This window comes from Peromyscus eremicus, chromosome 15 (genome assembly GCF_949786415.1).
Source record: "Peromyscus eremicus chromosome 15, PerEre_H2_v1, whole genome shotgun sequence".
Classification (NCBI taxonomy): domain Eukaryota; kingdom Metazoa; phylum Chordata; class Mammalia; order Rodentia; family Cricetidae; genus Peromyscus; species Peromyscus eremicus.
The window spans coordinates 37942372-38085679 of NC_081431.1; the positions used below are offsets into that span (position 1 = coordinate 37942372).

The 143308-nt window shown below is 46.0% G+C and overlaps 3 protein-coding genes and 1 pseudogene across 4 annotated transcripts in view; 2 read left to right on the plus strand and 2 right to left on the minus strand.

Annotated features, from left to right (window-relative positions):
* Positions 1-17660: 17660 nt before the first annotated feature.
* On the minus strand, positions 17661-18663 carry LOC131924922 (glyceraldehyde-3-phosphate dehydrogenase-like; annotated as a pseudogene).
* A 13944-nt stretch (positions 18664-32607) lies between these two features.
* Positions 32608-73662, plus strand: Fam20b (FAM20B glycosaminoglycan xylosylkinase). 2 transcript variants are annotated; one of them, XM_059280511.1, is made up of 8 exons: positions 32608-32701; positions 44277-44775; positions 51835-51921; positions 57629-57738; positions 65400-65571; positions 67507-67698; positions 68978-69037; positions 73141-73662. In XM_059280511.1, the coding sequence occupies exons 2-8, from the start codon at positions 44399-44401 to the stop codon at positions 73370-73372; spliced, it is 1230 nt and encodes a 409-aa protein (XP_059136494.1). In that variant the 5' UTR covers positions 32608-32701; positions 44277-44398; the 3' UTR covers positions 73373-73662. The 2 variants fall into 2 exon arrangements, with proteins under 2 accessions (XP_059136494.1, XP_059136493.1); XM_059280510.1 differs by lacking the exon at positions 32608-32701 and adding an exon at positions 32859-33403.
* Positions 73663-81249: 7587 nt separating this feature from the next.
* On the plus strand, positions 81250-104922 carry Tor3a (torsin family 3 member A). Its single transcript, XM_059280641.1, has 6 exons — positions 81250-81891; positions 82326-82442; positions 86556-86821; positions 88933-89111; positions 103182-103306; positions 103958-104922. Exons 1-6 carry the CDS (start codon positions 81648-81650, stop codon positions 104206-104208), a joined length of 1182 nt encoding a protein of 393 aa, XP_059136624.1. The 5' UTR covers positions 81250-81647; the 3' UTR covers positions 104209-104922.
* Positions 104923-117584: 12662 nt separating this feature from the next.
* Positions 117585-143308, minus strand: part of Abl2 (ABL proto-oncogene 2, non-receptor tyrosine kinase) — a 98298-nt gene continuing 72574 nt past the window's right edge. The window contains exons 3-12 of the mRNA XM_059280894.1: positions 142730-142900; positions 136830-137125; positions 131983-132255; positions 130610-130694; positions 128756-128933; positions 128104-128288; positions 126922-127074; positions 125271-125360; positions 121315-121488; positions 117585-120912 (exon numbers count right to left, since the gene is read on the minus strand). Of these exons, the coding sequence (XP_059136877.1) occupies positions 119195-120912; positions 121315-121488; positions 125271-125360; positions 126922-127074; positions 128104-128288; positions 128756-128933; positions 130610-130694; positions 131983-132255; positions 136830-137125; positions 142730-142900 (3323 nt within the window). The 3' untranslated portion in view covers positions 117585-119194. The remainder of the gene's footprint in view (positions 120913-121314; positions 121489-125270; positions 125361-126921; positions 127075-128103; positions 128289-128755; positions 128934-130609; positions 130695-131982; positions 132256-136829; positions 137126-142729; positions 142901-143308) is intronic.

The following is a 143308-nucleotide window of genomic DNA, read 5'->3' on the forward strand; positions in this document are numbered from 1 at the left end:
AACCTGAAAATGTTAGTAAAGTGAAGTTTAGTTTGCTGGTTTGTTATGCTTTTCTCCCATGCTGGAGGCCCTGGGCTGTCTAGGGTTGAGCGAGGACAGGGCATAGGTCCTGCTGGGCGTCTGTACAGCATAACCAGGTCTGGACGCCTGCTTGTTTTGTTGCCTGAATTAAATTTCAACAGCTATAGATCTTCTTCTCTTCGGGGACCAGTTTCCACAGAGGAATCCTACAGTAGCCCTCCTGGGCTGCTCCACGTAAAGACTGGAGGGAACCAGCGCCACGAAACTGTGGCGGGTGTGCGCCCTGCTCTAGGCACAAGACCCGGGCCCTCTACAAATCACCTGTCTGTCATAGCGCCATTTCTTCCGGAACTGCGTGATGCCCATGGTAGTCGCCAGTTTCCAGGATGCTTTGCAGTGTGTGGTCCTCCATCCTGTACTGAGCCTGCACCCCGGATACCAGCTCTACCCGGTCTGTCTCTCCAAAAGATGCACTTCCTGTCTCTTCCAGCGGAAAGGGAGAGGTGGGCTCTGCTGCTCCTGAGCCAGCTTTGCCCTCCTCTGCTACCTTTACTGCCTGGGGCGGGAGCTGGCACCTGCTTCAGTCCGCTTACTTCTCACTGGCCGGTTTCCTCTCTCTCTCCGCTTCATCTTCTAAGCAGCTCTTGGTGTTTCCTGCTTAGCCCTTGGGAATTCACACCTTTCTTATGTCTTAAAGTTTCTCGGATGGAGTTTGGGGAAGGAGGAGAAGGATGTGCATGTTCAACGCATTCTGTTCAACCCAAAGTTCTTGTTTTTTTTCTTTTCTGAAGACAAGCAGTGAGGCTTAATGTCAGGCCACAGTCCTTTTCAAAAGCCTCCCAAAGTGCTCATCCGTCCGCTCCACTTTATTTACCTAGTCGGAGCTCCTTTAGTGCCCCACCCTGTCCTCCCAGCCAATGGGAAACTCTTGAAATCAGATTTGTCAGAGTCCAGCAAGATAAGACTTCTAACTGGCAGATCCCAGAACCCAAATCTAGGTTTTAAAATCGGGTCTATAACTCTTTCTGTAGGAAAAATTACAGTCTGGTACAAATCTCTTGCCAGCTAGGAATCAAGAATTCCAACACAAATAACATTTGCTGTGAAGGTTGCCGACCCAGGGATGATATTTCTTCTATAGACATTTTGAGATGACAGTATTAAAAGAGCCATGAATCGTGACTAACCCCGAATCATATTTGGCCTTTGCCTTTTCTCAGCTATAAAGCTGCAATTTTCTAGGAATTTCACAAGAAAGCCCATTTACTTATTTAAAAAAAAAAAAAAAAAAAAAAAAAAAAAAAGCCTGAGCCCCCTTGTGGAAACTTTGTGGCTCACGATTTTCTCTTATCAGATTCTCCAAGCCACACTATAGTCTCACTTACCAAAAAGGAGGGGGAAAGCTTGAGAGCCATAATGATGGTACATGTGACTGATAAGATGCTCGAGTCTGGGCACACTCTCCCCTGAGGAGCCACGCCCATGCTTTCTGCTGGGTCTTACTTCCCTAAGCTCCTGAACTAAGAAAGACTGAAGAAATGGGCTGCCCTGGGAAGAAGCAGGAACTGGGCATCATGGGTAATGAAAACAGCTATGTGGCCATCTGTCACGAGGGCTCTAGACGACCTGCAGTATTCTCTCCAATCCCCAGCTTCTGATTCAGTGATTGCAATCTACCAATCCAAACTCCGTTACACACTCAGGACCAGAATGTCCTTGGGAACAGTATTTTCCAGGAGACGCTGAAGTGGCCCAACAAAGCTAGTGTCTTTATTGCATAAAAACTGATTTACTCAGCTCCTGATTCAGAATGGGACCTTCATGGAGGCTGGAGCAGTGCTCCCAAATCCCTCACAGATGCCTTCCACCAGGAATCAGAAATCAGCCGGGCGGTAGTGGCGCACGCCTTTAATCCCAGCACTCGGGAGGCAGAGGCAGGCGGATCTCTGTGAGTTCGAGGCCAGCCTGGGCTACCAAGTGAGTTCCAGGAGAGGCACAAAGCTACACAGAGAAACCCTGTCTCGAAAAACCAAAAAAAAAAAAAAAAAAAGGAATCAGAAATCATAACTCCTGGGAATTCTAAGACATTCCTCCAAGTCACGCTATTATCACAATATTTCCAACATTCTTCATAATCTTTGCTCATTAATATATGTCTTAGTTTGTATGATATATAATAAACATTAAGTTTAGGGTATTTACACAGAACCGCTGCCTATAAGGAAACACGAACACACTAGAAAAGGGCAGTGAACATCGGTTGGGAAACACTTTGATAATATACTATTCAGCTCTCCAGCAAAGGGAACAGCAGTACACAGCACTACGCTTTCATGGTTTGGAACTGTCACTTTTGGGACTTTGTTATTTTTTTAAGATTTATTTATTTATTATGTACAGTATTCTGCCTGCATGTATACCTGCGTGCCAGCAGAGGGCACCAGATCTCATTACAGATGGTTGTGAGCCACCATGTGGTTGCTGGGAATTGAACTCAGGACCTCTGGAAGAGCAGCCAGAGCTCTTAACCTCTGAGCCATCTCTCCAGCCCGGGACTTTTTTCCTTTTTAAATCTACCATACTTTTTATTTTGGTTGTATTTGGTGTGTGGTACACACACTGCGGCAAGTGTGTGGAAGCCAGAGGACAACTTGCAAGCATCAGTTCTCTCTTCTGCCACCTACATAGTGAGCCTCTCTTTCAAAAACAAATAAAAACAAAAAAATTCACGGACAACAGCACAGATGGAGTGGTCCCCTGGCCCCCACATGCTCATAGACACTGAGGTGCCATGTTGCCCAGGGGCTCCCTGGGATCTGTCAATCACCCAGTCCTGTTCTGGTTTTCAGCATCCATCCAGCACATCTGTGTACCAAGAGCTGTGCTGGAGATTGGTGACTCATAGATAAATAAGGCACAACTTCTGCCCTCAAAAGATAACTGCATCAAAGCAGCAATCTAGGCACAGTCTGGTGGGGCCTAAGGAGAGGGTGGCCATGACCCCAGGCTCTCTCCTGTCTCTTCATAGTAGAGCTTCAACTCCACCTCCAGGAATAAAAGCTGCTTTCCTCTGAAATGTGACAACAGTCTCTAGACAGCCCTTTGGTCAGAGCTAAAGATGTGAGCTACACTCATTCTGTGGCACCCAAAGGAGGAGAAGGTGAGAGCGGGTTAGATAACAGGGCTGTGGTCCACATCTATTTTCTGGCTGTCCAGTTTTTAGAAAGCTGCATGATCCTGGAAGGGGAGGTGATGCCCTGGAGAGGCTGGGGACTGAGATTTGCTGTTTTCCCTTTGGGAGGAGTTGGAAGGAGAGGCAACTGCTTCCCCAGAAGTCCTAGAAGTTGGGCAGCAGAGAGCAAAGATTGAGAGTCAGTTCCTGGAGGAGGAAGGAAGGGGAGGGAGGGAGGAGTGACAGGTCCCATGCAAAGGTAGATCTTACACAGAGCTAAGAAGGGTCAATTAAGCCTGAAGACACCTCACTTGCAAGGACGCTCCTAACTTTCCAGAAGAGACCCCAAGACAATTGGTTTTGCACTCACTTAAAAAATTCAGAAGTGTTAATATATTAGCCACAATAAACTCTTGTTCCATTCTACAGCCTTAGTCACACTTCAGGTTGAACGGCAGTTGGAAAGGCTGTAGTCACTTTTAGCCTCTGGCTAGAGAGAAACTGAGTTAAGAATATGTTTATTTATACAACGTGCAGTCATTTCTGTCCAACTAAAAGCACGCCCTGTGGTGCCGCTGTATTTAAGTCATTACATAACAAACTGCAACCTAATTTAGTTTGCTATCCCCAAAGCTAACTTAGGGGTCCACTGAGTCCTTGTGGCAACTTCAGTCAGTCACAGGTGACCCCTGGTTTGAATATGGCAAAATACCAAGTGATCACTAAATAATCCATTTTTTACATCACGTCTGTTTCTGTCCATTCAGTGTTATCTGAATATATTATGGATACAGCATTCTGATCTCAAGGTCCAGCCAAGTACAGAACCAGGAACAAATGCTAGTTAAGATCTTTAAATTGCTTGTGATTTTATCTTTTGACACTCTGGCAGCAGCCCTCTTTCAGTGTGTGAATGACTCCCAGGACTGTCCTTCCTGGCTATCACTTATGAAGCCAGTACAGTGTGAATGTGACCTTCCACAGCCAGCACCGGAAGTGGATGGGAAGCATAAGAGAAGCGAAGCTCAAACCTGTTCTGAGTCAGAAGCCAGTGTGTGAAAAGTCTTTTCATCCACAGTGAATGTAAAAGCAGGGCTTGTCCTGCCAAGATCGGCTCTCGTGGGGGAATACATTTAATCATGCAGTGTACACAGGTGAGCACAGCATACTTTTTCTCTGTTAGGGCAGACAGGACATAATGTGCTGGATCTGTCTTGAATCTGTAAGCAAACAGTGGAGCTACAGGTTTAAAAGCAACACAACATAAATTTTTGATCAACCGTCTTGTAGAAAAGACTGCCCTAGCTAGCTATTCTTCTTTTAGACAGAAAACGGCATTGTTGGCTTATGAAGTGCTGCTCAAAGCCTGTACATCCAAAAGCGAATGGAAAAACATTACAATGATGTGCTAGTTTAAAAATGTTAATTTTTTGATTTTACGATGTTTGATTTAAAAATTCATAAATTGATATGACATGTTTTCTAGTCCTAAAGAAGTGTTTACGTTTATACCTAAGTTTTGGTGCTTGGTTTCTTTCTCTTTTTTTTTTTTTTTAAGGTTTTTTATTTTCATTTACATACATGGGTGTTTTGCCTGCGTGTATATCTGCACACCATGTGTGTGCGATGAGGCCCGAGGAGGCCCTGGAATTGGAGTTACTGACTGTTGCAAACTGCCATGTGGGTGCTGAGAGCCAAACCTAGGTCCTTGGGAAGGGAGACACGTGTTCTAAACCACTGAGTCATCTCTCCAGCCCCCAGATTTTAAACCCTACAAAATCTAAGTCTGTGTGTGGCCCAGGTATTGGCCAGAGCTGAATGCTAACAGCCAATACTGGCCTTCAGAGCTCCATCTGTTCCCTAGCCCATGCCTTCTCAAGGCCCCTACCTTAGCCCTCATCTCCCAGGCCCTGGAAGCCATCTTCATCTAGAGGCTGAGGAACACTTGCCTTTGGGCAGAAGAAGAGAGCACATGGGCCAGTGAGACATCCATTTGCTGGTGGACCTCTATATGTTTTCCCTCCAAAAAGCTCAGTGTGGCAGGGTGGCTGGCCATTGAATTAGCACCGCCCACTTTCTGGTATAAGCTAAGTAAGTCCCAGAGCTATGGTCTGGCTAAGTCTCCTGTCATCATTAAAATCCGGACTAGAGTCTTGGAGATGGTTCTGCAGATAAAAGCACTTGCCACCCGGTAATGAGCTGCACATGATCCCTGGGAACCCATGGAAAGATGGAAGGAGGGAACCAACTGTTGTCTTCAGAGAGAGAGAGAGAGAGAGAGAGAGAGAGAGAGAGAGAGAGAGAGAGAGAGAAAGTAAATGTTAAAAACAATCAAATGTATAGGACCAGTAGTAGAAACAGTCTGTGGTAGGTTGGGACCCCAGGCATATGGCTGCATATTTCAGTCTTGCCTCCCTGTTGTGACAGACCCTCCTGCCTATGCTGTGGTACCCCAGGTGAGCCAGCCAGTGCTGCCCCTGTGGCTCCCCTCGGGAAAGCCGTGTGCTTTTACCACACCATAAGCTGTGCTCCCTCACCCTCTCACTCTTGGGCCCTGCTGCCCAAGGCGTCTAAGAGGCCATGTTGGTCCCAGTCGCAGGGAGGATTTTGCAGTTATTTCAACTCTGCAAAAAGACCTCAGGGAAAGCTATGGGGCCCAGGACCGTCCCCATCACAGTTCTCCTGGTCAACCCTAAAAGGACACTGACCCCATGTGGCCGTACGTAGAGGTGCAGCAGGGAGAGGAAGGAAAGAGCTCTCTCATAGGGTTCTCTTCCCCTTTACCTAAGCCAAGGGACCCCTTCCGTTCTCCCTGAGCAATCCAGCTCTGTTCCCAGTCACAGCATGGAACCCCGGGGGAGAGACCCAGTCCCATCAGGGCCTGCTGACTCTTTCTTCTCTGGTGACATGTCTCCACCAACACATTCCAAATCTGAGCTGCTCCGGGCCATGACTTCACAGGCCGCCTGAGCTCATCTAGGAAATGGGCAGCTGTGTTTGATGGGGGGGTAGCCCAAAGGATGGGGTTGTGATAGGCTGAGAGGGAAAGGTGTCTGCGTCTCACTCATCTTCAGGCCTCCTTGAGGGCTATGTCCCCCAAATAGAGAGTGTTCTATTAGTAACATGGAACCGGCGCGTATATGCATTCCTGGATTGTAGGTGTTGGCTGGGCCTGCACAGAGGCAGGATGATGGAGAGCACACAGTAGGGCAGAGAAGGCAGCTGCTTCTCAACAAGGGTTGCAGTTAGGCCAAGCATGAGTCCCCAGCCCCAATTCTGGGCTCTCTCCCTGACCACAAGTTGCCTAGAAGGAAGTAGCCCTGAATTCTAACCCCAGGACTAGAAGGGGTCTAGAGAGACCCGAGCATTTGCCTCATTCCCAACTCCATCTAATTCCTCACATGTTTTTGTCAGCTCTCATTCTAGGCCTTGTATTTCCTCCAACATTGTGACTGAGCTTCCATAAGAAGGTGCCATGCCTGGGACAGACGAGGAAAGAAAGGCTCGGGAGATGTAAATAGCTGTCTTACGTCACAGCCACTTAGGTATAAGAAGTCCACCTGGGGGTTGAACAATACAATAAAACACACACCGGGCAAAGCCATTGGCCCCAGAGTCTATACACCAGCCTTGGCAAGCCACAGTTTCCAAGAAAACAAATGCCTAGCAATCTCCTGTCCTACCTACCTTAATACATTAACCCCCCCCACACACACACACACACCATGAAGCAGAGCCACTGCCCCAGCACACACACACACACACACACACACACACACACACACACACACACACACGCTATCCCTGCCTAAATCTTTCTCTGGCATCAAAATAAAGACAGCATAATTGTTTTCACCTAAGGCTACTTGCTTGTTTACTTGAGGTTTTTTTTTTTAATCGTTGTTGAGACAAGATCTCATGTAGCCCAGGCAAACTTTGAACTGTCAATCCTCCTGCCTCAGCCTCTCAAAGAGAAGAATTGTGTCAGAACACTGGTCTGTACCTTTAGGTCAAATCCCACAGCCTGGATCAGGCCACACCTCCCTGCAACTCTCTCTGGGACAGAGTTAAGAAACAATCTATACTGTGACTTGACAGCTCTTAATTTGTAATATCTGGGTTTTCCACACTTTCCATGTATGCTATGTTGAGCTCAATCACGTGGTATGAAACTTCTTGCCACTCCTAAAAGGTTATAATTTCAGAATTTTTTTCTTTGTTCTTGGGATTGGTCCAGAGGAGACTTCTCAGGGGTGTTGCCCCAGAATATAATATAAAGGCTACTTCCTAAAGAGCCTCTGCCGCTCCCTACCCCCATCATCCTTCTCAGTCACAACTACCTCTCTCTCTCTCTCTCTCTCTCTCTCCTTCCCCCTCTCTCTTTCATTCATATTCTTTCATAAAAGATGCATTTCTATTATTTTTAATTTTGTGTACAGGCATGTACATGGAGCCTTTGGAGGCCAGAGCTGTCAGTTCTACCTGGAGCTGGAGTTACAGGTTGTGAGACACCCAACATGGGTACTGGGAACCGAACTCGGGTTCTCTGTAAGAGCCGTGCATGCTCTAACCACTGAGCATCCCTCCATCTCCTCGTTCTTACTCTTAATGAAGCTAGCTTCTCTACAGGCTTTAAAAGGAAGCCTCTCCTTCCCTCTAAGGCCCCATCATGTTCAGATCTCCATATACTGCATTATATCTTTCTAATGCTCCAGGAATCCTCAGCAAAGGTCACTGGGTTCCAATAAAGACTCCGGCTCTTGAGAGAATAAGTGTCAATAGTTAAGAGGAAAGCAAATCTAGACACTGGGCCTCTGTTTAGGGAGAACGGTGAATGGACACGTGATTCAAAGATGTTAAAACACGAAGTAATGGTTCATTCAGTTGCCCAATCAATATTAATTCAGGGTCTGTTTGGGATTTGTCTGCCATACTGAAGACACCTTTTCTCCAAAGCAGCCATGTGTATGAACTTAGAGAGTGGAAGCCTGTGCTTGCCGACAAATGAAAGAGGCAGAGGTTGTGGTTGAGGATACCCGCAAAGAAAGAGGAGAGAACAGGGCAGTGAGGATACCCGCAAAGAAAGAGGAGAGAACAGGGCAGTGAGGATACCCGCAAAGAAAGAGGAGAGAACAGGGCAGTGAGGATACCTGCAAAGAAAGAAGAGAGAACAGGGCAGTGAGGATACCAGCAAAGAAAGAGGAGAGAACAGGGCAGTGAGGATACCAGCAAAGAAAGAGGAGAGAACAGGGCAGTGAGGATACCAGCAAAGAAAGAGGAGAGAACAGGGCAGTGAGGATACCTGCAAAGAAAGAAGAGAGAACAGGGCAGTGAGGATACCCGTAAAGAAAGAGGAGAGAACAGGGCAGTGAGGATACCCGTAAAGAAAGAGGAGAGAACAGGGCAGTGAGGATACCCGCAAAGAAAGAGGAGAGAACAGGGCAGTGAGGATACCCGTAAAGAAAGAGGAGAGAACAGGGCAGTGAGGATACCCGCAAAGAAAGAAGAGAGATTAGGGCAGTGGGGATATCCGCAAAGAAAGAAGAGAGAACAGGGCAGTGGGGATATCCGCAAAGAAAGAAGAGAGAACAGGGCAGTGGGGATACCCGCAAAGAAAGAGGAGAGAACAGGGCAGCGGGGATACCCGCAAAGAAAGAAGAGAGAACAGGGCAGTGAGGATACCCACAAAGAAAGAAGAGAGAACAGGGCAGTAGAAGAAATGGAAGGCTATCTGAACCTCACCCCAGCTAGGCCTAAGGGTAACTTCTTTATTTCTTTCATTTTTATTGCTTTGATTTTATGTGTATGGGTGTTTCGCCTACATGTTCATGGTTCCTGAAGACGCCAGACCCAGGCAGCAGATGCTCTGGATCTGGAGTTACAGAAAGTTGTGAGCCACCATGTGGGTGCTGGGAATCGAACCAGGTCCTCTTGAAGAGCAGCCATTAAGTACTCTTAATCGATGAGCCATCTCTCCAGTCCCATGGGAAAGTTCTCAATTCAAACTGGAGTCAACCCAAGTGTGCGCCGTAGGAAAGCGGTTAAACATGTGGAGACGTAGAATGCAGCACTGCTCAGCAATGCGAAAGATACTGCAGTGCAGCAGCACGCAGCAGCTGGCTGGGTGGGTTTCTCACAGTGTGGATGGAATGGAAGCTAGATTTGAGGGGACATGCTGAGGGCCCCGCTTACATGAAGCTCTAAGATGAGCCAAAAGTATGAGCATAGGAGATTGTTTGGGGCCCTGGAATTATTCTTAACTGCCTGTAAGTGACATTTACAGGAGTCCACATGTATAAAATGAATACCATTTGTACCAGAAGGTTGACTTTCCTATATGCAATCGATTTTGATATTTCATATTTGTAGTCTATTTGAAACAAATTTTTGTTTTGATTTTTTTCCCTTTGGACAGGACCTCATATAGCCCAAGCTAGTCTCATATCATATAGCTAAAGATGATCTTGCACTTCTGATTTCTGATCCTCCTGCCTCCACTTCCCAAATGCTGAGATTACAGAAGTGTACCACCACACCTGGTATATATGGTACTGGGGTCTTGCACATGCTAGGAAAGCAATCTAGTAATCGAGTTACCGCCACACACACATTTTTAAAAAAAGAAAAATAGTGCCAGGCAGTGGTGGTTCATGCCTTTAATCCCAGCACTCGGGAGGCAGAGCCAGGTAGATCTCTTTGAGTTCGAGGCCAGCCTGGTCTACAGAGTGAGATCCAGGACGGGCACCAAAACTACACAGAGAAACCCTGTTTTGAAAAACCAAAGAAAAAGAAAAATAGCATACAACCCAAAGCAAACCTGACTGTCCTTGTGAGCTTTGACCTTCACTCTCTGAGCCTCAACGGAAAGGAGAGACAGCTGGAGGAGACTTCCTAAGAGCAAGGCATGTCCTGTCACAAAGCAGGCATTCATAAACTTATTTTCTCAGCCTTCTGTCCAGGTAGCTGTCAAGTGACTGCTGTTCTATGGGACACTCTCAGCTCACCACCCAGCCTTGAATCCTCACTTTTCAATCCTTGGACCTCATCACTCAGAAAGAGTTGGGTCTGCCTTATGACTCCCCAAGGTCATAGTCAGTGCAAATTCTCTTCTGGTCACAGAGGGGAACTGATGGGCCTGTCTTAGTTACTGTTCTATTGCTGTGAAGAGACACCATGACCAAGACAACTTATAAAAGAAAGTATGTAATTGGGGGCTTGCTTACAATTTCATAGGTTTAGTCCATTATCATCATGGTGGGGAGTGTGGGGACAGGCAGCTGGCAAGGTGCTAGAGCAGTAGCTGAGAGCTTCACATCTGATCTACAGGCAGTGGAGAGAGAGAAAGAGAGAGAGAGAGAGAGAGAGAGAGAGAGAGAGAGAGAGAGAGAGAGAGAGAGAGAGAGTTTTTGAAACCTCAGATCCTACACCCAATGACATACTTCCTCCAACAAGGCCACACCTATTCCAACAAGGCCATCCCTCCTAATCCTTCTAATCCTTCTCAAACAGTTCCACTACCTGATGATTAAGCATCCAAATCTACGAGCCTATGGGGACCATTCTCATTCAAACCACCACATGGCCCAATAGATGGATCCATTTTACTTACATTACCCAATTAACAAAGACCTTTCTAACCTATGGCCCCTGGCTCCTCCCTGCTAGGGAGGGGAGTACAGAGCGGGCTTTTACTGTATACCCACCATGTGGATGTGTGTTTGCTCTGCTTACAGCTACTTCCTCCCTGCCCATGGTCCTGTGCCTGCCCATAACACTGCCCTTGACCACCTTGGGACTCTGCTGGCACATCACTCTCTCCCCCTCAACTGAGACAGGAATGACCATCTTTTCTTCTGGCACTCTGCAGTCTGTAGTCCCACTGACTCTCTATCTTAAATACCACAATGTCCTCCTCCCCCTGAGAAACACCATCCCCCGCCTGGTTCAGACTCTCAATTCAATGTACCACTCTCATCTCAAAGGGAACAGAGATAGTTTATTCTGAAGCTAAACATGATTGCCATGGCCCAGGCATGTGAATTCAGGCTGTCCCAAATACTACATTTCAACATGACCATGATTTCATGGAGTTTTTATGATTACAGAACAAAAGGCAGACCCAAATCAAGGCATTTTTTAAAAAACACATTGGTGGTATGCTCATAGATGGGTTACAGAAAAACAGGAAATCTATGCTGTGGGTTGCAGACACTATCTCAGGGCATTCTTAGCATTGGGGTTGGTGGAAGCTAATGGTTAAGTCTGTTAAAACATTCAGAACTGTTTCTTGGAGCTGTTAGGTCAGACAACAGTGGACAGAGATCTGGACCATTCCAACTTTTCACAGTCAAGAGTTCTAAGCAGTTCACATGACCCTCATCTTTTCTCACCTAGACTGTCTTACTGCTGCAGGAGAGAACTCCAGGCTGCTTTCCCAGAGAAACCCCAAGCTTCAACACCCTCCTCAAGGCCTTCCTCAACTCTCTCCTCTGGGGAAGGCACACAGGAACCTGCATGGCCAAGCTCCCACTGCTCTCCCAACACATTCTGACAATTCTATGAACAGGCCCTCTGCCCTCCCATTCCACCACAACTCCAGGGCCTGGAATCTCCTTCCCATGGCTCTGTCTTCTCAACCAACACTGATTTTCTTTAAGGTCTTACTCCAGTGTCACATCCTGTGAAGCCTTCCCTGACGGTCACACCCTCCTGTCTGGCCCAGGAATGGTCATTTGTCTAATACATAGTCAGCATCCTTGCTAGGAATTAGGACAGTGAGTGATGGGGGACTTTGCCCTTTGGGAGCTTCCGTGGTCCTGGGAAAGGCTGCTGATAACACATAAATGCAGAAACAGCTTCAGGATAATTAAGTTGAGAAGCCATGGGTGACAAGACAGACATGGGGGTCAGTGAAGCTGTCGCTCTCCCGAGGTCAGGGACTACAGGCAAGCACCACCGTGCCCTGAATGGCCTGTTCATGCAGTGCCAGGCTTACCACCCAGGGGTTTCTGTGTGTTAGGCTAATATTCTGCCAACTGAGGGACATCCTCAGCTTCATACTTTATATTCTTAACGATGTCCTGGGTAGGCTTGCTGGATCTAGTAAATGAAAATGTTGCAGAGGACATCCTTATTTTAAAACTGTCCTCTGTCTGAAATGCAAGTAGCCCATTATGAGGAACCAACCCACTGCCCTGTGAGTTCCGAGAACAAGGACCCTATGGGCACAACAAGGCACAGCCCTGTGGCCTGCTGTCTGTAGATGCTCAATAAACACAGAAGGACAGTTTCACCAGACAGTGAGTGGCACTCTGGTGCTGCAGTGTGGCTGCCACTGTCTGCTCACACAGGGCCTACTGAGGGGATTGTGCTAACTGTGTGTCCCCTCTTGATCCCAAGGGATAAGAAAATAAGAACATGGCTGGGGAGATGGCTCTGTGGTTGAACTGCTGGTTGTCCCAGCATTAGGACCTGGGTTCAAATCCCCAACACCCACATGAAAAGCTTGATGTGGGGTGGGGGGGAGAGCAGAGATAGGTAGATACCATAACTCACTGGCCAGCCTAGCCAATCACTGAACTCCGTGTTCAAGGAGAGACTGTCTCAAAAAAAATAAGGTAAAGAGAGGCAGACACCCAACACTAACCTCTGGCTGCTACATGCACACGCATGAGCATATGCCCCCTCACACAGCAAAAAAGAAAAGAAAATTTTAGTGTGGTGAAATATGATCTAACACAGAAACTGGCATTTTCTGAGTCATGCACGCAGGACGTAAATGAAAGTGTCTTTGGAAAGCACTTCCCTCTCTCCCTTCCTGAGCACCCTGCCGGCCCCATTCCCTCCCACCTGGCAGGCTCTCTCTCCTAACCTCTCCTCTATTGGAACCATGCAGCTGGCACGTGTGATTGTTCCGTGAGTGAGTGACGTGAGAAGGTTGTGTTGAGACTCAGGGATCCATGTCTAGCTCCTGCTGGACCGGAGTCCTCGAAAGCGATCATCAGCTCAGAAGTGTCTCAAGAGCAGCCACAGAGACTCAGGATCAGAGCGCCCATCTCGGCACCTCCCATGGCGGATGTTGGTTTCAGACCCACACCCCACATTGCCCTCCGGAGGGTGAGCCAGCCCCCAGGGCCCAGCCTCTTCCAGGATTGTAGATGGAGCCCTGGAGAGTATGACGTTCAACTGCCCCCTAGACCCCATGAATAAGCTCAGTCTTCACTCCAGTTCATGAAAGGAACTCTGTCCCGAACCGCCCTGGTCCCTGCTGCTCTCAACCCCAAAGGCTTATGTTGTTGGGTGACCTTCTTTGAGCTCTGACAAGGACAAGGAAAGGCTCTGTATGCAGTGTTTGACTTCTGGGTGTGGGTTTTTTTCCCCCTTTCATGACTACCAACTATAGGCTGTTGAAAAGTTTTCATTTACTTGTGAATTGCCTGTCTGTGTTTGCGAGCAGAGGAGGGCCAAGACTTGAAGGGTCAAAATTGTTTGCAGTTTCTGTGTAAGTTTCTCCAGCGCTCAACATTTCTTTGAGTATCCCCTATTTAGTTCTGCGCCGTTACATCACTGCTGGGCACGTTTTATAACCTGAGGCGTACAGAGTCGCCTTCCTTCATGCAACAAGCCGGAGCCCGAGAGTGAGACATCATGTAACACCCACACGATCCCGGATGAAGCCAGCTCAGCTCTGCGGAGGAACACAGAAACACTGTGTGTTACAGTGACGGAAAGGAATTCAAGGCAGAACTTCATTTTCACACACTATTTCCTTGTAAGCAAAAGAAACCTGTGACGAATTTATTTCATAGATCAAAAGCAAAATTAGATGTAAAATGCAAGAGAAAGAAAGGAAAGGGCCAAAGATGGTTCTGTGTTGAGTAGCTGTTGCTGCAAGCTTGATGATCTGAGTTCAATTCCCAGAACCCACACAAAAGCGAGGAGAGAACCAAGTCCACAAAACTGTCTTCTGACCTCCAGACATGTGTCACAGTACATGTGTCCACAAACACATCATGCATACGTGTGTTCACACACACACACACACACACACACACACACACACACACACACACAAAGTTTAAAATAATGAGCATTGCATTTCCTTGGGTCCACTGCTGCTTACCTGGGCTTTGGATGCTCTGTCCTAGACAGCTGGGTGGGGCATCAAAGCAAGTAATTCCAGTTGTTTATGAATTCTTTAGAAGCCCTTGGGAGTGAACTGTGCTGTATATATGTGACAAGCTGCCTCTGGGTTACTTCTGGCAGGGTCCTGGGAGGGCACCTCCGTCTATGCAGGCCTACCCATGACCATTATATAATTCTCAAGAGCAAGCAAATGTAATCAACCTAGATTTTTTTAAAAAGGGTACAAGTTAAATGAATTCCATCATATCCTCAGTATAAACTAGCAAAGACCTTTTAAAATGTGGAAGTAATTTAAGAAAACATTGTAATAAGATGGGCCTGGTAGTGCACACCTATAATCCCAGGACTTTAGAGGCCAGAGGGTCATGAGTTTGAGGCCAGCATAGGCTATCTAGTAAGACTGTCTCAAAACAGAGAGAGAGAGAGAGAGAGAGAGAGAGAGAGAGATCACAAAAGAATATGTATGATTGACACACTATTAAATTAAAAATCAAAAGTAGATTTTTAGGACGGGGCGGGGGGTATAACTTAGTGGTGGAACACTTCCCTAGCATGTGTGGAGGCCCTGAATTCTATCCCCAGCACTGAAAAATAAAAATAAAAAGTAGATTTCAAAAGAATACACATAGGATTCCTGGGGTAGACAGCAGAATAAACACCTGTCTACCTTTGGCTCCTCTCCAAGCCCCAGATGAAACGAGCTTTTCTTTCTTTCTCTGTTTAGTGACTGTAGCCCAGGGTGGCTTCAATTCTCCTGCCTCAGCTTCCCACATGCTGGGATTATAAGCATGTGCCAACCATTCCCAACTTCAAAGGATATTTGTAAAAGTATATAACTGCAAAAAAAAAATAGATAAAATATATATTTAAAAAATTAAGTGTCAGGTATGGTGGCACATACCTGTAATCTCTGCACTTGAGAGGTAGAGTCAGGAAGATCAGGAGTTCAAGCCAGTCTGGCCTACATGTGACCCTGTCTCAAACAAAACAAAGATAAAATGTGGGTGTACATGAGTGAATGATCCACACAAAGAGTCCCAGCATGCCGCTGGAGGCAGACCCCAGGTGTGAGTCGGCCACAAGCACAGAGAATGCAGGACAGCCAGTCTATGTAGACAAGTCAGAAAGCCTCATGAACAGGTTGCTTAAAAAGGTGAAACTAGGCCGGGCGGTGGTGGCACACGCCTTTAATCCCAGCACTTGGGAGGCAGAGCCAGGCGGATCTCTGTGAGTTCGAGGCCAGCCTGGACTACCAAGTGAGTTCCAGGAAAGGCGCAAAGCTACACAGAGAAACCCTGTCTCGAAAAACCAAAAAAAAAAAAAAAAAAAAAAAGGTGAAACTGGATGGGTGTGGTCGCATGCCCTTAATCCCAGTGCTAGGACTGGGGAAGGCAGAGGGATCTCTGAGTTGCAAGCAGCTGGTTTACATAGCAAGTTTTAAAAAAAATAAAATAAAATCTCGAAATAACAAAATTTAAAATAACTGATGTTTGAGTTTGTAAGGCGCTACAGTCAATTGGCCCAGCTAATCAGATGGAAATAGTAACGTCAGAAACTCCACAAAGGAGAAAGAAAAACAACTAACAACTCCCTATGAAACAAAACGAAAGCCTCCAAAGATGAGGAGGAAAAGGCATATTAATTAAGGTTCCATCAGAAACTCCAGACCTCCCTCCGACCAGCCCAGGGCTGCGATGTGCACTTCTTTTGTTAGTTACACAAGGGTGTTTTATCTGTGACCTTTCATGATGGTGTATGCTTGCAGTTTACTATGTGTTTTCTACATTTCCAAAAATGAGAGTGTGAGTCCCAGGCATCCTCTGTAGCTCCTTGTTCATCATTTGGCCTCGTCTTCGGGTTTCTACCCTCATGGTTATAAAGTTGCTGCCAAACTACGTACATAACCTATTCACCGAGCTGTTTCTAGCAACAGGAAGTAGGATGTCTTATGCTCTCGTCTTTCTCCTTTCTTATAAAAACCGTCTGGACCATTCTCAGTGTGTACTTCAGCAGTATTAACCATACCCAGAATGCTGTGCGGCCACTGTCAGCGGCCAACTCTACATCATTTTCTTACAAAACTGAAACTCTGACCCTATTAACTCCAATTCTCACCTCTCCCCAGCTTCCAGTAACTTCCATTTGACCTTCTCACTCCGAGGTTTGGGTGACTCTAGGTTTTCACTAAGTGTCATTTAATAAAGAGGAAACCTTTCCCAGAAGCCCTGACAAGGGTTTCTCCTCAGGTGCCACGGGTTGGAATAGGTTAAAAACGTATGTTCTAACTAAATCATCTGTCTGACATGTCCAGTTCCTATCAGAGGCTGCTCCACCGGAAGTAATGACTCCAGTGTCAGAACAAATGATTATACCATTTTGTAAGAATCAGGCATGTATGCTGCTGTGAGTTAATCTGAAACAGACTAGAGAGGCATTCTTAACTCCTTTCTCGTAGAGACTAAGCAAGGGAAGAAAGTGTCCCTAGGTGACCAGACAGCAGCATCCGGGGGGCATTATGGAGGCCTAGTCTTGGGAATTCAAGTTCTAATTCTGAAACCACTCAATAGCTGTGCTATTGTGGGCAAGTTATTCTAATTCTACTGCTGTTGTGTGTTTCCGCACCAGTAAGATCAAGACACTGGGCTAAATCCGAAGCTGCTCCATCCTTGCATGGGGCTTCATCACTTTGAGGTTCTTGAATGGAAGACATGGAACCATCATTACTGACATTAGACAATGTTGCCCGAGTGTCATTATTCAGTGCCCTTCTCTTTCCATGTTTCTGGGGTTAGTTTGCTTCTTCCTGTAAACACGTTTAAAAGCACCATTCTCATAACAATGCTCCTCATGATACTCCTTTATCTGCCTCCCTCTGCCTAGCTGACCAGACCAGGGAACAGCTCATCCCCCACATGTGCATGGGAAGCAGATACTGGGAAGCAGAGTCTCAACATCAAATATGTTGATGTAATCAGTACCTTCTTAGGGCTGGTAAAGAAGTGGATCTGCCCAAGAATAATGTTACCTAACTACTAGCTGATTCCACTAAACAGGACTAGGAAGCTTTACAATTGACGAGGACATAAAATCGGTTTAACCAGTTGTATTCTTTATTCTTTTCTCTTTTTTTTTTTGTGGGTACAGTGAACTTTATTGATGGTGTTCTAGAGAGTAGGGCTCCCTAAATCCCTCCTGTTATTCTGGGGTTCTGGGATGGGAACTGTGAGGGAGATGCTCAGTGTCAGGGGCTGAGTTGGAAAAGGGACTCCTCAGCAGCCGAGGGCTTCTCCCTTGCTTTCCTGTCCTTGCTGGGGTGGGTGGTCTAGGGCTTCTTCCTCCTTGGAGGCCACAGAGGCATGAGGTCCACCACCCTGTTGCTGTAGCCATATTCATTGTCATACCAAGAAATGAGCTTCACAAAGTTGTCGTTGAGAGCAATGACAGCTCCAGCACTAAAGGTGGAAGAGTGGGTGTCACCACTGAAGTCACAGGAGACAACCTGGTCCTCAGTGTAGCCCAGGATGCCCTTTAGTGGGCCCTCTGACACCTGCTTCACCACCTTCTGGATGTCATCATACTTGACAGGTTTCTGCAGGCGGCATGTCAGATCCATGACGGACACATTGTAAGTAGGAACATGGAAGGCCATGCCCGTGAGCTTCCCGTTCAGCTCTGGGACGACCTTGCCCACAGCCTTGGTAGCACTGGTGGATGATGTTCTGGGCAGCCCCACGACCATCACACCACAGCTTCGCAGAGGGGCCATCCACAGTCTTCTGGGTGGCAATGATGGCATGGACTGTGGTCATGAGTTCTTCTACAATGCCAAAGTTGTCATGGATGGCATTGGTCAGAGGGGCTAAGCAGTCAGTGGTGCAGGAGGCACTTGCTGACAATCTCCAGTGAGTTGTCATACTTCTCATGGTTCACACCCTCTCAAACATGGGGGCATCAGCAGAAGGAGCAGAGATGACAACTCTTTTGGCTCCACCCTTCAAGTGGGCCCCAGCCTTCTCATGGTGGTGAAGACACAGTAGACTCCACAACATACTCAGCACCAGCATCACCCCAGTTGATGTTGGCGGAATCTCACTCCTAGAAGATGCTGATGGCCTTCCCACTGATGACGAGCTTCCCATTCTCAGCCTGACTGTGCTGTTGAACTTGTCATGGGTAGAGTCATGCTGGAACATGTAGACCATGTAGTTGAAGTCAATGAAGGGGTCATTGATGGCAACAATGTCCACTTTGCCGGACGTGAAGGCGGCCCTGGTAACTAGGTGTTCAATAGGGCCAAACCCTCTCACTCTGACCTTCACCGTCATGTCTCAGGCATGAGGCTGCACTGCACAAGAAGATGTGACTGTCTCGAACAGAGGAGGGCAGAGAGCAACCAACTGTGTTCTTATTCAGAGAGCTAGTGAACGGTCTTTAGATCCAAGTGGTGAGTGTTCATTTCACTTTTACAAACAAAAATTGAGTTTCTAATGATACTGCCAGTTCTAGCACTGATATGAAGAAGACCACCCCATGCCATAGGAGCTTCCTATTGATGTAGGACACAGATCATCTCAATATAAGATAGAAGAAAGCAATGTAAATCTGTGTTGATGGGCACATAAACACATGAAAATATAACGTATATATCACAAAGAGTCAACTCAAGGCCAGCCTGGGAACTTAGCAGGACTCTTCTCAGAACAGAATGTTAGAAGGGGACTGATGGTTTAGCTCAGTGGTAGAGCACTCGCCTCACATGTCTGTATTAGTTACTTTTTGGTGCTGTGATGAAACACCTATGACCAAAAGTGACTTACGGAAGAGTTCATTTTGGGCTTACAGTTCCAGAGGGTGAGTCTGTGACGACAGGAGAGGCATGGTGGCAGGCAGCAGGAGCAGGAAGCTGAGGGACCACTTCTTCAACAACACACAAAAAGCAGAGACAGAGAGAGCTGGAAGTGGGGTGAAGGTATAAACTCTTAAAGCTCACCCCGCCCAGTGATGTGTTTACTCCAGAAAGGCTGTACATACTGAAAGTTCCATAACCTCCCCAAAGAATGCTACCAACTGAGCCGGGCAGTGGTGGCACTCACCTTTAATCCCAGCACTCGGGACGCAGAGGCAGGCGGATCTCTGTGAGTTCAAGGCCAGCCTGGGCTACAGAGTGAGTTGCAGGACAGGCTCCAAAGCTACACAGAGAAACCCTGTCTCGAAAAACCAAAAAATGCTACCAACTGGGGACCAAATACATGAACCTATATGTAAAACTCCTCTTTCAGACCAGCACAATGTGGGAAACTCTAGGTCCTATCACCAGTACCACCAAAAAAAAAAAAAAAAAAAACAAAAACCAAACAGCAAACTCACCCACAAGCTCATAGAACTATAGGCTGGGAGACAGTGATTAAGCATGGAAAAAAAAACACAACTGAAGAACAAAGGAATGAAAGAGTCATAAGGCCCATAGAAAACATACCAAATTGATCTACATAAATTTCAGCTTATGCAAAGTTACACTGGTAGTGTTGAATACTCTAATAGATGAGACGATATTAACAGAATGTATAAAAGGCATGATCTGACCATATTAGGTCTATAAGACTCATCTTTAGATTCAGAGACACAAATTGTCAAAAGTCAAAGAATGGCAAAAAATGCAAATAGCAATCAAAAGAGAGCTTGAGCGTCTATGCTAGTTTCAGATGTTACAGCAAAAAATACTTCAAGGGACAAAGAAGGCCATTTTATAGGGATAAAGTGTCAATCTACCAAGAAGATGTAGTGGCACATGCCTCTAATCCCAGCACTCAGGAGGCAGAGGCAGGTGGATCTCTGTGAGTTCGAGGCCAGCCTGATCTACATAGTAAGTTCCAGGACAGCCAGGGCTACACAGAGAAACCCTGTCTCAAAAAACCAAAAACAGAAAAAAGGAAAAAAGAAGATGTGAAATTTATAAACATGTACGCAGCCTATCATAGGAACCCCAAATATATCAAGCAAAAACCGACAGAATTGAAAGTGAATGAAATAATGTAACAGTCACAGTTGAAGATTTCAAAGCCCCCCTTTGAATACTAGATAGAACAACCAGACAGACGGACCAACAAGAAATAGAGTCAATAACAACTCAGTCAGTGGACCTTGAGTTCTGTTGTATCCAGCAACAGAATTAGACTTTCTTCTCAAGGTCACTAGGAGTGTTTCCCAAGACAGTTCATGTGTTAGACCATAAAATGGGCCTCAATAGATTTAAAAGAAGTCAAGCATGTTTCCTGACCACGGTGACACTTAACTTGAGATCATTAGCAAGAGGAAAAATTGAAATTCCTACACGTGGAAACTAAACAGCATACTCCTAAATAAACAGTGGATGGAGAATAAATCTCCAACAAAATTAGAAGCCACTTTGTGATAAATTAAAACAAAATCTCAAGATACCAAAATGTATAGGATGTAGCTAAAGTAGTGCACATAAGAAATTTATAGCTGTAAATGCCTATATTTAGAAAAGAATGAGCCAGATCAATAGAGGGGAGAGAGTAGGTTGCTAGTGGAACTGAGAGGCTGGGTACTTAGCTTTCCAGCAAAGATGACGTTTGAAAGGATGAGTAAGGCTGGAGGGAAGTGGGGAGGGAATTCCTAGCAGAATCAAGAGCCTTCAAAAAGGCAGAGACATGAACTGGCATGGAGTAAGCAGCGCTATGTGGAGCTCATGTAAACTACATGGGAAGGCGAAGAAAGCTTCAGGGCCAAGTGAGGCCTTGAGACTTCCTCTGAAGAGAACATGGCCTTTGTCCTTTGGATCACTAAAGGACTGTGAGCAATGTGTGATCTGGGTAAGGTTTCCTTCTAGAAGCAGCTTTCAAGATGAAGTTTGCTATGAAGGTATCTGGATTGCATGGGAATGAGCTGGGGACAGGGAGACCAGAAGGAATCACTCAGTTTAGGCTATCAGAACATCGTAGAGAGTTTAAACAGCAGAAATCTATCTCTTACTTTCCGGAGGTTAAGAAATACCAAGGGAAGGTGCTGACAGATGTCAAGTACCTGCTGCAGGCCTGCTTCCTTGTTTCCAGATGGCCATCTTGCTTGGTTCCGCCATAGCAGAGAGCAGAGATGGAACATATCTCTATCTCTCTCTCTCTCTCTCTCTCTCTCTCTCTCTCTCTCTCTCTCTCTCTCTCTCTCTCTCATGTCTCTTCTCTTAAGGGCTCCAGCCCTATTCATGAAAGCTGCACATTTATGACCTGATTGTTTCCCAAAGTAGTACTATCACATTAAGGTTGTAGCCGGAACATATGAACGGGAGTGGGGGGAGCACATTCAGCCTGTACTGTTAAATCTGCATTAGTCAGGGTTCTCTTGGAAGACAGAACCAATAGGATTAATCTCCCCGAAACTCCTGCTGCACGTGTGTGTGTGTGTGTGTGTGTGTGTGTTCTATTGCTGTGAAGAGACACCATGACCAACATAACTCTTATAAAAGAATTTAGTTGAGGGCTTGCTTACAGTTTCAGAGGTTTAGTCCATTATCATCATGGTGGGAGCATGGCAGGAAGCAAGCAGACATGGTGCTGGAGAAATAGCTGAGAGCTTCACATCCTGATCTGTGGGCAGCAGGGGGAGAGAGAGAGAGAGAGAGAGAGAGAGAGAGACACTCAGCCTGGCATGGGCTTTTGAAACCTCAGAGCCCACCCCCAGCAACACACTTCCTCCAACAAGACCATGAGTCCTAGTCCTTCCCAGACAATCTCCACTAACTGGGGACCAAGCATTCAAAGTCTACGGGGGCTATTCTCATTCAAATCACCATAATATGGATATATAAAATCCTTAGTAAGAGGCTAATTATAAGGTATTGGCTCATGCAATGGTGGAAGCTGGGGATGACTACAGTCCGCTGTCTGCAAGCTGGAGACCCAGGCAAGCCCGTGATGTAGTCCAGATGCCTGAGAGCTGTGTTGCTGATGGTGCATTCTAGGCCAGATCTAAAGACCTAAGATCAAGGAACAGAGAAGATCAATGTCTCAGCTCAGCAGCCCGGCAGAGGGCAAATTCGATCCTCTCCACTTCTGCTCTATGCAGACTCTCTGGAGCAGGGAGATCAAGGCCAATGCAGCTCACTCGCATGGTGGAGAGTTACGCACTCTACTTGGATCCTTCATTCAAGTGCTGATCTATTCTGGAAATATTTCCTAAGGTAGATCCAGAAACAGTGTTTAACCAGATTATCTGGGCATTCTGTGGCTCATCAAGTTGGCACAAATTGAGCTATTGGCATAATTCAGGGGTGAACTTAGCAGTGGTGGGGTGGGAAGAGGAGGGAGCTGGATACAAAGAAATTTAGGTACTATCTTTAAAAAAACTCTCTCCTCTCTTCTCTCTCTCTCTCTCTCTCTCTCTCTCTCTCTCTCTCTCTCTGTTTGTGTGTGTGCACGTGTGTGTGAGGGAGACAGTGTGTGTGTGTATAGGGCATACATGCACCACAGTGTGTGTATGTGTGCATGTGGAGGTCAGAGAACAAGTTGCTAGAAGTTCTCTCCTTCCACTAAGTGGGTCATCAGGTTATCAGGCTTAGTGGCAAATGCCTTTATTGTAGAGACACCTCCCTGGCCCTTAGGCATGCTCTCAAGCTACCCTTACCCCTTTAGTTGTGCATTGTCATGAAAGAAGTGTCAATTTAGTATTATTGCTGCCAGGGATTTGCTACTGCCAATGAAAATCCTTGCCCACGCCATCCATGGGTCCTCTGTACTTCCTGTCTCAGGGACCTCCCTGCCACACCTCATCACCTCCTGTTTACTACAGGATCCCTGAAAGGTACACCAGTGAGGTAATGCTCCTTTACCTCAAGCTTATAGTCCCACTGTGCCAAGCACCTTGTACTCCTTCCCGGGCCAATTCCTTGTTCCACAGGTACCTAGCCTCAAGGAGATGGTCACAAACTAGAGGAAAAGGGACTGTTCAGTATTTAAAGATCTGTGTCTGTATATCTACAGACATGTGCCACAATGACATTTCATTCAACGACAGCCTGCATCTACAGGTCGTGTTCCGTACATTATAATGAAGCTAAAAAGTTCCTATGACCATCTTTGAGTAAGTGCGTGCTCTGATATTGGCACAGGGATGAAATTGCCTGATGATGAATTCATCAGATCATATTTCATGAAGCAGTTCGTGTGTGTGTGTGTGTGTGTGTGTGTGTACACTTAAGTTTAGCAAGTGGCTTGAAGAAGAGGCCAGTTTCTCTGGTCTTCTCCTCCTGGTGTTCGTGCTTATCTTATCTTGGTCTACTTTGCTCTCTTCCCTTTGTGCTCGACAGCTCCAGGTGTTTGAAAGGTCAGGCCTCCCTGGAAGCAACCATGGAGAGGAGGCAGCTGAACCGTACAGGACACTGGCTTCCTGCCCATCTTCCTCATCCTTGCTCACTGCAGGCTGTATTTCTCTAGAGAGAAATAATTGGTTTCTTATAGAAGGTCTTCTGAAAACCAACCCGCTTACCCCAAACCAGCCATAATCAGCTTGCACTATATATAAACTCACCAGTTCAACTTACCTTTGTCCTATAATGATGCCAACCTTGCACAATCCAGCCTAGGAATGTGATCCTGGCTTAGCCAAGATCAATGATCGTCAGCTTTGGTTACAAGGTAGAATAGACTTAGAACTTGGCAAAAAAAAAAAAAATCTTTGTAGGATCCCACCCATCATAATTAAATTCCAATCTTCGAGTATAGGGGCAGGTGTAAAGATGCGTTGACTGCTTATGCAGCCTGCTGGAGAATTGCAGCTCTAGAAGATTTCAGAAGGTCCAGAAGAGAGGCTCAAAGCACATGTTACTGCTCATGGTAGATACTTGCTGGTTTTGAAAATGTATGAAGAACCCAGGCTGTCCATGTAACTGCAACTACTTCATGCAGTAAAGTGAGTTCATGAAAAACAAAGCATTTAGGTGGGCCATGATGATGCACACCTTTAGTCCCAGCAGGCAGAGTCAGGTGGATCTCTGTGAGTTTGGGGCCAGCCTGGTCTACATAGTAAGTTTCAGGTCAGCTGGGGCTACAGAGAGAGACACTGTTTAAAAAAAAACAGAAACAGCCTGGCAGTGGTGGTGCACACCTTTAATTCCAGCACTCAGAAGGCAGAACCAGGCGGGTCTCTGAATTTGAGGCCAGCCTGGGCTACAGAGTGAGTTCCAAGAAAGGCGCAAAGCTGCACAGAGAAACCCTGTCTCAAAAAAACAAACCAAACCAAACCAAAACAAAGCAGAAAAAACAAAAATAAATTAAAAAAAAAAACAGAAACAAAAACAAAGAGCTTCTCTGCTTCCTCTACATAGACACAGCAGCTATTAAATGAACTGCTCAGGGTACGTGGTGCTGACTCAGCCACACTACAGAGTTGCTTCCCTTGAGAATTGGCGGTTGGGATCTGTAGAATTATCTCTGCTCAAACAGCAGACAGGCCATGTGTGGCACTAAAGAAAGCCATAGCAGACTGGAATGTTTTCAAAGATGTGGCCCTGGACATTTACTGAGGAGTGCACACCACAACATAGCATACAACTTGGTCTTTAAACTGCTGTTGCTACACAGGGCAGTTAAGGGAATCACAGCTGTGACAGCTATGACAGCTGTGGTCCTCTGTGTTCTCATTAACCAAAGACTTTCACTCTCTTATTATTGTTTTTCCTTTCATGTGCATATTTTAAAAAATAGAGCTAAACAGATTTTACAGTGAGAGAAAATGGTCCATACTATCTTGGGAGTGATGATAATATTTTAAAATCCAGGTATAATAATGTTGACTCACTTTGTAAATATACTAAAAGGCAGTGAATCATATGCTTTAAACTTGTATCTCAATGATGCAGCTATTTAAAAAGTATTACAAGAGTAGAAAAAAATAACTGGAAGAGTTCTATACCTTTCAGAACATGTGGCCTGAATCTCTCAGCAAAGAAGCTGCCTTTGCATGTGTAGGTGGTGCATGATGCTGCCTTGGGACATGAATGACTTGCTCAGGTGGTATCAGTAGAGGTGCCCTGTGAAGGGTTAGGTGGGCAGTCTACTACCATCAGAATGGAGAGGGCTGAGGGCAACTCTGCAGAGGTGTTAACAAAAATGAAAGAAAGGCATCTGCTCTATTGGGAAAGAAAGGCAGAAGCTACTGTCTGGTGTTGTGGGATAATGCTCTTGTACACTGTAAAGATTTGTCACTTGAATTGGTTTAATAAAACATTGATTGGCCAGAAGCCAGGCAAGATGTATAGGCAGGACGAGCAGACTAGGAGAATGCTGGGAAGAGGAAAGGCAGAATCAGGAGTTGCCAGCCAGATGCCGAAGAAACAAGATGAGAATGTCAAACTGAGAAAAGGTATCAAGACAGGTGGCTAAACATAGATAAGAATTATGGCTTAATTTAAATGTAAGAGCTAGTCAGTAATAAGCCTGAGCTAATGGCCAAGCAGTTATAATTAATATAAGCTTCTATATGGTAATTTGGGAAGCGACTGTTGGGTTTTGAGATTTGTTGGTCGTACAGAAACTTCTGCCAACCAATGGTGCCCAACATGAGACAACTACATCCACATAAAACCTGAAAGAGCTTAGGAAAGGATTCTGAACACATAAATACAGAATCAAATGTGGCTTCTTGGTAACCACTTTTTCTCCAGTGGACTCAGTTTGCTGGCAGCAAGCAGAGGCATGACTCCTTTAAGAGACTGTTTCCTGCCAGGCGGTGGTAGCACACTCCTTTAATCCCAGCACTCGGGAGGCAGAGCCAGGTGGATCTTTATGAGTTCGAGGCCAGTCTAGTCTACAGAGTGAGATCCAGGGCAGGCACCAAAACTATACAGAGAAACCTTGTCTAAAAAAAAAAAAAAAAAAAAAAAAGAGAGAGAGAGAGAGAGAGAGAGAGACGGTTTCCTGACTCAGCATTAGTAGCAAAAACCTCACTACTCTTTTAAGAGGCCCTGCTGCCAAACACTTATATGGTGTTTATGAGCAGCTGGCAGAACACTACTCAGTGTTTGTGTGGACCTAAAACTTCCCCAGAGTTGGGGATGATACATGTGGCTCCTGCCAGTATCTCTGCCATGAAACTAGACTCTCAGGAAGCCAAGGAGTGGGGTGGAGCCAGCCATTTTAATCCAGCTGCTTTAATCATAGCCACACCTGTTTAGCAGATTAAATGCTTATGTGGTCAGAAAAAGATAAAGAGATGCAGTAAAGACAGATTCAGAAAGAAAAAAAAACCAACAACCTCTAAACAGTTCACAGTGTCTTTAAAAATATAGGTAGGCTTGGGACAGTAAAGATAAGGTATACACAGTCATAAAAAAAATATAGTTTTAAAATAATAAAATGCTTAAAAAGGGAATAAAGTAATATAAAAAAGCCATGTAAAGATGGAAAATACACAGAGAATCTGGATACTGTATGTTATTGTGTTGTTTTTGAGCTGTTTGACTACTGAGGAAAGAGCAACAGCTGCTAAGAGACATTTGATTATAAATGTTGCTGAATTAATCCAACCTATATATTTTGAAAATGCCTTGATTTCAAAATTTAAGTCAAAAGACATGTTACTTTGGAGGGTTATGCCTTTATTTCCAAGGAAATGAGAGGCTGTAGATTCATTCTGTGTTAAGAAAAATCAGATTTGATCAATGAAGATCTGAAAAAATTCTAATGGGAACAGATGGCCCAGATGATCCAGTGTTTCAGAGCATCTCTGTTGTAGTTTTCTCTGAGTTCTGCATCCAGAAAGGCTTCAAGACTGCTGGCTGAGATGATCCAGACTTACAGACTACTCCAATCAGGACTTGACCATAATCCTAAACTTTCTCAGGGTCCCAATAAGATTAACAGTGCCCCCAATCAGCAGGAAGTAGCCTAGAAAACACATTTCAAAAAAATGGATGATAGATGTTTGTTTTTGTTTAGGGGTTTTGGGTACAAATTGTTATTGGTCATAACTGATCTCTTTCTAAAAGAAGAAAGGGGGTATGATATAGAAATGATGAGAAAAAGGGTAGATTATTAAATCTACTTTAATCCAAAAAACAACTGTTAATCTTACATATTTTACATCAATATGGATCTTAGTTTATTGATGGCAAATTTAAAGTTAATTTTGTTATACTGTATGTATATTTCTATTCTTATTTAGGTGCAATACATTTAAAATGTAATATATAATTTAAAAATATGGGTTAATAATCATCTATAATTGCAAACTTATGGTCATACAAGGTCATACAGAGATATATTTCAGATAGATAGGCAATCTTCAAACACTTCAAAGACCTACAGAATACGGCATTTAAAATGTTTTAAGAACTTAGACTTTTCTCGACAATGAGACACATCTGCTCCTGGTATCACCAATTACTTCAAAGAGGATGATTGGCATTGAAGAAACTCCATATGGAGTTTGTTTTCTTTATGGCAAAAGCTAGCCATGTGGATAAAAAAAGTGCCCTTGCTCAACTACTGACAATAAGCTGTACAAATTGGACAAGCAGGACACAAAAGAAAATGACTGCAGAACTTTGCCAAGATCAGGTGGGACAGCCCTTCAAAAATCCTGCTTCACAGATAAGTCTGTCAAATATGCTAGGCCTGTAGGCTGAAGATGGATGCCCCAACATTGCAGAGGAACTTTGGGTGACTATCTGGGCAGCCTGATGTTCCTGTCATTAAGTAACATTACATCCTTCTGGAGTCTTTGATCCAGTTGAAGACTAGATAGTTATAGTTTTCTTTAGTTATAATAAAAGATAAATTAGATACAAAACTTTTGACTCACCAAGATAAGATAGATAATTAAATATTTTCTCTAATTTTGTCAAATGCAAATGAATTGGATAGTGTTACTATAATTCTTACTTAACAACTGTTTTTGTTTTACTATATTAAGGTTAAAACTTTCCATTTTAATTAAACAAAAAAGGAGATATGCTGTGGGATAATGCTTTTGTACACTGTAAAGATTTGTTACTTGAATTGTTTTAATAAAATATGATTGGCCAGTAGCCAGGCAGGAAAATATAGGTGGGGCAAGCAGACTAGGAGAATGCTGGGAAGAGGAAGGGTGGAGTCAGGAGTCACCAGCCAGATGCAGAGGAAACAAGATGAGAATGTCAAAATGAGAAAAGGTACCAAGCCATGTGGCTAAACATAGATAAGAATTATGGGTTGCCAGGTGGTGGTGGTATACGCCTTTATTCCCAGCACTTGGGAGGCAGAGCTAGGTGGATCTCTTTTGAGTTTGAGGCCAGTCTGGTCTACAGAACTAGTTCCAGGACAGGCTCCAAAACTACACAGAGAAACCCTGTCTCAAAAAAAAAAAAAAAAAAAAAAAAGAATTATGGGTTAATTTAAATGTAAGAGCTAGTCAGTAATAAGCCTGAGCTAATGGCCAAGCAGTTATAATTAATATAAGCTTCTATATGATAATTTGGGAAATGGCTGCTGGGTATTTGGGAGTTGTTGGTGGAACAGAAACTTCTGCCAACAGTCAGTCCAGGGAGAGCCTCTTGCAGAGAACAAGACTTCCTAGAGGCAGCTGAGATGAGCACCCCTTCCTAGCAGGGAATGGCAGAATCTGTGTCTGCTCCATCACTCCCTAACCTTCCTTGCCGCCCTCTCCCCAGGCTCGTAGACAGAGTTTCCTGAGGGCTCTCCTCAGCTAGCTTGATGTAGAATTCGCCTATCGGTTTCAAGGGGAGCCATCATGGTGGGCGTATTAAGTAGGTTCAGAGAAACAATGTGTGCTGCCTTTGTGTGTGCAGGGGTAGAAGGAAATGCTTCCCTAATACCTCACGTTTGCTGGAGGCCTGGGACTTGACAAATGGACCGAGGCTTGGAAGTTCTGGAGCAGTTTTTAGGAAATGGTTAAAATGACGGAGGGAGCAAGCGCCAGGCACCTGGTCCTACAGGATCTGCTGTCCTCAAGCTTCTCTTTAAAGGGGCATGTCTATACATCCTTGTATGGTGCTGACTCTAGAGAAGACACAGGGATCACCACAACGCTGTCCTTGGCATTGAAAGGCTTTGTACCCATGGGAATGGTGACTGAGAAATCCCCCAAACTTCAATAAACCATGCCATCAGAGAGGTCCAACCAAGGCACTGGGCTCCCAAGAGGTTCAGAAAAGGAAACACGCTGGAAAGCCCATGAAAGGTCAAATGACATGGAGAGACAGTTAGCACTCCTGAGGCTGGGTGAGGGAGGAGTCAGTCTCACTGACAGGGAAAGCTGCCCTAGTGAGCCCTGTGGGAGGAGTTTAAAGAATGCACTAGAGAGGAACGCTGGAACTGCATATACCAAGCGGGAAGGTTCCTGGTGAATTGTTCAGGCCATAGGCTAGCCTCTGGTAGCATTCCACACTTGGGCTAGTTACTGCTATTCCTTCGCTGAGGGTGGTCCACTGCTCTCCGTGGGAGAGGGACAACCCATTTCCTGCTCCGGTTTCAACTCAATGAGCTGCAACCTGTGCACCTGGAGAAGGCGCTCCATTACATTAAGTCACAGTTTGTGGCTTTAAGAGCCTTGCAGTCTGGGGCCCAGGGAGAGAAAGGCCAAGAGGAGATTAACTGGATACTTAAAACCACAGTCCATCCCACGACTGGGGAAAGGAATACAACTCTACAAGTGATCTGAATCCCAGAAGGAACACCACTGAGCCTGAAAGCTTCCCAGAGATGGGGCTGGGGCCCTCTTCATCTCTGCACGGTTGCCTGGCACTCGTGTTCAGTAGATGAATGAATGTACAAAGAATGAATGAATGAACACATCTACCCTGTGTTATCTGCCCAGGATATCAGTTATAACTTCTCATCACACTGCACAGCTTTGGGTTCATATTGTTATTCTCTGCTCCCACCCATATTTTGCCCACCTCAATCCTTCTTCCCTGACAGCTCCAGCCCACACTCTTCCCAGACTCTGATTCAGAGTCTGTGCTGCATAATTTAGGTGTCCTGTCTCCCTGCAGCTGCTTCCCGTGTACTAGTCACTCGTATTTAGACGATCACCTCCCTCAAGACACTGAGACTATATTGACTGTGGGTGCTGTTACAGGCCTGAGGATGTCATGGAGTGTCAGGCACAGTACTGGTGCGGTGTATGCAGTCACAGAGAGCCTCAGTAATGCAGCCTGGTGACAGAAAAGCCGAGACAGACTAAGTGTTCTGTGTGAAAGCCTTTGAGACAGACATTCTGAACCCTCTGAGGAAGAAGAGTGTTTTTACTGCAGTATGTGGGATGGATATGAAATTAAGCACCTGACTGGGTTGTCTCCACGGGCCAGGAACCCTCCTTCAGAGAAGCATCATCTCCAGGAAGCTAGGCTTCAGGATGAGCCAGCCTTCCCCTGAGTAGTGACAGGGGCAGAGTCCGTCCTCAGTGTCATTAGAATGACAGAGAAGAAGGGATATTTTTGGGTGCAGTGTTTGAGAGGAACTGTTGACTTCCTTGCAGGGTTCTTGGGGGGAGGAGAGAGGAAATGAGGAACTATTAGATAGAAATACAGGCTTAGATGGAGAAAAAGACAGAGATGCAGGATAGCTTGGGGAGGGGGCTGGGTCAATACCTAGCCACCTTGTCCTTTATTCTAATGGATTTCTTATACACTACCAAGGGGAGAGGCAAAAGACCTCTCCCTTTCAAGATCAAAGTACAACGTACAGCCAAGTGTAGACCCTTCAAAACACCTGGTAACCATGCCCTTGGTTCAATCATCCCATTATGCAGCCCTGCTGGGTAAAGCAAGTTCAGATTCTCTGACCTTGAGTAAGGCCATACTAGGGAGCCTCTGTGGGCCCCCACATGTGGGAAGAAGAGCTGACTGCCAGCAGACCCATGTTCCTGTTGGGAAATAAGGCAGATTCTCATTATCATCCGGCCAATTTCCCCAAGAATTGTGCATTCTATGGTCAGCTAACGACCCCAAACCTCCTCCACTCCATGCAGTAAAAGGCTGACACAGTGCCTTTGCCGCTGGCCTGTCCACTCCTTACAGTGATTAATGCTTCCAGTAGTGATTAATGCTGCTTTTCCTCACTAGATTGTCTGGGGTTGGGTGTCAAGTCCAATAGTTCCTCTGGATTTCCTCATTGAAAGTGCTCAACACACACACGCATAACAACTAACTTCACACAATAATGTATTTTCTGCACACATTTCCTATTTAAGCCTCACAGCAGTCTTGTGAAATAGGTACTGTGATTAACTGCCATTTTCCAAGGAACCTCATACTCAGAGATGTTAACTGGTATACCCTAAGGCATACAGGCAGGGAAAAAAAAAGTCCGACCATTTCTTTTCTTCTTGAAAGAAAGGCCTGCTTAGTCCCCATCCCCCACCCCTTACAAATGGTATCCCATGAAGAACATACACCATAATATTTTAGGGTCAGGCAGACTATGTGTAAGATGAGTATATGGTGAATAAATGTATGCATTATACAGTAGATGCTGTGTATGGAGTAAGTGGAAAGGACACGCATTAAGTGGAGGGGGAGGAGCATCTCATTCACGCGGCTGGAGTCTAGTGGGTGGGTGCAGGGCGCTGGAAATCAAGACGCGTCTGATTTGCCCTCTTGCGGCTTACAGTCCACCGTGAGGGACAAACCTAAAGCAACTGCTATTACAATAAAATCAGGATCTTTGTTACGTGCTACTGAAAAGGTATAGCGGGGAGCTCTGCTCTGGCCCGAAGTTTTAGCAATTCCCACGGTGGGAAGTCTGGCCTCTTTTGGTCAGGGAAGGACACTTTCAGGTAGAATCTCCAAGGAGAAGTCAAGACAGCAGAGCGAAAGAAAGAAAGAAAATCATTTCTTCCTAAAAGAACTTCACCTAGATGACTGCGGGAAAGCAAAAGTGGAGGTAAGAGAGAAGCCAGAAGCTAGTTGATGTCAACCGGCTCGGGCATACCCGCGGACGGCGGCTGCGGCGGAGTTGAACGGGGGTGGGAGTGAAGGGGTTAAAGAGGGCGGCCCGGAGCGGCCCGGTAGTCCCGCCCACCCGCCACGGGGGCGGGGCCGCGCCCGGTGCGCGCTGGGATTGGCCGTGGGGAGGGCGTTCCGCGAGGACCGTACCAACAGCCGAGCGGCGCGGAGGCGGGGGTGGGTGTGGAGCGGCCGGCTCCGCGGGGAGCGGCGGCCGGGGAATGGCCGGGCTGGCAGTGGGCGGGAGCCGCAGTGGCGGCGGCGGCGGCGGCGGCGGCGGCGGCGGCTGGGGGCGGTGAGCGCGGCGTGGGGCTGCCCCTCCCCGGAGGCGGCGGGGGCGGCCGGGGCCGCGCCGCACCGCACCGCGCGGGCGGCTATGGAGCGAGCCTGAGGCCCGCCAGGTGAGCGGCGCGGCGGGAGAGGGGTGCGCGACATCTCCCCCCCCACCCCGGGCGCGGCGGGAGGGAGGGCGGGAAAGCGCGGGCGCTGGGGGCGGGGCACCTCCCTCTGGGGCCGGATGCGGGGCTCCCGGCTTCCCCGCGAGGCTGCGGGCGGCTCGGCCGGTGGAGCCGGCCCTGCGGAGGCGCGGACGGTCGGGAGTCCTTGCGGCGACCGGCGCTCGCTGCCGAGCCCTGTTCCCCAGAGGCGCCTGGCCCTGGCGTCGCCCTCCGATCACGCTAAGCTGGTGTCGGTGGCCCAGGGAGGAGCTGCGCTCTCGCCGGGTCCCTGCCGGGCCCGCCCGGTGGCCGAGGAGCGCGAGTGACCTGCAGGCCCTGGGTCGGAGAGAGCAGCCGTGTCCTGGGGTCGGGCGCTCGGTGCGCCGTGGGGCACAACTTGAGAGGAGACCGTAGTCCAGAGCGGGCTGCGCTGGCGGTTTCATTTCCGGGTGTGATGATGGCCCGGCGTTTCAGAGCGAACTCAGACGTTGCCTTCACGCCGAATGTGAACGTTGTCAAGCCGTGTCCTTGATTGTGGATAAGACATTCTTTTTAATCAGGAGTCAGTTAGCTGTCAGGCTCCTGATAAAAAGGAGAAAAGGGGGAACAAGGCGTGGATGGTCCTTACACAATTACTTCGTTAAAAGACTATCTCCAGTAGGATGGGTAAGGAGTTTACAATTGCGGAAAAGAAACGTTGAACGTTGTCACTTGGGTCTAGGGCCAGGTGTCAGGGTCATCTACTCAGCCACTTTCCCTCTGGACGTTTGACGGCTCACGTCGGAAGGAAAAAAGAATGCCATCTTTTCACTATTGAGGCCTACACTTTGTAATACAATCAGTAATCGGGTAAAGTCAAGATTGTCCTTTATTAACCATGCCTATATTACTTGGGTTGAAAGTCCATGCATGAATTCCACCGGGCTAGTGATTTCATTGTGCTCCTCCTTCCCTGAATTTATGCAAGACCCGAGAGCACTTCTGCATGTCATTTATCGTCCTGAGAAACAGGTTCAGGTATTAAAGATGCTAAATTATTTGTGTAGGCTCTGAACCAATTTAAGGTAACTTTAAAATTACTAAGTTAATAACTTTCTTAAAGTTTGTGAAGATGTTGAATTTTGTGTCCCAGAACCAACAGTTAGCCATCAACAAGATTCCCATTGCACATTTGAAAATTCGTATCAAAGGAGAGCAATGCAGAGCTTGGGGCGTCCCTTTAATCCCAGCCCTCGGGAGGCAGAGGCAAGAGGATCTCTGTGAGTTTGAGGCCAGCCTGGTCTACAGAGCGAGTTCCAGGACAGGCACCAAAGCTACACAGAGGAATGCTGTTTCAAAAAAATAAAATTAAATTTTTAAAAATCTGGCTGGGAGGTGGTGGTGCACACCTTTACTCCCAGCACGTAGGAGGCAGAGGCAGGTGGTTTGAGGCCAGCCTGGTCTGCTTCAGAGCTAGTTCCATGACAGCCAGGGCGACACAGTCAAACCCTGTCTCAAAAACAAACCAAAAAAAAAAAAAAAAGAAAGAAAGAAAGAAAGAAAGAAAAGAAAAAGAAAAAATCTGGGATTAATAGCTTTCCTTGTGAAAATGGGGTTGATTTGTTTTTTGTTTGTTTTTTTGGTTTTTCAAGACAGGGTTTCTCTGTGTAGCTTTGTGCCTCTCCTGGAACTCACTTGGTAGCCCAGGCTGACCTCGAACTCACAGAGATCCGCCTGGCTCTGCCTCCTGAGTGCTGGGATTAAAGACGTACGCCACCACCGCCTGGCTGATTTGTTTTTTTAAAGCTAGTGAGAAAATAGGTACACTTTGTTTAACCACATGCCTTTTTTTTGTATGTATATATTTTGAACAAATGTATACTTTGAAAAAAGCAAGTCACTGGCTTATTTTTCATAATTTTTAATATCGTAATTATTTTATGCTAAGTTAATGATTATTTGCTTTTAGTCACTTCTCTTAATTTCTATTTCAGGTTTTTCATACAGCCTTAAAGCTTCTGATGTTTTTAAAAATCTTTTCTGAATTTTCAATTCCTCAGTGAAATTTTCTGTCTGTTCTTGGGACATGAATTAGCTCCCTATGATTACTATGTCAGTGCTGTAAGTGTAATGCCAGGAAGTTCCGCCTTCAAGTTGATAACTATTTAAATTTTAACTCTAAGATCTCACTCTAGAGACTGCTGTTAGAGTGCACAGTTACAGTTAGAAGGAGATAAGGATGTCAGGTCGAGCTGTGATTGCATACGAGGTGATTTTGTGGATTGGGGTAGGGAGCACTGTTACCCTGAGATCCTACAGCTGTAATTCATAGGGTGCATAGTAGATGTACATGAGTTATTTGTTGAATTAATAAATGAAAATTAGTGTGAGGAAAACATAGATATTCTGGTGCAAATACTAGATTTTTTAGCCCCCCCCCCATTCCAATCGGAAGGAATAATTTAAAAAAAAAAAAAAAGCCAAGGCTATGTGTTTCAGATTTCTGCTGGAAATGTGCTGTTAAGGCGAGTGTCTGCAAAGGGTATTGTTTATTGGTGGTGTCTTGAGATTCTGTCCTGTGATTATATGGTGTTCCAGCCACCTGCAGCCTGTCCAAGTCTGGTCATGGGGAGCTGCACACACTTTCTCCTGCCACCTGTGTTGGCTGAGCAGTTGGATGGAGGGCCAGTGTTTTTACCTTAATAGAAGAATTCTTGGAAATAACCATACCAGCAGCATCAATGCTGACTATCCGCATGTCCCTTATATTGGAGATGGGAAAGGAAGGTTCTGTCTCCCTTAAGTACTTCTCCAGCACCTGCACATCTTCCCTCTTTTCCTTCTTTGTGACTAATGAGTTCAATAACGTGAGCCTGGGGTGCAGAACATAAGTCCTTACTTTGCTACTGAAATTCCTTTCTGACTAACTTAAAATGTCAGGATAACAGCGAGAGCTGCCTAGAGGAGAATATAATGCAGAGATCCTCTGCTACGTGGGTTTGATTACAGAAATTAATAAACTCTTCTCTAAATAATGAAAAGGTCTTCTGATGCAGGTTTTTTTCTTGCCAAAAACAGAAGAAATGCCTGTCTCTAAAGAACCTTAGGGATGCAGACTGAGTGTCGGATGTGCAGAATGAGACAGTGTGCTTAGGTATGTTTGAGGTCAGTATTTTGTGAGAAAGTACTGGCCGCTTTAGAGGAGACTGTTATAAAAGAGGCCAGGGACTAGGAATTGATGAATGCATAAGAAGGAAAGAGCCAAATGCAGAATAAGGAAGTCTGTTCTCAGATGTTGACTTTCTGCTGTGTGCATACCTTTGCCTCATTTATCTAATGTCTCAAAATAATATATCAAGTGCTAATTCTTACTTTAAGTATACTTTTGTGAGAAAATGTATCGCAGTATGTTGTATACTTTGTTTCTTTTTTAAACAGTGTAGTCTAGTCCTTCTTGTCTCAAATTTAGGATTACTTGCATGCCTTACAGACAGTAATTGAACAGGGATTTGAGGTGATGGTGAAATGTAGGCTGTTTATGCTCTTTACCCTTCTTCTTTCTCACTGGATATGTCATTAATAGTCTGCCTGCCTTTTCTCACCAGTAGGAAAGGGTACAGCTTTTGGCCTTCTGTGGAGCAGAACCCAGGTCACTCTGCTTCCTGAGATCACACTTCAGATAGTTAACTAATAGGCTTGTTAGCTTCTGTAGACTCTGAGCATTAGTGTGTAGCTAGAGTTTTCCTGCCTGGCCCACAGTCAGGACAAATCTCTCTCACCTGCCAGTCCTACAGCCGCTCAGACCCAACTAAGTAAACACAGAGACTTACATTGGTTACAAACTGTATGGCTGTGGCAGGCTTCTTGTTAACTGTTCTTACAGCTTAAATTAATCCATTTCCATTAATCTATACCTTGCCACATGACTCGTGGCTTACCGGTATCTTCACATGCTGTTTGTCTTCGCGGTGGCTGGCAGTGTCTCTGATTCATCCTTCCACTTCCCAGCTTTATTCTCCTGCTTGTCCCGCCTACACTTCCTGCCTAGCCAATGGCCAATCAGTGATTTATTTATTGACCAATCAGCAACACATTTGACATACAGACCATCCCACAGCATTAGTGACTGAACTTTGTTCCACTGGTGGTTGCCCAAGACCTTCTTAATTCTTCTCGCGTTCCATCTCCTGGCTTGCATCCTGTATATATACATTTTATGTTGTGTGTTCTTCCTGGAGATGAAATAGGACTGGAGAGAAGACTCGGTGAATAAGGTTCTTACCATGCAAGCATGAGGACTGGGGATGAGATCCTCAGCTGAGGGTCTGAATAAAAACTGAGAGTGCATGGCAGCTTTTAATCCCAACACTCCAGAGGCTGAGACAGGATCCCCTGGACAAGCTGCCTAATTAGACTAGCTCAGTGGGTGAGGCACTCTACCTCAGTAAATAAAGTGGAGAAGGATTGAGGATGACACCCAACATAGTCCTCAGGCCTTCACACGTGTAAACACACACATATACATATGAATACCACACACATGCATATAAAGAAAATAACATGGAAGTCCTAATGGTGGATCTTGTTTCAGAAAACCATTGTCACCAGGGGATGGTGGTGTACTCCTTTATAATATCAGCACTCTGGGAGGCAGAGGCAGGCAGATCTCTGTGAGTTCGAGGCCAGCCTGGCCTACAGAGTGAGTTCCAGGACAGCCAGAGCTACACAGAGAAAACCTGTCTCAAAAAAAAGAAAGAAAGAAAGAAAGAAAGAAAGAAAGAAAGAAAGAAAAGAAAAGAAAACCATTGTCAATAATACTTGAAGATCTGATTTCAGCCTTGTCTTCTATATCATTCATTTATCACTCTTGGGCAATGTCTTCTTGGACTTTGTCCATTCTTTCTCCTAACATCTCCAGGTTGTCTTTACTCCCAATCCCAGCCAACATCAGGAAACAGGTTAGCAGTAACAGTAGTCTAGAATGGCCTAACACAGCCTTAAGTGGTGGTCATGTACTGATAATTGAGACTGGAACCCCTGGAACACAGGAGCCTCCTTACACCGTGTACCTTAAAGCACTTTCCACGGAGTGTCTGCTCACTGGATACTGCCTGGGTCTCTTTTGTACACCGCCTCTTGTTATAATTGTTCTACTTTCTTTCTTTCTTTCTTTCTTTTTTAAAGGAAGAAGGTTGGAAAGTTTTCCAAGTTAAGGTTTAAATAAAACGGGTTGCAAGGTTTTTATTTATCTTCTTAAGAGAGAATAGTTACTTGTTGTACCTTCCATTTTAGCCTCACACCGGGGGCAGGTTCCTTAATGCTTCCTTACAGCCTGGTGGTCATTTCTAGTTGATGTCTTTCACAAGGAATTGTTAAAACTTCACTTGGAGGAACCTTATTTTCCAGATAGTGTCTGGATGTTTAAATGGAAATGAAAATAGTAAGGAAAATCTAACAGTCCAATTTGGACTGTGTGGGGATTAGATTGTTTTTTAATACCTGTCCTTTAAGCTGCTCTCAACACTTAAGTTTTAAGAGCTTTAAGCCTTAAACAGTTTTAAAGACAAAAGTCATCATCTTTAAACACAGAGTGAGTTTTCTGAATGAAAGGCTTGTGAAAGGCATGCTGTATTTCTGATTTTTGTGTGAAACAGAATTTAGGTCATGCTTCCCATCTGTTTTAGTTACATTGATCATGTTGGAATTGTATTTGTGGCTAAGGGGCAAAGGATGTAAACTCTTAACAGCTAATAATAATGTGACTTACTGCTATAATGTCAACGCCAGTTAAAAATCAAAGGGTCAATACATCAGGGTGAAAGTATCTTGTGCCCTCTATACTAAAGAGTTTGGAGTTTTGCTATTGTTTATGCTTTGGCTGAAATACAAAGGATAGGTGTTATAAGCTGAGCATGTATAGTATGAGTATGTGATATTAACCTCAATTGCACTGCATAAGTAAGGTTGTAAAATATATAAGTAGATTTTAGTAAGTGATTCATACTAGGGTTGGATATGAAACGACTCTCCCAAAATTGTGTGTTGAAGCTTGACCCCAGTGCATTGTTCAGAGGTGAGGCTCTTGGGAATTGGCTGGATTATAAGAGTGCTAAGTTCATCAAAGTCCACTGATGAATTCATAATTGAGTGACTGTTAGTGGCCTAGCTGGAAGTAGATCAGTGGGAGTGCCTTTGAAGAGTGTATCTTATTGCTAGACCTTTTCTCTTTGTCTCTGCTTCCTGGCCACCATGGGGTGAGCATCTTTGCTCTGCCATGTGCTTATGTAATGTTCTGCCTCCTCTTGGGCACAGAAGCTGTGGAGCTGGCTGCTGATACACCAAAACCTCTTTTAAGCTAATTTGTTCAGTTGACTAACACAGCCAAGTGGAGAATTGACTTCTTGTGTCACTTCTAAGAGACTGTTTCTTCTTAAACATCTACACCACGTGGCAGAAAAGAAAACTTAACTTTTACAATAACAGTTGCTTCATAGGAGTCATTAGTAATCATTTATAAGAATAACCTGATCTAACCATCTATCAGTCTGTTCTTTATTTATGCTTAATGATTTAGTGTCACCACTGCCACCCCCAAATTATTTTTAGCCATATGCCTTGTTTTCCAGTCCTCTACCTCCACCCCCAGAATATTTAACATCACCAAGAGTTGATAGAAGACATAATAGAGAATGTTCTACAACTGCTTCAAATATAGTTGCTTAAGACAGTGATGTGTTTTTTCTTATAATTGTGTAAGTCATATGTTCTCAGTTGGCTACTGCCCACCTGGTATGGTCTGGGGTCTCTTGTATGGCTCTGTTCATCTCAATTCACCTGAGACTGGAATACCTTTGATTACTTGTCTTTCTGGTGTTTCAGATAGGATAGCCAGACTAGCTGGGTGCACATGAAGCCTTTATCTATATAGGTCACTCATGTAGCAGTCAAACCAAACTGTCTTTACATAGTAGCTAGATCCAAAAAGTGAATGTGGAAACTGCCAGGTGTCTTAATGCTGAGGCTCAAAAGTGGGACATAGCCACTTGTCTAGCCTTTTGATCAAAGCAAGCTGCAAAGCCAGCTCAAATCAGGAGGAGGAAAAATAGACCCCGCCCTTTGGTAAGAGGAACTGTCAATGTTTATCTGTAGAAATAGTGACAAGAAAATCTTAATTCAATTCAAATCTGGGCTGTCTGAATAGATAGCCTTTACAGGTAAAGGCACTTGCCACCAAGCCTGATGACCTGAGTTCAGTCCTCAGAACCCACAAGGAGGTCCTTTGACTTCCATACATGTCTTGGGTGTGTTCGCCCATACATTCGAAATAAATATACAAATGTAAAAACTTTGCATTGAGATCTTATTTTTTCTTACACTTACCAAATCTTCAGTTTTGCTAAAACCAACACTTTCCACAGAGATTGTTTGAGAAAAGGGACCTTATAGTTTGTAGTCAGGATGGGGGACAAGGAGAGAGCGTGCATAAATGTGATCACATACTAGCTATTTAATAAAGTCTCTGTGTCACAAAACCCCTAGTCCTCTGCACAAAATCTTTGTTTTGTGGTACTTTACAGTCACAAGGCTTTCATTCATGTGGTAAAAGCCTATTTTGACTGTGAACATTCTAGAAAAAGAAAAAGGAGAAGGAGAAGAAGAAACAACTTCTGTTCACTTTTACTGAAACTTTCACTTTTCATCGCTGTGGATAAAAGTTGGGATTGGTGTGAAGTTGTCAAATCAGAGGCCCATTCAAAGGGGCTCAACTGTCAATGAGGCTCGGAGCTTCTCTCGAGCTGTGACTTAGAGGACCCCCAGGAAGTATTGGGCTAGATGATCTCATGTCCGTTAGCTACCTGTGAATTTTAATTGCACAGTTTATAGGCCTCTGCATCACTATCTTTTTCTGTATACCTTCCTCGCTGTATCACTGGACTTTTGAACAGAGGACTTTATACTAAGATATCACATTTCCTTCCCTCTGGACCTGTGAAACGCTTGTAGAAGCACTTTACGGTCAAAGGTTTGTCCTTTCAAACATGTATCACACTACAGGGTGGTGGTATATGTGTGTGAAGAATGGAAGTAGATGAGCCTGTGTGGCAAGCCCCACGTGGGCTGCCGGGAGTGAACTAGGGTTCCTAGGGAAACGGCTTGCCGCTTCCCAGAACTCTGCACTGCGGGTTCACGCCAGCGTTTAGTGTGGAGACTTGGCAAATGTTGCACTTGCACTGCCTCTTTTATAGTTACACTTTCCGAGTTCTGTTATTACCTTGAGTCTACTTGTTCTGTGAAGTCGGCTCTGTTCCATGTAACAAACATGAAGACAGATGGCCGTAAACACTGGACAATGTCGCACGCACTGTGTGAGCGTTTTACAGCGGGAGGCGAGGACATGACATAGAGCAGGCATACAGCGCTGCTTGGGAATGCTAGGGAGGTTTTCCTGAGGAGTGTGGAGTACACACAGTGACCTGCTTTTATTTTCTTACATCTGAAGTGGATGATTAACAATCCAGCTTGCAGGTTGTAGAGTATACTGCTTGCCTCCAATCAAAAAGACTAATAATAACCATTTAAAAAGCCTGGACGCTGGGTCCTGGGGGCCCTTTCTCAAGTATAAAGGAACAAGGGGGATCCTCCTAAGGAGCTGTATTTCTGAGCAGGGAATTAGGAACTATGTCTGAGGCAGTTTAAGGCAGAATGTAGTTATGCAGTGGTCAGGAGGAGGGAGGTGGGGAGGGACTAGAATGCCCTTGGAGGTGGGCCTTGAGAGAAGGCTTAGGCTTTAAACAAGAGGTAAGGAGAAAGGAGGTGTTTTAAGGGCATTGAGGCTGAAGAGAACCAGCATCACTGAGTTAGCTCATTGGTGGAAGCCCAGACAGACAGACAGATGGCTGCCTCACTCAGTACATTCAGAGTAAGGCTTTAAGGCCCTGTTAAGGAATTTTTAGATTCAGGATGGTCGAGGGACTAATTAGGCTCTACTGAAGCCTGCAGGTCCAGAAATCTGTTCTTTCCAGGGTCCAGTAGGAGGTGCTGAGCACTGCAGGGTACTGGCGGCTGGGGTTGTGGAAGTGGAAGACAGTGGCAAAGAACAATGCCAAGTCATTGGCAGGTATGTGGGCACAGCCCGTAACCCTACCACTCACCACACTGAGATGGCTGTAGGTTCAAGGCCAGCCTGGACTACGCGGTGAGGCCCTGTCTCAAACAGTTTCTCTCGGCCTTTCAAACAAAGACAAAAGAATAGTGACAGACTGCATGCAGTCTTAACTTATTTTACCTGGAGGTGGCAACCCATTAGTCACAAACATGAAAACTCACTTTTTTCTACATCTGCTCTCACTCTAGAATAGTGATAATGTTAATAACACGTGAATTCTTCAGTTTCCCCAATATAAGTTTCTGTTCGGCCTGAGTAGATGAATTGTTTACAGCCCTGAAATGATGAGTATGTTCTTCGGAGGCCTTTTCAAAAGGTAATGATATTTCAAAACCTACACAAAGTTTACAAACTGGCTTTCAGATTTGACCCTTTTTGTCTTAATTTGGGGGCTTCTAAAACTTGCTGTTGTGTTGGTGATTAGGCGGAGATGACTGGAGTGTATAGCTCAGTGTTGGAGCACTTGGTCAGCATTCCCAAGGCCCTGGGTATCATTCCCATCACAACAAACAGAACAAGCCCGATGGGGTGGTACATGTCTACACTCCCTGCAAGTGGGGGGAGGGGGCAGAAAGATTGCTGCAGGATCAAGGCCAGCCAAAACAAAACAAGTTTGGAAGTGCTGTTTTTATATTATGAGGGGAGATTATTCTTCATAAAATATGCACAACCGTTAAGTCTCGTTAGCCAAACTTTAGACCCAAAGTGCATTCTATAGACAGGAAAAGCCTGTTTAGCTGTCCCCTTTAGCCAGAACTGTCCAGTGCTCGTCTGTGACTCTTTGGGGGTGGAGGTGCTAACGATGCTGCTGCATCTGTTTCCTCTATCACTGCACCCCACAATGTGTGTTGTTGAACAAATGAGTGAAACAACAGTATCATTAGGGCTAATATTGAAATCCACTCTCCTAATACTGCTGTTGTGCATAATTACCAGGAACTGCTTTTACTGAGTTCCATGCCAAATCTGATACCATCACAATTACATTGTAGCATAATGAAACCTATTACTTTGTGTGCTAACTTAAAAAATAACTAACTAAAAACAATTACATTTTCAGTACTCACACAGCTTTTGTTCCAGCTTAACCGTGTGATGAGAAATGGTGGTGAGACAGAACAGGTGGCCGGGGATAATTAGGATGTGACTCTCACTTTCACTTTCTGCTTCCTTCATGAAAAGAACAGGAAGGGTTGGTTGAGAATGAACATCTCAGCAGCTGGCTCCGGGCAAGGCGTTGCTCACAATGTTGCTCTTGGGTTGTTTCCAGTTGTGAAAGAAGCAGCCTCAAATTTAGATGGGAGTGTCTCAGCTCAATTGTTGGCTGTTTTTTGTATTGGTCTTATTTCTTAGATCAATGGTTTGAGTTGTTGAATGAATTGCAGAACGCAGCGACACCCTGTTATCTTCCTGTCATTCACGTTGTCCCAGTGCCGTGTTGTACAGGCTGTCGGCAGACAGCAGAGTGAGCTTGTGCACGGTTTGAAATGGCCTTGTGGAGCTGCGCATTGTAGCCCGTGTCTATAATCACAGCACTTGGGGGCTATTAGCAGGAAGACCGGGAGTTCAGCCTAGAGCTACGTGAGATCTGGTCTCAAAAAACAAACAAACAAACAAACAAAGCCCAGTGCAGTGGGAAGCAGTCTCAGCATACAAATACAATTGAATTGTGTGTTTCAACACCCTCTATCCTGCTCACACCATTCAAGACATAGCAATGTTGCTATGGTTCAGATTTCACAAGCTGTCTAATCATATTCTGTTAACAGCCAGATGGTAAAGGGGAATGGTTTTCCTTCGCTTAATTCATCCAGATTGGATTATCCATATTTTACCAGGAAAAGTAATTAGTGGAGGTTTGATCAAGGAGAGTACGTGTCTGAGTGTTGTGCTTAATCACATGAACAAAATGTGTATTTGTATTTGAAAAGGAGTTATGCCTCTGTCCTGGACTCTTGTTGGTATTCTTGGGAGTTCCTGTTGTTCAGGGTAACAGAAAACTTACATGTGGAAAGGAGCTGGGAAAATTATCAGACGTGACAAGGATTCACTTACGGATTTGGAACAGTAAAACTTGGGAGTTAAGAACTATGCATAGCTCAGTGTTTTGCTTTTTGTTTTCCCCCCTCGTTTTGATAATTTTTGGAAATATATATAGCAGCCAAATGGCTCCTAGATGATCGCACTTCCTAATTAAAATGGGAATGTGTTTCTTAGAGTTTTCCATGTACCCAGTATCCTTCCTAGGTCTTTCCCACACTGTTTTCATTAATGGGCCTTCTCAACGGAGGATTAGCAATCAGTCACTAACAGGGTAAGTAACGTATCTTGCAAACTGTGGAGGTAGAAGGACAGACTTCCTGATCCGATCGTGCTCTCTGCTTTGGTCTGCAGGAATTGTGGAGGTACTGCAGTGAAGAAATCTGTAATCATGGAATCGCCTTGCTGATCATCAGCACCTGTCCGCCCTGCTGAGCTGAGAGAAAGTGGGTCGAGGAGGAGGAGGAAAGGCCACCATGAAGCTAAAGCAGCGCGTCGTGCTGTTAGCAATACTCCTAGTCATCTTCATCTTCACCAAAGTTTTCCTGATAGACAACCTGGATACATCAGCGGCCAACCGAGAGGACCAGAGGGCTTTTCACCGAATGATGACTGGCTTGCGGGTGGAGCTGGTGCCTAAATTGGACCACACCCTGCAGTCTCCTTGGGAGATTGCAGCCCAATGGGTGGTGCCCCGGGAAGTGTACCCTGAAGAGACACCAGAGCTGGGAGCAATCATGCATGCCATGGCCACTAAGAAGGTCATTAAAGCTGACGTGGGCTATAAAGGGACGCAGCTAAAAGCTTTACTGATCCTTGAAGGGGGACAGAAAGTTGTCTTCAAACCTAAGCGGTGAGTCTTCATCTTAGAAGGTGTGTGCTGGGTGTTGATTCGTTCACCTTGGGCTTTATATAAGAGTGTCCTCCCTGCTGTTCTTTTCAGTAAAAAGACAGCTGGACTGGAACATCTCCAAAGTCTAGTGCTGAAGGTCAGTGATTCTCTGAGTGGAAGGGACCTATGGAAACCTGTTCTGGTTCCTTCAAGCCTGTTCAGAAAGCCAGCTGTGGTGGAGTCCTGTAGTCTGCACTATGGAGGGTGAGGCACAGCCTGGGCTATGTATAGGAAGGTCTAAACAAACAAGTGACTTTTTGAACAGAACTAACCTTGATTTCTCTGGGGCTTTGTTTTGAGACGTAGTCTCACTGTATAACTCAGGCTGGCCTGAACTTGGTGAGCCCCTGTATCCCCCCCAGGATAACCAACAGCTGGATAGCCAGAGATCAGGAGCTGCAGAGTTTGAATGAACCGGAATGGGGGAAGTCAGTGCGGAAGCATCGGCTCTTGCATCTAGGGCTTCCTTGTGTTTTGTTTTCTTGAGCAGTTTCAGGTTCGTGGAACATTTTAAGAAAAATACAGACAAATCCCATTAACTACCTTTTCCTCCAGTTTTCTCCTGTTATTAATGTTGTTCATTAGTCCAATTGATGAGCCAATGATAGTCTGTTGATTAAAGTCCATTGTTTGGCTGGGCATAGCAGCACACACTTAATCTTAGCACCACTTGGGAGGCAGACGCAGGTGGATCTCAGAGTTCGAAGCTAGCCTGGTGTACTTAGTGAGTTCCAGGACAGCCAGAGCTCCATAGTGAAACCCTGTTTTGAAAAAACAAAAACCAAAAGAAAAAGAAAATTAATTAATTAGGGTTCACTCTTTAGGGCTATATTCTGTGGATTTAGGCAAATGTCTATCATTGTAATATCTTGTGGTTCTCAGCCCTAAAAGTCTTCTGGGCTCTACCCTTCCCTCTCTGCCCTTGAACCCCTGACACCCACTGACCCTTCTATTGTTTTCATAGTTTCTGTGACCAACAGAACATGGTGATTCACATTCTTCTACCGGAAGTTAGTCAGCAACAAATGTTTTTAGAGTCTGGCACTGAACATTTTTTTCATCTCTCAGTGAAACTTTAGAGAATCATACCTTTAGACTTCTTGCTAGAGTGGAGGGAGTAATATGAGGGAAAGATGTATAAAATATAATTCCCTTATTATGCACTTATTAACAGATTAAAAAGGCAGCTGGGGTATGGATCCATTTAGAATCCCAGAAATGAAAGAGGTCAGTATTTGTCTGGACCTGGGAAGTACTGGGCAAGTTAAAAAAGGCAGTAGAATCCAGATGTGTTGGAGCACCTCTTTAATCCCAGCACCCAGGAGGCAGAGGCAGGAGAATCTCTGAATTTGAGGCCATCCTGGTCTACTTAGTAATTTCTAGGACAGCCAAACTGTATAGCGCGACCCTGCCTTGAAAAACAAACAAACAAAATTCGGGAGAGCTGTTATGGTTGTGCCAACCTGTTATCCCAGCACTTGGGAGGTAGGCCTTGAGATCAATTTCTGTTGAATGCACACCATTTGCCAAGCGTCACACCACATCCTGTTAACGCCCAAGTCAGTTCAGTTCCTATTTCCATAGTAAGAAAACTGATTTGACAAAGTTGCCTCATAGTAGTTTAGTAGAGCTGGAGTTTGACCCTGGGTCCATCGAATTTTAAACAGCTTGTCTTCTCCCATACAGTTTCTTTGTTTGCTTGGTGATGTAGAGCACCCATCATGAAAATAAAACAATGACTAACTTAGGGTCTTTTGTGTGTGTGTGTGTGTGTGTGTGTGTGTGTGTGTGTGTGTACGTGTACATGTGTGTGTGTACATGTGTATGCACATGTGCCGTGGTGTGTTTGGAAGTCAGAGGACAACTTGTGGGAATCAGTTTTGTCCTTCCACCATGTGGGGCCCAGGAATGGAACTCATGTCATCAGGCTTGGTGGCAGATGCTGTCACCTGCTGAGCCGTCTCATTGGTCCACTTAGTTCGTTTTGAAGTGTAGTTCTTGATCTCTTGGTTTGTAGCTTAAAGGATCAATAGCATAGGCAGAATATTGGGGTATGGGATGAAAAATTATATGGAAAGAAATTAATTATGACTGTTGCATGTTTAAGTGATCCACATCCACTATTTGTAGACTAGAGAATAAAGGATGATATGGGATTAAGTATGTTGCAGACAGATATTTCTGGCAGTTGTAGACTGTAGATTTTACAGACATGCCCGCAGTGTTCAAGGAAGGTATAATAGCGGCAGAAAGACCAGGCTGATGAGTAGGAGAGGTGGCAAGAGGTACATGTGGAAGCCCTGGTCGCTCTTGCTTCATCTCATGTCTTTGTTATTACTCTGTACCACGCACTGCCTTCCTCTTCCAGATCCTGAATGGCATTCCACTCTTCTCCTCCCCCTTCTTCTTTGCCAGGGTCTCACTTGAAGCCCTGGCTGGCCTGGAACTCAGAGGTCTGCCTGTGTGTCCCCCCCGCCCCATGCTGGTATTTAAGGTATGTGCCACGATGCCTGGCTCCCTCAGCTTTAAAACTTTCAGGGTCTTCCCATTGTGCCCCAGACAGCCCATCCTCTCCAGCCTAATAACAAAGGGCCCCAAAGTCTGGCCTTCCTGTCTGACTCTCTCAGCCTCACTCTCCCTTGGCTCTTTGTCCGGCTTGGTGGAGCCCCAGCTCTTCCCTGCCGTCTCCTGAACAGCCAGTTTCTGCTCCCTCCCAGGGCAGCCTCCTCTTCTACCAGCACGGTGGATGGCTTGGGGGAAAGTGTTGCCTCCCTCAGTCACTGCACACACTAGTGTGTGATCTAACTCCCGATGCTGTCACAGACAAGTGAGACTGGGTGTGGGTTGAGGTACTTACGGAAAGTCATTCCAGACCTTGAACACTTAACAGAGGACTATTCTGACCTCTACGGTCTCAAAAGCTACACATCGCCCTGCTGTAAGTGCAAGTTAATGTCCTCGCTCAGACGCTGACGTCCTTCACTAGAAAGACAGGAGTGATTTTATTGGCAGTTACTGTATGAATTCTGCTCCTCTGCCAGTGACTTAAGACGGAGCATTTCCTGTTTTGAGGAGAATCTAATCTAGTGAAGACATGCCCCTTCCTTTCTTTAATAGCCTGTGGTCTTAGCTTTCTGGAGGTTGGTTCATGCCCTCCTTTCAGAAGTGTTATATATAACTTTCAGGAGTTATCTATAGATAGATGACATACACAGGGATACAGTATAATATTATTATTTATGGTTTCTACTACATTATAAAAGTGATGCCCCCCTGGCCCACAGTCAGGACAAATCTCTCTCACCTGCCAGTCCCACAGCCACTCAGACCCGACCAAGTAAACACAGAGACTTATATTGGTTACAAACTGTATGGCCATGGCAGGCTTCTTGCTAACTTTTCTTACAGCTTAAATTAATCCATTTCTATAAATCTATACCTTGCCACATGGCTCGTGGCTTACCGGCATCTTCACATGCTGTTTGTCATCGTGGTGGCTGGCAGTGTCTCTCTGACTCAGCCTTCCACTTCCCAGCTTTATTCTCCTCCTTGTCCCGCCTATACTTCCTGCCTAGCCAATGGCCAATCAGTGTTTTATTTATTGACTAATTAGCAACACATTTGCCATACAAAACATCCCACAGCACCCCCCCCCCCCAATTTAGTTGTATCCATTCTAGAAGGCAACAGCTGCAGTTAGATTGGAAAACGGACATAAAGCAGGGAGGGACCTTAGACTAGGTAAAAGTGAGGGAATGATCTTAGTGCATGCTGAAAGGGCCTTTGGAGAGTCCAGGTGAGGAAAAGGAAACCCAGAATCCTAACTTTTCATATTTCATGTAGTTAAAACATGAGCAAAGAGTTGAGACCACGGGGCTAAGAAGAGGCTCACTTGGTAAGTGTGCTCCTCAGAACCCACATAAGAAACGCCAGGCATGGGCTGGGGAGATGGCTCATGTGGAAACCGCCAGCTGTGTGAGCGAGCATGAGGACCTGAGCTGGAGCCAGGAATGGTGACCGCAGTCCCGGTACTTCGGAGGTAGAGACAGGTGGCTGTCCAGGGCTTGTTAGCTCCCAGTCAGCTGTCTTAGTCACTGTTCTATTGCTGTGAAGAGACACCGTGACCAAGGCAAACCTTACAAAAAAGAAAGCATTGAATTGGGAGCTTGCTCACAGTGTCAGAGACTGACACAGAGCATGGTGTCGGGCAGGCATGGTGCTGGAGAAGCAGCTGAGAGTTATATCCCAATTCACAAGCAGAGAGAGAGAAATGGAGACAGACAGGGCCTGGCCTGGGCTTATGAAATTTCAAAGCCCCCCTCAGTGGCACACTTCCTCCAGTGAGGCCATGCCTACTCCAACAAGACCACACCTCCTAATCCTTGTAATCCTTTCAAATAGTACCACTCCCTGATGACTAAGCATATGAGTCTATGGGAGACATTCTTACTCAAACTATCACACTAGCTAAAGCAGCAAGCTTCAGATTCAGTAAGAGACTGTATCTCAAAAATAATAAGGTAGGATGCAGTAGAGGAAAGATATCCCTGCATCAGCCTCTGGCTTCCACACTCATACAGGTGTGGCATGCGTGCGTGCGTGCGTGCGTGCGTGCGTGTGTGTATACAAAGCCAGGCATGGTGATATATGCTTGTAATCTCAGTACTGGGGAGGCAGAGTCAGGGGGATCCCTGAGACCCACTTGCCAACCAATAGGTTCCATATCAATGAAAAATTGATTACAAAAAAGTTAGGTGGGACTGGAGAGAGGCTCAGTGGTTAAGAGCACTGGCTGATCCTCCAGAGATCCTGAGTTCAATTCCCAGCAACCACATGGGGTCTGATGCCCTCTTCTGGCCTGCAGACATACATGCAGATAGAGCACTCATACATAAAATACACGGATACATAAAATTTAAAAAGAAAAGAAAAAAAGTTAGATGGTGCTTAAGAAATGATATCACAGTCATCCTCTAGCCTCCACGGGCATGTACACATGTATGCATACACACCCATACAAATTTGTGCATATAGACAAAACGTACAAACATACATCGCAGAATTCTGACCTGACTCCAGTGTGGTTCCTTCATTTGATTCCTGCTCCTCTTTGCTGTCAAGCTTACCCTCAAAGTTCCCAGATGCCTCTGGGCTCGTGCCCTTCCCTCGGCAGCCTTTAGGTTTATTGGCAAGGTCGGTAATTCTTCAGCGGAATGAAGTACTGCGCTGAGCTCCTGAGATGTATTCAAGGGCTGTTCCCCAGCTGTCTGGCCACCTACACCTGTGGTAGAGAGAAAAGTGCTTGCTAGAGTGTCAGCTTTTGCTGCAGTGGTATTTTTAAACTGACAATTTCAAGGCAGCCAGTCTAAAGCTGAGAAGCCTAAGTAATTACTTGTGCTAGGAACTTTAATGCCTGGTATGCGAATCAGGCTGAGAAGAAACTGATGCCACCAAGACAGTGATGCATGCTGGCCTTCTAATAGGCCTTCTTCATCATTTTGCCTTGAAATTATGCTTTAGAGGTAGGGTTCCACCTTGTGTTCTAAGACCACTGAAGGGCGGTACCTTTTGCACTTCCATTTCCCACTTGATCACTGTGTGTGTGCATCGGAAAGCCTGTGTTCAGTGGAACTACTCTGCACTGGAGTTGAGCTTCTCTTTCCCAGGCTGCTTCTAAAGCCCTATAGGTCCCTGCTGACTCAGGAGTGCAGGTAAGCAGCTGTAGGTGAGCTAAGTGCTTTTTCCTTCCCGTTTAACAAGTTTAAATTGTATCTGTAAAAATGAGTCACTGAGTCAGGTGGTGGTGGCGCCCACCTTTAACCCCAGCACTCGGGAGGCAGAGGCAGGCGGATCTCTGTGAGTTCAAGGTCAGCCTGGTCTACACAGAGGAAACTTAAAAAAAAAAAAAAAAAAGGCATTGAAAGAAACCTTCCAGTTTTTTTTGTTTTTTTGTTTTTCCACGTACGTTGGTGTTTTGCCATGGTTGTTGGGTCTCACAAACTGGAGTTACAGACAATTATGAGCTGCCACGTGGGTGCTGGGAATTGAACCAGGGTCCTGTGGAAGAGCAGTCAGTGCTCATAACCACTGAGTCATCTCCCCAGCCCTCCAGTTTTCTTTTATGTCATGCCTGTGGCATAAATCCATCAGAATGTTGTTTAAGATGAAAGAGACCTTAGAAATACTTTGGTGTAGTCCCTGGTCTTACAGATAAGAATCTCTAGACACAGAACAGAAAGGGTTTGCTCAAGGCTAGCCTATCACTGCTAGTCCAGGATAAACTTGAAAAGAGAGCAGGAATGGTTATTCAGACTGCTGTTGGCAGAAGTACCTTTGCCATCTCATTAAACAGAGGTGTCAGGAAGAGCTTCCCCCCCGCCCCCGCAAATTTAAAGTCTCCTATAAGCCTTACAATAGGCATTCTGGTAAGCAAAGGTGTTCTTTGCTTTTTCAGTTATGTTAGTAAGCATTTTAAGACATTTATTAAGCAGCACAACTCTGAGTGGAATACTATGCTAGAGATACAAAGATGGTTCTTTCTTTCTTTCCAGAAAGTCACCTTGTGGTTGTTGTACTTAAACTACACTGGCCGGGCGGTGGTGGCGCACGCCTTTAATCCCAGCACTGGGGAGGCAGAGCCAGACACATCTCTGAGTTTGAGGCCAGCCTGGAGGGCCACACAGAAACCCAGTCTCCAAAAACCAAAAACCAAAAGAAAACAAACAACCCACTCCAACGCGCCCCCCCCCCCACAAAAACCACTGCACCGCGAGACTTTTTTAGAAGTAAACCCAGTGTCATCCATGTTTTGTTCAAAGAATGATTGCTGAGGTAGAAACAGTGTCTGGATTTTGTCTGAACTCATCTCTTCATCTATCAGCCGTGTGTGCGAACACCCAGTTCTCAGGGTTGACAGGGGAGTGTGGAACAGATCAGGCTCGCTGAAGTGGTTCTCTACCTCTTGTTCTGTCACTTCCAACACTGACGTCATTCCTGTCTGTCTGCCTCCCGTCCTTGCAGGTACAGCAGAGACTATGTGGTAGAAGGGGAGCCGTATGCTGGTTATGACAGACACAACGCAGAGGTGGCAGCCTTTCACCTGGACAGGTGTGTACTCTCTTATGGGTTCTTTTCATCATCTCTTTCAGAGAGAACTGGGCTTCCTTAAGAAATGAGTGATGTTGCCGGGCGGTGGTGGGGCACGCCTTTAATCCCAGCACTCGGGAGGCAGAGGCAGGCGGATCTCTGTGAGTTCGAGGCCAGCCTGGGCTACCAAGTGAGTCCCAGGAAAGGCGCAAAGCTACACAGAGAAACCCTGTCTCGAAAAACCAAAAAAAAAAAGAAATGAGTGATGTAGCAATAACATGGGCATGTTCCCTGTTCGTAGCTTATGAATTAGTGCCATTGTAGTTCTGTAAATACCTAATATTTGGGTGCTGCCTTAAAAAACCACAATAAGTCTTTTTAAGACATTTATTTTTCCTATGTGTGTGTGTGTGTGTGTGTGTGTGTGTGTGTGTGTGTGTGTATATATTTGAGTGTATAAGTAGTGTTTTGCTTGCATGTATGTCTGTGCATCGCATGTGTGTCTAGTGCCCAGGAAGGCCAGAGGAGGGCACTGGAGTCCCCGGAACTGGAGGTACAGATGGGTGTGGGCTGCTGTGGGGATTCTGGGAACCAAATCTAGGTCTTCTGCAAGAGCAGCAAGTACTCCTAGCCAGAGCCATCTGTCCAGCCCCAACAGGGCTAAGTATTTTTAATCCCAGACTTTTACTTCCTATTACTTCACTTCATTCTTGGCGTGCCTTATGTCATGGTTGAAGATATTAATTGGGCCTTGTAGCCTTCCTGTTTTGTTTCTGTTGTGAGTAATACTGACTTATCTGCATAACTAAACATACATAGCATGGAATTGAGAATGGGTTTTGTTGTTCTTTATACAAAACATACACCGCTTCAAAAATCAGAGTAGTTTTTTTTTTTTAAAGAAACAACAACAAAATCACCATGACTTCTAATATATGACAAATGTAAGTAGCTAGTTGTGGTGGCACACACCTGTAATCTCTGTAGAAATGAGACAAAGACACAAGGACTGGGAATTCAAGGCTGGTTTGGGCTCCATAGTGAGATTAAAACCAACCTCTACATAGCAAGACTTCGTCTCAGAAAACTGGGGATATGGAGACCCTCTAGAATGATGGATACTGTTTTTACAGGTCCCTCTTAGCCAACTCTGGTATCCCAATTTCTCCTCACCTGTACTCTTTCCAGTCTGACAACACTAAGAGACATGATTGTGGGCTCAGGCGGGAGGTGGCTTGAACCTCAACCGTGAAGGGACAGCAGGAGAAAGAGAAGCTTTTTAAAAACATATGAAGGAACCCCAAAAGAAAAGGCCAATTTTTGTCTTTTTCTGGATTAGGAAGAAACTCATATTTTTGTGTACACACATTGTAATAGAATATGGTCCTCACAAACACAGAGGACTGGGGCTGGAGAGATAGCTTAGTAGTTAAGAGTACTTGTTGCTCTTCCTGAGGACCTGGGTCCGATTCCTTGTACCCAAGTACCCGTCTGTAACCCCAGTTTCAGGGACTCCAACAGGCATGCAGGCTGTGTGCCTACATACATGCAGGTAAAACATTCATACATATAAAGTGAAATAAATACTGTATTTAAAAAAGAAAGACCAGAAGCAGGCCTGAGCATGTGGTGCATACCTGTAATTCCTGTTCTTAGACAGCTAAGGGAAGAGAAGCAGGCGTTTGGGGCTAGCCTCGGCTAGTGTTTAAAGAAGACTAACATGGATAACTAAATAGTGTAGGTACTAAAGAGTAACTGTAGTTATTAATGCTAATAAACACGGGACAGGTTTCTGTCACTAGCGATATTTAAAATGCCTTTGGAACCATCACTATTCTCACCTGCTGAAATCACAAAGACTTTTTAAGGCTAATGTTTTATTGTCAGGAATTTATTGAATTCATATACTACTTAGAGCATTGTTAATTTTGTCATTGTTTTGTATCAGAAATATTACTGTTCGTAGACTTTGAATGAATAACTACCTTTTAGTGCACATATCTAAAATATTTCTAGGAAGTACTATGAAAAGAAAAAAGAAGAATTTTAAGTATATAGATACACGTATATCTTACTAGCACTTTGTAGTAGAGAAAACTTGGTAAGAACTTAGTATCTCTAGATAGGGAAAAAAATTAAATGACCTCTTATAATACTATAAATGTTTATAGCCTTTTAAAGGTCTAACTCCTCATTTAATGGCATACTAGAATTAGACTGCTCAAACCTTATCTGTCTACTTTCTTCCCTCCAAACTTTCTGGTTTCTGTTTATCGGACACCAGCAGATCAGGAAGAAAGCCTTATTTCCTCACTTCTGGATCAGTATACCCAACATAGTGAATTTCATCAGTCCAATGTGTGTAGAGTGATATATCATTATTATTTTATTTTGTTACCTCCCACCCCCAATTATTGGCAAAATATATCTTTTCATAGTGTTAGTTTGTTAAATAGTGAAGTAACATAAATAGGTATGGTTACTATTAAGCCAGGTATGGTGGCTTCTGCCTGTAATCCCAGCACTTGAGAGGCTGAGGCAGGAGAATTGCCTTGAATTCACAGGTAACCTGGGCTACAGTGAAATCCTGTTTAGAAAGAAAGAAGATAAGTGACATGCATGTGATGTTTATACACACCTGTGTGTTTACGCAACTGTGAGAGAAAATGCTTATGCAAAATGTCAGTTGCCAGACTTGGGAATTAGGATGCTGTTAGTTTTCAAGTTCTGGACCTCTAAATTTTCTTGAGGGAAAGTGTATTTTTTTTTTAAACAGGAAATTTCATTTTAAAAGAAAACAGTAGGTGTGGTGGTGCACAACCTTAATCCCAGCTCTTGGAAAGCAAAGGGTCTCTATGAGTTTGAAGCCACAGTGGGCTCCCTAGCAGTTCTAGGCCAGCCAAGGCTACATAGTAAGATTCTGTCTCAAAAACAGCAGAGCTCCCTGCCATGTCAGGTGCCTGGCGGGGCAGGACTCAAAACCAGGAGCTGCCTGGGGACTCCAGCCCCTGGCCATGATATAGCAACAGCTCTGCACCGCGCCATACATCTGGCTGGGGCACGATTCAGCCAAGTGCCACCAGGCGCCTATGGTACGGGCTAGTCAGACACCATTATGGTGAGCTAATACAGGGTAGGAGGTGGAAGAGAGAGGTGGAGCAGTTGATGGGCTGAGGAGAGGCAGATCTGAAGAGGTGAGGGCAATGAGACACAGGCTAAGGCGAATGGCCTGCTTGCCACCTGAGTCCAAGGTGATGCCTGGGTCTGGACTATTGCTAAGGGCCAGTCTTGGTCTGGTGCCCTGAAGCAGCTAAGGAGGCATGAGTTGATGTCTGTGGCTCCTGTCGTCACTGAGGGCTGTGCAGAGAGCTGTGGTCTGGGCCACCACCTGGGACCAGATAGGTGTCCAAGGGCCGTGCTGCCGCAGGGGCCCTGCTGATCTGAGTGGTCTGCACTGGCGTCTGGGGCCATGGTGACTTCTGGGCCCGGGCTGCTGCCAAGGACCATGTCTGGGTCTGTGGTCCTACCATAGCCAGGGTATTTGTTGATGTCCGGTGGCCCATGGTGCCACCAAAGGCCACATAGATGCCCCGGGTCTAGGTCACAACCTGTGGCCATGTTAGTCTCCAAGGGCTATGCCACTACTGGGCCATGCCAAGTTGAATGGCCAGTGCAGTCAACTGGGGGCCAGAGTGTCATCCAGGGTCTGAGTGGATGTCCATAGCTCCTGAGACCATTGGAAGCCATGCTGATGCCAGGGGTCTGGGATGCCACCCGGGGCTGTGCTTAACCTGGTGGCCTTCGCTGCCATCTGGGGCCAGGGGATGTCTGAGCCCAGGCTGTGGCCTAGGACCATGTTTGGATCAGTGGTCCTACCACAGCCAGGGACTTGTATTGATGTCCATGGCCCATGTTGCCACCAAAGGCCACACCCCTCGCCTTGGGCATGCACCTCACCTGGGCAGCACATTAGAGCTACCCCAGTTGTCAAGGACACAGGTGAGGACTGGGAGCGTGAGTACAGCAGAGCTGACCCCGTCATCTCCCCTTGTCTGCCGTGTGTTGGCTTGGGTGAGGGAAAGATGCCCTCCCTTTCCCACCCCTTGCTACCCATGGCGGGCGAGAGGGCTGGCCCTGGGAGAACAGCAGAGCTGACCCGGTCCCCCTCCTCTGCCATGTGGTGGCATGGGTGAGGGAAAAATGCCCTCTCCCTCCTACTCCTTGCTACCTGCGACAGGCAAGAGGGCTGGCTCTGGGGTCACGGGAATGGGAGAACTAGCCCTGCCTCTCACCAGCTGCAGCGCAGTACAGCTAACCCTGTTGTCAGGACTTAAAAGACGCAGGAGAGCTGACTCACGACTCCCCCGTCCCCCTACAGGAATAGAGAGAGAGAGAAGGGGGCTGCACCTCGCCTAGGCAAGACAGTGGAGCTGGCCCTGCTGGCGGAGTGTGGGTGATCCGACCCAAGGACCTAAGAGCAAGAGAACCAGCCCTGCTCCTTGCTGAGTGCTGTGTTGGGGGGGCTGGCCAAGGCAGTGATGAAGAGCTTACCTGGGTGGTGACAGTGGGGGAAAGCTGGCGGGCTGACCACCCCAGCTGCCACCCAGGGCCAGAACCAGGGCTAAGAGTTAGCTCACCCCAGCATCCATCTCGTCTGTGAACTGTTGGAGCATGTGAAGGGGATGAACCTACAGATCTAGAATTGCAGGATCCCATGACACAGGACAACAAACCACAGGCTGTCCAAGAGGAGTCCCAGTGAGGGCCAGTGTCGGTGGTGTGACAGAAGCCAGGTAGACCACTTCTGTGATGACACTTGCAAGTAAAGATGAGAGGACTAAAGGGTTAGCGGTGTAACTCAGCAGCCACACTACAGCCTCCACGATGAGACTCTTCTCCCTTGTTGGTTAGGGTTAATGGTGTAACTCAGCAGCCACACTACAGCCTCCACGATGAGACTCTTCTCCCTTGTTGGTTAGGGTTAATGGTGTAACTCAGCAGCCACACTACAGCCTCCACGATGAGACTCTTCTCCCTTGGTTTGTTTGGTTGGTTGCTTGCTTGCTTTTTGGTTTTTAAATTTTGGAGGGAAGTTGCAAGGGTGGAGGGCAGAGGAGGGGGATGGGTGGAGGGCAGAGGAGGGGGATGGCGAGATGAGTGGGATTGCGATGCATGATGTGAAATCTGCAAAGAATCAATAAAAGTAGGAAAAAAACTGAACAAAAAAAATAAAGTATTTTCTAGTGTTTACCTATTAGAAAGAAAGGCCTTCGAATGTGTCCTTATTTAGTATATGTGCTGCCGAAGCGAGCACAAATGTGTCCTTATTTAAACTGTCCTGTGGGCATGTTGTTTTGGTCAGTTCGCAGTTTGTCAAAGTTTTATCAAAGCTTTGAACCTGTCTGAGTTTAAGCATGGTATTTTCTAATACATTGTTAACATGTGTTTCTAGTTTTGATTATGAAAATTTTGTAACAGAAGCAGAGGATACTGTGATAAGCCCATATTCCTGTCCCGTAGACTTAATAGTTTCTTACACTTTTTGCTGATCTGTTGAGTAGTGTACATCTTGACAAACTCATGAACATATGTACCTCCAAAAACCAAGATTAACTCACCTACCTACAACCTCCAAAACCTTTTAATGGGATTGACCATGGTTTTTGAGACTTAACTTAAAATACGTCTCCAAAGACTTCTCTCTTCTCTCTTCAACCTTTAAAACTAGGATTCTGGGTTTCCGCCGAGCTCCCTTGGTGGTTGGCAGATACATTAATCTGAGGACGGAGATCAAGCCTGTGGCCACAGAGCAGCTGCTGAGCACCTTCCTAACTGTAGGTAAGAGATGATGGAGGATGTTTAAATAGGGGCATGGTCAGTAAGGTAAATAATGGGGCATCGTTGAACAAGCTAAAAGCCTGCTCTCATGTTAGTGTGGGAATTAAGTCTAATGGTGAGAATGGGAAGTGAGAATTTCCCCCTACTATGTACTTCTTAAAGAAAGAAGTGAAGTCACGTACCAATAGTGAAAGTGGTAGCTGTTTCTGCTTAATCTTCCAGCTAAGTCTCAAATGGAAGATTTTCCCTAAAATGATACTGTGTGCAAATCATTGTCCTGGTTTTTGTTTTTGTTTTGTTTGTTGGTTTGTTTTTCAAGACAGGGTTTCTCTGTGTAACAGCCCTGGCTGTCCTGAAACTCACTTTGTAGACCAGGCTGCCCTCGAACTCACAGAGATCCGCCTGCCTCTGCCTCCCAAGTGCCGGGATTAAAGATGTGTGCCACCACCGCCCAGTGGTTTATTTTGTATACATGTGTTCTGTTGAGAACCTTCTCCTGAGAAGTGGAGAAGCCAGGGGCTGGGAGATGGCTCAGCCAGTAAAGTACTTACCATGCAGGCACGAAGACCTGAGTTCGGATCCCCATACCAGGTAAAAACCAGGTATAGAAGGGGCACCTATAATTCCAGTGAGAAAACAGACAGGCAGATCCTTGGAGCTAACCATTCACCCAGTGTAATCAAGTTGGTGTTATGCTCCAGGTTCAGTGAGAGACCCTGTCTCAAAACATAAGGTGGAGAGCAATTGAGGAAGGCATTTGATATCAACTTCTGGTCTCCACGTGTGTGCCCCTCTGAATAAACATATATACACATAAATAAGTAATAGGGAATTGAGGAAGCCTGAAGCAGCTCTGGAAGGCAACTAGAGTTCCACTGTAGAACTGCATTTGGGCCACTCCTCTCCTCCCAAGGATTAGTGTAAACCTCATGGAGCTCAGTATGACTCGCCAGCCCTGGTTCTCATTAGCCTACCGTGATGCAGGGGTCTGTCAGTCTTGTTCTCGTTGGAAGCATGGTAAAACAAGAAGAATTTAGAGGTGCTGTGTTCTTTTGTCTTGGTGACTTTTTGGTGATTCAGTGTTCTACTTCATGGCATAAATGTTGAAACAGACATTGAAAATGAGCTTCACCTTGCTTTTTACTAGAACGAATAGATTTATACTTAAAAATGAGGTAAAGCGCTGGGTGGTGGTGGCGCACGCCTTTAATCCCAGCACTCGGGAGGCAGAGCCAGGCGGATCTCTGTGAGTTCGAGGCCAGCCTGGGCTACAGAGTGGGTTCCAGGAAAGGCGCAAAGCTACAGAGAAACCCTGTCTCGAAAAACCAAAAAAAAAAAACCAAAAAAAAAAAAAAAGAGGTAAAGCAATACCTGTCTCAGAAAAACAAACTACAAGGATGATAATACAATATGGGAAACTCTGATTAATTTTAGTGACAAGGTGGCAGGAATTTCTAATGTTAGGGTTCCTATTGTAATTGATTGAAATACTGAATTTCAGAAAGAGGTTTGTGAAAATAGTTGTAATTTCATTTCTACCCAGCTCACCCCACTAGCCCCCAAGTTAACATTGATCTAGGCTGAGGACAGATGGACAGGGTGATTAGGAGTACAGGAGGCACAAGTGTGAGGGGAAGGTGTGTGTGGGTTCGGCACTGAGGAGGGGAAACAGTCAGGACAGGGTCACTGAAGGGCCTGTGCATCATGCTGAGGGGTCAAGGCTCCCCTCGGGCATTGGGGAGCTATTTAGAGAATCTGACCATGAAGTAATCATGTTTGAATTTACAAAGTTAATTTCGGCAGTCTTGTAGACGGTGAATAGTGATGGGGGGAACGAGAAGATGAGAGCCCTGGCGGGCTGTGGAAGTGATTTCAAGAGACAGAACTAAGCTAAGGATGGGATAGAGGGATTAAGAGAGATTCACGAACTGGACCGTGAACAGTGTGATGAGCATCTCAGCTCAGAGGAGCAGTAAGCAGGGAGGGGAACTGAAGACTGACTTCATAGATTGCATAGTCAAGTGAATACAGCAGTTAACTGAGGGGGTGTGGAAAAGATGCAGAATGCATCTGATTTTGGATATTTTGTTTCAGGATCATCTAGGAGTTTATATGAACTAGTCATTAGTGTAGCTAACGGAGAAAAGCCTGAGATGGAGACTTAGATCTGATAGTTCACCCAAGGAGAGGAAGGAGAACTTCAATGATCAGAAAAGCTGTTTCTGCCATCAAGTATGTCCAGGAAGTGGTCAGAGGCCGAGGCTCAGGCGCACAGAGTGTAATGGGGATACTGAAGTCAGGAAAAGCACATTTAGCCCTATTATTGAGAGGGATAGATGCTGTTGATTGGTCTCACACTAAGCATTGGCATAGACATCTTTCCTTTTCACCCTCTGACAGCAGAGGAGAGAGCATGCTTGAAGGACTGTAATTACATGCTCGGCATGATGCAGCCCCTTACTAAAGCAGTTTATGTTTTATATAGCTCAGTGAGAGCACTTGCTTAGTATGCACAAGTCTCTGGGTTTGATCTCCAGCCCCAACTCCCAAATTTATATTTTAACTCCAGAAATCTGAATAAACCACATTAGATAAGAACCTAATACATTATACTTCTTTCCCTAAATAAGACTCTTATTTACCAAACTCAAGTGTTTGGATTTTACCCCATAGATTGTCTTAATTTCTTAGGTTTTTTTGTTTTGTTTTGTTTTGTGTGTGTGTTTTCATTTTTTAATCAATAATTTATTCAGTTTGTTAACATGCATCAAGCATCAAAAGGACTACAGTAACATGTTTTCCAATTCCTCTACTAGTGCTTTATTTCTTTTTATATACATATGTGTTCATATTCAATACTACCTTCTATATACTATATAGTATACTACACATACTTCTGCATCTTATTCTTTCTTCTTAGCCTAGCAATAACGTCTCTTAATAATGGTTTCCTTTTGTATGAATATAAATATATATTTATATTTAGTTCTACCATTCTACACAATCTACAGCATACTATTAATAACTTCTGCATCTCATTCTTTTTACTTAATATATTATAAAAACCTTTCGTGCTGGGCAGTGGTGATGCACGCCTTTAATCCCAGCACTCGGGAGGCAGAGCCCGGTGGATCTCTGTGAGTTCGAGGTCAGCCTGGTCTACAAAGCGAGCTCCAGGACAGGAACCAAAGCTACACAGAGAAACCCTGTCTTGAAAAAAACCCTTTCGTGTTACATTTTAGAACTTCTCCGTTCTTTTGTGTTTGACCAATGCATTGTTCAGAGTTCTCTAAAGGAACAGAACTGATAGAATGAAAAAAATATATAAAGGGGCTTTATTAGGCAGGGTTACAGGCTGGGGTCTGAGGAGCTCAACAGTGGCTATCTCACAGTGGGAAGGCCAAGAATCCAGTAGTTGTTTAGTCCAGGACGCTGATGGACAGCAGTCTCAAGCTGGCAGTGGAGTCCTGGGGGAATCCTGGAGACCTGCTGGTCTTCAGTCTGCGTTGGAATCCCCAAGAAGTTAGTTCCAGCACCAGTGAAGGAATGTCTCAGCAACAAGGTAGATGGATTGCCGGCAAGAGTGAGGGTAAGAAGGCCAAGCAGAAGTTTCCTTCTTTGTCCTTTTATGTGGGCTGCCACCAAAATGTGTGACCAGATTTCGGGTGGGGCTTTCTGCTTCAAATAGTGTGATCAAGAAAACTCTCACGGCTGTGCCTAAGTTAGGTTTCAGTTGATTCCAGATGTACTCAAATTGAGGACCAAGATCACAACTAGTTACAAAGTGTTCTGTTATATGAGTCTACCATAAATTCATATAACCAGTCAGTCCCTTATCGGACCAACATATTACTCCACTATTTCGTATTTACAACTATTGTTGCCCAGAATTACTTTGTACATATGCTTCTTCACACATGAGCAGAAATTTCCAAAAGTTGAAGTGCTAGGTCATGTGCATTTTAAATTTTAGTAGATGGTGGTCACATTACCCCTCATAGACACTTAACTACTTTACCTTACCCATGACAATATATGAGAACCGCCCCCCAGTATCATTAATAATGCATCCTGAGCCAGGCAGTGGTGGCGCACACCTTGAATCCCAGCACACAGGAGGCAGAGGCAGGCGGATCTCTTGAGTTTTGAGGCCAACCTGGTCTACAGAGCGAGATCCAGGAAAGGCGCAAAGCTTACACAGAGAAACCCTGTCTCCAAACAACAACACTAATAATGATGCATCCTAACACTTTTGGGGTTTTTGTCTGTTTGTTTCCTGTGTAGCATCTGTTCATTTAAGAGCCCTCTGTGTTCTCTGTCTTTTGTGTGTGCATGTGTTCAGGAAGGCTAGAGGGCAGCTCGACTGCTGGTTCTCGGGCACATCTTCCTCGTGTTGTTTTTGAGACAGGGTCGTTCCCTGGATGGAGCTCCCCAGCTGGCCTGGTTGCCTAGCAAGGCCTAGAGATGAACCTGTCTCCACCCGCTTTTATTTCCCAGGTCCAGCACAGTATGTACTACACAGAACCTAATCAACTACAGCACACCCCAAAGCTGTTACATCTCTCTCTACCTTAAGATCTCTCTCTCTCTCTCTCTCTCTGTCTCTCTGTCTCTGTCTCTCTCTCTCTCTTTTTGAGGAGGGGGAGTTCAAGACTGGGTTTCTCTGTGTAGCCCTGGCTGTCCTGGAACTCAATTCTGTAGACCAGGCTGACCTCAAACTCAGAGATCCACCTGCCTCTGCCTCCTATGCTGGGATTAAAGGCATGCACCACCACTGCCCACAAACCTTAATATTTCTTTAAAAACTTATTTCAACCACTTGAAAGCAGCACATATAGAATGCTATAATTACAGAAATTGAAAATTATAAATTTAACAACTGGATTACATTAGAAATACTAACAAATATTTAATAGAAATAAACGAGACTATTTTAAAGGTCATAAGAAGTAAAAAAAACTGAGCTGGGCGGTGGTGGCGCACACTTTTAATCCCAGCACTCAGGAGGCAGAGTCAGGCGGATTTCTGTGAGTTCGAGGCCAGCCTGGGCTACCAAGTGAGTTCTAGGAAAGGCACAAAGCTACACAGGGAAACCCTGTCTCGAAAAAAAAAAAAAAGAAGTAAAAAACTGAAAATGATCCTAAAATAAGAGCAAAGAGAGCCTTTTGGTTGGTTGGTTGGTTGTTTTTTTTTTTTCCGCTATTTAAAATTATTTATTTTTATTTATATGGATGGGTGTTTTGCCTGCATGTATGTCTGTGTAGTGTGTGTGTGCAGATCTCCTGGAACTGGAGTTACAGGCAGTTGTGAGCTGCCATGTGGTGCTGGGAATTGAACCAGGGTGTTCTTAACCACGAAGCAATCTCTCCAGCCCCAGTTGACTGGTTTTACTTTGGTTTTTATTTTGAGGCAGAGCCTCTTTATGTAGCCCTGACTGTCTTGGTACTCCCTATGTAAACCAACCTGACCTCGAACTCACAGAGATCCCACTGCCTGTGCTTTCCCCAAGTGCTGAGATTGAAGATGTGCACTACCATGCCAGTCAAAAGAGGGACCATTGACTAGCTATCAGAATGTAAAAGGCCTTGGGGTTGAAGAGAGTATGAGCAATGGCTGCCCTTCCAGAGGACCTGGGTTCAATTCCCAGCATCCATCTGGCAGAGCACAGCTGTCTGTAACTCCAGTTCCAAGGGATCTGACGTCCTCACAGCAATGAACATAAAATTAAATAAATTATTTTTTTAATAATGTAAAAGGCCTCAGCCTCCCAACCTAAGCATGGTGGTGGCATGCACTTATAGTCCCAGAGCTGGGGAGGTGTTATTTATACAGGGTACTCTACAACTATATTAATACCCAATTGCTTTCCCGCCCCCTCCCAATACTGGGCGGGGGGTTGACTTTAGAACCTCATGCATGCTAAGAATACTCTCTGCCACCTAGCATCCCATCCCCAGGCAGAACTACATAAATACTCCATTCCTTATCAAACTTTCATCCCCAGTTTTAGCACATTGATCATTTGTGTTAGAATCAGTTATTACGATAGTTGTGAAATGGTACTTTTTTAATTCTGTTACTGCTTTGTACTTTCTTGGTAGACATTCTGTTTAGAGAGAACTCCCCTCTCATGCATTTCTTTATTCATATCGTGATGAACTCACTGAGTTTGACTTTCTGAGTTGCAATTTCTTACTTTTTTTTTTTAAAAGATTTATTTATTTATTATGTATACAGTGTTCTGTTTGCATGTATCCCTGCAGGCCAGAAGAGGGAGCCAGATCTCATTACAGATGGTTGTGAGCCACCATGTAGGTGCTGGGAATTGAACTCAGGACCTCTGGAAGAACAGCCAGTGTTCTTAACCTCTGAGCCATCTCTCCAGCCCTAATAAGTGTTTTTTTTGTTTGTTTGTTTGTTTTGGTTTTTCTGAGACAGGGTTTCTCTGTGTAGTTTTGGTACCTGTCCTGGATCTCACTCCGTAGACCAGGCTGGCCTCGAACTCACAGAGATCTGCCTGGCTCTGCATCCTGAGTGCTGGGACTAAAGGCGTGCACTACCACCACCCAGCTTCTTACTTTTTTTTTTTTATAATGTTGATATTCTGACTGCCACAGATGTAGCCATTGGGAACCCTACAGACCAGCTCAGGTCCTTGGAATGGTCTCATTGTTCTCTGAGTACTTCCTTACTGCTGGTGATGACAGGATAGTCCAACCTTCCCTAACTCAGCCCTGGAGGAGCTGCTGGTTCAGTGAGCCCCCCCTCTTTAGTGTAGCACTAAAATGGTCTTTAGAAAACGATACGTGAAGCTGGGCCTTGTGGCTTAAGCCTCTAATTCCAGCTAGTTGGGAAGTTGTGGCAAGAGGTCTTGCAAGTTCAAGGCCTGCCTCAAAAAGTAAGAAGAGGGCTGGGTGTATAGCTCAGTGGTAGAGTACTTGCCTCGAGTGTATGAGGCCCTATTGCCGTGAGAAGAGAGAGGGAGAAGGACGGGGAACCGATGTTTGAATAAGTCCTGGATCTCATTGTTTCTAGGTTCTCTTCAATGGCGGAGTAGGAAATACATGTGTATACACACAGGTACATGTACAAATGCGCGCACACACACACACACACACACACACACCTGTGTCTTTATCTCTGGGTGTGTATTAAAACCAGTATCTGATTCTAATTCACAACAGGATTTATTCTGACCATCTTACTTTTCTTCCTTCTCCACCTGTGAGAAACCTAGTTCCCATTATCCTCAGAGTATTTTCTTACCTGCTCCTGCCTCCCCCACATGTGACCAAACTCTCTCTCCTCTGGGTACTTTGGCCCAAACCTCAGCTCGGATAAAGAACAGGAAGACATTGTTTTCCATTAATTCTTTTGAGTTGGGAGCGAGACTGAAGGTAGTTCACTTCCGGGAGATCGGCTGGGTAGAAGGGAGACACAGGAAGATTGGCTTTCTAGTGTACGGCTTTTCATTCATTGGGGATTGTTTCCTACTGTCTGCTTTTATTACCTATATAGGAAAACATGAGTGTGAAATGGACTAACATCAAAATTTTAATTTTCATGATGCCTGTTTACTTAGCTGTTTGATCTTGTTTGGGGGAGAATTGGGCTTCTTAATTTTCTTCCTTAAGTATATCTGGCTCATTTCCATCCTGCAGGGAACAATACGTGTTTCTATGGGAAGTGCTATTACTGCCGAGAAACAGAGCCAGCCTGTGCTGATGGAGACATGATGGAGGGATCCATCACACTTTGGCTTCCAGATGTGTGGCCTCTGCAGAAACATCGACACCCCTGGGGCAGGACTTACCGAGAAGGCAAATTGGCCAGGTAAATGCTCCTGTGAGCCATGACTTAATTCTTGGCTGTACCACGCCAGTTGCTCTTCCTGAATAGAAGCCAGCCGTCTGTCCAGGAGTACAAAGAATTGTCCGTTATGGGCAAACCTGGTAGGTACGTCTTGTCCCTGTCTTCAGCAGTGCTAATGTGTCAGCCATCTTTCTGTCACTAAGAAGAGGAAAGATTAATTGTGGCTCACAGTTTGACAAGTTCGGTCCACAGTCACTCAGCCACATTGCTTTGGGCTTCTGGTGGCACAGTACATCATTACAGAAGCATGTGGTAGCAGAGGCTGCTTATCCCGTCGCTTCTGGAAAGCAAAGACAAGAGAAAAGGCGGGAGGAATCCCTCTAGGCAGGGACTCCCTGGAATATGCCCATCATCTCTTCAGCCCAGGCTGAACCAGGGCTTACGTACATGGTCTTTAGGGGACATTTAAAATCTGAACCATGGGGGCTGGAGAGGTAGCTCAGGGGTCAAGAGCACTTGCTGATCTTGCAGAGGACCTGACTTTGATTTCCAGCTCTCACATTTGGGGCTCATGACTACCTGTAACTTCAGCTTCAGGAATCAAAGGGCCTTTGCTGGTCTCCACCAGCAGCTGTACGCATGCGGTACACCTACACACACACACACACACACACATTAAAATATTTTGTTTTCGTTTGTAAATACAGCCATAGCATTGGCTTTACTCTCACGGCTTCATGCATCGCACTCTTGACTGTTTGTAGGAATTCCAACCCTGTCTGTCAGCCTCTCAAGACCCCTTTAGAATCTCCTCAGTGGAAGTGGCTCTGCAGTTCTTACACTCTGTGCGCCTGCAACACAGCATCACTTGGATGATGCCAAGGTCTGGCACTGTCTTGAGCTTACCAAGGCCCTTGTGGGTCACGGTGGCCTCCTCAGTGTCTTGATACTTGAACACAGAGGTTTAGCCTGAGATGGGCAGCATCTTGCAGGTTCCTGGGAGGCCTCAAGCTGCCTTTCCCGCCACTCTGGTGCACACTGGGCTTTTTTAATGGTGTTAGTTTTTTTCAGCATCTGTAACCCTCTTGGCTTGAACTTTATATTTGTGTCTTTCCTGGTTCAACTACAAGTTTTTCAGATCTTCTGCTCTGCATTTTGCTTCTACTTCTCACAGTAAATACGGCTAAAAGCAGCCAGTAATTCCCATACTGCTGCTTTGAAATTGCCTCTACCATATAAGCCATTCCACAAAGTCTCAGGATATGTACAAAACATAGGCAGAGTATATTTCTCCAGAATATAACATGGTAAGCCTCTAATATACTTCCCAGTGGAGTCCCTGTTGCATCCACACCTGTGAGCACAGCTTTTGCGGTCCGTATTCCTGCCAGCCTCTCACCTTCCAAAACCCTCCGGTAATTTGTGCTTCAGCATCCTCTGCTTTCCTTAGTTTGCGTCTTAAACTTCTCTAATCTTGCAAACCAATTCCAAAGGCCTTTGAGTCTCGCTGTCAGAGATAGTCCCAACAATGACCCTATCTTGGTACCAATGTTCTTCATTAGCTTTCTGTCACTAACAAAATGCCTAGTGTTTTAAAAGAAGAAAGGTTCTTTTGGCTCACAGTTCCTAAAGTCTCAGCCCAGCATGGGCTGCTCTGTTGCGGTGAGGCTGTGGTAATACAGTATCAAGATAACCCACAGATGCTGTTTGGGGGAAGTCCCTCTCCTCATGGTGGCCAGCAAGCAGACAGTGAGAGAAGGAAGGCCAGGGTAGCCATATCCTCCTCCCAGGCTTGCTCTCAATAGCTCAGCTTCCTACCACAAGCCCCCACCTCCTAATAACATCACAGCTGGCAACCAAACTGTTAGCATATGGCTTTTGTAGGACTCTGAGGAGCTAAACTCTAGTCAGGTGTAGCTGGCACTCAGTAACCCTTATGATGCTCCTTGCCTCCAGGTGGGAATATGATGAGAGCTACTGCGATGCTGTGAAGAAAACGTCCCCTTACGACTCAGGCCCACGCCTCTTGGACATCATTGACACTGCTGTCTTCGATTACTTGATTGGCAATGCCGACCGCCACCACTATGAAAGCTTTCAAGACGATGAAGGCGCTAGCATGCTTATCCTTCTTGATAATGCCAAAAGGTCAGCAAGACTGTGTTGTCCGTGTCTGTGTGCAAGAGGTGCATTCTCTAGGGTCCTGTGCTGCTCAGCCCTCCGAAACAAATGCTGCTACAAGTCACCTTGTGGGATGAAATGCTCATTTCAGTTGATGGTTTCAGAGGTTTGTTGTCTTCATGGTTGGAGGCCTGTGATGAGGCGGAACCATTATGGCTGCGAGCACATTTAGAGCGCAGCTGCTGGCCTTGTGGCGTCTGGGAAGCAGAGAAGACAACGAAAAGAAGCCGGGGTCCCCAAACCCCGTCAGGAATGCACACCAGTGAATTAACTTCCTTCTGCTGGGCCCCACCTCCTGAAGACTTCTTCACCTCAGTAGTGCTACAGGCTGGCAACTAGTGCCTTGGCAGATGAGCCTGGGGCCTGGGATGTGAGGACTTGGGATCAAAACTATGCTGGACTCAATCTCCCAACAGCCTCACCTCCTAATAGCCTTGTGCTGAGGGTTTAATAGCAGCAGGAGTTTGTGGGCAGCACAAATAGTCAAAGGGTAGCAGCTGCTTTTCCCGCACTGTCGTCGGGGCTAGTGGGTTCTGCAGTCATTACGGAAGATTCCAGGAAAAGAGTGGAAGGGGCCGGGCGGTGGTGGCGCACGCCTTTAATCCCAGCACTTGGAAGGCAGAGGCAGGCGGATCTCGTGAGTTTGAGACCTTCCTGGTCTACAGAGCAAATTTCAGAACAGCCAAGGCTACACAAAGAAACTCTGTTTCACCCCAAAGAGGGACCGTTTTCCCAGATCACCATTCCTTTCCTATGGAATACCTTTCTGTGTCTGCTTTGAGTTGTTCTGTCTCAGCCTCTGAAAGCCCCTGGGCGGTCCGTCTGGTTTGAGGCTGTCAGCATGTCTGCTTGCAAGAGTACGGTGTTCTGGAAGTCCCATCCACCTGCCTTTTGGGGACTCTAGCAGGGAGTTCTCAGCACACCGTTTAAAAACTGTGCAGACTTAGGATTTCTGCCTTGTCTCTGCACTGGAGACTCACAGTGTGCGCCACAGCTGTGGTCCCGCATCGTGGCAGGAAAGGGTCCTCATTACACAAGTTTATTTACTGTTTGATACTTTAGTTCAGGCTGTTAATGATCCTGTGTCTAATTAGTCATGCCGGGCTTATTTTTAATTTAAATGATTTGATCTGTTGGAGCATGAAATTATCTAGGATCACAGTTGGGTTTTTACAGAGTATGCTCTTGCTTTGATGCTGAAGGGAACAAATACTTGCACTAATCACTGTCTTCGTTTAACTTTCAGCTTTGGGAACCCCTCGCTGGATGAGAGAAGCATCCTTGCCCCTCTCTATCAGTGCTGCATGTAAGTTATCACAGCGGGTGTGTCTGCCCGCATTGCCTCTTCGGGGTCAGGTACCAGGACGTCGGTTTTCTTGACTGGAAAACCTCCCAGTTGCTTTTCCTACTTCTGCAGCCCAGAACCCCTGTGAACCCTGACAGTGCTGAGGGGACGTAGAGGCAGGTCACGCAAAGCTCAGAATTCATTGAGAATTTTGCATCAGAAAGTTTGTGGTGTCTATAGTAATATGTGTGTGTGTGTGTGTGTGTGTGTCTTAATATCCCTACCACCTACTAAAAATAGTCTAGCTAGGCTTTACCTCAGCACCTAGGATGCAAAAGCAGGTGGATCTCTGTGAGTTTGAGGCTCCTCTGGCCTACATGGTGAGTTCCAGGCCAGCCAGGGTTACAGAGTGAGACAATCTCAAAAAATTTTTAAATTATTGTTTCGAATCTGTTATAATCTATATTCTCGGTTGCTGTATCTGGTTTCCCATTGGTTTCAATCCTCCCACCTGGAGTTTGTGTATCTTAGTTTGAAATTATCTAATCCAAAAATAACTCTAAGTATTTAATAAGCGATTGAAATATATTAGAGAATAAAGGAATTGAGAAGTAAATAGAAAATGGACCACAGTCCAGGAGCTGCTGCTTCAGGTCCCCTCCCACTGACTTGGAAGTCTGCATGTCAAGAACCAGCAGGATTTGCCTCCTCTGGCTGCAGAAAGCAGGTCTGGGAACACGCTGGTGCTGTCAGCCCAGAAACACAGCTCCTGCGGCTTTGCCGCCTTTCTTTTTTCCCTTGTCTGTCTGTCCGTCTGTTTTTCCAGTGCTGGGACTGCATCCAGAGTCTTGTGCCTCCCAAGCAAGTACTTTACCATTGAGCTGTGCTCTACCCTCCACACACACACTCCTGCTGTATATGTGTGCAAGGATGCATGTGTGTGCATGCGTGTGTGCAGGCTAGAGGACAGTCTTGGTGTCCTCCTCAGGAGCTGTCCACCTCCTTCGTTTTAGACAAGGCTTTCGTTGCCCTGGAGCTCACCAGGTAGGCTAGGCTGGCGGCCATTAGGCCCCCGAGATCCCCGTGTCTCCATCTCCCTACTCCAGGTTTACACGGATGTACCACTACGCCAGCTTCTTTCCCGGGAGTGGTCGGGATCACACTCGAGTCCTCCTGCTTACAGAGCACTGCACTGACTGAGCTCCTCAGCCCACCCATCTCCGTCCACCCTCTTTCCTTCCTTCCATTCCCTCCTTCCCTAGCTCTTCCCCGGCCCTTCCTGTTTCTCTTTTACAGGGTCTCACTGCACAGCCTAGGCTGCCTTCAAAATTCCAGAATCCTTGCCTCAGTCTCCCAAGTACTGGGCTTATGTACAAGTCTGTGCTGCGTGCTCAGCTTTTTCTTTGTCAGTAGGAAACATTTCTTTAGATAGTAATATTTATTTACCTGGACAGCCCTAATTCTCCTTACTAATATTGGAAAACTGAGAGCAGGTGGGATACAGGCAGTCAGCAGCTGGTGTCATGACCTGCAGAGGAAGTGATGACTCTGGGAAGCTTCTGGGCCACCTTCAAGGCACATTTGTGGGCCCACAGAGTGAATCAGATTTGGCACATGCCATACTGGTACCTACGTCAAGAAAGCCTCAGCACCCAGGCAGTGGTGGTGCATGCCTTTAATCCCAGCAATTGGGAGGCAGAGGCAGGCAGATCTCTGTGAGTTCGAGGCCAGCCTGGTCTACAGAGTGAGTTCCAGGACAACTAAGACTTACACAGAGAAACCCTATCTCAAAAAATAGAAAAGAAAGAAAGAAGGAAAGAAAGCCTCAGGAACCAGGGTGCTGTAACCCCAGCAATTGGGGGTGGTAGAAGGAGGAGGAGTATCATTCTGAGCTATACAGCAAATCCAGGGTCTTCCTGGGCTACATGAGACCCTGTCTGAGAAAGGACCTCAGGGGAGTTAGTTATCAGATGAGGCTGCGACTTCAGGGGCTTCTGTCTTCTGAGAATGTGCCTGGGCTCTGCATCACTAAACAACATACTCCACTATAGCCGGGGCACTGAGAGAGCCCCTTCCTGCTGCACTGGCCCTCTTCTGAGAAGCTTAGGAAGAGACGCAATGGAAGGACCTCTGTCCGTTTTGGAGAAGCATATATTGAAGTGTGAAGTAAGGGTGGGTCAGTCAAGTAAAGCTCTGTTACACCGGAGAAGTGTGGTGCTCTCTGCAGCTATAATACAATTCAGAATAAGAAAAGTGCCCAACATAGGTAGTCCATGTACAAAGATCAATCTTCCTTACTTTAAGTAGCTATAAAACAGTCTACTTCTCTCAAAGTCAGACATTTCTTCCTGCCTGGTTACTTATACTGTACCCACATTCTGTCTGGTTACCACTCCTGTACCCACAGAGAGGTAAGAACTTCTGAGATGAATCAGTTCTCTTTAGTTGGTCATTTAGTCAGTTTCCTCCTGCTGTAATAGAAAGTCACAGACGGAGACATTCCCTTTAAACTTAGTTTTAGTGCGTGTGTTTGTATGCGTTGTGTAGGTGTGGGCTTGTGTGCCAGGTGTACAGTGGAGGTCAGAGGACAACTTACGTACTTGACTCTTTCCATCGACCTTTTACACGGTTTCCAGGGGTCAAACTCCAGTCACCAGGCTTATGTGGCAACTGCCTTTACCTGTTAAGCCATCTTACCAACCTAAAACAGAAATTGATTGGCTCACAGCTCTAGAAGCTGAGAAGCCCAGTATCAAAACCCTGGCACCTGAGAGAGCTTTCTCACTGTTAACCACTTGGCAGGAGACAGGGCAGCATCGCTCCGCTGAACCTCTGCCCTCATTGGTCATCCACCTCGTTAGGGTCTCAGCTCTTAATCCTGTTACAGTGCTAACTGAATCCCCACAGGATTTTATCAGGGGTAAATACCTAAACCATAGCAATCAGGTAGTGAAATAACTCAGGAAAACAGATAATCTCTTTAAAAGTTTAAAGTGTGTGTGTGTGTGTGTGTGTGTGTGTGTGTGTCTGTCTGTCTGTCTGTCTGTCTGTCTGTGGGACTATGCATTCTTGAATGCAGTGCCAGCAGAAGCCAGAAGAAGGCATTGGGTCCCCTGGAGCTGGAGTTACAGGCAACTGTGAGCAGCTCGGAGTAGGTTCTGGAAACTGAACACAGGTCCTCTCCAAGAGAAATAAGTGCTCTTAGGTGCTGAGCCATCTCTGTCCCCAATAAAGTAGATTTTTTTTTCTAGTGGGGGTGGGGTGTTGAGACAGGGTTTCTCTGTGTAGCCCTGGCTATCCTGGAACTCACTAGGTAGACCAGGCTGACCTTGAACTCAGAGATCCACCTGCCTCTGCCTCCCAGGTGCTGGGATTAAAGGCATGTGCCATCATCTCTTAGCAAAAAATAGGTATTTTTCGCCTTTAATCCCAGCACTCGGGAGGCAGAGCCAGGCAGATCTCTGTGAGTTCGAGACCAGCCTGGGCTACCAAGTGAGTCCCAGGAAAGGCACAAAGCTACACAGAGGAACCCTGTCTCGAAAAACAAAAAAAAAAAAAAAAAAAAGGGTATTTTTATAGTAACTATTTTTCTATTAATATTAGAATTTTTAAAATACAGAAATATTTGAATAAGGAGGTTACAGTCACCCCTGAGTGTCTAAGGATAACTCCTGTTAACATAGTGAACGTCATTGTAATCCTATAGTTCATCACAGTAATTATACACTTTAGTTTCCCCACAGACAGAAAATGAAAGTTTTTCTCTCCAAATTTGTCATTTCTAACATACTTATCATGGGCATTTCCCTGATGAATTAGCCTTAATTTGAAGTATTTCTTATGTGTTAGACATTTAGATTGCTTCAGTTTTCCTCTTACTGCAATGAATATGTATAAGTCTTTGTACATATCTCTAATTACTCCCAAAAATTTACACATGCCGATGCAGCTTACTTCTAAAACAGAGGCAAGTCTGAAATAGAAGTGGTATTTTTTTTAGTTGAAATAATTTTAAAAATATTTAAAAAATAAATGATTTTTAAAAACCTTTCCTACTATCCAAGCTTTATACTGGATTGGATAGGGAGATGTTATATAACTTCCTTTAAACCTTTTTCTTCCAGCATTCGGGTTTCAACCTGGAATAGACTGAACTACCTAAAGAATGGAGTGCTAAAGTCTGCCTTAAAATCTGCCATGGCCCATGACCCCATCTCCCCTGTGCTCTCTGATCCACACTTGGACTCTGTGGACCAGCGGCTTCTGAACGTCCTTGTCACCATCAAGCAGTGTAGTGACCAGTTTGGGGTGGACACTGTGCTGGTGGAAGACAGGATGCCGCTCTCCCACTTGTAACTCTGAACAGGAAACAAGTGGGACTGATTTTTACAAAGATAAACAGCACAATCAATTCCAAATGGCATGTGACGGCCGGAAGTGGCCAGCAGCAGGTTCTGGTGGTAGAAGACAGGGTGGCCCCGGGAGTGCCTGGTGTTCTCTGCAGTGTCCGCGTGGGAGCTTGTCTGTGGATTCACCTGGCGGCCTCGAAGTTGCCCATTCAAGCGGCGGAACCAGCTCTGGTCAGTCTTGTCCCCACACCAAGGGACAAAGAGGTGTGACACTGGCTGAGGAATTGGTTCGAGAGTGCGTGTCTGCGGTAAACCTTGCCATCGTTCTCCACACCCATGGATTCTGTAGACTCACTCTGTAGTCCTTGTGTCTTCAAAAACAAAAAAAGGCAGAACTAGTCAGATTGAAAATGTTCAGACAAAAGAGCACAGTGCTGGAGCAGACCCATTTCTGAGATGGAGGAAGAGAAGGGCAGGAGGGTGTGGGGCTCTTAGCTGTTGAGTGCTATGGATTTGACATCTCAGGGAAGAGAAGAGAGAGGGACTCACGCTGTAGAACCAGGAAGATGACTGACGTCCTGAAAATGAGTTTCCCCTGTATTTAGGTTCTGTTCAAATTAACCAAAATGGTCTCTAGAGGAAATATGATTACAACCCAAGCATGATCCCCTACAGACACTAATTTACCCCCTTGCCTACCTTTTGCCCAAAGTAGCAAAACAAGCTGAAATAATACAAGTTAGGTCCCTGTGATCTCTGCCATCCTTGGCTTTCCTATTCCCCGCCCCCCCTTTTCTCTCATTGGCATTGTTTATTTTGAGGTAAACTGTAGACTCTTACTCTAGCCCATGCTGGTCTGAAACTTAGTATGTAACCCAGGCTGGCTTTGAACTGGCAGCAGTCCTCCTGCCTCAGCCTTCCACATGCTAGGATTATAAGTATGAGCAACCTTGCCTGGCTCTCTAAGGTGTGAGGCATTTGACAGTGATGTTGCTGTTCCTGGGAGGTTGATGGCCTTGTCTGTGCCTTTCATATGGGAAAGCGTCTTGCTGGTAGCTGGACCGAGCTTGTGATGTGGGCCTGCAGGTAGCAGATAAGATTTTAAGCCTTCTGAGCCTTGAAACTGAAAAAGAGCCTTAGTGCTGTGGTTTGTATCAAATCCAGACTCTCTCTGGTCTGGAGCTCTGAACCCGCGGTGTAGTAGGATTCCTTCTTCTCCTCTGGTCTGGAGCTCTGAACCCGCGGTGTAGTAGGATTCCTTCTTCTCCTCTGGTCTGGAGCTCTGAACCCGCCGTGTAGTAGGATTCCTTCTTCTCCTCTGGTCTGGAGCTCTGAACCCGCGGTGTAGTAGGATTCCCTCTTCTCCTCTGGTCTGGAGCTCTGAACCCGCGGTGTAGTAGGATTCCTTCTTCTCCTCTGGTCTGGAGCTCTGAACCCGCGGTGTAGTAGGATTCCTTCGTCTCCTTGCAGCACTGTCAAGTTCAGGTTCAGTTCCGTATGTTGGCAGTCATTGGACATGTGAGTGACCAGGCTAGGGACAGTGTCCTCACTCAGCCTCTTGTCCAGTTCTGGACTTCTGTCAAGAACAGCCTTTCAGTGCTGTGCTTGATGTTTAGATGCAGCTACCTTCTGAGTTTAAGGCCCTAGGTTTCTCATGTCGAAACCTAGAAGAACCTTTAAAAGGCATGAAATTAGCAAAGTTGGTACATTTTATGTACATTTTGAGTTAGATTAAGGAATAGGCTGGTTTTTTTTTTTCAAATTTGGGTATTGAACTTAAGAAAACAAACATTAGCACAAAACACTGAAATAGTGTTAGTAAAAGGAGATATTGAGTCCAGTTTTCAGGCCATGTGGTGTGTAAGTCCCAGGAAATTCACAGTTGAACTTGAGATTAGCATGGTTAGTGCTTAGCAAAGTGGCAGCCAGCAGATGGCGGCAGTCAGCCCTCCCTCACCTCAGAGTTGACTAAGTGTGGCTCGGCACTTTGGCGGACACACCTCACTTGGGATGTTGAAGGCACAAGATTCTTGTGAGGAAGAGAACAGGCTGAAAAGCTGCTTTGAAAAAAAGTCTAATCTTTACTCCAGAATAGTTACAGAAAAGTCATTTCACACTTTGTTTTCATACTCACGGCTTTAGCAGGTCCTCAGGTCCACAGTGGATGAAGTTAGAATTGAACCAGTGGAGTTCGTGACACATCAATTAGAATATAAATCTGTGTTCTTAGGGGGTTGGAGTAAGCTAGGAAAGGTATATTTGGGCAAATCTCAGTGTGGCAGGCAGGGGTGGAGCAGCCATAAACTTCTAGCCCCAAATTTATAGACACAAAGTTCTGGTGGGGGAAAATATACACTTTTTTATTTATTTGTTTGTTTGTTTTTGTTTTTTGAGACAGAGTTTCTCTGTGTAGCTTTGGAGCCTGTCCTGGATCTCACTCTGTAGACCAGGCTGGCCTCGAACTCACAGAGATCCGCCTGCCTCTGCCTCCTGAGTGCTGGGATTAAAGGCGTGTGCCATTACAGCCCAGGCCAAAAAAGATACATTTTTAAAAGTATTGTAACTCTGGCCTCTTTTGGGGTCATTTACTAGAATTCGGGCTGTTATAATCAAGTCATCAGAGGGATTTTGGTCAACTCTAAATTACGTTTGCCAACTGAGCATCCGCATAGATGAATACATTTACTACAAGTCCAAGAAACCAGAGTCACTGCTGTTCTTCATCTGCTCCCACTTCTCAAACGTGTATCTGGTCGCAGTGGGAAACTTGGGTGTAGAATTTCTATTCTAAAACTGTTCCTTAGTCTCGGCTGCATTGTGCTTTGGGGGAGGGCTATAAATAATTCCCTTTTAAAACAACAGGCTCTGATTTGCTGAAGGTGAATGGTATTTTTTAAGGTATGTCTCCCTGTTTGCACTCAGGTTTAAAGTGTCAGACTAAATTTTAAGGAGAAAGTGGAGGAATTCAGGTACATTATTACAGATTATTTTAGCAAGTGAATCCTGACAGCTTCTCTATTTTCCCAGAGCTGGAGACAGCACTGCCATCCAAAGAAAGTCCTGCTTTCTCTAAAACGCTCACACTTGGCCTCCCCGTCTCCACGCACTGTGCGCCTTCAGCCTCTGTTCGTTCCTCCCTGATCTCTGGCCAGCAATGACCTTCTCTTGTGATCAGTAGACAGCCGCCGTCAGCAAGCTCCCTTGCGGCCTGCCTCCTGGGTTCAGGAAAGGTGGGGAGAGGGGTTTGGGTTAGTGTGGCCCTGGGTGTATTCTGCCAAGGAAAATGGATTTCCTTTGACACAAGGAAATACTCACACTGAGAAAGGACTTGTCCAGTAAAGGTTAGAATGTTCACCGAGCGTCTCCTGAGCAGTCTGCTGACCAGGTGGTCTGACTGACGCTTGCTCCTCAGGGGAGGCCGCTTGTCCCCTGTATCTCTCTAGTCTGGGTGGTGAGTGGGGCCTGGGGACTGCACTGTCACAAACTGTTGGGGGAAGCTGGGAATAACTTACTGGGAAGCTAATTTATTTAAGGGTGGTGTAGGCATCACTGCACTCATTTGACCTGCCTGGGATTTCCTCTTGGAGCTGTTGTGCAGACAGAGGTTGTACTTGGTAAGACACCAAACAAATTTCTAAGTGATCTATGGGTTTCAATTCTGAAAAAAAATAAAGATTTTAATATATATTATTGTATCATGTTTTCCTGTTAATACATTTCTTTTCTCCCCGGTGCTTCCTATTCCATTTTCCTGTTTTTAAGGGACAAAATGTTACACCTCGTGCCTCTACTTAAACTTCCATAGGGATTGCTTCCAGTGGGTAAGCACCATAGTCTTCCTCACCAGTCCTTGGAAGACCCACACAGTCAGCTGTACCAGACTTCAAAGTCTTCAGGACTTCCTGGATGTTTAGCTCTTTTCTCGAAGCTTCTTGTGAGATGAAGAACTATGAATCCTGAGTAGCACAGTCCACGACAGGCAGAAACGGAGCTGATTCCCCTGATGAGAATTCTTAGGATACCCAGAATTTCATTTTGAAATGGAAATCCACTATCTGAACCCTCAACCAGACAAGCACAGTTTGGATTTCCTCTGGGTTTGCTGCATAATTGTGCCAGCATTTGATCATCACACGCAGAGGCTGAAGCCAGCACGTGTTCCTCCCTGGCTCACCACATACAGACCCTATTGGTTTTGTGTGGCTGTGATAAAACACCGTGACTAAGGCAGCTTGTAGATGAAAAAGTTTATTTGGGTTTGCAGTTCAGATGGACAAGGGTCCGCGATGGTGGAGTAGAGGCAGCCGGTATGGTGGCTGGAGCAGAAGCTGTGGGCTCGCATCTTCAACCACAAGCTCAAAGCAGCGCAGACTTGAAGTAGCACGAGCCTTTAAGCTCTTTTTTGAGACATAGTTTCTCTGTGTAGCCCTGGCTTTGCTGGAACTTGCTCTGGAGACCAAACTCGAACTCAAGAGATGTGCCTGCCTCTGCCTCCCGAGTGCTGAGATTAAAGGCGTGCGCCACCACTGCCTGGCAGGTCTCTAACCTCTTGCTCCGGTCACATACTTCCTCAGCAAGGTCATAGCTCCCAAACCTCCCAACAGCACCATCAGTTGGGGACCAAGTATTCAGATGCCCAAGACTGAGGGGCATTTCTCATTCAAACGATCACGTAGATCTTTTTGCAGACTCCACTTGACCCTTTGCTCCTCAGCAGACAGGTACTAGACCTTGCAGCTAAGTGGCTTCCACTTTCTAAAACAGGCAGGGGTAGGCAGTATAAACCCCAGTACAAATCTACGAAGTGTTTAGACATTGTCCTGAGAATTGGAACATGCCATCTAGATGGCAGTGTTTGGCCCTTCCCTTGAGAAGCCTCTAGAGCAGTGGTTCTCAACCTTCCTAGTGCTGTAACCCTTTAATACAGTTCCTCATGTGGTGACCCCCAACCATAAATTGTTTTCGTTGCTACTCCGTAACTAATTTTGCTACTGTTATGAATCGTAATGTAATTATCTGTGTCTTAGATGACCCCTGTGAAAGGGTCATTTGACTCCCCCACCCCAAAAAGGGGTTGTGACCCAGAGGTTGAGAACCACTGTTCAGGTGCCGGCGGAGGAGTTGCTTGTGAGGCACTGAGTGCCTCTGGAGTAATGTAAATTTGTTCTAGAAACAGGGAAGAGTTTTGGAGGTGGTGAGGATTAAGGCGCACACAGGACCTCCACTGAAGGAGATTCTGGTCTAAATTTGACATGTATGTATGGCTGCTAGCCTGTAAGAGGCGGGAGTGCCACAAGTTTGAAGACCGCCGCCACATCTATGTAGTGCGTTCCAAGCCAGCCAGCACTTCAATAGTGAGACCCTATCTCAACAGTGACAGAATCAAAACCCCATGACTCCAGAACTGGGGAGCTGTGAACTCAAAAGACTCAGGACCCCAAGGGCCTGCACTCCTGGCCAGTGCCTGGGTCATGGGTTTCCTGAGGTCATCCTCTTATCTGAGTGTACCCTCCCTTGAAAGAACAGTCACAGACCACGGGGGTCCCACAAGTGCTGGGGCCATGGAAGTTGAACCTTTAACGGGTGAACTAGGACACATTCATCCTCGTGTTTTCTGAGTTTGTTTATCAAATTTGTTTATTTGGAGATAAGAGGCTTGAGTTGTTCCCAAAGATTGTTTTTAAGACGTGGTTCTGGCCGGGCGGTGGTGGCGCACGCCTTTAATCCCAGCACTCGGGAGGCAGAGCCAGGCGGATCTCTGTGAGTTCGAGGCCAGCCTGGACTACCAAGTGAGTTCCAGGAAAAGGCGCAAAGCTACACAGAGAAACCCTGTCTCGAAAAACCAAAAAACAAATAAACAAACAAACAAACAAAATACATGGTTCTGGCTACCTTCAGTGGTGTTGGGAAGATGTCTTTTGAAAAAAAGAGGTCCCATCCAGATAAATTCAATAGGGTACTGAGTACCCACTTTCTCTTAGAAGTAGCTGCCACATGCAGATGTTGACTCAGTAGGGCTGGGGTCCCACACTCCAGATTTTGCAGTTATGACACGCTCTTAGGCAAAGCCAAAGCCTTGGGTCTTTGGACTATGCTGAGTACTGCCCATTGCTCACAGCTTCCTGTAGTTCCCACAGAAGCCTCTAGATGTCCCTGTCACCCAGGAGCTCTCCGGGCGTTTTCCAGCCACTAGCCCCAATCCCTCAGAATGGGATATGACGAATTTACGGAAATACTTCGAGACTTACAGAAACACTGATGTGTGGATTTGTTGTTTCAATGTGGGGATGACTTCTTGGTGAAATGCTTACCTCAAAGTTTGTTTGTTTTTAAGGAATGTCTCGAAAGCAAGTTAGTCTAAGGAATTTCCAGTTTATCTGCAGTGAAATGCTACACCTGAACCAAAGCACGACCCAAAAGTTGCAAAGCTGAGATGATTACCCCATAGTCTTAAAACGTGTTGTTTTAACACATTTTTTTTCGTATTTTTTTCCGTTTTTCATTTTTTGTTGAATTCACCACGTAAGCAGTCACCCTACCATTGGACTATGTATCGCCCACGCTACCACCCGTTCACCACGCCCGAGCGAGGGGCTGAGGATTAAAAACAGAGACAAGACAGCGGGTCATTCATCTCAGTAGAATGCTGAATGCGGTTTATTGAAGGAGGGAGGAGGTCTTAAATACAGGCTTACAGCACAGTGGGAGAACCCCGGAGGGCAGATGTTTTACATACTTGCATCCTAGCTGTTTACACCAAATGCAGGATACACCAGTAAGCTGTTTTAGGAGGAAGGAAACCAGCAGGGAATCAGCATGGGGAGGACACCTGGTCAAGGTCAGCAAGGAAAGCAACAGCTACCAAAGGAAGGGGGGGGGGCAGGGTCCACCAGACTAGCCCCCATTTACACTGTAATTCTCCAGTACACACTAGTAGTAACTAGAGTCACCCGTTTCTTCCAGTATGCTGTTTTACACATTCCATATAAATGCACACACACTTGCTACATGAGGAAATAAAAGTAGCCATGTACTGACTGCTCTTACAGCATCCCTGACTTGAAATGTGGGTGGAGCAGTCAGGGTGTAGACCCGTGAGATGACGCCCACGTCCTACAAACAGAATATAGGCCTATTCAGATTATCAGACTCATTCCTGCTCAACTATTTATTGAGTGAGTTAATGTTTTCAAGTAAGCATAAAGGTGTTAGCTTCCTGCCACTATGGCAAATACCAGAGAGAGTTATCAAGGAGAAAGTTTATTTGGTTCATAGCCTTGAAGGTTCCAGTTCATTGCTCATGGGCCTCTGGAGAAAGCGGGCAGCCCACATCATGGCAGGAGCAGTTGGTAGAGCAAATTGGCTCACCCACCCACCCAATAACCCAAAGACCTCTACTAGGGTTCACCTCACTAATTTCCACCACCTCTCCATGATGCCAAACTTGGGACCAAGCCTGGGTCTTTAATGTTTTCTGAACATTGACGGAGTCTCACTATGTAGCTGTAGCTGGCTGGAACTCGGTATGTAGACCAGGTTGGCCCTGAACTCACAGAGCTCTGCCTGCCTCACCATGCATGTCTGATCAGCTTCAAAAACCCAGCCAGGAGTGGGCAAGTACTTATCCTAACTTCTGTAATTCTCAAGTGATACAATTTCCCCTTACTCGGGGGTTTCCAAAACTCAGTACCTCCCGACCTGACTTCCTCTTGCTTTTCCGGGGATTGGCACCCATGAAAGCCTACTGCTAGCTGATGTTTCATTTCCCTCTCCAGAGGACCAGGGGCGACCTTGGCCGTCCAGCTCAATCCTGCTCATATTCCCGGGGCAGCGTCTCCGTCCAGCTGACTCTCTGCCAACAAAACGCTTCCTGCTTGGCCGGTTTTATCGCCTTCCTCATCGTGGGGTTGGCAGAAAGCTGACCTCCTACGAGGGCTGGGCACCAAAGGGAGTCCTTATGTGGGAGGCACAGCTGAGTGGTTGTCAAAGGCCATTTAAGGGCCTGCCGTCACTCCCTTGAGGTCACGGGCATGCCCCAGAATAGGCTGAGTCCCGTGGGGTGGACAGGGGCTCAAGACGAGCTCGGGATTCCTGCCGTCCCGGACACCAGCTTGGGTTTCGGTTCCGGTGGGTTCTGGGTCTGAGAACAGCAGCTGGCTCGTACTCCGCGGAGGGCGGGCCGGTCACCATAGCGACGCCAATCCTGGGCGGCGCCCGCTCGCGCGGGAGCCCAGGAGTCCTGGGTCCCCGACTCTTCGAGGCGGAAGCGCGCCGGGAGAGTCATGCTTCGTGGGACCCTCTGGCTGTTGCTGCTGATGCCACTGCGCCCCCCGGGCACGCAGGGCCACCGTGGTGCCAAAAGCCAGGGGCAGGCGGCCGAAGAGCCGGCCCCATGGCCGGGTGTCCAACGCCTGCAGGAGCAGCTGAGGACAGTCGGGGCCCTGTCCAGACGGTACTGGACGCTCTTCAGCTGCTCCGTGTGGCCCGATCACTGCGAGGACCAGGAAGCCCCCGCGCCACCGCTGGGTAAGAGCGGTCCCCGCCGCCCACCCCCTCGCTCACCTGCCAGCCTCACCAGCGTCGCGCACCTAGCGGGAGCCGCGGCAGCCTCCGCGCATTAGGAGGCCTGGTCCCTGCACATCTGGCGCAGCCCCTGGGGACAGCAAGAGGTCTGGCTGCCTGCCGCGCCTCACCTGCCCCGATTCCTCTAGACGCTCACAGTCTCCCCATTCTTGCCCGCCTGACTGATGGCTTAGAGAAAGTCCTTTGTAGACACCACCGGTGATTGTCCCCAACCCCAGATACGTTCGCCTCTGCGGCTTGTGGAGGCGGCGCTGGAGCACATGCCGGAGCCTGGCTGGGAGTTGGGACCCGGACTCTGGTTTGGGCGCCGTCACTGAGAAACCTCAGGGTTGTCTCTCTCGTCACCGTCTCGCCATCTCATAGCATCTCCTTTCCAGGCTGGAGCCTTCCTCTGTGGGGCCGGCGGTCCCTGGATAGGCTCGCCGAGTGGTTCTGCCGCTTTCAAGACTGCTGCGCCCGTGGCGGGGACTGCAGGATCTCCAACAACTTGACAGGTTGGCGCTGGCATGGTTTCCAGGGAATCTGGGGGGAGGGGGTTGGCGACCGTGGAGAAGCCACTAGTTGAGAAACTTAACCCTCCAGCATTCCCCCTCCTCCAGTGAGAGGAAAGTCAGGTGTGCGGTTGTTTGAGGGTCTCTTCTGACAAGGCTTTGAACGCCATCATTTCCCCTCCAACAGTAGGAACGACAGGGCATCAACCCTGATGGTGTCCTTAGCGGATATTACATTCTACTATTTAGGAACGAGTGTCCAACTACTTCCTGTGTGGGTGTCTTCGTAGAGCTAGTGCTTGGGCATGCTAGGCAAGTACCCCACACCCCAGCCCCAGCCCTCCTCCTGGTTTTTTTGTTTTGGTTTTGGTTTTTTGTTTTTGTTTTTTGTTTGTTTGTTTGTTGTTGTTGGGTTTTGTTGTTGTTGTTGTTTCGAGATAGGGTTTCTCTGTGTAGCTTTGCGCCTTTCCTGGAACTGGCTTTGTAGACCAGGCTGGCCTCGAACTCACAGAGATCCGCCAGTGCTGGGATTAAAGGCTTGGGCCACCGCCCAGCCTTGTTGTTTTGTTTTGTTTTTCAGAGTATGGAGATATTTAGATCAGGGGCAAAAAGCCCTTTACCTCCCACCCCTCCCCCACCCCCGTGCCCCAAGTGTGGGAACACGTTTTATCTTTAGTTTAAGGGTGTGAAGCTTACTGGGATCTATGAACGTGTCACACCCAGCTGAGGCAGCTGGCAGGAGACAGTGAGATGTGGGCTAGGCCCCTGTCACCATCTGTCCCCAGTCTAGACTGAAGATGTCTCTGCAGTCATGCCCTACTATCCCTGGGAGAGGGTCTGAGGAAGTACAGCTCATCTCTGTTGAGCTGTATGTACCAGACCTTGTGCTGAGTTCTGGGGAGACTGAGAATCTGACAGAGCCTACCCCTGTAGTTCAGCTTTCTGCGGCCCCATGTTGGAAGGCCAAAATGTTGTTGGTTGGTTTTTACTCTTTACTCTTTTGGGGGGGGCCAGCCACCCAGCTCCCAGATAAATCACATACGGAGGCTTATTCTTAATTTTAAATGGCTGGCCTTAGCTTGGCTTGTTTCTAGCCAGCTTTTCTTAACTTAAACTAGCCCATCTATCTTTTGCCTCTGGGCTTTTATCTTTCTCTATTTCTATATACCTTTTCTTTCCTTCTTGGTGTCTGGCTGTGTAGCTGGGTGGCTGGTCCTTGAAGTCCTTCTCTCCTTGTTCTCTTGCTTCTTCTCTTCTCCCAGATTTCTCATATTTATTCTCTCCACCTGTCAGCTCCACCTCTCCTTTCTCCTGCCTTGCTATTGGCCGTTCAGCTCTTATTAGACCATCAGGTGTTTTAGACAAGCACAGTAACACAGCTTCACAGAGTTAAACAAATGCAACATAAAAGAATGCAGCACATCTTTGCATCATTAAAATAAATGTTTCACGGTATAAACAAATGTAACACATCTTAAAATAATATTCTACTACATGCCCTCTTTCAGGAGAGCTAGGACCAGAACAGGAATAGCAAGTAACCTCTCAGAGGATGGCTGAGAGTAGAGAGCCAAAAAGCTGATCCAAAATTGTGGTTAAAATGTTCCTAAGAGCCGGAGAGAGGGCTCAGCAGCTAGGAGCCACCGCTTTTACAGAGGACCTAAGTTTGAGTCCCACCACTCACGTTAGGCAGCTCACAACTGCCTATAATTGCACTTCTGGGGGAGCTGACACTCTTTTCTGGCTTCTGCATGCAGCTGCACTCATCTCCATAAACCCATGACTGTACACACACATACACATGTAATTAAAAAATAAAACAGTTTTTTTAATGTTATTTTCTAGGGGAGGGGGAGATGGCTCACTTGGTGCAGCACCTGCAGGGCAAGCATGAGAATCTGAGTTCTGATCCCCAGCACCCACATAAAAGCTGGGCACAACACTGGACACTGTAACTCCAGGGTTAGGGGCGCAGACAGGTGGGTCTCTGAAGCTGTTAGTCAGGTTGTCGAGTCGATGAGCAGCAGGTTCAGGGGCAGACCCTGTCTCAACAACAACAGAGGAGACAGATGAGAGCCCAAGGAAGATGCCCTGATGCTGACCTCCACTCCCGTCACACCACAGGAGCACAGACACACAGACACACAGTGTTCCTTTGTAGGCAGATGTGCTGTCCTACCCTGTGATCCAGCACTTGGGAAACTGAGGTGGGATCATGATTATCTAAGGTTAGCCTAGGATATGTAGAAAGACCCAGTCTTAAAACAAAACAACTGTCTGTCTCTAAGTTTAACCAGCAAATGTCTATGGGGTGATAACCTGGGCTTCTTGATTTATCTTTAAAGTAAGGCTACGGGGAAGGAGAATTTCTCTGTCTCCTGAGAGAAACAGGAAGTTCTTTTCCGTTATAAACCAATCCATAGCATTCCATGGATGAGCACTGCCCTTCAGAAAGCCTGCGCACCCCAGCCTGCTCGCATGCCTATAAATAAATACTAACCAACCTTCTCCTTCTGTACTTTTTATTATGTAGGTGGATCTGTTGCATGCTGCAGGTAGTTAAGAGTTTTAACTCTCCCGTGTGGTATTCAGCCTCAGACACAAAACCTGTTCTGACAAGGGCCCTGTGGTTTAATCCTTTGCGAAATTTCCTAATTTCCCCAGAGGCAGTTCCTCACCTGGAGCTTGTCTGGAGTTCTCCTACCCCAGCTCTTGCATCCCTGTCATCTTGAAGCACAAACTAAACATTGGCTTACTTACTTAGAAAAAGTGCCAGTGGGGCTGAGGTGACGGCCCCGGGGTATAGTGCGCGTCACACAGCGTGAGGATCTGAGTCCAATCCCAGCACCCGTGTGAAAGCTGGGTACGGTAGCACACTCGTGCACACCCACTGGGGTGGAGAGCTGGGACAGGAGGATGCCTAGGGCTTGGTGGAAAAGTCAAGTCTAGCCAAACCCCAGCCCTGGGTTCAGATATCCTGCCTTAAAAAACAAGGCAGAAGCTGGCAGTGGTGGTGCACACCTTTAATCCCAGCACTCGGGAGGGCAGAGGCAGGCGGATCTCTGTGAGTTCGAGGCCAGCCTGGGCTACAGAGTGAGTTCCAGGACTGCCAGGGCTGTTACACAGAATCTCAAAAAACCAAAGCAAACAAGATAGAAAGTGGTTGAGGAAAGTGCCTGATGTGAACCTCTGGCCTTCACATGTGTGTGCAATGCCCCTACACACACCCAGGAACATACACACTCACAAAAAGAGAGAGAAGGAAGAAAGGAAAGGGGGACAAACCACATGTGTGTCTGGAGCAGGGTCTAGCACAGGGTGGAATCTCAGGCCACGTGCAGGTCGGGAAGTCTGAATGTGGATTTACAGCAGGTCACCGCTCTCTTTTTTAGATGATCCACTATTCTTCAGGGCCTGGAAGTCCCAATTTGAAGCATCCTAGTTCTGATGATAGGGGAGACAGCTCTAAGTGGCAGTTTTCCCTTAGCGGTACCAGTGGTTTTGAAAGGAAGCAAGTTGATGGCGGTGATTTGTTGTTGTTTGGTTTTTGGTTTTTTCCCAAGACAGGGTTTCTCTGTGTAACAGCCCTGGCAGTGTTTTGTAGTAGACTGTCACCTGCTCACATTCCAGAGTTCCCTCTGGGTTGGCTCGAAGTGCCCAGCCGATCGGTCTTGATGATAGGTTAATGGCTGGTACCTTACCCCAGCTGGCAGCCCAGCTTCCCTACCTCCAGTCCGTGTCCCTTCAGGGGGCAAAGGAAAGCAGGCCGGGCTTTGGGGAGCTGCTCAAGTATGTGCCAGGTTGGGACGGGATGACAGACAGAGAACAGGAACTCCTGAAGCGGGGATGGGAGCCCCTGGAGATGTGGTGGGGTCCCCCCACACTGGCCTGTCCACCCATTGTGGCATGTCCAGAAAGGATAATTCTAGTCTCCAGAGTTCAGTCTTGATCTCTCAGTTCTTCAGGAAATGGCCTTTGAATACCATTTGCTATGAGGTCTGCCTTCTTCTTGTTCTGGGGTCACAGGGATCAGATGATAGACAAGCTGGGGTGTGGCGGGGAAGAGGTACATACAAGCCCCTGTGCCTCTCACTGTGGCCCCTTTCCTCCTTCCAGGCTTAGAATCGGACCTGCATGTCCGGCTGCATGGCCAGCATCTGGCTAGCAAGCTGGTCCTACAAGCAGTGAGGGGCTACTTGGAGACCCCCCAAGTAGACAAGGCCCTGGCTCTGTCGTTCCATGGCTGGTCAGGCACAGGCAAGAACTTCGTGGCCAGGATGCTGGCGGAGAACCTGTACCGGGATGGACTGAGGAGTGACTGTGTCAGGATGCTCATCTCCACCTTCCACTTCCCACACCCCAAGTATGTGGACGCCTACAAGGTGAGGCCGCGGTGCTGGGAGCCTCACTGGCCTGGCAGGGGGGAGGCCCCTGTGCTGGGTGGATGCTGACACCACAAGGAGGCAGGTTCCAGAGCAGAGGAGTACGGGATGAGGACAGGCAGCTGCAGGGCCAGAACCTGTCCACGGGCGGCCACTCCCTGCCCTCTCACAGAGGCAGCCTAGAGCACCAGGCGGGGAATACTGATGTTTCCAGAACACACTGGAACTGTTTCTATGACTGCTGCACACTGGAGCCAGGCACAGAGGCAACAGAGTGTGTGTGTGTGTGTGTGTGTGTGTGTGTGTGTGTGTGTGTGTGTGTGAAGAACAGTGAAATGTAGCTGAGTGTGGCAGCACATGCCTGTAATCCCAGCACTTGTTGGCTGAGGCAGGGAGATCTTGAGTTCAAGACCAGCCTGGGATGCACAGTGAGAGCCTGTCAAAAAACAAAAAACAGTGATATGTGTAAGGAATAGAAAAAAAGCATAAACTTACCATCCCCCTCGCCAAAGGCCACAGCCTCCTTCACTTACTACAGTTAGCATTGTGAACTTCCCATGGTCACACACACACACACACACACACACACACACACACACACACACGCACACACACGCACGCACGCACATCCTGGACCTCTGCTGCTATCAGGACCTCTTCCCAGCCGTTTCACACCACTGTAGTTTCAAAGACAGGGCCATGTTCGGCTGGCTTGTTTCCCTGCCCCCAGATGTGCACCGGGCCATGAATGTGTGCCTGGATTCAAACAGGAATGCACGAGTTAACCCTGACATCAGCCTAGGGAACTAACATGCAGAGGGGCTTGTTTCAAACGGCTTGTTCGGGTTTTCTTTTCCCCCCTCAAGTGTATCATTGAACCGTGAATGCAACAATAGTGATTTGATCCTTCGGCCTCAGCCTCCCAAGGGTTGGATCACAGGCATGCACTATGCTCACTTTTAAAAACGTGGTTGCTAGAAATTGAACTGAGGGCCGTCAGCTTGCTAGACAAGCAGTGTACTACCTTACACTGCAGCCATTTAAAAAAGACATGCACTGGCGTATCCTCACATCCTATCATATGTGATTCCCCAGTTCTTTCCATAGCAGGTTGTTATATGCCAGCAAGCCGGTGGACACATGTTCCTTTACTGTTTTGCTATTTGAAGTGTTTTGTTTTTTCCATTTATACATGTAGTAAAATTAGCCTGAACATGAGCAAACGGAGTGACCGCACCCATGTTGGCTCTCAACTGTAGTTCTTGGGTGTGTGTGAACTGGGAGGATTGTGTCAGCCTTGAGGACAGAGCCTTCCTGAGTCACCTGGTAGTTTCAGTAAGGCCTTGGAGGGCAAAGACTGGGTGTCCTGAGCATCAAGATGTGCCCGGGTCAGGCGTCGACAGCCGAGCTTTCCCAGGAGGAATTCTCTGGAGTTGACTGCAGCAACACTCCTTGAGAACCTCAGCTTCCCCACAGGAAAACTGACGTGTGCACACACTCACATGCCTGGGTGTCGGAGGGGTAAAGATGCCAAGGAGGCCGAGATGGGTAGGTAGTGTAGGTTAGCCAAGCTGCCTGAGAAGCCGCAGTGCCCAGCTCTGAGAGAATCACAAAGCTTATGTTCGGTGGAGGGTTTACTGTCCTGGGGTGGGGCGCCCCTGTGGTAACTAACCCTCAAGTTACACATTGCACCAGATAGAGCAGGCTGGCTCCTTGAGATCTCGGCCCTGTCTGAGTACCAGTGGGCGGTCTGCTTCTGAGCGGCCAAGGGCGTGGGGTTGGCAGCCTCTGGGCCCTTGAGCCTTTCCTCTATCTCTGGGTTGTTAAGCCCAACGTCTCTGCCCCTGGGGAGGGTGAGGTGGCCCTTAGCTCCAGGGTGGGACTTCTTTAGTCCTGGAGAAGGCACCTGGGGGATGCTTGTTCCCCGGGCAGAGGGGCTTCTCTCACGAACTTCCCAGGTGGAGATGCTCAGCCCAGGTACAGGAGAGCCACCTGGGAAGCTTGGGTGGGACCCGAGCCAGGGCTTGGGTTTGGTAGTTACGGTGGGTGGAGCCCAACCTGGGAGCCCACACTCGTCCCGTGAGCTCTGCAGCTCCCGGCGTCCCGTGCAGGAGGGGCTGCGGCGGCAGATGCAGGAGACGCGGCGGCGCTGCCAGCAGAGCATGTTCATCTTTGACGAAGCGGAGAAGCTGCACCCGGAGCTGCTGGAGCTGCTTGGACCGCACCTGGAAGCCAGGGTCCCCGAGGCCCAGGGCGCGGAACCGCCACGAGCCGTCTTCCTCTTCCTCAGGTGAGGTCTGAGCAGGAGGCCGGGGAGTGGGGGGCTGGCTGGCAAGAAGCCTTCCCGAAGCCAAAGCCCCACAGCTAGGAAGCAGGCAAGGGACGCTGAGGCCTCCTTGCTCACCCCCCTTCCCCAGCATTCTCTGGCAGGAGCTAGAAAAGAGGAGCTGCCTGTCTGCGCAGCCGCCTCAGAGGCCTTTGCAAAGAACATTGGAAACATCGGGGTTTGTTTTGTTTTTTTTTTGTTTGTTTAGGTTTTTCATACAATGTGTTTCGATCATACACACACACACACACACACACACACACACACACACACACACCAATCCCAGTCACTAAATCCATCCCCCACCTTCCTACCCATCTAACTTTGCTTCCCTTAAAAAAACAAACAAACAACAGAAAAACAAGCAAAAAACAAACCCCATCAAGACCAATTTGTGAATCCCAAATATTCTTGGATGTGTGGTCTTCCACTGGAACGGGGTCGACTTTCCAAGGGCTACACGAAGCACAAACAGACTCACCCTCTCCCAGTAGCTAGTAATTGCTAAACCAGCTCCTCAGCTAGCGTGGGGCATAGTGCCCAGCTCCCCTCTCCTCATGGGATTTGCTTTGCCTTGGGCTTCACCGATCTTGTGCGTGCTTTCACAACAGGCTGTGAGTTTCTATGCGCAGCTGCCCTGCTGTGTCCAGAGCTCTGTTTCCTTGTGATCATCTACCACCCCCAGCTCTTACACTCTTCCTACTTCCCCTTCCGAAATGATCCTTGAGCCTTTGGAGGAATGGGTGAGGTATTCATGTTCCATTTAGAGCTGGGCACCTCGGCCAGTTGTAGGTCTCTGTGCTAATCATTTACTGCGGATAGAAGCCTCTCTGATGAGGGGTGAGAGATGCAGTAATCTATGGGTATAGTGATAAGCCATTAGAAGTCCATTTAATACTATGTACATTTAGCAGACTAATAGTGGTGGTTCTCGGGGGCTGGAGAGATGGCTCAGAGGTTAAGAGCACTGACTGCTCTTCCAGAGGTCCTGAATTCAATTCCCAGCACCCACATGGTGGCTCACAACCATCTGTAATGAGATCTGGTGCCCTCTTCTTGCCTGCAGTCATATATGCTGTATACATAAATAAATAAATCTTAAAAAAAAATAAAATGGTGGTTCTGTAGGGCCAATGACATGTCTAGGGCCAATGACATGTCTAGGCATTGCTTCTTGGCCCAATAATGGTACAGGCATTGAGTTTCAATGTGTGGTGTGAGACTTAGATCCAACCAGAAAGTGGGGGCTACTGCCACGCCTTTCCCCAGCATCTTTAAATGTTATTTACCTCTTCCTGTATTCCCTCCTTTACTTTGCCCTCTCTCCCCCCCAATTTATCCCTTCCTGCTCCATTATCCCCTTTAACTCTATACCACTGTGCTCCATCTCCCCTGCTTTGGAAACCTCTCCCTGTGGCCCGTAGTAATTTCCTGACCTCTGTGAGTAATTCCAAATGAAACACACATATCTGAAAGTTTAACGCTAACTTTCAGAAATGAGAGGAAGCTTGACATTTTGTCTTTCTGGGTCTAGGTTACCTCAGAATGACGGGATCGAGCTCCCTGCATTTACCTGTGAATTTCATCATTTCCTTTTTCTTGACAGTTGAACAATACACATTGTGTAAATATATCTCATCTTCATTATCCATTCCTCAGTGGATGGACATCCAGGTTTTCATTTCCTAGCTATTGTGAGCAGGGCAGCAGTGAACATGGATGAGTATATATCTGTATAGTAGGAAATACAGTTCTTTGAATGTATGCTCAAGCCTGCTGTGGCTGGAGCGTGTGCTTGCTCTTAGGTTTTTGAGGGTTCTCCACACTGATTTCCATAGTGGCTGCACCAATTTGCACTCTCAACAGCAGTGAGTAAGTGTTTCCTTTCCCCACATCCATGCTGGCATTTGTCATTGGTTGTTTTTTGTTTGTTTTTTAATCTTAGCCATTCTGACTAGGGTAAGATGTAGTTGGACTTTCTTTGGACCACCAGCTCCCAAATAATGACACAGAGACTTCTTATTAATTATGAAAGCTCAGTCTTAGCTTAGGCTTGTTCCCAACTTGCTCTTACAACTTAAATTAACCCGTTTATATTAACCTACACTCTGCCACGTGTCTCATTACCTCTCCTCCATACTGTATGTGTAGCTTGCTCTGTCTCACTGGTGAATCTTGCCTCTTTTTCCCAGAGTTCCTATCTCTTCCCGGAAGTCCCGCCTATCCTCTCCTGCTTAGCTCCTGTTCAGCTCTTTATTAAACCAATCAGAAGGTGCTGTACCAGAGACACATTATCCTACAACAGTAAGATGAAATCTCAAAGTAGTTTTAATTTGCATTCCCCTGATAGTTAAGGATGTTGAAAATTTTTTAAAAATGTTTCTCAGTGTCCTGGCTAGTTTATGTCAACTTGACACAAGCTAGAGTCGTCAGAGAGGAGGGAACCTCAATTGAGAAAATGTCTCCATAAGATCCAGCATTTTCTTAGTGATCAGTGGGGGAGGGCCCAGCCCTTGTGGGAGGTGCCATCCCTGGGCTGGTGGTCCTCGGTTCTGTAAGAAAGCAGGCTGAGCAAGCCACGAGGAACAAGCCAGTAAGCAACACTCCTCCATGGCCTCTGCATCAGGTCCTGCCTCTAGCTTCCCACCCTGATTTCCCATACTACCTACTTTGTACAATGAACTGTGTGCTGGCTAGTTTTATGTCCACTTGAAACAAACTATTGTCATCTAAGAGAAGGGAACCTCAATGCTCCCATAAGATAAGGTTGCAGGCAAGCTTGTAGGGCATTTTTTAAATTATTGATGTGGGAGGCCCCAAAGAAATCAGGCTGAGCAAGCCACAAGGAGCAAGCCAGTAAGCAGCACCCCTCCATGACCTCTGCATCAGCTCCTGCCTCCAGGTTCCTGCCCTGTTTGAGTTCCTGTCCTAACTTTCTCCAGTGATGAACAGCAAAGTGGAAGTGTAAGCCTAATAAACCCTTTCCTTCCCAGTTTGCTTTTGGTCCTGGTGTTCTATCACAGCAAGAGTACCCCTGACTAAGACAGCCATTTGTATTTCTTTCGTCTTTTGAGAACTCTGTTTAGTTCCATGTCCCATTTTTAGTTGTTTTTTTCTTGATGTTTAATTTTTTTGAGTTCTTTGTACACCTAGGCACTAACTCTCAGATGTGTAGCTGTTCCCCTTCATTTTGTAGGCGGCCTCTTCACTTGAGGGATGGTGTCCTTTGCTGTACAGAAACCTTTTAGTTTCATTAGGTCCTGTTTATTAATTGTTGATCTCAATGCTTGTGCTACTGAGGTCCTATTCAGAAAGTCCTTTCATGTGTGTATAAGTTCAAGAGTACTTCCTATTTTCTTGGTCAAATTCAGGGTATTGGGTCTTAGGTTGGGGTCCTTGATCCAGCTGGAATTGTGCAGGGTGAGAGATAAGAATGAAGTTTTATTCTTTTACATGTAGCTATCCAGTTTGACTAACACCATTTTTTTTTTAAATGCTGTCTTTTCTCTAATGTGTTTTGTTGGAATCTTTGTCAAAAGGCAGGTGGTGGCTGTGGGTATGTGGGTTAATATGGAGGTCTTTGATTGATTCCACTGAGCAAGTCTGTATCCCAGTACCATACTGTTTTGTTTTGTTTTTTTTTTCAATTTTGTGAACTGCATTGGAATTTTAATGGGGATTGTGTTGAATCTGTAGATTGCTTTTGGTAAGATGGTCATTTTTACAGTATTAATCCTACTAATCTATAAACTATGGGTGGTCTTTCATCCTCTGGTCTCTTACTCAGTTTTCCTTTCTTTCCTTTCTCAGTGTCTTAAAGTCTTCATTGTACGTGTTTTTCATTTCCTCAAATTTATTCCAAGATATTTTTGAGGCCATTGTGAATGGGTTCATTCCCTTGATCTCAGTCTTGGTGTGTTTGACAATTGTATATAAGAAGGCCACTCATTTTTGAGTGTTTTATATTTTGCTACTTCGCTGAAAGTATTAGCTGCAGTTTTCTGGTGGAGTCTTTAGTGTATAGAATCGCATCATCTGCAAATAAGGATGCTCTGACTTCCTTTCCTTGTCCCCCTCAGTCTCCTCCACGTGTCCTGCTCTCTAGCATTGGGTTAGACAGGAGGGTACAGAGTGAACATTCTGCCGTTCCTGATTTTAGTGGAAATGCTTTGAGTTTTCCTCTATTTAGGATGGTGTTGGCTTCCTGTGTATTCCATTTATTTTGTTGAGATGTCTCCTGTTATCCCTATTCTCCCCAGGACTTTTATCATGAATGGATGCTGGATTTTTGTCAAAGGCCCTTTCTATGTCTAATGAGACGATCCATCTGTTTCTGTGGTGGATTTTATTTATTAATTTACATATGTTGCTTCATCCCTGCATTTCTGGAATGAAGGTGACTTGATCATGGTGGGTAATCTTTTTGATGTGTTCTTTGATTCAATTTGTAAATATTTTATTGAGAATCCTACATCTTTTCATCAGGGAGATTGGTCTATAATTTTCTTTTTGTTGTTGTTGTTGGTTCTTTGGTGTTGGTATGAGAATAAAACTAGCTTCACAAAAGGGATTTGACTGAGTTTTTCTGTTAGTTCTTTGAAGGTCAAGTAAAATTCTGCACTGACTCCATCTGGCCCTGGGGTTTTTATAGTTAGGTGCTTCTAAAAATTTGTTAGATCATTCATTTTATTTTTTATGTGTGTTTTACCTGCATGCATGTCTGTGATAGTTGGGAGATTTTTAATTACTGTTTCTATCTCACTGGATGCTGTGGGTCTATTCACTGGATGCTGTGGGTCTATTCACTGGGTGCTGTGGGTCTATTCACTGGATGCTGTGGGTCTATTCACTGGATGCTGTGGGTCTATTCACTGGATGCTGGGGGTCTATTCACTGGATGCTGGGGGTCTATTCACTGGATGCTGGGGGTCTATTTCAGTGGATGCTGGGGGTCTATTCACTGGGTGCTGGGGGTCTATTCACTGGGTGCTGTGGGTCTATTCACTGGGTGCTGTGGGTCTATTCACTGGATGCTGTGGGTCTATTCACTGGGTGCTGTGGGTCTATTCACTGGGTGCTGTGGGTCTATTCACTGGATGCTGTGGGTCTATTCACTGGATGCTGGGGGTCTATTCACTGGATGCTGGGGGTCTATTCACTGGGTGCTGGGGGTCTATCTCATTGGATGCTGAGGGTCTATCTCACTAGGTGCTGAGGGTCTATTCACTGGGTGCTGAGGGTCTATTCGCTGGGTGCTGAGGGTCTATTCGCTGGGTGCTGAGGGTCTATTCGCTGGGTGCTGTGGGTCTATCTCACTGGGTGTTGTGGGTCTATTCACTGAATGCTGTGTTCTTCTGAAGGGCCAGCTTTCAGCAGTGCCAGAGAAACTGGAAAGGAGATGTGGTGTCAGCAAACTGCACACACACAGGAGACTTCTTTCTGAGGGCCAACATTTAATCATTTTATTTTTGTTTCTCTGCTGGTGTTCTTCCTTCTCTGTTATTTCTCTGTTCTGTTCTTTTACCCTGTCGTTTTCTTTTTTTTTCTTCTTCCTAGTTTCTTTTCTATTTTTCCTTGATGTTTTCCTTCCACATCTTTCCTTCTTATTCTTCTATTTCTTTCCTCCTTATATCTCTTGGTTTTCTCTTATCCTTTATACCTAAGACAAACATTTCTACACAAGAAAAGACTACCTGCCAGGCGGTGGTGGCACACGCCTTTAATCACAGCACTCGGGAGGCAGAGACAGGTGGATGGATCTCTGAGAGTTCGAGGCCAGCCTGGTCTACAAAGCAAGTTCCAAGACAGCCAGGACTGTTACTCATAACCATAAGTTACATATTTTCCAACAGCAAATTAAAATCTTTACATAAGAAGAAATCACATTAACATCATAAGTTATGTGTTTTACTTAGCAGCCCACAAGTAGTTACTTAAACATTTTTCTTTGTATTAATTTTCCCACCATAACATCTTCACCCCAAAGCAGTGATTCTTTATTGATGAACAAAGTTTTAAGCGAGCCAAGTATATTCCAGCCTGTTCCCTTTGTACTGGCAGGCCGCTGTCTGTGGCTTCTGTGTAGCAGATTCCTACAAACCTTCACTCAAGTGGTGTAGCTAAGCATCTATTCTTACACACAATAGGGTCATTTCATTTCCTTTCACAACTTCGTTTTTTTAAGGTGCAGGCCCGGCCTGTGATTCATTCTGTAAGCTACATGAACGAGGAACTCGGTCTAACCTGGGCGGAGGGGCTTAGCTGCTTTCTTTAATCATCAGCCCGTTTTTCCACAGGCAGAATTCATGATCTATAATGCATGAAACGTCCTTGTTCTTATTTTTATCCTCTGTAAATCTCGTATCTAATGAAGGGGAAGGTGATTTTTAGCCTACATTTGCCTTTTTTGTATCTCTCATTTGGCAGAAAAACCTAAACCATTTCCCCAATCTTATTTACTGTCTCAATTGCCTGTATCTTTTAGGCTCACTCAGAAAGTCCAACTAAATCATAGCAATAACCAATCATCATTGCTCTTATAAACATCATCTTCATTATGCTCTGGAAGTAAATTGCCCAGTGAGGAGTGGGATTTTCCAAAGAAACAACCACTATACTACATACAGCGGGATCCTTTCACATAGTAGCCACACCGGACCACATACAGCAGGGACAGGCAGAAGCAGGCGGAGTTTGGGAGACAGTCCTCCCCCACCCCCACCCCGGGGCTTTACTACTCAGTGAGTTGGACTCCATAAGCTCCATCGCTGACTGCAGCTCCTCAGACATGGCCACCGATAGCATGAGAACATCTCTTCATCAGATGCTGTGGGTCTATTCAGATTATTTACTTCATCTTGATTTAAGTTGGGCAGGTTTTATACATCTAGAAATTTACCCATTTCTTTTCAGTTTTCCAGTTTGGTGGAATATAGGTTTTTTAATATATACCATTACAGCTTTCTGGACCCTCTCAGGTCTGTAGTAATGCTTCCTGTAGTTGGTTGTGTTTACTCTTTACTCTTTTACTCTTTGGGGGCCCACCAACCACCTCCCAAATAAATACACATAAAATAAATACTCCCAAATAAATACTTATGAATGCCTTGCCGTAGCTTGGCTTGTTTCTAGCCAGCTTTTCTTAACTTAATTATCCCATCTATCTTTTGCTTCTGGGCTTTTATCTTTCTCTATTCTATATACCTTTCCTTACTTTTTACTCCATGGCTTGCTGTGTAGCTGGGAGGCTGGTCCCTGATGTCCTCCTCTCCTTCTCCACAGCATAAACAAATGTAACACATCTTCAACTAATATTCTACAACAGCTTTCCTTTTTGTCTCTAACTTTATTCATTTGGGTCCCCCTCCTCTCTCCCTTGGTTAACTTGGCTAAAGGTTTGTCAAGCTTGTTAATTTTTTTCAGGGATCATGCTTTCTTTCGTTGATTCTTTGTATTTTTGTTTTGTTTTCGTTTCTATTTTATTAGAATTGGCTCTACTTTTTTTGGATTCCTGTTGATCTTGTTTTTCTAAGACCTTCAGTGCATCATTAAGTTTTAAGTTGAGCTCTCTCAATTATTTCTTTTTATGTAGGCACATAGTGCTAAAAACTTAACTCTTAGTTTTGTGTTCCATAAATTTTGGTATGTTGCGTTTTCATTTTCTGGTCGTGTCTGTTTGGTGTTCTGTATGACCCTTAGACATGACAGCCATCTCTTTCCTTAGATTAGGGAATTTTTTTTTAAGATTATTTTTTAAATTATGTGCATGTGAGTTCTGTGCCCACCAAGGCCGGAGGTGTCAGATACTCTAGAGTTGGAGTTACAGGAAGTTGTAAGCCACCTGATGTTGGTTCTGAGAGTTGAACTCAGGTCCTGAAAGTGTGTGTATGTGCTTTTAACCACTTATCCATCTTTCCAGCCCTTGGGAAGTCTGATTTTGCTGACAATATTTCCTGTGCCTTTGACCTGGGCCTCTTCTCCTGTGCCTGTGATTTGTAGGTTTAGTCCTTCTCTAGTGCCCCAGGGTTCCTACACATCCTGTTCTTAGGGTATTTGGGTGTTTGTCATTTTCTTTGTGTGATTTGATCCCTTTTCCTCTACTTTGTCTCCAGACTGAGATAGATATATGTGTTGTGGCATAATCTTTTTGTACACTGTGAAGATGTTTTGCTCTCATTGTTTTACTAAAGAGCTAAATGGCCAATAGCTAGGCAGGAAGAGGTTAGTGGGACTGGCAGGCAGGGAGAGAGTGCTGGAATGAAGAAGGGCAGAGTGGCCAGGAGACGCAGGGAGAAGCAAGATGGACATGCTGTACCTTGGAAAAAGGTACTGAGTGGTAGAACATAGATAAAAATATGGGTTAATTTGAGATGTAAGATAGTTAGTAACAAGCCTAAGCTATCGGCTTAGTGTTTATAATTAATAAGTCTCTGTGTGGTTATTTGGGAGCTGGCTGGTGGGACAGAATATTCTGCCTACATATATGGCAGAGTCTTTCTATGGAACCTGGCTAGCCTGCAACTTGCTTTGTACCAGACTGGCTTCAAACTCACAGATCCACCTGCCTCTGCCTATCAAGTGCAGAGATTCAAGGTGTGTACCACCACTGCCTGGTGACTTTGAGTTTCTTGATCATGTTTATTATTGCTATTTTGAAATCATTGTCATGTATGTCATCTAACTTGATTTTCTGACATTACTATGGAAGCACTAATGTTTGGTGGAGACTTATTGTTTCCATTATTCCTGAATATTTGCCATGGTATTGGGGACCATGGGGGTCCAGCCCCTCGATAGTCCCCTCCCAAGGTCCGGGAAGAATCTACAACCAGCTGATAATTAATCTTTGAAGAAAGGAAATGAATCTATGTATGCAAAATTCCTTAGTCCATACACTTTATTATTCTGTCAGTTCTCTCTCTACAAGCTTATATTCTGCTCTCATTTTTAGCTCCTTTCTTGCCCAATTTCTCCTTACATTTATCTCTTGTCCCCTCCAGGTTCTATCTTAATTCCTTCATCTAGTTCTGCCCCTTCTAGGTTCTCGTCCATCTAGTTCCTTCCCATCTTAGCTCCTCTCCCATCTCCTCTCTCATCTTGTTCTTCCCCATCTGACTCTTCCTCATCTTCCATCTCGTTCCTCTAGTACTCTCTTCTAGCCCTTCAATCTAGTTCTTCCCCATCTCAGTTTGTTCCTCTCAAGTTCTTACTCATCTAGTTCTTCCATTCTCTTTTCTCTTCTCCCTGCTGTTCTCTCTCTGTCTAAAGAAAATACCTGCCTTTTCTTTCCTTGGGCACGTGGTTCCCTACCTCCTCAGGAATGTTCTTTTATCTCTCACCTTGATATGTAAAAACCTCTTTTGTTCTCAAAGTGCTCTGGAGAACCACTAGGCCTCCTCAAGGCTCCTGGGATGGTCTGAGCTTCACTAGCACAGGAAACAAAGCTAGTTGTCTCCTGCCAGCTTGTCTCCTAAGCTCAGCAGGGTAGTTAGTAATTTAGTAGTTTAGCAGGTCTGGGAAGCTGAGCTGTTTACCAATAGGTCTGGGCACTCAAGGATTTCATAACAGAAGACAGCTGAAATATTAAAGGCTGGGTAACACCAAATATTCATAATAAATGGCTTTGCCTTTTGATAGACCCTTGGCCGGTCAAAGTTCAGCTTTAATACACAGCTGAATCTCTATGATATATTCTTGCGGCCCGCAAGACCATGGGACCTAGGCATCTGTGCTTACGTTGTTGGTAGTGGTTTTGGGTGTGGAAATCTTGTGTCTGCTCTGTTGGGTGGGTGTTTGACTAGTTGAGGCTTAGGTTTGAGTCTTGGGCAATTCAGTGTTGAGGTTTCACTGGGGTCTCAGAAGTAGTCCCAGCTGAGCCTGAGCTAAGTGAGGTTTCTAAGCCCAGGAGCAGACCTTCTGTTGAGCTAGAAGATTCTCATAGCCAGTCTTCAGGAGTCTTGGGGAGGTGTTCAGAACTTTTCCTTAAGCAACAGTTCTTGGTGATGTGAATCTAGAATCCCTGCCTGAAGGTGGTGAGGAGGGATATGGTGGAAAACAGTCACAGGAAATGTGGTTCCCCAGGCAGGTCGTAAAGGTGGGTGGAGTTGCCACTGTCGGTCTGTGGGTCTAGTGCCCTTTCCTGGAGAGAGGCGGCCCTTGGGTCTTGGGGATGGGTGGGGTATGTAAGACAAGGGTGAGTGGAGGTGGCAGAGCTGGAGAGGTAGCCTCTGCAGGCCACATTCCCTGCATAGAGATGGGGGTGGGGTGGGGGTTACCAAAGAGTCTGAGAGCTTTGGTTTTCAAGTCAGCTATTTGTTCAAAAATCAAGTAGAAAAAAAACCCTTGAACATTCCTCAGGATTCCCACCCGGTCTGTCTCTCCTCTGGAAGTGTAGAGTGAAGGGCGGGTCTCTCACATTTGTGGTGGGATGTGCCCCGAGGCTGCTGAGCAAGAGCAACTACTTCTGTCCCATGTACCCAAATCCCCAAAGTGGCATTGTTGGAAGCAGAGAAGAAACTTGTCCAGTATGAATGCTTCACCAAAGCCCCTGACCAACTTACCAACCTGCTACTTACGCCCTGGCCATGAGGCCACCCTTGTGGGATTTTCTAGGCTTTAGGGTACCCTGGGGAAGTAGGAGTGATTTTCTCCCTGCTGAACTGTGGAAGGCAGGTTTGGGTTTAGGGTGGTTCCTCAAGACAAGATGGAACAGATTTAAGCCATGTGGGTTTCTGCATGTGGAAGGCAAGGACGGAGCAGGGCTGAGGAGAAGAGAAGAGAGGCATTTGAAGACTGAGCAGCTTCCACAGTATTTACCCCTTTCTGAGGCAGCGGCGGCCTCTGCTGTCCCATGACATCCTCACATGCAGAGATGGCTGAATGTTCCCTGAGGCACCGACTCTCCTACCCAGTTCCTTCACAACTTGGCAAACTCTCTCAGGGGCTGAGATTGCCCAGTGTGACCCACTGACCCTCTGATCTCAAGGCAAACATTTGGTCACTGACCAGCTGGCAGTGGCCCTGCCCTTTCCCCTACAGACCTGACCTCAGTGGACTGACTGAGGCCACGTAGTTATACACACGAGTCCTCATGGGTGAAGAGGGGGCTGGGAGATGCCACCTGACAGCGGCCGAGCTTGCCTTCCAGGGAGTTCACTTACCCAGATGTGGTAGTGCTTCCCAACAGCTCTGCTGCAGGCTTGCACCAAGGAGAGGCCATGGGCCACTCTGCCAGCCCTTCTCCAGGCATGCAGAACCAAAGCCACCTCCTCTTGAGGGGGCCCCAAGAGTCCCTGGTGCACTAGTTATGAGAGGGTAGTGTTGAGATTTGAGTCTCTGGACTTGACGTCTATAATGAATTTCTGTGGTGATATTGTGTCCTCCAATAAATTGTCTACCCTAATAAACTTATCTGGGGGTCACAGAACAGAGCCACTAGACAGACATAGGGGCCAGGAAATGGTGGCACTCACACCTTTAATCCTATCACTCAGGAGGCTGAGATCCATGTGGATCTCTGTGAGTTCAAGGCCACACTGGAAACAGAGCCAGGCATGGTGGCACTCACACCTTTAATCCCAGCACTTGAGATCTCATGTCTTGCTTGAGAAAGACACACGCCTTTAACCCCAGGAAGTGATGGCAGGAAGCAGAAAGGTATATAAGGTGTGAGGACCAGGAACTAGAGGCTTTTAAGCTTTTAGGCTTTTAGCAGCAGTTCAGCTGAGATCCATTCAGATGAGGACTCAGAGGCTTCCAGTTTGAGGAAACAGGAATGGCTGAGAAATTGGTGAGGTTAGCTGTGGCTTATTCAGCTTCTCTGATCTTTCAGAATTCACCCCAATACCTGGCTCCCGGGTTTTTATTTAATAAGACCATTTAGCAATTTGTGTTACAAATCTCACTTTATCTTCCCTTTGTGGTAAGGATTCTTGCATGTGTGTTGTGTATGTGCGTGCCCATCTGTGTGGAGGTCGACACGGACCAGTATCACTCTCTTGTTTGTTTTTACTTCTTTTGTGGACAGGACTTCATTATGTAGTCCCGGCTGGCATGTAGATCAGGCTGGCCTACAACTCAGAGATCCACGTACCTATCGCCTGTGTGCTAGGATTAAAGGCCTATGTCACCGCACTTGGCTCTACCTTGATAGAACTAAAGTTGTAAGTACACACACACACACACGGCCATGCCCGGCTTTTCACAGGGTTGCGGGGACCTGAACTTAGGTCTTCATGCTCAGGCAGCATACTTTGCCCATTGAAGAGTACCCAGCCCCAACACAATCAGTTTAACCCACAGTCTAATCCTGAAAAAGCACCTGAGACCTGTTGTTGAGGTACTGGTGGCTTCTTTGCCAGCCCTCTTGAGGTACCTGAGGGCAGACAGTTGAAGCCCAGGAGGCCTTGCTTACCCAATATGGACAAAAACCAATTTTATAGTGCCAAGATTTTGCAAACGAGTAAGCTTTATCTATAAAAGTGGACAGACAGTAAGCTGGGAGGCAGCCAGGCCCGGGTAGTGAGTCAGCAGAATTAGCCGCTGACACAGACACAGTCCAGCTGGAGCGTGGACATAATCCCTCCCCTCTTATCGAGGGCCTCCTTATTGGAGAGGTAGTATGTCTGCTGTGGCATGCAGCCCTGCTGAGCTGAAGACACTGGCTGCAGGCAGTTCAGAAGGAAGCTGCAGATAAATATGCAGAAATTGTGCAGAGTGGAACCCTGGGGTTACAGAGAAGCAGGCAGGTAGTCTTTGGGGCTGAGTGAGTCACCGACCTCACTGGTTTGCTGTCCCCCAAAGACGGTGTAAACAGGGGTACTGTGGCAATCTAGATGGGGCAGTCTTGTCTCTGCTGATGCAGCTGTATACCAGAAAGCCTCCCGACAGGCTGTGCAGCAGTCGCAGAAATCAGATGAGTGATATAAGCAGTTTCTGTAGGCCTGGAAGTCTGGCAGGGCCCCAGGAATGCCCTTGTTCTACTGGACTCCTCCAGCTGGGGACTCAAGGCCCCTGGTAAGTCCTGTGGCTGTGAGGGACACACTGGTCCTCACCTGTTTGCTGGGGAAGGATGTCTCTCTCCACCTAGCTAGGGAGACAGGTTAGGGATGGCACGATACACTCAAATGCAAACTGAGCAAAAAGGTAAGAACTTTCCTGAGGTACCAGGGGCACTCTGAGCCTTGTGAGGAGGAATGGAGATGCTGGACCCCCAGCTTAATTTGCGCCTGCCTCCCCTGCTCTTCACTCACTCCATTCCTCATTCTGTGGCCTTAAGAAGTGAGGGCTTAGCTGGTACAGGAGCGTGCGGGGCTGCAACTTGGGACAGGGAGGAAGTGCCCTGGTTGCAGGTCCCCAGCACTTCCAGCTTCAGGTGGTGGCTCCCTGGGTTTGTCTTCCAGCCTTGCCTGTCACTCATTTGTGTCGTAACACAGTGTACAGCCATCCTCCTGTGCTCAGCCCTGTGATCCTCAACCCTTAGAACACAGGCGGTATAAAACAAGCTGGTTTTTGCTTCACACTGTTGTGGAAGCTGCAGCAGCAAGCAGCCCAGGCAGACACCTAACGGTGCTTTCTAAACTAATTCTCCAGTCCTTCTCCTCTACCGGGAACGAGTTTCTGAGGACCTAAGTGAACAGGATCACTACCCTGCTTTCTAGCCCCAAATCCTTCAGCGTTGCATGGCACCTTCTCGCTAGCGGTGGCTTAGCTTTCATGCTTCCCTTCTGACCCTGCAGCCCACGGTCCTCTGCTGCAGTCTTGTGCTCGGACACCCCCTCCCCCATGAGTCTGACAGTCACTGCCGTGTGTCCTGATGGGAGCTTGTGTCTTCAGTTGTGCCACACGGTCCCAGAATCTCGTTCACATCATCACATTGGAGGTCACACAGAACATAAGTGTTTCCCAAGCAGGGCAGTGTCTTTCTGCTCTGCTCCACGGAGCAGCCCCTCACGCTCAAGAACTGGTGTCCGAGGTCAGATAACACGTGGGAGTGAGTGCGGGGATCAGCTGTTAACAGGTGCCTCTTTCTTTTAGTAACCTTGGGGGCAGTGTCATCAATGAGGTGGTCCTGGGTTTGCTTAAGGCTGGATGGTCCAGGGAGGAAATTACGTTGCAGCACTTGGAGACTCCCCTTCAAGCTGAGATCATGAAGTCTGCAGGTAAGAGATCATCCAGATACACGGTCCTTGCCAAGAGCCACAGCTAGAGGTGATTAGTGTATGTACCAAATTTGAGACAGTGGAGAACACAGGACAACCTCAAATTGTCAACTTCTGGTGGCACAAGGAAAAGTAGGCCTAAAGTCCGTTTCTGAAAATGCCATTAAAAGGGTCATTGGCACCAGGTGGCGGTGGTACATGCCTTTAATCTAGCACTCGGGAGGCAGAGCCAGGCACATCTCTGTGAGTTCAAGGCCAGCCTGGTCTACAGAGTGAGATCCAGGACAGGCACCAAAACAACACAGAGAAACCCTGTCTCAAAAACAAAACAAAAAGGGGGGGGGGGGTCATTGCCCAGCCACAGACACCCAGCCGTGGTCTCCGACTAGTAGATTTCCCTGAGAGAACAGTGGTTGAGCCCCCAGTCACCAAACAAAGCCACAGCCCTGGTGGCCATGCCTGCCACACTCACAGGCTTCGGTGCCTAGAGCAGCCACAGCTACACAGCTCCCGGCACCAACTGCAGACAGCACTCCTAGAGCGTCATGGGAGACCGGATCTTGCCGAGGTCTCACTGTGGGGGACACCTTAAGTCTCTAGCAGGGCTCGGTCCCAGGTCAGTCTCCATGTAACTCTGGGTCTTGATTTCAGACAGCAGCTTTGGCTCCAGCCGTCTTGTGAAGGAAAACCTTATTGACCTCTTCGTCCCCTTCCTGCCATTGGAGTACCGCCATGTGCGGCTGTGTGTCCGAGACGCCTTCCTGAGTCAGGACCTCCCGTACACAGAAGAGGCCCTGGATGAAATCGCCAAGATGATGACGTATGTCCCTGAGGAGGAGCGGCTTTTCTCTTCCCAGGGCTGCAAATCCATTTCCCAGAGAATCAACCTCTTCCTGCCTTGAGAGTGACTCATTGTGCTTCCTGGAGCTGTCTTCCTCACCAGAGAGAGCCTGAATGTGCCAGGCACCCTGGTGTCCAGTACCACTGCTTTAGCTAGTGCGGAAGGCAGACCTTAACAGAGGCAGCTAGTCCTTAAAATCACTTGGTGCCTTAAGACTTGCATTCTAGACATTCTATAATTTAGACCCGGAAGTCAGAAAGCCATCAGGAAGTCCCAAGTACCAAAGGGTCCCTGGAACTCTCCCTACAGTCTCTTGGCATCATAGCTCTTCCCAGAAGGCAGCTGGACTTGGAGCAGGAGTCTGAGGCTGCAGGATTCTTAGACTACAGAACATGGAAGGATGGAAGATCTGTGTGGCTCAACAGGAGTGTGCTCCATCCAAGTCTGTAGGCATGGGCTGGCTTTCTAGAGGAAGGGGGTTCAGCTTGTGTGTGTGAGCAGATCAGCAAAGGGCCTTAGGCTAAAGGGAAAACCACATGCTTTCAAACCATGCCAGAGACGGGTGTGGCACATACTTGTGACCCCAGCGTTGAGTAGGCTAATACAGGAGAGAGGTCAAGAGACCCGAGCTGCCTCCTGGGTTTGAGGCCAGCCAGGCTTAACAAACAAAAACCACAGGTGTGTTCTATAGACTGAAAACTTGTTTTCCTTTAAATTAGGGGCCTTGCTATGTAATGTTGTATGTATAGATTAAATTTTGTATTTTTCTAACGTCCTTGGCCTCCTTTGTTCCTGAGACCTGTACTCAGCACCGATGGGCACTGATGGAGACAGACAGGTGCTGACCTGTGAGTGGATTTCAGTTCACTTTAGGGCCATGTCAGCTTAACATAGGGCGACTCCACCTTCTTTCTTAGAAGCTCCCACAGACATAAGTTCTTCACCACAGCTCTGACAGGAAAGCTGTGGTTCCTGAGCTGACGTGGTGAGGCAGACCGTGCATGACCTGTCTTTATGACACGCGTGTTCTGCCCTTTCCTCCTCTGGTCCCTTCTTCCCACTTTTGAAACACACAGGTCTTTGTGCTTTGTCATAGTTCCCCCTCTTACTGAAGTCCTCCTCAACCCTCTCACCTTTATCTCGTAAATGGACCATTTCTGCATCCCCATTTAACAGTTGGTTGTACATGGGTACTCACCTGCCTTAGGTTAGGGAGTACTGACTGAGTCCAGCCATACTGGGTACTTAGTACTCAAAGAAGTAAAGGAGCATAGTTGGAGAGCGGGATCTCGAATAGCAAGAGCAGCTCACAAAGTTCAAGGGTTGAGGAGCTCTGCGGCCACAAACCAGGGATGCAGAGCTAACCGTTCCGATTTCTTATAAAGCAGGACTACAAGGAGGTTAGTAAGCATGAAGTGCCCAGTAAGACTTGGAGTTCTTGTTCAAGCCAGGGGTTGCGATGCCTACCATCCCATATTCGGGAAGACAGCTTGGGCTACGTAGTGAGAACCAAGTGAACTGCAACAGGAAACCATGGCGATACCAACCCATCCAAGAGCCAGACACAATCTTCTACCCCACAGGACAGGCCGTGTTAGAGTGCTGAACAGGTCTTACCTGATCTAACAGAACTAGAATCCTAGAAATACCTCGTGATCACAAGGGCATAAAAGTAGAAATGCAGAGGAGGGGCTTCAGAAACTTCCAGAAATACTCCAGAACAATAGGTCAGGGGAGAGATTAAGATGGAAAAATCTTAACTTCTTGAGACAAAACCTATGAGGAAAGCAGCTGAGAAATTATGCCAACATACACATCACACAGCAGCACTGTGCCCAAGATTAGTGTAACAACAAACATCACAGGAGAAATGCATGAAAATGAAATAGTTAGGTTGGTAGCACACCTGTAATTCTAGCACTCGGAAAGCTAAGGCAGGGGGCTGCCAAGCTTAAGAAAACCTGGGCTGTCTAGTGAGTTTGAGACTGGCTGGGGCTACATAACAAGACCTTGTCTTGACTTTCCTTGTCTTTTTGAGACAGTGTCACATAGCCAAAACTGGCCTTGAACTCAGTACGTGATCCCCCAAATGGCCTTGTTCTGCCTTATCTTCCAAGTCATTGATCAATGAAAGGACTGATAGTTCTTCCTTTATTTATTGTAAGATAAGCATGGCCTTTATCAGCTAAGAAAATGAGAAGGGGTAGGTGGGAACCACTCAAATAATCCATAGAAAAGATATTACTACTGGTAACATAGAAACACAAAGGATTCAAAAAACCTATTATGATTATATACCAACAAACTAGATTATGTCGAATAGACAAATTCCTGTATGTAGACAACCTACCAAGATTAAATCACTAGGAAATAGACAACCTGAACAAACTTTTAACAAGTAAACTATTATATGATCAGTTTTTGTTTTTGTTTTTTTTTTTTGAAAGTCCCACATCAAAGAGAGGCCCAGGACCTACCTGATGGCTTCATGCTGAAATTTACAAAGAAGGGCATGGTGACTTATGCCTTTTAATCTAGAGGCAGTTGGATCTCTGTGAGTTCAAGGCCTACATAGTGAGTTCCAGGACAGCCAGGGCTATATTGAGAAACCCATTCTCAAAACAAATAAACAATAGTTAAAATCTGGGGGGGTTGGGGATTTAGCTCAGTGGTAGAGCGCTTGCCTAGCAAGCACAAGGCCCTGGGTTCGGTCCTCAGCTCTGGAAAAAAAAAAAAAAAAATCAGGGTGTGGTGAAACACATTAGTAATCCCAGCACCAAGGAGAGGAAAGGGGTTTAGGAGTTTAAGGCTGGTTTTACTAGACAAACAACAAACACTAACACCAATTCTATTAACTACCTCCAAAATCGAAGAAGGAATACTTCCAAACTCATTCCATGAGGTATTACCTTGGTAGCAAAACCAGACAAGGATATAAAATAAAACAATAAAACCACCCCAAACCCAAAAATCTATAGGTCAACATTCCCACTGAACACAGACGCAAAAATCTTTAAAACAGACAACCCAATATAACATCACAACAAAAAGATCACTCACTATAATCAAAAGGGATCCATTCCAGGAATTCAAGGCTGGTTCAATCTCTGTAAATCATCAAATATGATCTATCACATTAGCAGAATGAAAGGTAAAAAACCATATGATCATTTCAATAGATGCAGAAAAGCCACTTGACCTCTTAATGATTAAAAAAAAGAAATAACAAAACTCTCAACAAATCAAGTATAAAAGCAATGTGGCACACACCTTTAACCCCAGCAGAGGCAGGCAGATCTCTGTGAGTTCTAGGCCATCCTGGTCTACAGAGTGAGTTCCAACATCACATCTGCCTGCACACTACTACACTCCCCAACATGATAAAGGACTGAACCTCTGAAACAGTGAGCTACCTCGATTAAATGTTTCCTTTATAAGAGTTGCCGTGGTCACGGTGCCTTCACAGCAATAGAAACCCTAAGATGACATTTTTCATATGAATAGAAAATTAATCCCAAAATTCTTATGAAACTATAAAATCCTTAAGTAGCCAAAGAAATCTTAAACAAAAAGAACAGAGCTGGATTGTATTACCTGACCTGAAAGTCGTTACAAAGCTGTAGAACCAAAGCAGCATGGTACTGAAAGAGACACCTACCACTGGAACAGAATACAGAGAGAGAAAATAATGCACTTCAAGCCAACAGACGTTTTACAACGGTACCAATGAAGGCAACAGAGGAAGGGTAGCCTCTTTCATAAATGGTTTTGGGTAATGTAGTTACGTGCATGTAGACCTGATCTCTCACCACATACAAAACCAACTCAAAATGGATTAAATTTACATGTAAAAAAATGAAATGTTTCAAGACCTTGGTACGGGCAATGGTTTTTTTGGAAAAGACCCCAGTGGCAAAGCAGTAATATAGCAATAAATGACAAAAGGATTTCGTCAAACTCAAAAGCCAAGTGGTCAAATAAACAATCTGGAAGAGTAAACCCACAGATTGGAAGCAGAACTATGGGTGACACTGAGTTATTATCCAGAATACAGAAGGAGCTCAAACAACTCAATAAATAATCCCATTAAAATTTTTTTTTTTTTTTTTTTTGGTTTTTCGAGACAGGGTTTCTCTGTGTAGCTTTGCGCCTTTCCTGGGACTCACTTGGTAGCCCAGGCTGGCCTCGAACTCACAGAGATCCGCCTGGCTCTGCCTCCCGAGTGCTGGGATTAAAGGCGTGCGCCACCACCGCCCGGCCCCATTAAAATTTTAAAGAGGGAGCTGGAGAGATGGCTCAGAGGTTAAGAGCACTGACTTCTCTTCCAGAGGTCCTTAGTTCAATTCCCAGCAACCACATGGTGGCTCACAGCCATCTGTAATGAATCTGGTGCCCTCTTCTGGCCTGCAGTCATATATGCTGTATAAGTAAATTTAAAAAAAAAAAACCAACTTTAAAGAAGCCGGGTGGTGGTGGTGGTGGTGGTAGGGGCAGGCAGATCTCTGTGGGTTCGAGGCCAGCCTGGGCTACAGAGTAAGTTCCAGGGCAGCCAAGGCTACACAGAGAAACCCTGTTTTGAAAGAAAAAAAAAACAACACTAAAGAAAAATCAGAACAGATGCTCTTCAAAGGACAAGAGGGCTGGATAGATGGCTCAGTGACCAAGAGCTCTTGTTCAGTTCCCAGCAGCTACATGATGGCTCACTATCACCTGTAACTCCACTCTTGGGGATCCAGCACTCTCTTCCGGACCTGTGGGCAGCAGGCATGCATGTGATGCAGACATCCATGCAGACAACACTCATACACATACTTTTTTAAAAAGAGAAGTCTCAGAAGAGAGACAAAAGCAACAGTAGAGTGTCCCTCCTAAGAAAGAGAAACGTTAATCAAGCTGTGAGCACATTGTGCAGCTTTTCCGGATAAAAAAAAGACATGAGCAAACATCTAGTCACCTCAGACAGGGAGGGCACCAAGGCCGGAACAGAGTGGGGATTCCATCCACGTCTACCCTGGTGAATCGGTGAGTTTAAGGGTAATGTGCAGAAACTTGGGCGACTTCCAGTTGGCTACATCACTGAAAAGCCTATCCTAGCAAGGCTGAGGCCTCAGAAAGCTACATCCCTGGGGTTCTCTGCCCAGCCTGTAAGCAACTTCACCGAAGCCTCGCCTGTTTGCAGTAACGGGTGAGTGCCTAGGTAGCCTAGAGGAAGGCGCTTGTGAATCTTCTAAGTTGTATGAGCCTCTCTCTTCCCTCCAATCAGAAGCAGCACCTTATCCTAATCGAACAGTAAGACAGTATTAAGAATACTAAGACTCGCCGGGCGGTGGTGGCGCACGCCTTTAATCCCAGCACTCGGGAGGCAGAGCCAGGCGGATCTCTGTGAGTTTGAGGCCAGCCTGGGCTACCAAGTGAGTTCCAGGAAAAGGCGCAAACCTACACAGAGAAACCCTATCTCGAAAAACCAAAAAGAAAAAAAAAAAAAAAAAAAAAAGAATACTAAGACTCCTCAGGAGGCTGCAGGAAAGGACTCACAAGACACTGCTGGAGAGAATGTAAACAACACAGCAGCTATGGAAATGGTACAGTGGTTATGCAAAGCATTAATATAGCTCGGCACGAAGGTGCACATCTGTAAGCCCAGCACTTGGAAGGCAGAGGTGTCAGGAAACCAAGGGCTGGAGATGCATCTCAGTGGTCTTTTCCTAGCATGTGTGATCCCTAGCACTACAAAAAGGAAAAACAAATAGCATCAAAAAATCTCAGCTAAACCAACTACATTTGAGTTAAATATCTAAATGTAATATCTGAAACTGTAAAATTACCGTAAGAAAACAGAGGGAATCCTTTAGGATAGCAGAAGGTCAAGGAGGGATGGAGCAGGAGAGGCCCATCAGTAGGTACTGCAAGAGTTAGAATTTCTGTCTTGCATCAGACATGGCTAAGTTAAGAGATGGCTCAGAGGTTAAGAGCACTGGCTGCTCTTCCAGAGGTCCTGAGTTCAATTCCCAGCACCCACATGGTGGCTCACAACCATCTGTAATGAGATCTGGCTCCCTCTTCTGGCCTGCAGGGATACACGCAGACAGAATACTGTATAAATAATAAATAAATCTTGGAAAAAAAAAGTGTTTGCTGCTCTTTGAGGACTTGAATTTGATTCCCAGCACTCATGTCCAACAGCTCACAACTGCCTGTAACTCACTCCAGCTCCAGGGTAGCAGCGCACACACACACACACGCACACACACACACACACACACACACACACACACACACACACACACAGGAAAAAAACTTATTTAATTAACTATATATAATTTCAACTGGCTTGAAGGGTTTGGGGCTGGGCATAGTGCCCCATACCTGTAATTCCGTAATTCCAGCATTCAGGGAGGATGATCAGGGTTCAAGGCCAGCCTGGTCTACAGAGCAAGGATGAGGCCAGTCAGGACAATGCAGTGAGACTGTTGTAAAAATAAAAAAGAACTAGGAATGAGTGTTTGAGGAAGTGGTTATGTTTAACATAATTTCAACATTATACAGTGTATATGATTTAAAACATCACAATACCCCATAAATAATTTCATATACATTAAAATTTTAACACCATACTTTCACCAGGACTGCTTTAATATGCTATAATGTCTAACATTCCAGTGTACACAGAATTTTGGGGATAATGAATAACACATACAAATCCCACTACAGGTAGTGAAGAGAAGTGGAATCGTGTCAGACAGACATCTGAGCTCGAGTTCAGTGCAGCGCTGTGTACAACAGGCAGGAGCCGGAACCAGCCTGGGATTCCACCAGCAGACGATGGGGTCCTGGAAATGTACAAACACACAGTGGGGAAAGTCCTGGGCATAAAAACAATGAAGGTCCGTCTTTCATGGCAACATGGTTGAATGTGGAAGACGTGATGCTACTTGAAATAACTCAGGCTCGACCCTGTAGGACCCCACTCGTGTGCAGTGTCAGGGAGCTCATCTTGTGGAGAAGGAGGGGGTGGTTACCAACGCCTGGGGCTGGGCCTGGAGGACAGCGGAGGGACAGTAGTGAAAACACTCGTGTTTCTACATGTGCACACTGCAATCACCCAGTCAGGGTATTTAGAGCATCTGTGACCAGATCTCACTGTGGTGAGAACATTCAGAATCTTCCCTGTTGGCTCATTTGAGATACTCTGTGCACTCAAACACCATGACTGAGATCTCCTACCTGGCTGCTTTGTCATGACAGCCACTGACAACACTATTCTCAGTGAATGTGTACACACGTGTCATAAAGGTGCTGGGATCTGGGAATGCGGACCAGTTGTTAAGAGCATTTGCTTATCACGTATGAAGCCCTGGGTTCAATCGCCAGCACCCATATAAACAGTGTAGTATACAACAGCAACTCCAGCAGTGAGATCCAAGCTCAACATCATCTTTGGTTGCATGGCAAGTTTGAGGCCACCTTGAGAAGGATACATGCTTGTTTTGAAAGCATGAAAAACAAAAGGTAACTAATTCTGAATAAGAAGAATGTTCTCTTTGAGGATTCCTACTTATTCCGTTAATACCCGTCTCAAAACAGTTTAAGAACTTATTTGCAGTTGTGTTTAGTATGGATTTTCAGAGAATCAAATGTCTGTGTAGTCCACTCTCATTAGACACATACCCACACATTACCTACCTGATGTCTGCCAGCCCGGCTCCAGAAGGTATCGTATGTACAACACTCGTCACAGGATAGGGATTCACTATCATAGTGCACTCCAGGAAGAATGTCATCAGAGGGATGCTTACTAATCATCGCTGGACCTTACATCATCTCCTGTATGCCTATAAAGATCTGCTTAGCTTCCCTGTCAATTAAAATCCCAGGAGAAATACTCCAACTCAAGCCCACTTTGCCGATAAAATATTTCAACCTTTATTGAAAACAAAGCACAACTTGCAAACCATGTGAGATGCGACAGGAAGCAGTCCCCGCCAAGGGCGTCATTTATTTACATCAAGTTTAACACTGTTAGCAGTTCACAGTCAGACACCAGAGTGAGAGGATTAACTTAGAAAAACTACGGAAAATCTATTACAGTGACCATTGGAACAAATACTTGACCACAGCGGTAGTGTGCCCCATGATCGATCCCACGTGGTCTCACTGGGCACTGTGTCCCCTGGGCGATGCACACAGGGCCCACCGTGGGCTCCCCCCTGTGCATCACCTACGCCTGCAGTATAACCTTTGGTATAAACACTAGGGTTTGAAAGAATCTGAATTAGCAAGTTTTAGGACAAAGGCTATCAACCACCATAAAACGTTCAAATTTACTTTTACCAAGCAAGCACAAAATGGGGTTTCTCCACTGATAGTCATTACGGAATCCGATTGCAAGAAAGAAAGTGCAGGTCTAGAGGGACGGCTTTGTGCGTGCAGTGTGTCTGGAGCTGTGCAGGGCAGCACGCTCACTGCATTACTGCCGCTGCCTCAGAGAGGGAATCAGGAGCCGTGGGGCCAGTACCTCCCCTTCTCATTAGTTTCTGAAGACTCATTTTCCTGAAGGTCATTTCTCAAGGTCTCAGCAAATACTTCTCATGATGGAGTTGAGGTGGCATTAGTGGAAGCTAGCCGCCGTGGAGATGGAAGAAGCTGGTTCCCCTGGCCCTGACCAGTAGCACTCTTATCATTCACAACACACAGACAGCATGGGTCTTAAGAATACCAGGCATAATGTGGGGAACTAATGACCCTGAAGCATTGTGGCCTTCTGCAGTAGTCTCTGATTCAACAATAAACTTATAACTGCTGAAAATAAGAACCTATGTAAGTGAAATTTTTATTAAGTCCTACTCACCACTAAATTGTATGGTCCCTAAAAACAAGATGTTCAACTCCTATTCAGGGCCTCAGAAACAAGCCCAAGCAAGTTGCACCCACAACACTCTCTAATTCCTTTACTAACTTGTTAGCATTTGACAATGCCTCCCCCATGTCCGAAAGGATCAGGGTCCGTACTCTGGGAAGACCCACAGAACAGCTCCATTCTTCCCTAAAGATGCTATCGTCTGAGGAGAAGTGGACATACTTCCTTTCCCCTTAGATGGTGGCGGGTGTGCAGACCCAGTGTGCCACCTGTCCTCTCTGGCTGACAGGGTTCTGCTACTGTGTTCAGATTTATCAGCACCAGGGAAATCAAGATTATTATTATCCAGGAGGGTGAATAGTCTGATTTGCAGGTGTACATGGAGCAAAGGAAGTGTGTGTGGAGGGAGGATGGGTCTGGAAGGGGTCTCCTTCCCTCAGCTCATCACAAGGGCTGAGAAAGGTGAGGCAGCAATTTACCAGCTGGCATTTTACCCAGGAAGAAGGGGTCTTCTGAACTGACAAGGACTTGGAACCCTGGAGAAGCCTGTTTCAAGCAGATCTAGTTCAACAGTTACACACAACAGCCCCGCAGGCAAGTACTTCTCCCAACAGTACTCAGGAACCCATCTGTGAAGGCACAAACCTCTGAGCATGACCTCTGCCACTGTCAGCTTCTAATCAAGATAAACTGCCCCAGACCTTATCCAGGAAACAGCACAGGGGCCTCCTGGGTCACGTGGGGAGCTAGTCCAAAAGGAAAGAGTTATCATCGCGCACACAGTCAAGATGGGACATACACATGGCATGGAAAGCAGCAGCCTTATAAAGACAAGCTGGAGCCAAGAATCAGCTGCCAATGCTCTTGAGCAGGGTGAACCAAGCCAGCTTCCTGGGTAGTGGGACCACAGGCAACAGCAGAGAAGTTGGGCCGCTGTGCTGTGCTGTGCTGACTAGTGCAGGTGACAGGAACTCCAAGCACTTCTGACCCCTAAGCTGGAAAACTGGAACTCTGCATAAGACAGTAGGAGTGGGCCAAGTTTTAGAAGCATCCCAAGGCCTTGCCTCTCCGCTCGGAAGGCAATGCTCACCGCATGGAAGCCACAGGAACCTTGGGGCTGCCTCCGCCGGTCTATGCACAGGTTCCCTTGGAACTGCCTGCTCTAGGCTCCTGCACGCCTAACAAAACCCAAACAGGCATTTTTCAAAGAACTGGGCTACCAACTTGACGAAGCTAAGGCAGCTGATAGGAAATATAAAAAGTACTGGCCATAGCAGATGCTGAGGGCATAAGAATGGGTCCCAGATCCAGGAGAAGCAAGTTAATGCATGCAAGAGGATGAAACAGATCATTAAGAATAGAAATAAAGATGACTCTGTCAACCCAGGATCAACTCCCCTGCAGACACGGCCTAACGATGACAATGATATCACTAGCAAAGACAGACAAACATAGGGAGGTCAGCATAGAGTGCAGCTGCATGTAGTCACCTCCACATGATTGACTAAAAAATACAGGGAGGTCAGAATATAGAGTGCAGCTGGACGTAAGCTGCCTGCCTCCACATGAGTTACTTGAGTATATAATTATCTAATAGGTGAGTTTAGCCCAGCTACCTTTTTTTTTTTTTAAAGAGATGATAAATGTCAATGTCATTTATAACTGGTAGAGAAATTCTAGAAATTCTCCAAGCACATCAGTTCTCTACCCACAAGCCCCCAGGGCATTATTTTTAAAAAGATACTGTCAGCACGAACAGGAAATGAGTCTGCTCTGACCACAGCAAGGACACTAGTTGAGCATGTACCAGATGACTGATCAGAAGAAAGAGGGCCTTCACTTTCCAATCAAGGGCCCGGACAAGCTGCTGGGCTCCAAAGGGACTAGCCCACCCTCCTTCAAGTCTCGTTCTGTAGCCCAGGTTCGTCAGGAACTTGAGATGCTCTTGGCTCAGCTTCTTCTCTGCTAGGATTACATGCCACCATTTTACTACCTCTTAAAGAGAAGGAAACCAAAAAAACCGGTCCCCAATTTTCCCAAGTTCCTCAGCTCTGCACTATTAGCAAACATTTGCAGTATCTCTACAGATTCATTTAGCAGTTTCATATATAACTCTGTAGCAAACTACAGAGGGGATTCTCTACAGGTATTCATCATCCAACTTTATAATTGGATTGCATTTATTTCTCCAGGTTCTTTCCCACTATCCCATAGTCATTAAAATGACACAACAATAAATTTCTTTTTGAACAAAAAAAGGAATGTAGGGACTGGTTTTCTTCTTCTCTTTTTGTTTTGAAACAACTCAAATTAGTATTTTAAACTACAAAGTGCAGGTTTCTGCGTGGCTGAAGTCTAGAAGAATAGCGCCATGCTCGCTTCATAACCAACTTCTACTAAAGGCTTGTTTGGCTACACTGTTACTCAACATCCAAGCCCTTGCTAGCCAGGGCCCATGAGAGACTGTGCTTTAGAAGTGTGCAGCACCATGTACACTGATTGTCTGTGGCCTTGGCATCTCACAAGGCTGCCGCAGGTGTGGTGGAGAAACGCCACAATGTCAGGACTCCTGAATTCTAGCCTCAGCTCTGCCATGGACTGCTCAAGATAACGGACTAGTGACAATATACTCTCTAGTTTCTTCTTCTCTACAGAAAAGGGCACAAATAGTGTTTTGTTCAGATAGTGCTGAGTGTTTGAAACTTGGAGAAGTTCTTGGGAAACACAGGGGGTACTCTCTCACCGCACTGGGAATTCCAATATAGAGTGGGACTAATTTATCAGTTTCCCTTAGAAGACTATTGTGTGCTCCCGGGTTAGGAGTGAACACTAGCAGTTAACATTCATGGAGTGTTCAGTGTGCACCAGGCACCTGAGCTACCTACTCTATAAACATCACCTCACACTACTGACATTGCTGTATCCTCTGAACTCAAAACCCCACTGTCTTCATAATAACAAGAAATGGTTTTTACCAGCCAATCGTCAACTAAGGGTGGGAACACTTCTAACTGAAACCTGAAAACGCTGCTGTGAACTAGTCTCCACTATGACGACCTTATACAGAGGCCATCCAGAAAATGACCAATCAGTGTCTCAGATGACAGATCACAGCCTGGTGCATCATGTTCAATTCAGTTCAATTCACTACAAAATACAGCTTTTAAGAAGGGCCCATTTTAAGGTCTCTCGCTCTCTCTCTGAACGTCATGATGGGAATCATCTGAAACTGTAAAATATTATTGTAGCCAAAGCTTAAAACCCAGAAGCTTCCTGTAAAGCATAATGAGGATATATTCAATACAGAACGCAGGACTTGGAGGTAGGAAATGCAACTGAAAGCACACGACTTGTACAGGAACGTGATGATGCTGTGGCAAGGCAAGCATGCATCACATGACTGCAGGAAATGCCATCTGCTTTCTTTCCAGGCTACAGAAAGTTAAGTTACAGTTTTTAGTTTCTAAAAGCAGTTTTCTCTGCTTTAGATTCAAACCTTTTAATTTACTGATTTATTTTTTATTTTTAATTTTAAGCTGGTCCCTTGCAGGTAGATGAAAAAAGGAAAACAAAAACCCTAAACACTTCTTTCATAGCAAGTTGACAGTGCCTCTGTGCTGTGGGGCCCAATCCCTGAAAGCTCCGCAGCCCATGCATCATGTGGAGTGTGCTGCAACAGTTAACGCTACTCATGACTGTGTTGAGAAAAAGGTCAGTTCAACTCAGGGACTTCGTGATGACCCACTTGAAGCAGGACAGATCTGTGCTGCCCTCAGTGAGACTTGGCCTTGACTCAGTCCCTCAGACTGAGAAAAGAAGGGAGCTGAGATACTCAGTAGTGTTTCTCCAAGTCTGTTTTCAGAACTCTGAAGGGAAAATCAAACAACCAACCAACAAACAAAACAAAACAAGACCCAAACCTGAAAACAACAATCATCTCTTATGACATCCCATTATGGCAGGGATAAACTTTAAAAGTAGCATTAATAATGGCCTCCAATTTTAGCTTTCTCCTCCCCACCTATACAAGGCTAACTGCTAAAAGAGATTCAAGTTTACGGGGGAGCACAGGCTGGTGGGGAGTGGTGAAGGAGGAGGAGGTGGGAAAATTCGCTTCCAGCTACCAGGAGGCCACTGACTTGATCCCTGCTGTGCAGACCCAGACCACAGCTGGGAACACTAACACCTGCAGGAGCCCTTCTCCTCCACTCCAAACCTCCTCTTACCCTGAGCCGCCTTTGAGCAGCAGTGATAAGTATCCAAATTGCCTTTCTTTCTAATGAAAACTAAATTTCTTCCTTGGTCAAGGATGCCAAATGCAAGCTGAACTAGCTTCCCCTTAGGATTCTGGCCCCATTACTGTAAGCACAGCAGTTCTAAAGTTTCCTAGTTGTGATTCAGCAGAGAGAATGAGAAGCAACCCAATGTAGCAACACTAAGTAAAGAGCTCTCCAGAGAGGCTCTCAAAGGGAGCTGCATATTAGTCTGCAAAACACTCTTGAGAGGGCAATTGCCTTCAATTAATAGATCAAAAGATGGGGCGGCTACTTGATGGTGGATCGATGACGGTCAGGAAGAAAACATGGCTCAGTGCTGAATGCCCATCTTCCTAAATAATACTCTTTTGGAAGAAGAAAAAAAAAATCAAGATGTTTTGTATTAGGTTCTCTTTGGGGAATGAAAGGGGTGTTCACAAAGTGAAAAAACAACAACAACAACAAAAAACTAAAATTAGACCCAGTACCAAAACCATTAACAATTTGTATCCTATTAAATTTCTATTCCATGTTACCCTATTAGCTTCCATAACTGTAATCAGGGAAGGGAAATGCCTATTTTTCAAGGGCAAAACCTATTTGCAGGTTAAAGCCTTAGGTTTTTTTAGTCTAACTGGTGCTCCCTGAAAATAACCCACTCCTTCTATAATGCACTCTTAAAATAAAATAGAGGTGAAAGACCAAAATAAATAACCCAACACATATATATATTCCCAGAAGACTCCACCAAGTTAGACAAGGGGGTGGCGTGTTCCGTGAGCAGAGAAAGAGAAGGTGAGGAATACTGTGGAGGCAAGCCCTTAGTGAAAGGCCTTCTCAGACCACTGTCCACCCAGATTAGTGTGGGACTAAGGGAAGGGGAAGGTGCAAATAGCCATGTGGATCAAGCAAGCTTCTCTTCTCAGTCTCAGGCCTCTGGGCCCAGCCAGTCCCAAAAAGGTACTGCATCTCCTTGGTATTTAATGAAAAACGGAGTATACATAGCTGCTCAAGTGGCCATCCTGTCAGTATTCAGGGGCAGAGGGTCTCCCCTATGAGAACCTGTAGTGACCACTATTTTCAACATTGACGCTGGGTAATGCCCTGAATGCTGTCAGAAATAAAGGAAGACAGCCTGCCCAGCAAGGGACAGAGAAGAAGCACTAAGAAGCCCCCCTACGCCCGTGGTTTACAGAGAGCCACCGAGCAGCCAGTGGACACTGGTCCATTAGGAAGTAACATACTAGAAGAGTGGGAGGGGTGACTGCTAATCACCCTAAGAGATTTAGAGGTGTCAATCTGACTAAATGTCCCTCGAATTCTGTACTTCCTGCACCCACTAATGCACCCATGGTAAACAGGACAAAAGCAGATGGAAAGGGCCACGTTTCCCAGCTTAGTATTCTAGCAATCGAATTTGCAGATCTTGCTACAGCAGCAATGACCCATGGAAGCAAGTCCAAAAGCCACTTCCAACAGCCTTGAGTAAGACATCTGCTATATCCTCACTCTGCTTTTTCCTGCTCCTCGAATTTGAGTGGTGAACTGAAGCACAATCACCCCAGGACCTGCCAGGTCAAGGCCCGTTTCATCTACAGAACCACAGAGACAGCCCAATGGACCACCACAGGCTAGTCCGGCCAGGGAGGGGCTGCACTTTAGGACATACACATGATGCTCCCTTACTTCCCAGGGCAGTTTCCAACTCTGTCCACGCCGCCCCGCTCCACCAGATGGACTTATCTACGTATGTGATTTCCTTTTTTGCTATTTTGAGATGAACCTGTAAACGTGAGAATTCAGGGATCTGAGGTACTTCACATAAACACACTCAAGTATTAGTCTTTCACTTTTTAAAAACAAGAACACAGGAAAACGAGTCCCTTTCCCTCTCCCCTCAGATATGTGTGCATTTCCCACTAGGCTGACAATGGCTACCTCTGCACCACATCACTAATTTCCTGTACACACGACAATAAGTTATTAAGGACAGGGTTTGTCCCAGGCACACCAGCAGCTGTAGAAGACACCTGCAGCTCCTGTAGGCTAAGTTCCAGTTTGCTCACAGCCTCTCGGAAGGCAAATTTGTTTCGAGTCTGAGGGATGCAGTCCACGTACCCTGAGCAGTAGTCAAGCAGCTGGTGCCCAGTGTCTACCAGTTGGCTATTGGGCACAGGTTCCGTGATTGCACTGGACAGTAGGTCGGCACACTCCAGCAGGGCCTCTTTGCTGATTTTGTCAGCTGAGATTTTCTCGGCTGCCTGTTTGGTTTTTCTCAGGGCCACCTTAGTACCTGCTGTGCCATTGGCCATTTTGGCTGGCGAGATGGAAGATGTGGGCAAAGGCACTTGAGGTGGAGGCATCACTGGCCTCCCAGGTTTCCCACTACTGGGCACTGGCCCTGGAGCTGCCTTTTTTCCTCCCTCTTGGGTTTCTGGAGTGGGCTGTCCTGCAGGCGGGGCAGTCGGCTCTTCCTCGGGGTCTGAGCAGGTGGATGGATGCTGCAGTAGTCTCATCACTGGTGGTGGGGGTGGGGCACACTTTGGTTTTACCCGTCGGGGTCGGTCCTTGTCTCCAGAGGATGTGACCTGATGCTCAGATAAGAGCTTGAATTTATTCCCCTGAGAGTCTGTGCCAATGAGCTGCACATCAGCTGGAGTGTGTTTCAGAGTGGGTGAGATAAGGACGGGCACTTTGTGGTTGTGGGTAGTTGGGAGGACGGCTATGGCCTTGGCTGGAGAGGACCAGCCTGGCTGCTCTCCATCCTCTGGGACTCCAGCGACTCCAAGTCGCGTCCCGCCATTCCTTTCCTTGCCTTTGGGGGCAGCTGCCACCCCAGCCACCCCTACCCCTGGAGAGTCGCTCTCTGTGATGGCTGGGTCAGGGGCTCTCAGGGGAAGAGCTGTGGCTCCTCTGGGCAACAGTTTGGCTTTTGGTCTCTCCCTGGCTGGAGCAGTCCCTTCCTCAGATTTTTTTGGAAGCATGTCATTAGCCCTGTCCACATTCTCTTCTGGCTGAGAAGAGGTGGACACTGTCCTTTCCAGCTGGAGTTTGGACCTCTGGCAGTTCCTGGGAAGGGTCATTGCCATCCTATCCTGCTCTGGAAGCCCTGAGGACATGGAAGATGTAGAGTTTGACCTTGGAAAAGGCTTGGAAGTGTCATCACTGGCTGTGGGTTTACCTGCTCGTAAGCCCAGTGTCTTTTTGATTAAGCGAGGTGTAAAGAAGCCTGTGATGCCAGACCACCCCCCCCCAGCAGTGCCGCTGCCCCCACCCCCACCACTGTCGTCAGTACAGAGGCTCCTCTGGGCAAAGCTCCCCCCATAGCACTTGGCTGGCACCAGATTCGACTCTTGCTGGCTGGGAGTGAAAGAGAACCCATCAGCATGCTGTAGAGAAGCAACAGGTGAGAAGTTACCCGTGAGTTCATATTTCTTGTGGGGCTGGTTCTCCATCTCACGAAAGGAGCTGCTGCGCTTAGGGGGCGCGGGGGCATTTCTCTTTTTCATGAAGGAGCTGAAGAAGCCTCCCTTCCTATCCCTGGTGAAGCATGTCTCTTTGGCATCTTCTAAGAGGCTGCTAGGTGACTTATCTCTTTGCTTTCGAGGCAGAGCTGGAGACCCACTGGAGGCTTGTGCACTTCTAATGAACCCTGCTGAGAAATGGCCAATCAGTAACAGGAAAGACAAAAGGTGAGCCAGTTAGCATGACTAAATTAGAAAAGTTCTGTCTGCATTTATTACACATCAGATGTTGGCCTTACGTAGGACATTAACAAACATCACTGCTTCAGTGATTAGTGTCCAGTTGGGATGTGGATAGTAATGGTGACACTTGCTCTTGGTTCTGTGTGCACCCCTCTCTACAATCCAGATGCACCTGTCATCACTTATCTGGGTAACTATGTGGGAGCCAGGGGCTGAGAAAACAGAGCTGGTAAGCAGGCCCTATACTGGATGGACAGCTCCGCCCATACTGGCAAGGCAGGGCCAAGGCCCAGAAGCGTCACACACTGGTTCTTCAGGCATACACTCTCTGCTCTGACCCCTCATACCTGGTGCTGAGCTGGACGCCAGGCTCTCAGAGACATCAAGACCCCCATCTACATTCTCTTTGTTTTCCCCCTGCTTCTTCAGGGTCCGAGTCTTGGAAGGAAGTAGAGGTAACCGAGGCAGGTATGGAACCACAGATGACGAGGAGGCAGCTCTCCCAAGCTCCTCAGCCACCTCTGTAAGAAAGACAAGGTCTGGTCAAAAAGACACTCTTAAGATAGAGAACAAGGCATACAACTGAAAAGGGGGAAAGGAGAGCAGAATACTGAAGTTCATAAATGCAGCTGAGTGAACAGTCGGTGCTATAGGCCCAGATGCTCAGAAGCCTGAGGCTGGGGGATCCATTCAGCCCAGAAATATGAGACTAGCCTGAGCAAAATGGCAAGATGTCATCTTGAAAATAACAAAAATAAATTATACAAAGACACATAAATGAAGTCAGAGTATATAATCTTATGTGTGCATAGGAGCTTCTATATGTGGAGGACAGAGGCCAATGCCAGGTGCTTCCCCAACTGCTTTCCACCTTACCTTTTGAGACAGGGTCTCTCCTCAGCCTAGCGCTCACTGTTTTAGCTAGACCAATTGGCAAGCAAGCCAGTGATCTTCCTATTTCCATCTCCCAGGGGTGTGTTGTCATGCCCAGTTCTGCATGTGGGTGCTGGGGATCTGAAGTCAGGTCCTCTGACCTGAATGCCAAACACTTTACTAACTGAGCTACCGCCCAACCCCATGTATACTCTTATGTACAATTTCTTTTTACTCAGCATTATTCTTACAGATTTACATGTAATTGCATGTGGTGGGATCTCTTCCTCATTGTATAGTAGTATTCTGATGTGTGATACTACCAAAATTCATTTGTCCTCCTAATGATGGTTATTTAGGATGTTTCCAATTGTAGCTACTATGAATATGTTGCTAGAAACAACCTGATACAAGTTTGTTGGTTCACAAGGCCATGTACATCTAATTGATGTGAACGGATAGGTCATGGGGTGCGCATTCACTGATCTTATATCAGGTTCTGACCAATATAACAGCCATATCAGTTTACACCCACACTGCCAGTGTGTAAATGTTCTGGCTACCTACTCGGCATGCCTGCAAAAACTGGATGCTGTTATTCTGTAGTGTATGTAACTTGATTTTGCTCATCCTGGTAAGCATGCCATGGGAATCTCACGGTTTAATCTGTTATTTCCTGCTGGCAAGTGACGTTGCTCATAGCTTCACATGCTTACTGGGCTCAGTGGGCATTTGGAGAGCCTCCCTTACTAAGTGCTGTTCGGATGCTGAATAAAGAGGACGCATGTCTGGAGAGATTTCTATTTTTAGGTTGCAGTTTTCACTGAAAAGGAGAGTAATATAATTTATTCCATTTCATGCAAGTGAAACAAATCATTCTCATTCTCTCTCTCTCTCTCTCTCTCTCTCTCTCTCTCTCTCTCTCCCACTCACTCACTCACACACACACACCAACTAACCAATTGCAATGGGAAAAACAAAAGCCTGATTCTTTTGAGCTGGGGATGTCACTCGGGTGGTAGAGTATCTGTCTAACATGCATGAAAACCTTGAGTTCGAGCCCAAGTACCAACATTAAAAAACAAAAACTAATAAACAAAAACAACCCTCCCCCAAATGAAACCTGATTATCAAAATAGTGTTCACTCTATCGGTCACCCTTGGCTGATTTAACCAAGTCATGACTTTTGTGACTTTTTAAAAAGATTTATTTATTATGTATACAGTGTTCTGCCTGCAGGCCAGAAGAGGACACCAGATCTATTATAGATGGTTGTGAGCCACCATGTGGGTGCTGGGAATTGAACTCAGGCCCTCTGGAAAAACAGCCAGTGCTCTTAACCTCTGAGCCACCTCTCCAGCCTCAAAATGTGTTTTGTTTTGTTTTTGAAACGGTCTCACTATGTAGCCCTGGCTGGCCTTGAACTCCCGGAGATCCACTTGCCTCTGCCTCCCATGTTGCTGGGTTTAAAGGCATGCGCCACCATTGCCTGGCTGAGCTTTGTCGCTTTTACTGAGGCAAAAGTACACTCTTTATTCCTAAATAAAAATGAAACACAATCAATTAAATTGTAAAAATGTTACCACTCAAAGAATTTTTATTACATTTATTTGGGGTGTGTGTGTGTGTGTGTGTGTGTGTGGTGTGTGTGTGTGTGTGTGTGTGTGTGTTATGGACAACTCAGGGAAGGAGGAGGAAGATATTTTTATTGAAATGTTGATGATGTACTTCTGTTTCTCTTTTTTTCTTACCTCATGTGATTAATCACTAGAGGAAGACAAAATTCAACTCTTAATTTTTTCTAACATTTGAAAACTTAAATTACAAGATCAATTCTGTGCAATGATAAAGGGAGGAAAGTCTGTACAAACTTCAGAACTGTATCACAGTGTCTAATAGACAGGTGAAACTAGGACTTCTGTAGTCTTAGCTCTCCAAGAACAGGCTCTCACTCCAGAGCACAAGAAAGCAGGTTACTAACTTTAATAGTCTCATGATATATCTCAGGCTAGCCTTGAACTTGAGATCTTCCAGCCTTAGCCTCTTGAGTGCTGAAAGAACTGGTGTGCCACCACACTGCTTATTGCTTGACTTCTTTGGATGTGAGTACTACGTACAAAATCAAGCAACTTCCTGCATGTGTCCATATACTTCCTCTGTGTCCATATACCCATTTCTTGAGTAAGGACAAGCTTATCTCTATTGATAGCTTAATATATTTAAGAATATAATTTAAGTATTCAGTTATGTGGTTATACAATCAACAGTCCACTAGATGCTTAGATTGTTCCTACGTTTTTCAGTATTATAAACTATACTCAGATGACACATCTGTCTAGAGAAATCTTGGTTATACTCTATTTCTAGAAATGAAATTTTGTGATATTGATGGGGAGGGGGTCTAGGCCTTGCCTTAGATGTGGTTTAGAATTAGAATATATTTATTTATTTATTTGTTTGTTTATTTCGTTTTTCGAGACAGGGTTTCTCTGTGTAGTTTTGATGCCTGTCCTGGATCTTGCTCTGTAGACCAGGCTGGCCTCCAACTCAGAGATCTGCCTGGCTCTCTGTGCTGGGATTAAAGGTGTGCACCTCCACCGCCCGGCCTAGAATCCATTTGTTTTTAAAGATTTACTTTTAATTATGTACATATGTGTGGGTATACATACATGAGTGCAAGTGCACACAGAGACCAGGAGAGGGCACTGGAGCCTCTAGAGCAATGGTTCTCAACCTTCCTAATGCCATGACCCTTTAGTATCTGATATGTGACCCCTGTGAAAGGGTCTTTCAACAAACCCCCATGGGGTCACAACCCATAGGTTGAGAACCACTGCTCTAGAGCCAAGAGTTACAGGTATTTGTGAGTCACCCAAAGTGGGTGTTGAGAAATAAATTCTGGTTCTGGCCCTCTGCAAGAGCACTAAGTGTCCTGACTGCTGAGATGTTTTTCCAGCTCCTAGAACACTTTCACACTTATTTTTACAATCTTCTTCGTATTGTGTTAAGAACTATTGAAGTTACTGATTTTCTTTGTAGAGACCGAGCAAATTTCAAATCAAAATGTAATTTCAATGGAATATGATATAGAAAACCCCAAACTCCAGGGCGGTGGTGGCACATACCTTTAATCCCAGTACTCAGAAGGCAGAGAGGCAGGCAGATCTCTGTGAGTTCGAGGCCAGTCTGGTCTACAGAGTAAGAGCTGGGGATGTACACTGAAACCCTGTCTCAAAAAAAACAAATAAAAGAAAGGGAAAAAAAAAACAACACAGAACTAAAAAGGTATAAAACAGCAGTAACATGAGAATAATAAAGGTCAAAAGTCAACTTTCAACCCTTAAAAACTGTAGGAGCTGCTCATTTTTGAAATGACCATCACAGCCCTGCACCTGGCCACCAGTCGTCACCTCCCGCCGGAAGACTTACCTTCAGAGATGCTGGAGTCATGAAACATGGTTTCAAAAGCTTGATGGGTTTCAGCAAAAGACGGCCTGTCGGCAGGGCTCCACTTCCAGCCTGCAGTATAAGAGAACTTACAGCCTTCCTGACAGCCATGCCCGGCAGCACACCAGTAATGGGGTCCACACATCACAGTATGTGCCTATCAGAGTGCGGCACGTGCATGGGAGTGGGGGATGTGTGGCTAACTCCCGGTCCAGCCCTGAGGTGTGAGTGCCCACTCCTTGTGCTGGTCCTATTTAGCTTTGGTTCCCATTCCCACTACTACAAAAGTGAAGAAAAGTTGGGGACAATGCTTAGAAAATGGCAAATTTCCCTCTATTAGAGAAGTGAGCTGGGGGGCTGGTAGGATAGCTCAGTGGCAAAAGTGTTCCCACCAAGCCTGACAACCTGCGTTCAATCCCTGGCTTCCACACGGTGGAATGAGAGAACTTACTTATACAAATTCTCTCGGCTCCCACACTAATGCTGCAGTACACACACTCAAGCCCCATAAATAAATCAATGTAATTTAAAAAATAACTGGCTACACATGGTAGCACATACCTTTAATCCCAACATCGAAGAGGGAGAGGCAGGCAGATCTCTATGGGTCAAGGCCAGTCTGCCAGACACAGTGAGTTCCAGGCCAGCTGGGGCTTCATGGTGACACACTGTCTTTAAAACCAACCAAACAAAAAACAACAAAGCACACCCAGGTTCCTAAATATTGAGTGTATAAATTCAGAAGTTTAACAAGCTATCAGGAAGATTATAGAGTATCCACTTGATAAAGGGTAGCATGAGACACAAATGCTCAATGAGAAAATAATACAGTAAAAAAGTAATGATAGAGAAATGTGTGAACACAAGCACATTTTCATTACTACACATATTCCTAAGTGTGCTGCATCCTCAGCAAGGGTCTGATGTTTTGTCCACATTCATAAGAGATTACTTTTTGGCTTTTTTGTGTGTAATAAATGCATGGGAGCGTGCACTTAGATGTACACATGTAAGGCATGTGGAAGCCACAGAAAAACACAGGACGTCTTTCTCTACTGTTCTATGCTTTACTGCCTTGACATGGGGCCTCTCACTGACCAGAAGCTTGCCACTTCAGCTAAGTATGCTGGCTGGCCAGTGAGCTCCTGGACCCCGTGAGATCCCTGATGCTGGGGTTACAGGCATGTGCAGCTGAGCCAGGCTTTTTACACGGTTACCAGGGATTTGAACTCAAGTCGCCATGCTTACAGCGCAAGTGCTCTTACCCACTGAGCCACCTCCCAGCCCATTTGAGGTTATTTTAACAATCAGTCTTCAGTAACCATTCACATCTAGCTGAGAGCAGCCAATCCTCGTAACTTATTATGCGAACTCAGTTTCTCATTGTCTATCAAATATACAAATGTTTTTTCAGAAATTGGCTCTATATTTGGGCCACAGACAACTATTCTTAGGATTCCAATGAGACTCAATGGTACATCATGCACTCTGCCAACTGGCCCTGTCGATGACAAGCTCTTTAACTGTTAATGAGACCAGACCCAGTCTAAGGCTGAGAGCAGAAATGGTGCAGATTTCATTAACCATCCTGCTGCTGGTTCTTTTTCAAAGCTCAAACATGTAAAACACTTACATGCTCTCATAAGTTCATATACTTTAGGGGGGCATCCCTCAGGCTGTTCCATTCGATATCCCTTTTCCAGCAGGTCATAGACTTGAGATAGGTCAATACCCGGATATGGCGACATCCCATACGTAGCAATTTCCCACAACAGTACTCCAAAAGCTGTGTAAAGAGATTAAAAACTAATTTCGATTGGCCCCAACTCCAAATTTCTATACTAATTTGGTCTACTGGGTCTCTCTAGTTAGTCATTCTACTTCTCGTGGCAGTAGAAATTAGATCCAGGACAAGGACAAATTCTCAATGAAGCATTATCAGACCTTTCTTACACAGAGTGTTCCCCATGTCAGAATTCCATAAGTGAGCCAAACCTCACACAAAGAGCAGGAAGCTTTAGAGAGGAAGGACTATCACAACTCCAGTGCAGGATGGGGTCTGGACTGGACCCTTTTTCAAGCGCCCCACCCCTCACCCCAGACAGGCTCTTACATAGTCCAGGCTGGCCTAGAAGTTACTCTATAGCCCAGGCTGGCCTGTACTCCACTAGGTGCTCCTACTCCTTCAGTCTCCTGAGTGCTGAGTTCAGAGCCTATGCTGCCATGCCAAGCTACTTTGTTGTTCATACAGAGTCTCGCCATATTGCAGGTAGGACTCAAGGATCTGAGCATCTGAGCATCCAGAATGCTGAAGTACAGGCATCTGCTACCATGCCCCAACTATAACACTTACAGTGTTCCCATTGTCTCTGCTCCCAACCCCTATGCTGGGGAATGGCCCAGGGTCTTGTAGCAGCCAGACGAGTACTCTACCACTAAACTATACCCCATCCCTACGTAACTCAAGCTGCCCTTCAACATGCTAAGTAAGTAGCTCAGGCTGGCCTCACTCCAAACTCCCAGGCCTCCTATCTCAGATGCCTGAGTGATGGTATTACAGGTGTTTATTCCTCCCCAGCTGTTTCCACCAGCCTCTCCAAGTACTTTTTTTTATCTGAACATCATAAAAGCTCTGGTGAACTAAGGGAATTAGCTGGGCATGGTGGTACATGCCTATGGTCCTCACTCAGGAGATGGAGGCTGAAGAACTGCCCCAAGTTTTGGCCTAGGCTATATAGTGAATACCAGGCCGGCCATAGCTAATGTTAAATAAATAAATAAATGAAGCACATGTAAGAAGTTGTATCAATCTTACCCCAGACGTCAGATTTAATTGAAAAGGTGTTGTAGGCCAGACTCTCAGGCGCTGTCCATTTAATAGGAAATTTGGCTCCAGCGTGAGCAGTGTAGGTATCTCCAGTCATCAGTCTACTTAAACCAAAGTCAGCCACTTTTACCACATGGTTTTCTCCCACTAGGCAGTTCCGTGCAGCAAGATCTCTATGGGAAAGAGAACCCTGCATTATTCCGGCTGATACGGGTCTGAACACTCTAGTCTTGGTTCTTTGTGCTACAGCCAGTTGATAAGGAAATGCTAACTAACACTGTACTACTTTATGATAATCACCAACATGGAAACTTGCTAATTTCTACCACTCACTGAGTAACCACAAGGAGGCAGAAGACAGACGTTAGACAAAATGAATTCCTTTTTAAGTATGATGGGATACATTTGAAGGGGAAGCAACAGACCCCTCCCTGAAGGCTTTAAAACACTTTCCTAGGACAGAATCATACTTCAAAACTGTGGCCACTAGATGGAGCAAAAGGATCCTAGATGTAGTGTCAGGCAACCGGGCTTTCTGGTTTGAGACTGTAACAGAGATTTTCTCCCTGTGAAATGTTCTGGCCAATTATTGCCTTCACATTCCTGTGGTTAGTCACACGCAGTGGTCAGGGTTGCACACCTATGGATGAAATTCTTCTTCTCCAGGTACTCCATGGCGGAAGAGATCTGAGTGGCCATGTAGAGCAGAACCACGGCTGTCACCTCCTCGCGATTGCACTCCCGGAGATAGTCGAGCAGATTCCCATACGGCATGTATTCCGTCACAATGTAGAAGGGCGGCTCCAGGGTACACACACCTGACCAAGAACAAGTGGACAATCTTCACCACTTTCTATGAAATAAATACAACAAAAACTTAAAAACAGGTTGCTAAGCGTCTGTCCTGCTGAGCTGTCCTCTGCAGCTTCACAGACTGTCTCAGCATCTGTCTGAAAGCAAAAGCACTCTCTTCTACGAACCTGACAAGGAGTGAGACCAAACTTCCTGGAGCTCTGTATGTGCCCCACTCCCCACTTCAACTGTGTGCAAACCCTGCTCATCTAAAGGAACAGAACTAAAGTGTGTGCTGACGCTCGCTTGCCTCCAACTACTCTGTCTTTTGTTTTCGGGGGCAGGGGGGTTGGGACAGGGTTTCTCTGTGTAGTTTTGGTGCCTGTCCTGGATCTCGCTCTGTAGACCAGGCTGGCCTCAAACTCACAGAGATCCACTTGCCTCTTCCTCCTGAGTGCTGGGATTAAAGGCATGAGCCACCACCACCTGGCTGCCTCGATTTTGTAAAAAACTGCCTCCATAGTTAAGGATTTCATTGATACATGGCAGATTCCATATTAATTATTTTTCTTTTTGCCTAGCTTACTTAATTTGAATATTCAAAAAAAATGATCCAGCTGGGCAGTGGTCTGGTCTACAGAGTAGATTCCAGGACAGCCAGGGTTACATAGTGAGACCCTGTCTTGAACCAACACCGCCGCCCCCGCCCCCCCCCCCCAAGGCCTGATTTTTAAAAAGGGAAAATGTTTAATCAAAGGCTCCTTTGTAGTCCAAACAGGTAAGAAACTAACCCATTGCAGCACATCCATTTCCTGCTTGAATAAACTGATCAGCTACAAGTTTTCATTCACTTTTTCAGTGGTCCTTTGCTTAATGTCTCTTAATATTTCATGACAATTTTTTGATGCCATATTGAATGCTTATGAACTCTGAATCTGGGGAAATCACCAACTGGACAGCTTTACATATTGCAATCAATTTGTGGCTAGGGAGATGAATGGGCATTTAAGAGCACTGGCTACTCTTCTGAGGACCTGGGTTTGATTCCCAGCATCCACATGGCAATTTACAACCATCTGTAACTCTAGTTCCGGGAAATCCAATGCTGTCCTCTGGCCTCCAAGGGCACTAGGCACACATGTAGTACACAGACACACATGTAGGCAAAACACCTAAACACATAAACTAAGAAAAAAAAAATTAAAGGGGCTGGAGAGTTGGTTCAGTGGTTAAGAGCACTGGCAGCTCTTCCAGAGGACCCAGAATTGATTCCTAAAACACACAGGGTGGCTTACAGCCATCTACAACTCCAGTTCCAGGGGATCCAATGTCCTCCTCTGGCTTCCTTAGGCACTGCAGACATATACATCCAAGCAAAACATGCATACATATAAATCAAAATGAAAAATAAAAGTTTTTTTTTTTAAAGCCATCAACTTGGGCCACTGTTTTTTGTTTTAAACAGTCTACTAATTAAATGATAAAGGATGAGTATGTATATGTGTGTGTTTGCAGTACTAAGCCTAAGACTTGATGCTTACTAGCTCTACCCCTGGTCTGCACCCCCAGCTTATGATTACATCTAGCACTTCCACCATGGTGCTGAAACAAAACAGAACATTCCGCACAAACGTGATCTGAAGACAACAAGGGGCTGGATGGGAGCACGGCCCTAAGGACACCTAGAGTTTGGGCTTCTTACCTAACAGTTGCACTAGGTTAGGATGCTTGATTTCCTTCATCACGGCAGCTTCTTTCAGGAACTCCTCCACCTCCATTGTGTCTTCCTGTTAAAGCCAGACAGTAGGTAAGACGCACAGACAGACAGACAAAAAGGAGGTCAAACCTCCCTCTCATTCAGGTAAGTCAGTTCATAAGCCTACTTCAAGTATAAAAGTAAAGGGCAGGAGAGATGCTCAGTGGTTAAGAGCACTCGTTGCTCTTGCAGAGGACCTGGGTCTGGTCCCCAGCACCCACATGCTCATAACCATCTCTAGTTCTAAGGACTCTGATGCCCTCTTCTGGCCTCCCTGGGCACTGCACCCATGTGGTGAACTTAAAATACAGGCAAAAACACTCATAGACGTACAATAAAAATAATTTTTTGAAAGTAAAAGGGATCATCATTTGAGTATTTTAGTATATTACCTTAAGAAATTTTACACAACCTAATACGCTCTACAGAAGAACAATTAAGTATACTGTCCTTGAATTTATCTAGTGTCAGACATTGGAGTAAAAATAAACAGGGTAGCAAAATTCCACAGCCTCATCTTACAGCTCACCACAACAGAGGGAGGGCTGAGACTCCGTTTTGCTAGTTAGTGTTTGACCTTCTGGTTAGGTCCTGCGTTTCTTAAAGAACAAAGTGCATGCGCAAGGCCTCCCTGCTTCCTTCACATCCCCAACATGCTCTGTCAACGGGGCTGACTGCCACCTATGAGGACAGCTCACATAAGTGACACACATAAGTGACACACCAGGGTACCGCATGATGGACAACTCTGCAATTTTATACCAGGACACTTAAAAAAGAGACACTGGGATCAGAAAGGGGACTTTCATGAGTTCACAAACAAGAAGTGATCGAGCAGGGCATGGTAGTGCATGGTAGCACTTGGGAGGCTAAGGCAGGAGGATTGTGACTGGAAGGCCAACCTGGACTACTTAGTGACACCCTGTCATTCTTACTCTAACTAAAAAGGGTGTCTCTAATTGCAAGGAGGCAGAAGGGAGAAACAAAAGGCAGGAGGATCGAGACCAAAATAGGGAGCCCATGATTCGCAGCCCGCACGGAGAACTCTGCTCAGCAGGGCTTGTTCTCAGTAGAACTTCTAATTTGCTTCTAAATTCCCACTGTGCTCTCTATCACCAGCCTCCAGAGACAAGCCTTTCCCGCACGTGGGTTGTACTGCAGTGAATAATCTGCCCTGCGCTGTCGGCAACGGCACTAGGGTTAATCACTGCCATTTGCTGAAGGGTTTGGCACCAGTGGGTGGAAAGTGTTCCAAAGCTGGAGAAGGGCACACTCATCTTCCACAAAAAGGCCTGGAAACTTAACTCTCAGCAACCCACCTTCAGTGTTTTCACTGCAACTGTAAGGCTGTACTTCTTCCAGACGCCAACATAAACCTCTCCGTACTGACCGCCCCCAAGTTTGTGCTTCATGGTAATATCTGTCCGTTCCATTTCCCATTTGTCATGGATAGGGGACACACCGTAGACGGTCGGCTTGTTACACTTGGGTGCTGGGTAGTGGAGTGTGGTCACCAGCCCGTCGGCGACCGTCGAGTGGTGGTGAACAAGCTCTGCCAGCGTGCTGAAGCGGCTCTCGGCGGTCACGTACACCTGGGGAGAGAAGCGGACTCAGCGACACCGGACGGCAAGGAGTCCTTTTCAAACCATGCACTTCACTGCCCAAGAGACATGAAGATGGGACATTGGTTTGTTTTTGAGACAGGGTCTCAACTATGTCCTTGAACTCACAGAGATCCACCTGCCTCTGCCTCCAGAATGCTCAAATTAAAGGTGTGCACCACTGTGCCTGGCCTAGTTTTCTGTTTGTTTGTTTTGTTGTTGTTGTTTTGAGACAGGGTCTCCATTATGTAGGCCTGGCTGGCCTTGAATTCCTGATGCTTCTGCCCCCACCTGCAAGGCACAGGGATTACAGGTGGTGTATGCGAGTGCTACTAGCGCTCCAGAAGGTTATCGCAATTAAGGCAAAGTAAATGTCAACGCTCAGGGCAAGGGAGACGGCTCAGTCTCATTGTAAGCATCCTTCCTATTCTTTCTAAACTAGCCTTGAAGGAGAATGTCCAACACGGCTGCAGAGACATCAGGCAGGCTAGTCCTCAGACTATTTCTAAGCAGCAAGACTACAGAATGTGTAATTCAGCACTCAGAAGACTCCGGAGGAGGAACCCCAGGAGTTTCAAGTCAGCCTATGCTAGAGCAAGAAACTGCCACAAAAAAAAGAGACTGTACAACCCAAACCTGAGAGATGTGATTGAAATAGACAATCAGGATCTGCCTCCTAAGCTAATAAAGTAGGACTTAGCCTCCATGGGGAACATAAACTGACAGCCACTAATTTAGATATTGGGAGGTTATATGGGTATAATTTTTACTTAATCATCACATAATTATAATTTTTATTTATTTTTACAACATCCTTTTCAAATGTCTAGGCCATTAAAAAAAGAGATATAAGCTGGGCAGTAGTGGTGCACGCCTTTAATCCCAGCACTTGGGAGGCAGAGGCAGGTGGATCTTTGTGAGTTTGAGGCCAGCCTGGGCTACAGAGTGAGTTCCAGGAAAGGCACAAAGCTACACAGAGAAACCCTGTCTCGAAAAACCGAAGAGAGAGAGAGAGAGAGAGAGAGAGAGAGAGAGAGAGAGAGAATTGGATTTCAGAGTTATTAACAAGATGCTTGTTAATTTGTGATAATTAGTAAGAAGTGTAAAATAAGATAGTCTTTAGCTTTATCTTTTTTCTTTTTTGGTTTTTCCAGACAGGGTTTCTCCGTGTAACAGCCTTGGCTGTCCTGGAACTCGCTCTGTAGATTAGGCCTGCCTCTGCCTCCTAAGTGCTGGGAGGCATGTGCCACCAACGCCAGGCTGGCTTTATCTTCTAAAAGAGTATGATTTGTTTGTTTCTAATTAACTGACTGATTAATTTACACAGAGTCCCTCTATATAACCCAGTCTGGTCTCCAACTTGTGATTTTCTTGCTTCTGCTTCATGAGTGCTGGGATTAGGGGATGTGCCATCATGCCCAGGCTACTGTTTAGATAAATAACAAGCCATTGTTTAAAACAAACAAAAAGTTAGCACCCAGACTCCTTGCTAGCTAGCTGTTAACCCCTGCAAAGGTTTCCACGATGTACACTTCCCAGCATGTGGAACTAGCTCTGTCTGACCTGCATGTAAAGGACACCATACAATGTTACCCAGTGTCTGCTTTCTGTCAGTTCCCTTTATTAAACTGTTACTCACATGCTATAAAATTCAGTATTTTACAGTATACAATTCCATAGCCTTTGGTACATTTACAAGGCTCGCAATCAACCACCACTATCCAAGTCCATCGAAGTACTTTCATCATTCCCCACAGAAAACCCATAGCTATTAGTGATCACTCACACACTCCTCTCCACAATTCTCTGGCAAATATTACTCTGTCAATCAACTTTACGTGTATGAAACTCATCCATAAGAGAGGCCAGAAAAATTCACTGTAAAGGGATAGAAACCAGGTATCTTAGGCTTGGGGCTACATAGTCTCTGTAGCAACTACTCAGGTCTACTTAGAAATAGAAAGTAGCTTCAGATACTACAGAAACAAATAGACATGGTGATATAGGTAGCCAGTAGGCCACAGCTTCCTATGGACTTGTATATAGAACATCATGTTCATTTCTGTTTCTGTAGGAGAGTCTATGTTAACAATATATGATCATTTATTAATAAATTACACTGCTTGGGACTTCCATAAATACTGTGGCTGTGAATCAATGTTCTTGCCTAAGTCTGGCATATCGGCGTGATCATTTCTGCTGTGTTTGTGTCAGGGAGTAGATGCACAGTGTCCCCCAAAAGACTTATGCTGAAGGGCTGGCTGTTCTTCAGCTGATGGGTCCAATCAGTACGCCGCTTCTCTCTGCTCCCTTTCTGGTGGCTATGAGGTGAGCAGTTCTGCTCCACCACATGACCCCACCATGATGTTCTACCTGACCACAGCCTGAAAGAATTAGAAACAGCCACTAGAAACAGACTGAACTCTCTGAAATCGTGAGTTAATATAAATATTTGTTAACTGTTTCTCTCTGGTATTTGTCAAGAGACAAACAAAAGCGAACAACTAATAACTGTTGGGTCTTGTTACATTACCTGCTGTGGGATGTTCTGTATGTTAAGTGTGTTGCTCTGATTAGTTTATAAATAAAACACTGATTGGCCAGTAGCCAGGCAGGAAGTATAGGTGGGACAAGCAGAGAAGAGAATTCTGGGAACTGGAAGGCAGAGAGAGAGAGAGAGAGAGAGAGAGAGAGAGAGAGACAGAGAGAGACAGAGAGAGAGAGAGACAGAGAGACGCTGCCAGCCGCCCCCATGAGAAGACATTAAGATACAAGGTAAGCCACGAGCCATGTGGCAACTTATAGATTAATAGAAATGGGTTGATTTAAGATAGAAGAACTAGATAACAAGAAGCCTGCCACGGCCATACAGTTTGTAAGCAATATAAGTCTCTGTGTGTTTACTTGGTTGGGTCTGAGCAGCTGTGGGACTGGCAGGTGAGAGAGATTTGTCCTGACTGTGGGCCAGGCAGGAAAACTCTAGCTACACCAGGCCATAGACAATACACTATTGTAGCTAGAGTTTTCCTGCCTGGCCCACAGTCAGGACAAATCTCTGTCACCTGCCAGTCCCACAGCCACTCAGACCCGACCAAGTAAACACAGAGACTTATATTGGTTACAAACTGTATGGCCATGGCAGGCTTCTTGCTAACTGTTCTTACAGCTTAAATTAATCCATTTCTATAAATCTATACCTTGCCACATGGCTCGTGGCTTACCGGCATCTTCACATGCTGTTTGTCATCATGGCGGCTGGCAGTGTCTCTCTGACTCAGCCTTCCACTTCCCAGCTTTATTCTCCTCCTTGTCCCGCCTACACTTCCTGCCTAGCCAATGGCCAATCAGTGTTTTATTTATTGACTAATGAGCAACACATTTGCCATACAGAACATCCCACAGCACACTATGCTTTTATAATGGTACAAAAAGAGAAAGAAAACTAGTAATGTATTTCCTATGCTGTATTAGCTTTAAACTTTACAAAAATTGCTTCATTTAATCTTTAGAATCCTACAAAATGGGGTTTAATAACAGACAAGGAGGAGACGGAAGTGATGGCTTAGTGGTTAAAAGTGCATACTGCTCTTGGAGAGGACTGGAGTTTGGTCTCCCGCACCCATGCCAGGAAGCACACAACTCCAGTTCCAGGGGAGTCTGAAGTCCTCTTCTGGTCTGTGTGGGCACTGCATCCACATGCACAAACTCACCAACACTCGGACACACAGCACATTATACGTGATTAAAAAATTCAAAAGTAGCCAGGTGGCTGTGGCTCACGCCTTTATTCCCAGCTTCCTGTGTGTTTCCTACAGTGAGAGAAAAGGGGGCTCTCAACCTAAACCAACCTTTCACTAGAACAACTGACCTAAGTGCGGGCCTGATAATTTACCTTCCATTCTTGTTTTCAAATCTAATTACTTTATTTATGTGTATGAGTGTTTTCCCACATGTTTGTGCACCACATGTATACCTGGTGCCCATGGAGGCCAGAGGAGGGCAGTGGATCTCTCAGAACTGGGGTGCTGTAATTGAACCTAGGGCCCCTGCAAGAGTAGCCAGGACTCTTCACACTAAGCCCTCTCTCTAGCCCTCAAAAGTTCTGGTCTAACACATTCACTCTACTGAGACTGAGCTTCCCAACATTCAAGTTTCTAAGTGGCTGGGTGATTTATTTATATCACCATATACTAATGAGAAACACCAGTCTCCAAACTCTTGAATCCTTACTCTATGAACTTTTTAATGGCTTACTCACCACAGCTTACAGCTGATCTGTAACTTCTGTTTTTATGTACTTGGTGTGGGTTTGTGCTATTGATTAAAACAGCTAACATGTATACATCACTTCATTCCTCACCTTCAAATATAGCTTACCCTTAAACTATTAATTATCTACAATTTTAACCTTATTACCGAGTAGTTTTGAAAGAAGGAAGCTCTAACATGAACAGCCCAAACTCACACAATTAGGCAATACTTTACATCAGACATAAAAATGATTTTCTACTTTAACCCTGTTCAATACATCTCCACATGTACAGGTGGTTGCTGACAGGTCTTACCTTGCTGTCTGTGGTGGTATTGATCCTGTAGTGATACACACGTCCCTCATACCTCAGGGAGATGGACAGCTGCCCAGGGCTGCTCTCACTCTCTCGAACCAGGAAACTGCCATTGATAAGGCTGCTGAGGAGATACTCTGCTGCGCTGCGGGACACAGGTCCATGGTACCAGGAATGTTTCTCCAGGCTGTTCACTGGAGTGATGTAGTTGCTTGGCACCCAACCCTGTCCATTCTTGGAGCGAACTTCACTCCACTCGCCATTCTGGTTGTAACCAAGGACTCGTAGTTTTTCACCTAGCCATGAAGTCATCACAGAATGAAAGAGAAAATGTTAAGATTCTTTAAGTGGAATGTCAAACTTCAACTTCACTAAAAAAATGAACCAAGGACTGTGGTGCTTGTGTACCAATGTCCTGATTAGTCTCTGCTTTGTAGCTTAAACCACAAGAGCCTAACAAGAAATGGTTTCTGATGGTACAGGTTTTTAAAGGTTATATGCCACTACAAATGTCTTGTAGAGACTATATATCCATATATTATGCTAAGTTAGTATAGAAAGAAAGTTTACTCAAATAGCTAGAAAATGACAGTGCTGGTGTGTGTGTGTGTGTGTGTGTGTGTGTGTGTGTGTGAGTATGCACGTGTGATTGTCCAGAAAGGAGTGTTGGATCCCCTAGGACTGGAGTAACAGGCAACCGTGAGTTATCCAATATGGATACTGAGAACTGAACTCTGATCCTCTGAAGGAGCAAGCAGTAAGCGCTCTTAATCATGAACCATCTACCAAGCCCACCTGCCCACCCCTTCTTAGCCTAGGCTGGCGAGACTTGGACTCATGACCATTCTTCAGTCTCCCGAACTGTACTAACACCTAGATACTACTTACTCTTCAAAAGAAAAATAAAATTTGCTTTCACTTAAAAGAGAGATGCTATACACACATACATATGATCCAGTGTTAAGGAGAACAAAAGCTTAGGAATGAGATGTGTGAGATACAAAGTTACTGCAATTTTCAGAAGACAGTGAAACTGCAACAGAGCAGTCAATGTAAGCACACACCTCCTGCCCCAACACCCCCGCAAGACTCCGACCCAACCGGGGTGTCAGCACGACAGCTGTGTAGAGGACGGGAGGGGTGGGGAGGACTCTCACAGCACAAGTGTTTCCAGGACTCAAGGGTTCAAAGTTCCGTTTTCCCAGTTCTTCCCGTTTCCCAGAAAGCATGAATCACTCTTCCCTTTTCTCTAAAATTAGTCTGTGCAAACAGAAAATAACTGTGAAGTTGGAACCCCAAAGCTAAATCACTTGGTGAATCTTTGTATCAGCTTCACTCTCTTGATGTCACTATTAAACTGGAAACATCTGCTTCAGGCGGCAATAAACACTTTGCCCACACTTGCAGCACAGACTAGAAGCTTCTCTGTCAAAACAAAGTAACAGATAGCAAAGATAACATAAATGTTCATCTAAGGACTCTCATTTCCAAGAGACACAAGGTTTTCTATAGAGTTCACACCTGCTACCTCAGTGCCAGAGAGCAGAAAGGCGGCAATCAACCTACAGACAGGGCCCAGAAGACAGCAGGCCCAGGCTGCTGAGGGAAAATTCAGACTTATCGTAGTAGCCATCTACCTTTCTCCCGTGGCCTACACTATGTTTACCATAACATGGCTTTCTATTCACCCTACCATTTCACCTGAGAAGACACCTGGATGTGGGAGAAAGCACTCAGGGGTCTGTGAAGAAACTCATACATGCACACATTATACACTGTATACAGAGTGTCTGGTATAGTGGTGGCAATCCACAAATGCGCAGATGCACAGTAGCTAACTATGGGAACAAAAGAAAGGAACTTGCTAGGAAAACTCTGTGTGTGTGTGTGTGTGTGTGTGTGTGTGTGTGTGTGTGTGTATCTACACTGCTGCTTCCTTAAACACTTATACAAAACTGCTTAATATAGGCTATCATAACCAGGATAAAGCCAAAAAATCCTCAGGCTTTGCCTTTTTCCCCCCTCCCCTTTTCTACTCTGGAAGTCTTGATTACTATGGAAATGCACAGGGAAGCAGACACTGTGGAATGCACAGGGAAGCACACACTGACAGGTCAGGACAGACAGGAGGAGAGCCATGGGAATGCACAAGGAAGCACACACTGACAGGTCAGGACAGACAGAAGGAGAGCCATGGGAATGCACAGGGAAGCACACACTGACAGGTCTGGACAGACAGGAGGAGAGCCATGGGAATGCACAGGGAAGCACACACTGACAGGTCAGGACAGACAGGAGGAGAACCATGGGAATGCACAGGGAAGCACACACTGACAGGTCAGGACAGACAGGAGGAGAACCATGGGAATGCACAGGGAAGCACACACTGACAGGTCAGGACAGACAGGAGGAGAGCCATGGGAATGCACAGGGAAGCACACACTGACAGGTCAGGACAGGAATCTTGGAAAGAACTTTTTTATTTTTGCTATGGGGGAGGTCTCACTCTGTCATCCAGGGATAGAACATCAGTCCCCTGGGCTCAAGCCTCCTGCTTACAGGTACACAATACTGCTTTCTCTAAAACTTTCATTTAAAGACAGTCTCACTCTGTAGCCCACCTGGCCAACATGTTTTTGCTTTAGTATCTCAAAATGCTGGAATTTCAAGCAAAAGCCACATAGTCAACATCAAACTTTTTTTTCAAAACACATTAATTATTTAATGTGTATAAATGTTTTGCCAGCATGTATGTATGTATACCATGTATGTGTATGGTGCCTGAAGAAGCTAGAAGAGTGTATCAGATTTTATGAGTTATCACTGGGTGCCAGGATTCGAACCAGGACCCTCTGCAGAAGCAGCAAGTGCTCGTAAACCACTGAGCCCCAAAATGTTTCTTTATTTAATTCAAGCCAACCATCACTTTCAAAAGAAAAACTATAGTAAGTGTCATTTTCTTTTTAAAGGATAGTTCTTTTTCCTTAAAACTATAGAAAGGCAGACATGATGTCAAACACCTCTAATTCCAACACTTGGAATGTAAAGAGAGGAGGGTTAGGTGTTCAAGGCTACCCAGATTTGTATAAAGATCAAGCTTGGGTTACAGGAGACCCTGCCTCATTAATAACAACTCAACAATGAGGCTTCAGCATGACATCTCTCTTTCACTTTTGTTTTGTTTTGTTTTTTGCTTTTCGAGACAGTGTTTCTCTGTGTAGTTTTGGTGCCTGTCCTGGAACTCACTCTGTAGCCCAGGCTGGCCTCAAACTCACAGAGATCTGTCTGGCTCTGCCTCCCAAGTGCTGGGATTAAAGGTGTGTGCAACCACTGCCACCCAGTTTGACATCTTTTTATTAATAAAAAACCGATATAAAAATTTCATGGTTTTTAAAGAAAAACCATTGTCAATCATGAGATAAAGGGAATCCCAGTCCTTGAGCAGCATACTAATGGTTGTTATAACTAGTAACTGAGAAATTAATAAGACTTTATCAATGTTTCCTTGGTGAATGAACCATCTTGGAAAATACTCAAGAGAAAATTGTACCTAGCCAATCATGTTCTTAATCACTGCTTTGCAAACAAGTACACAGAGAACACTACCATATAAAGGACTACCACACAACAGAACATGGCTTGAAGTCCTTTGTTTTAGCCTCAAACTTTATGTAAGAATAACCCTAACCTTCACATGCATACCTATCTCACGCTGACCAGAGGAGAGCCTGCATTTCACTTCCCTATACCTCCTATGTGCATGTGCATGTACACTGTCTGAACATGCCTATACTCCAGTCTGAGAAACTCAGTTTGGGGTGGAGAGCTGGCTCAGCACTTAAAAACACTAGCTGCTCTTCCAGGGACATGGGCTAGATTCCCAGCACCGCATGTTATCCCACAACCACCTGTAACTCCATTTCCATGAGATACAACCATTCTCGTGACCTTCATGGGGCACCAAGCACACATGTGGTACACATGCATGAAGTCAGGCAAAAGGCCCATACACATAGATTAAATCCATGTACAACAATTTAAGAAACTCACTTTTAAGGAATTCTGCTTTAGTGAATTTGATAGCACTTAAAAAGTGATATGTTGCCGGGCGGTGGTGGCGCACGTCTTTAATCCCAGCACTCAGGAGGCAGAGCCAGGCGGATCTCTGTGAGTTCAAGGCCAGCCTGGGCTACCAAGTGAGTTCAAAAGGCGCAAAGCTACACAAAGAAACCCTTTCTTGAAAAACCAAAAAAAAAAAAAAAAAAAAAAAAAAAAAAAAAAGTGATATGCTGAGTCTGGGGTTGTAGCTCTTCAGTAGAGCACTTGCCTAGCTTGCATGGGGTTCCAAAGTTAACAAATATTTATAAAAATCTTATATGGAAATTTTTCCTCACGGTCAGGGGAGGCCTCCTGGCCTGACTTAGTATCATCATTTCCACTAACTGCTTCATTCTGAACCTTATAAATCAAAGATACCTGTCTGAGAAATAATCACTTGTTATAATTTCATTTAAATATTATTTTGAGATAAATTTTCCTCATAGTGGGAGGCTTTACAGCTCCCCTATTCCCCTCACCCAAAAAAGAAAAAGGAAAAAAAAAACCAAACCAGTACAGGCGGACTAGCCTAACTCAATTCATGTGCAAAACAAACGATAATGTCCCCACTACTTATTCTTTCTCATAAAAGTTCACTATTTTCATTGGTGTTCAAAAAATGATTGGTGATTTTATCTCATCTTGTTCTTAGTGTTTCCTTTTCATAAGAACTGGCCTCTGAAAACAATCTCATTTACTCTCTAAAGATATTAGAGTAGGAGAGACAGATCCTTCCTAACTGTTCTTTCACCAGCCCATAGAAAGAACTGGTTGTCTAGGCCAGTGCAACTGAGCTGGACAACAACAAAATAAGAACCATGCATCTGATGTAAGCACTGGACGACTTTCTCTCTACAGAAATAAGAACCATGCATCTGATGTAAGCACTGGACGACTTTCTCTCTACAGAAATAAGAACCATGCACCTGATGTAAGCACTGGACGACTTTCTCTCTACAGAAATAAGAACCATGCATCTGATGTAAGCACTGGACGACTTTCTCTCTACAGAAATAAGAACCATGCACCCCATGTAAGCACTGGACGACTTTCTCTCTACAGAAATAAGAACCATGCACCCCATGTAAGCACTGGATGACTTTCTCTCTACAGAAATAAGAACCATGCACCTGATGTAAGCACTGGACGACTTTCTCTCTACAGAAATAAGAACCATGAATCTGATGTAAGCACTGGACGACTTTCTCTCTACAGAAATAAGAACTATGCACCCCATGTAAGCACTGGATGACTTTCTCTCTACAGAAATAAGAACCATGCACCCCATGTAAGCACTGGACGACTTTCTCTCTACAGAAATAAGAACCATGCATCCGATGTAAGCACTGGATGATTTTCTCTCTACAGAAAGTCTTGCTCCAAAAACTGAAAATGTTGCTAACCTAAACAGAAGTGCCCTTCAGTGAGATGGGTCTAAGTTCCTGATCTCACTGTGGACTGTTCAGCCCACACAGAGGACCTGAGGGCCAGTGGGGGATCTGCGCTGCAGCTGGTCTCAATCCCAGTTCAGTGTGAACAGAGGGAAGCCGGCGGGTTTTAGAGTACAAGTTCTACCAACATGGACTCTTTCTTGAGGTGCTGTAGCATATTCTATTCTGAATCAATCCTGACAATAGAGCTGACTGTGAGACGGCCGTCCAGAAACAGGTGAAAGAGAGAAGGAAGCGGAAGTGCCTGGGCACAATCATCTGTCAGTGGCAGTGGCAGAAGGCCGCACAGGTTCTTCATTTCTCGGCCGGCCATCAGAGAAAACTGTGAAGCAGAATGGAGAGAAGTCTCACCTTTAGTGATACTGAGCGTGTTATCACCACTTGCCACAAAGTCATAAAGTGCGACAAAGAGATTAGGGTCACTCTCAGTGGCTCCCAGCAAGTTCTCCTTGGAGCTCCACCTGATAGCTTCATTCAGTGCCTGAGATTCAGCATCACAGCCATAGGGGCGGTGCAAAACTTCTGAAAGACACAAGAAGGGAAAGAAGGCCAGTGAGTGAGACGCTAAGAGTTCAGCTCAGTGCGGGGGCAGCATGTGAGCTGCTGGCTCACACTGAGAAGTGTTCACAAGCACCAAGAATAAGCCCGGGGTTGTCAGCTCCAGGTCTCCTCCACTGGACAGTGAGTTTAAGCCAGCCTGAGCTACGCGAGACTCTATCTCAAAAAACAACACACAAGAAAGAGCAAGCAAAGGTGCTGTATTTCCTGGGTTTAAGGGCAGCAACCAACTTGCTGAAACTGTACCACAGCATCAGAGGAAAGACCACAGCATGAGCATTTAGTTCTGATTTCCATGCAGTCCCCTAAATCAGGCCTGAATGAAGAGCAAAGGTACAGCTCTCTAGAAATGAGAAAACTTGCCAACAAGTG

Bases quoted from the DNA above. Each gene is read 5' to 3' on its own strand.
- Tor3a (XM_059280641.1), top strand. From the start codon at position 81,648: ATGCTTCGTGGGACCCTCTGGCTGTTGCTGCTGATGCCACTGCGCCCC. The intron at 86,822-88,932 runs GTGAGGCCGCGG...CGTCCCGTGCAG, and splicing joins AGTATGTGGACGCCTACAAG to GAGGGGCTGCGGCGGCAGAT. The intron at 103,307-103,957 runs GTAAGAGATCAT...TCTTGATTTCAG, and splicing joins TGAGATCATGAAGTCTGCAG to ACAGCAGCTTTGGCTCCAGC.
- Fam20b (XM_059280511.1), top strand. From the start codon at position 44,399: ATGAAGCTAAAGCAGCGCGTCGTGCTGTTAGCAATACTCCTAGTCATC. The intron at 44,776-51,834 runs GTGAGTCTTCAT...CCGTCCTTGCAG, and splicing joins GTTGTCTTCAAACCTAAGCG to GTACAGCAGAGACTATGTGG. The intron at 57,739-65,399 runs GTAAGAGATGAT...TCCATCCTGCAG, and splicing joins GAGCACCTTCCTAACTGTAG to GGAACAATACGTGTTTCTAT.